Source organism: Puntigrus tetrazona, chromosome 4, assembly GCF_018831695.1.
Source record: "Puntigrus tetrazona isolate hp1 chromosome 4, ASM1883169v1, whole genome shotgun sequence".
NCBI classification, from domain to species: Eukaryota; Metazoa; Chordata; class Actinopteri; order Cypriniformes; family Cyprinidae; genus Puntigrus; species Puntigrus tetrazona.
The window spans coordinates 22,522,525-22,654,059 of record NC_056702.1 but is presented as its reverse complement, the minus strand read 5'-3'; the positions used below and the strand labels follow the sequence as shown (position 1 = coordinate 22,654,059).

Here is a 131,535-nt window from a genome sequence, read left to right as displayed (position 1 = left end):
AAAGAATAAGAAAGCATATACTTTGTGACTCATGAAATGCATATGACACTGTTTTTGTATTAATATGTTTCAAATGTTTTAACTTGAAAACTTAAAAATGTAGTGCATCTGGTGCTGCTGGGTAAGTAAATAAAATGGCAAGGTTATGTATAGCTGGCTAGAGATCTCCTTCAGAAAAAAAAAGAGACTCCATTAAAATGCATGTTTTGCAACATCACAATTTAATTCACTGTATTAATACATTTGTAATAATGTTGACTATTGGCACTGCGAAGAGTGAAGGAATATCGGCCTGCAGTTGTTCCCCCTAATGTCTTCTGTGTCTATGATTTCTGTAAAATTTTTTACATACTATAGTTTCTACCACATTCAAATGAATACATCTAGAGAAACAAACCTATGTAGCCATACACAATACATTTTTATTCATAATGTGCCTTTCTTCACCCAAACCCAACAACAATGCAAAAACAAGAAAATACAAAGTAGGATATCAGAACATAAAAATACAGAAAATCCAACTGTGTCTTAAATTAATAACAAATCATGGTAAAGCAATTTCAATGGTCTCTTAAAATAGCTAGTTTTATGAGCATGTCCAAGATTTCAAAAGTTAGGCTATATAACACCATTTATGGGAAGATGGCAAAACACATCCATGACCATGTCAAATGAAGTTGCCACATCTATGATGATCGTTGGTTTACCAATAAGAGCAAGACCAAGACTATGTTTTGAATGAATTGCCCTAAAGGAAGCATATATAAATGCAACAAATGTTCCCTCCAGGTGCTCACGCCTGCAAACGTAAAGGCGCTCTTGCAGTGCTATCACAAAGGAAAATCACTTCTGCAAGACCTTCACCTGGTCTGTTTCCTCGCTGGTGGAGTCTCATCTGCCTGCTACTCAGGGACAGCAGAGTCACTAGCAACCTTCAAAAAACCAACCCAAAACTCATCTTTTCATCTATTAATTCTGACTCAACATTTATAGAACTTCTTCTTTTCTCTCCTGCCTTTCCTATCCTTTCTTGTTTAAAAAAGCCTTACATCTGCAAGTGAGTGGGATGCCTCGGAGACCCCACTCAGGAGCACTGCACTGCCGCACTTTGTTGATATTACACTGCTTCATTACCTACTCCTGATTTGCACGCCGCTTGGGATAAAAGTCGTCTGCAATGACTAAATAAACTAAATGAATAGTATGGACCCCAGAACAGAACTCCTGAGGAACACTCATACTGTTCTGACTATGTCTACATCGTTGCTCACAAAATCATGGGACACAGCAACAAATATAAATAAATGCTACTGGTGCATACAAGACTAACTTATCTTCCAGAAGACTTTGCCAGAATCAAATACAAATAACAAATAGTCCTTCTTGAGATTTTAATTGCAGCTTTTGGCTTATTGGAGAACAAAACTGGAATGGAAAACAAAATCTTGAATGTGTAAATGTGCAACAAACTGTGTGAAAAACGAGAAAGAAAGATTGATATAATAAGCATGTTTGTTATGACTATAGACTAAATTTACTGTAATGATGTTGACTTTAGGTTGGCATGATATGAAGAGGAAATGAATAATGCTCTTCTGTGCTTATGATTTTCATAATTAAAGAGCTGAATGTGTTGGTACTTCCATTGTTCCTATATCTGTATGTCATTATGTTGTATGTATGCAGAAAAAGTCCCTTCCCCTTATGGTCTCCATAAAGATCCAAAATTAATACACTCTAGAGAAACAAAAGACCAGGCATGTATATGAGATATCAATTGCATAGTTTGAGGCGTCAAACAGAGAAATATCAGACTCAGACAGAAATCACATCCTAATGATAAGAAATGTGTTGTCCACATTTAGAATCAGACTTTAATATCGCTCACATATGTGATTTTTAATTATCACAGAACCTGGGCTGTTAGACTTAAAAACGCATCTGTGAAGTTATTTGACATATTTGAGTTTATTCTCAGAAATGGGCTGAACTCTATTTTCTTCTTCTAATTGTGAGTGTAAGGTTTGGGGTTTTACTTTGTCTATTAGGCAAATATACTCCTAGAAATTCTCAGAAATATATGCATAAAAACAAAAGACAAAAATGAATTAAAAGAATATGTTGTATTTAGTGATCTTACTGACTACATGTGACATTTACAACTGTATATACAGTACACAATTATTCCCAAAGACTTACTGTAATTCACCCAAAACGGTTTTCTGTAGTACATTTAGTATTTGCAAGACTGATATACTATGTGAACTTTTGACATTTTTTTGGTTTACTGTATGTGTGTACGGGTACACAATTATATACAAGAACAAGAACGATTGTCATCCATCAATCTTTTCCAAGTTCAAAATAGCTGTAGTACATGCACGGCTGCAAATGTCTTCTTACTGTACATACAGTGCATACTATTCTAGAAAACAATTACTGTAATTCACTGTTACATTTTTTTTTAATTTTCCAAAGATTGTAATACATCTAGGAGTGGCTAGACTGACTTACTTTTATGTACAGTGTTACATTTTTTTCTTCTTCTAAAATTACTAATTCATCAAAAGAAATTTTGCACTATCTCCATTACTGTACATACAAACACAATTATTACTTTAAATACAGTAATACAGTAAAAATACAGTATTCTTGCCAGTCATTGTTTCTTAGAATCATTATTCATTGTATGCCTCACCGTAGTTAACCGTCTAGAACAAGGAATGTACCACAAATATCTATATGGGAAAATATAGTATTAGCAGAATATTTTATTATATAGTATTGTACTGTATATGACAGTAAAATAAGTATTGAAGATTTCACTCTGGGTATAGGTGTTAGTAGTGTAACTATGAATGCACTGCAGCCTTTATGAACAACTGTTTGGGCACTTACAGTAGTTTGAGAATACACTAGTACTGTACATTTATAAAATAAGGTATTGAAAAATGTACCTACACATGTTTTATTTGACAGTGTGTTTTAGTATAAGGTAGTAAAGACACTTTAATTGGATATTATTACTAGACGTTTTAAACCCAGTTGATGTACTTGGGATGGTTCTACCCATCGAAAGGCTGACATAGCACACAAAGTTTTCTCCGGTTTAAATTTGCTGCAGCAGAACTGAAATAATATTTTCATGTCTATATGTTGTTAAATAATGTTAATCTGGCCTTGTAATACTGTCGACTTCATAGAACGCTGGCCATCAAACGGGAATGTCTAGAAACCTAAAACTAACTTCAGTCACACTTTTGAGCCAAAGCGTTAACCACCTCACTTTCTCAGCCTTCTGTTCTGTATCTGAATGTACCGGGCAGGCCAGTATGACTTATAAATGAGAAGAAGCACTTCGAATGGAGGCTCAGAGATACTGCAGAGAGAGACACACAGATCTGGCCACCATGACAACATGGAATGACTTGAATGAGCTGATCAAGAGGTGCGAGAGTATGGTGCTTCAGTATGTCTGGACAATGCAGAAGCACACGGTTCCATTAAATGGCAGCAGGTCTCTCGTGAGAACCTGCGCCTCATTTTGAACTGGGCTCCTGAAACCAAATGGTGTAGATGATCGTGGAATAAATTTGCAAATGGATGAATGGAATAAATACACTGTGTGGTTCTAACCAGCAGTTCATCTGCAACGGTGAGTTCATTTATATATATGTATATAAAGAGAGATACTCCTCCCCAAAGGGTTTCAGAAGTGTGAAATACAGTTTGCATGACCTGTGTGTCTTGTTAAAAGAACTTCGCATCTGTTGGCCCACCCTGGCCAATCATGACATAGGTGGATTCCCGGAAGCGCTAAATGGGCAACTGGCACGTTTGAAAAGACGTATAATTTACTTAGTTTGCGTGCCGTTAGACAATTAGTAATACTCATGGTATAGTAGGATGCAACGGTTACCATTTTTAAAAAAACTTGGGAGTACGCAGTAACAGTGTAATGTTAGACTGACACAAGAAGAACATGAAATGAGTCTTGTTCTCGGACTTTCTTTTGCACTAATTTGAGAAATTCAATCCAGAATACAATATTCAATAACGCTTAAATCAACTCCAGATATTTGCAATAAGACTCCAAATCTCAATAACTGTGTTAAAGAGTTATAGTAAAATACATTATGCTTCTTGTGTTCAGATACATCAAATCAAATCAATCAAGGCCAAAAACATTTCCAACAATTAATGACAATTATTAAATGTGATAATTGTTTTTTTACAAAATGAATCTACAACCCCAACATTTAATGTGGTATCTCTGATATCTTTGTAACTTGGAAAGACTATCAGCAAAACTGAACTTAGAACTGAAAGGGACGATTTTTATAATGATATTCATGGTGCAGGTTGACTTTTAATTTTCAGTGGTAACTGAACGTTTTTCTGTGTGCGATTTTTATTTTTTTTAATAATATATATACACACATACACAGTCAATACAGAGTGAATGCTCTCTTCAAAATATTAGTATATGTCACACACATTTATTGCTAATGCTGAATGTAAGTATTCTTACATTTAACTAAACTAATCATATGTCGTGGAAGCTAAATATTCTTTGTTCCTATTGGCTGTTTATTTTCAGTATAGTGTAATGCAAACAAGTCAGAAGTTTGGATGTGTGATTATTGTTGAGTCATCAGTTAGAACTCATGTTGCATATGTAAAAAGTGTTTAATACAAACAAATACATGTTGAAGCTGATTATACATGTATCACGATCTGGTCAAGTAAAGCAGACACTGGATGAATTTTAAAGGGAAACTTTCTTTTAATATAATAAACTCAGGTAGTGGTAGCGTCGAGCCAGCGAGATCAAACATAAAGAGAGCATTTACATAAACAATGTACAGAAGGAGAGAGAAGTGGGTCAGTGAAAAGTTTTGACAGGAAACGTGAAATGGTGAAGGGACTGATATACCGTGACTCAGCTTCCGCAGGGCAGCCGGAGACGATGTCCCTTTGTAGACACCTCCACACTCGATCCCCATGCTGGCAGATGCGGGCATCTGCTCTAGCGGCTGGTGTCTCTGGACTGAGGTGCTGGAGATGGATGAGCCGAGAGTCCACACCCTCTCACCTCCTTTGACGGAATACGGAGAGAAGAGCAGGCCATTCACCCGCTTCATGAATGGCCAACTGTGCAGAAGCAAAGGATATATTCGTGGTACTGGGAGGTCTGCCAGCCAGAGCTATGGTAGTTCATCGTGCATGGAGACCTTAGTGGGAGTGGTTGGTCGAATACCTCCTTTGAAGTGTTCCAGAAAGTTTCTCCAGCGAGCTCAGCTGCAAGCTATTAGCAGTCCAGAGGGATTCCGCCCAGAGTAGCGCTTCCGCAAGCAGGGAAATAATGAAAGCTAATTTTCCTCGATCTGAGGGAAAGAGGTGTGGGTGCATCTCCAAGTACAGGGAGCATTGTAGAGAAAGCCTGCACACGATGTAGCTTCTCCAGTAAAAGTAGCTGGTCGAGCAATCAGGTTAGCTGGGTTGAAGGAGGGTTAAGCGCCACGAAGGGGGCTTGCACCAACATTTGAATGGGTCTGGCGTTGTTCCCTCTTGGGAATCCATCCTGATAATCCATGTTTGTCGTATCTTTTAGGGCTGACTATCTGTCACAATCTAGTCAAGGAAGCAGACACTGGATGAATTTTAAGGAAACTTTTCTTTTAATATAATAAACTCAAGCAGGTGCTCAGCCAGCACATCAAACATAAAGAGAGCATTCATACACAATCACGAAAGAAGGTTAAAGAAGTTACAGTTCTTCCTTAGTAGCAGTAGATATCTCAGGAGCGGATCCGATCCAGCAGGCAGACAGGACGCAGTAGTTGGGCAGACTGGCAGAGAGAAGGATGACCATAGTTCTAGGTGTGTCCTTATGATCTGCTGTAGAAGGACTCATGTGGAGTGTGTTTTGCTGAAGGGTGAGCAGAATGGCCACATGTGATCGTGACCAGGTGGTGGTGTAGACGGAAGTGATGGTGTGTGACAACGTGCTTCCAGAACATCTTAAATAAGCATTTTTGGTGGAAACATGGCAGTCTCAGTATTAAATGATGTGTTTTAATGTTTCCACTGCCATTCCAGTTTACATTCAAACCACAAAGCAGCCTAATAATAATCAACAAATTCATTATTTAAAATCAATTAATCTATTTCTTTTGTTATTCTTGAAGGAGTACAGGACTCGCTTTTACCAATCAGGGCAATGAATTGAGAGACGTCAGAGTTACTGCAGACAGAATCACATTGATCTGGTCAGTGTGAGAGGAACCAGAATGAGAATCAACAGATCATCAGTGATATAACGTTATCTGGTTCATGCATCTGGATTGGTCTGTTCAGAGACTCCATGGCAGTGGTCAGATCTGAGTAACTTCTTCATTCAGATATTGGAAACCTGGTCAACCTGATAATTCTGGAGGTAATGAAGGCTGTGTAGTGACTGAACCGAACGCTTCAGGGACAATGGCATGACATCTCTTGCACCAATCCTTCAGTTTTCCTTTGTGTGTCAAGTGAAGGTGAGCAGATCTCACAAAACACAATATCCATCATCACCTCCACATCTCCTGAGGTTCACTGTACATGTCTGACATCACAAATTCATCCTTGTGTTTGTTCTGAATGTTGTTCTCGATTCGTCTTTCTCTAGTTTCTGCTTTTGGTGTTTTTGTGTCCAGACGCTGAACTGATTCTGATCAGAGAGAATCTGACGTGGGCCGTAAGCTCTGAGATACTGCAGACAGAATCACGTGGATCTGGTCTCAGTTCATTCAGAAGAGATGCAGCATCGTGGTGAAGAACGTGGTTAAACGGGCGCTTACTGCAGCGGTGTGGATGGGTTTACACAACTACCGCGCCATGAACATGTGGCTCTGGCTGAGTGGAGAGATCGTGGTGTTATCAGAACTGGGCTCCAGGGAACGGAACGACGCAAGAAAACTGCAAACTCGATAGAAGAGAAAAGGAGCCGCTCAGTCTGGAGGAGATCAGCGCTTGATCAGCCTTCCTGAATCTTACAAACTCAACTTCGCCTGCAGCAGAAATTAAGAGCTTTGCTTACATTCACGGTTTTTATGAGTTACTTTTACATTTGATTTAGAATTTCTGAGTTAATCTGCTTATTGGGTTTAAAAGTGGCCAGAAGTCTGTTTATTTCTGTACTGCAAAATTAGGGCTGGTAATTTAACACATTAATTAGATTAAATAACTACAGTAAAATTGAACACGTTAAAATGTATTCATGCATTTAAAAATACTTGCCCTGCCCCAGACCCACGTGGGTCATCTGACATTTCATGCAGTTAACTGATGACGCAATATGAGGCAGGGCATGGAGTCTAGAGAATGCAGCTCATTTGTGCTGTGGAGTTTGTGCAAGGAAGAAATAGGTATATTTAGAAAAACCCAAAATGAGTCAACAGTTTGGAATCATTTAATGTGGTGTCTAAGAGATACAGGATTGTATATGGTTATATAGAGTTTTTTAAATATTTATTTAGTTTTACTAAATTTTTTGAAGCTAATCACTTCACCTCCTGTCCAGTTGGTGGCAGTAAACGCAGCATCCATAGATACATAAGATCAAGTGACCTCTGGCCTTCTCTTAATTCACAAAATCAAACTTAAAATTATGAGAACAAAGCTTTGGAAAAGCCTTAGTTGTGTTTTTTTAAATGTGCTCTGTGCATAAATAAATATTGCTGTTGTTAATGAAGAGAGTTCATGTGGTCAAACTACACAAATTCGAATAAACCAGATATGCTTTTGCAAATTTACGCTTAACTTTTCAGAAGACAACATCTATCGTGACATCCAACTCAGTCACTTCTATTTATCAATCTTTGCGCTTCATCCATTCAATGTAACTATTTAGTAGTCGTTAGTTACTCTTGTCTATGCCTTTTGTTAATAAAATCCCTTTTATTACACATGTGTGTTCCTTGGTTTGATAATACAATAAAACGGATCTACAAGGTAAAGATATTCACTAATCCTTCAGCTTGGTATGATGGTGTTACACCCCGGATAAGGGGAGAAATGTCTATAAATAATTAAAGGCTTAAGACTCGTGCAGCTGTCTCTTTTCAATCTGTATTGGTAATGACAATATCTTTCATTCAACAGCATAGATTACTTAATAACAGAACTGAATCAACAAATAGATCAGTACATTGAATCACAGTAATATGTTCTTAATAATACAAATCACATCTCCTATAACATTCATAACTGAATACATTTTGTATTATGTGAATATATAGTAAATTATCCTTTTTAGATAACAATCAGTGACGTATAATTTTCATGAATGAGAAAAACTATTAAGGTGAAACTCTATTCCAACAATCCATTATTAAAGGATTAAACTCAAGAAAACAAAATAAAACATAACATAAATTCCACTCACACAACATACACTTTTAATCCACGCTGTGAAGATGCAACTCGATGTTAAACTCAAACCACGTGGCGATCTCATTTTAGCATGCTAATTAGAATGAAGTTACTGCTAGTATTTATCTTTTTCGATTTAACATCACTCTATCACATATTCACAGAAGTAAGTAGTCTCATGACTACTATTTTGTTTTAACTTATAATGAAAAACCATTATGAAACATTTGTTACCTGATAAGGGGAGAAATGTTCATAAATAATTAAAGGCTAAGACTTGTGCAGCTGTCTCTGCGCTAATCTGTATTGGTAATGACACACAACACAGCGCATTTCCCATCTCTCCCTACTGGATACTCCAAAGAATGCACTCAAATCATTGACTTTTAAACTTTTTTTCCTTTTATAGGCAAGCACAAACACCATAAAACACTAGTGGCATTACTTTTTATATAATCATATTGATCTGTTTTGTTTTTTTTCAACCTCTACAATGGCAGTTTCCGATAATTTAATTGTAATTCTTATTCATTCAACAATCTTCTATGATGCTTCTTTATTGTCCAGGTGCAATTCCTTGGCCGTTGACATGTTAATTATTATAACCAAGACTTAAGCCCAAAACCAGTGGAACCTAAATCTAAATTCAAGGAATTAGTGGTGCCCGCAAGCACGATATTTAAGAACTGACATCACTACAAGAGAAAGAAACTCTGCTTTGTCAACTTGATCTGTTCTGAAGTATGACTGACAGGACTGTTTTAGGTGAGATATTATTTGAAAGACATTCACACAAAATACTTAATTTATTATTATATTCTCAGGTTAAATAGTATCGAAGAGCCAAATTATGCAAACAGCTATGAAACTTATAACAAAACTTTATAACAAGGTATGTTCAAATGAGCTTGACAGTGCGTGATACGCCATTTACATTGATGAATTCTGCACCTGTCAGTGATTCAAAATCATGCCATGTGAAACGTGTTTTGAACATCAGTGATTACCTACAGCCAATGAGAGAGCAACATCCATGGCAGCAGGAATTGGGAGGAGTTCTTCTATGCGGTGTTCGCTTGTGATGATGTAGTTTGCATACTGGGACAAAGCATTGTCATGCTTTCTTCCTATTGTAAAGCCATCCACCAGGCGGTCTGGAGAGGAAATCTGCATTCAATTTTTTTAAGAAATCTGTAGCCAGAGCAAAAGATAAGCAAGATTTCTAATGCTTATCTGACAATGTTACTATTGAGCTGAAGTATTTTAAATTCAACCTGTGTCCTGTTTTCTGACATAATTGATAATATCATAGATTGTTGCAACACTGCAGTCCATGAGCAGTCTTAATGAGACTCATGCTTATAACAGAGGTGTGGAGGAGTAGACTCATTCAGACCAGCATAGTCATTTGTCATCCAGCAGACTTTAGTTTGTCGATCGCTCAAAAGCCTGCGTTGGAACTTGACGAGACCTTGACGAGCGGCTGTGAAGGTCCTTAAATTTTTCTCCAAATTCAGTGCTTTGGTGTGTCTTCAGGTCCATCTGTAAGTTTGTCGTGGTTAGAACTTTTGCAGCTTCTTTTACGCATACAACATATTAGGAATGTCAGTGTGTTGTCTTTTTTTCTTTGGTTGGAATACCTCCAGATTGATGTTGTCGTGATTTGGCTTTGAAACCAGATCCGCTTTACTTTTGTACATGTACAACTCTGATGGAACCGGGCACTCTGTCTGCTGCATGGAAAAAGCGGCAGATGTAGACGCTGCAATTTTTTGAGAGGTGTGTGCAATCAAATCAACAGGATGAAACCAAACATTCGCGATGAGATTATCTAATCACCTGGAGGCTGTCACAGGACAGAGACATGGAAGGCCTCCCTGGCTGGATCAGGGAGTTCTGGAGTCCATTTCGATCTGGGTACTTGGGAAGCCATTTCTGGGCAGCCTTCAAGACTGTGATGTCAGTCCCCACCTCTACGGCTGGAGTCCTCACTTATATTTTGACTTCACAGACACAGTCTTTACAGATTGACAATGCAAGTACTTCTATCACTTAAGTGGGTAGAACAAAAGCCATCATAGCAGTTATTTGAGATTTGACTCACTAGTCATACGGAGTGTCCTGGAGATGTTACAGAAGTTACACCATTAGCACGGACAATCCTAAATCCTACAACCTTTTAACAAAGAGCAGTTTCTGTTCTTACACCATGACCTTCTCTGGAAAGTGGTCCTGACGTGATGATCGTTGTCTTGGGCAATGTTCTTCAAACTGTCTTGGTCAGACGTTTTAAAGTCTACGGATGTCGCTGGTGTTGTTAACCAAGCACTGATGATCAAGACGCCTTTAGGATCATCAGAAACATCAAGAACACGTGCACCAGGGAAACAGTGAGTGTGCGCTTTAACTTCAGCTAACATTGGTCCTGTCCGGGAGCTTTGCTCATGTCTTGTTGGTGCACCCAGTACAGGACATCAATCAATCAATCATTTTATTTATATAGCGCTTTTAACAACACAGGTTGCATCAAAGCACTGTACAGTATAAAGTAGAAGAGTACAATGACAGGGATGTATAATGACGAGAGTGACCAATTTCTTATTAAATGCAGAGACGATCTCTGTAATCAATTCGACGTTAAGTCACTAGAAGTTAAGTGTCCCTCAACCAAGCAAGCCAGAGGCGACAGCGGCAAGGAAACAAAACCCCATGCATACAGAATGGAGAAAAAAACCTTGGGAGAAACCAGACTCAGTTGGGGCAGTTCTCTCTCTCTGGACGCCCAGCACTTAACTTCCAGTTCAATATTAAACGCAGCTGTGTCAGGTAGTGTAAATGACTTAGTGTGTGTGTGTGTGTGTGTGTGTGTGTGTGTGTGTGTGTGCATCAGATCTGGTGATCTGTCCACGGCGCATCTAGGTCTCTGATGAACATAGTCTCTGTGTGCTGATCCACCATCTAGTCTGGATACAAACTGTGAAAACAGACTGAGAAAGAGACAGGACTAACATTAGCGAGATGTTATTTTTTACGATGTCACAAGTACATCGTGGTTTTAGGAGTAGTGTCTCTGGTTCCAGCAAATCTAAGTAATGCAGCCTAAAAATCCTTTAACGGATTTGAATAATAAAAGTGTGTTGGTGTGTTATGTGTAGGCTAAGTTAAAAGATGTGTCTTTAATCTAGATTTAAACTGGCAGAGTGTGTCTGCTTCCTAACAGAGTTAGGGAGATTGTTCCAGAGTTTAGGTGCTAGATAGGAAAAGGATCTGCCGCCTCGCAGTTGATTTTGATATTCTAGGTATTATCAAATGGCCAGAGTTTTGAGAACGCAGTGGGTGTGCAGGACTATAATGTGATAAGAGCTCGCTCAAGTATTGAGGAGCTAAACCATTCAGGGCTTTATAGGTAATTAATAAGATTTTAAAATCTATCCGATGTTTGATAGGAGCCAGTGCAGTGTTGACAGAACCGGCTAATGTGATCATACTTCCTAGTTCTAGTAAGGACTCTGGCTGCTGCATGCTTTGGACTAGCTGAAGTTTGTTTATCAAGCTGTGCAGAACAACCACCCAATAAAGCATTACAATAATCTAACCTCGAGGTCATAAACGCATGAATTAATATTTCTGCATTAGAGGTTGACAGCATAGGTCGTAATTTAGATATATTTTTAAGATGGAAAACGCAGTTTTACAGATGCTAGAAACATGATTTTCGAAGAAAGATTGCTGTCAAACAGCACACCTAGGTTCCTCACTGATGATGAAGAATTAACAGAGCAGTCATCAAGTTCTAGATTATTATATGGGGTTTTTAGGTCCAATTATTAGCACTCTGTTTTTTCAGAATTTAGCATTAGGAAGTTACTCATCATCCAGTTTTTATATCGACTATGCATTCTGTTAGATTCTCAATTTGGTGTGTATCACCAGGCTGGCGCTGAAATATAGAGCTGAGTATCATCAGCATAGCAGTGAAAGCTTACACCATGACTCATGTTAATACCTCCCTTTTCAACATGTACAGGTTGAAAAGTAACGGTCCTAGCACTGAGCCCTGAGGAACTCCATATTTAACTTTTGAGCGATATGATACCTCCTCATTTAATGCTACAAACTGATAGCGGTCAGATAGATATGATTTAAACCATGCTAAGGCGCTTTCCCTCTAATGCCAACATAGTTTTCTAGTCTAGTCCAAGAGAATGTTGTGATCGAGTAGTATTGAATGCCGCGCTAAGATCTAATAGCACTAATAATGAGATAAAACCACAATCCGATGATAAAAGCAGGTCATTAGTAATTCTAATGAGAGCAGTCTCAGTACTATGGTACGATCTAAAACCTGATTGGAAATCCTCACGACACCATTTTTTCTAAAAGGAATACAGTTGTGAGGATACTACCTTTCTAGTATCTTTGACAGAAAAGGGAGATTAGAGATTGGTCTGTAATTTACTAAGTCTTTGGGATCAAGATGTGGTTTCTTAATAAGAGGCTTAACTACAGCCAGTTTGAAGGTTTTGGGAACATATCCTAATGACAATGATGAATTAATAATGTTCAAAATAGGATCTATGACTTCTGGAAGCAAATCTTTTAATAGTTTAGATGGAATAGGTCTAACATACATGTTGCTGGTTTAGATGATTTAACAAGTTTGTACAAGTCTTCTTCTCCTATAGTGAGATTTAGTCACAGTTTAGTTGGGTGTCTGTATTGGTTTTATCTCTAATCCTTTGAAGGGTTTGTCCTCCAGAGTTACAACTTTAAAAGAATAAAAGGTGTAGGGCATAGACATATATAGATGCCCTTTGGACTGCTCCAGGCATGTAGATACATCCGCCATGTTGGAACGGTTAACTTGACTTCATTCACTATACTGTAGGTTCACACAGAGCTGTTGAATCATTCTGTGCAGGATTGTGACATCTTGCATTTTCAGTGATTATATGGTGTATGACATCAAGTCAAGACAATATGGTGGACAGTGTAGAACACAGAAAAAGCAAAAAAAAAAAAACAATTCCTTAGAATGCATTTGCAACATCTGCTTAAGAAATTAGACATGCAAATAAGAATCAGTGAAAAGTGTTCATCAATTATTCTTTCTAGATGAGCCCAGTTTGTTGAAATTTGGTGTGATCTTTCAGTATGGCGGCCATGATTGTTCTTACCTAATGTGCTGTTCGGAGGAAAATACATACTGCTTGAAACTTATCAGGTGCTTTCCATTTCTTATTTGCTCATCCTTGTGTCCTTCCCCTCAGTACCTTCTCTTGTGTCTTAGCACCAAGGAAGGAGAAATTGAAGGAAAACATGCACTACAGCTCCTTTTGGGAACTCAAACTGCATCCAGAATGCTATGGAACGCTTTCTACCTGACCACGGTCTGAATCTGTTATAGAATTTGTCAACAGACGGCCGCAACGTCATAGGCGGGTGATATCAAAGACCAGGAAAGTATAAAGGCACTTGCGTCAAAGCAAAACGGCATCAGCTTTCTGTCATTCAGATCGCTCTCTGTGTGTGTGCTTCATTTTATGACAAGGAAAAGACTAAGGCCCAGTGTTGGGGGCCCTTGTCGCTTGTGTGTTGCTAGTGACAGATGCATCTCTTACTGGTTGGGAGTGGTCATGAGTGACCCTCAGCCCGTGGTTTGTAGACTGGTCGCCATCTTACATGGCACAACTGCCTGGAGATGCTGGCAGTCTTTCGAGAAGAACTTTCTCCCAGACCTGAGAAATGATTGTGTGTTGGCTCCTCCAGCTCCCCTGGGAGTGGACCCTATGGTACAGACCTAGAAGAAGCTTCAGCTGTCTTCATCTCTGCTTCCGGGAGTTTTGATGAGAGTGCACTGAGACAATGTTCGTTTACTGTTAGTAGCCCAGTTCTGGCCGCTCATACCTTCTGGTCTTCCAGCCGAGGTGGTAGAGACCTTGCACCAACCAAGATCTCCTCAACAAGGTAAGTGTATGCCCTGAAGAGGAAGTTATTCACCTCATGGTGCAGAGTTTGTCAGCAAGACCCAGTTAACGAGCCGGTTAGTACAGTTCTGGAGTATCTGTAGGCAAAATTTTTGCAAGGCCCACTCCACAATTATGGTGCATGTTGCAGCATTATCGGCTTATCACTCACCGCTCGGGATGGCAGGACTGTGGGTAATCTTGACTTGTTAGGAGTCCTCTAGTCTGGGAGTAAAGGCTCACTATAAAGGTATGGCGGCCTCAAAGGCCTATTTGGCAGGTGTCCCTGTTTCATATGGTGTCCTGTTCCCATAGCTTTTAAATGCAGTTTGGGTTCCTGAAAAGGAATGTCTCCAAGTTTTAAATATAACCGTGGTTCCTTGAGGGAATGAGACACTGCGCTGCCATACTTCCGGCATCCCTGCCATCGCAGATGTTCATGACTTTCAATCTGATGCCGGCTTTGTCGCACATGCCTTTATACTTTCCTGGTCTCTGACATCACCCACCTATGACATTGCGCCCTTCCATTGACAGAATCTACAGCAGATTCAGAGAGTGACTCACACAGGAGTTCCCTATAGCATTTTGGACACAGTGTCTCGCTCCTCGAGGAACCATGATTACATTCATAACCTGAGACGCTTGTTACAGCTTTGATTAAAACTAGTTTATTCGGGGTCAGAGCAAATACAAATATGTGTATAAGTTACCTAAGGACTGAATATCAACATGGCTGTGATCACCTGATCACACACCTCTCAACATTATTGAAAAACACATGATTTGAGGAATCATTCACTGCAAACAATGCAGGACAAAGTTTAGACATCACATTCTGAAACCCCAAAAACATCTTTATGTAAAAAGAAAAAGTAGGATCAATCGTAACACAGATTCTTCTAATAATGTCTTGGCTGTCCTGGTTGAGCAGAGAAACACAGAGCAGGAGAAAGCAGCCCGTGTCGAGCTCTTCACTGATCTGATCCGCTCCATTGAGAGACTTCAGACCGAACTACTGGAGATGATAGAGGAGCAGCAGAAAGCAGCAGAGAAACAAGAGCGAGATCTGATTGAAGAGCTGGAACAGGAGATCTCTGAGCTAAAGATGAGAAACATTGAGCTGGAGCAGCTCTCACACACTAAAGATCACCTCCACCTCCTACAGGTCAGTCATGATCTCTCTGATCAATGATAATGCAGTTTATGAGTCCATAAGGACTTCTCCTCTCTCCTGCTGTAGATCTACTCATTCCTGAGCATCTCCAGAAACACCAGGAACTATCCTGAGATCATTGTGAAGACTCATGAGAGTCTGGAGACTCTGAGGAGAGCTCTGACTCAACTGAAGGACACTATAGACGAGAAACTCTCACAAACTGGTACATCATTACACTGATCAGATAGAAGCATGATGTTGTTCTCAATTCCTTAAATATAACCTCATTCTGCTGATGTTTCTTGTCATTAGTCTCTTCAGAGCTGAAGTGGATGCAGCAGTATGCAGGTACAGTGCTGTCTGCTCTACACTAGTTTACATTCATACACTCACAGCTTCATTACTGCACTACTAATTAAACACTGGATCACAATTAACATCAGCATCACATAATCTGTGTATTGTGAAGTTTTGATTGATAAGTTTTCTGTGTTTTCTCAGTGGATGTGACTCTGGATCCTGATACAGCTCATCCTGATCTCATTCTGTCTGATGATGGAAAACAAGTGAGAGATGGAGACTTTACACAGAAACTCCCAGACAAACCTGAGAGATTTGATATATGTGTAAATGTCCTGGGAAAGGAGGGATTCTCCTCGGGGAGATTTTATTTTGAAGTGCAGGTAAAAGAAAAGACTGAATGGATTTTAGGAGTGGCCAGAGAATCCATTCACAGGAAGGACAGATCAAACTGAGTCCCAGAGATGGATACTGGACTTTGATTCTGAGGAATGGAGATGAATATAAAGCCTGTGAGGATTGTCGTGTCTCTCTGTCTCTGAGAGGAAGCCACAGCGAGGTTGGTGTGTTTGTGGATTATGACGAGGGTCTGGTCTCCTTTATGATGAGTCCAGCTCTCATATCTACTCTTTCACCGATCAGTCTTTCACTGAAAAACTCTATCCATTATTTAGCCCATCCTTAAACTATGGAGGTAAAAACTCAAATCCACTGATCATCACACCTGTCAGTTATAATAAATGAATTTCTCTTGATATGAAATACAAGATTATAGTTATGATTTTTATAAATTGTTATGTGCTGCTCTTTTTTCAATTTTTGAAAATGCAATAATTTGATATTTTAATATATAATATGCACATTATTAATGTAATGATGCAAATGTTTATTATATTTTTCATAAAACATTATATTTTCATAAAACATGCCATTTTATTCCTCCATCTCAATGTGACAAAGTGAAATTTCTGTAAAAACAGTAATACCCTGTCAAAAGCTGAAAAAGACGAAGTAGATGAACACCCCAAAGCTTGACAGTCATTTTACCTCTTCATTGGTCAACATTTCATTCCACATTTTTGAAGCTGCTTTACGTCTGATGATTGTGTTAGATTACACGTGGAAGCATCTATTGAGATTATCTAAGATTATCTATCTAAGATTCTTTCTTCACTTGGTTATTTTTTATTTATTTTAATTCTTATTTATTTTAAAAACCTCTAACGTAAAACAGATTCTAGGAGCACAGTATAACTTCTATATACTTAGACTTATAAATAGATTAATTGTTTATTACTGATTTCATTAGTTTTATAGTCACAGATTATACTAAATGTAGTGGAAATGTAAATAAATGATACAAAAAAAGTATGCTAAACAAATATTAATCCATTAAGAGTTATATACTGAGCACTGAAATATCACTAAAATCTCTCGAATAATTCCAGTCTCTGTTGTTCAGTCGTATGTTAGTTTGAATTATAACGTGAATCTGCCTCAGAACCAAAGAAGAGAAATCTTTGATCTGTGACTCGCCCAGCAGACACACACACACACACATCTGTTGCTGCTTTCCTGAAGGTAAACAATGATTCGCTATAGAAACTTTACAGGTAATCTTACTAATTCTAAAACATCACTTTTGAAATAGTAACAAAGGAACCTTGTGTTGTTTAAAAGCATATTATGGGAGAGAGATTGACAAAGCGAGTGTGATTACCTCCATCTGAAACAGCATTCATTTTTTAGATCATATTCACAATAAAACATTAGTTTGAATGTACGATAGGCTTATATAATCCTTTTACCCTTTAAGATTTTGAGATCTTGTTTCATATCAGAGGTAACTTGCTCTGTCTTCTCTATCTGTGTGATGTATTTTCATTAGCGTAAGAATAAGATTTGTAGTGTGAGAGTGGCACCGCTTTTTGTCTTACAGGTTTAATTAACCCTTTAACTGTCTCTCTCTGTCCACTCTAGTCCACTTCAGTAGAAGAGATCAGAGCAAAAGCCCAGCTGTGTGTCTTTGAAGAATGATGCTTCTATGATTCAGTCATCACAATTCAATAGTCAAGATACAAGGCCTGGTGTCAGGTATAACATTTCTGTAAAGATTAAAGTTAAAGCCATGATACATCTGCATGCTTATTAACTTTTTAACTAATTATAGTAAGTATTTTGCGGTCATGAGGTCCTCAACACTCTTAGATCAAATCTGCAGAATAAGTTTGAGTGTCTGTGTGAGGGAACAGAAACGCAGAGAAACCCAACACTGCTGAATGAGATCTACACAAAGCTCTACATCACAGAGAGTAAGAGAGGAGAGATCAATAATGAGCATGAGGTGAGACAGATTGAGCAGATTGAGTCCAGCTCATTTTTCCACTTCCTTTCAGAGAAATCAACTTGATGAAGGACAAAACACTCAGTCTTTCAGATCTTCTTCACGTCTTCTTCCCTGAAACTAAAGAAATGGAAATATCCAGTGATGAATATGAAGTGTTGTTCATCTTTGATGGTCTGGACGAGTGTCGTCTGTCTCTGGACTTTAAGAGTAAAGTGAAACTGTGTAATATATCTGAGTCAGCCTCAGTGGATGTGCTGCTGATGAACCTGATTGTGGGGAATCTTCTTCCCTCTGCTCTCATCTGGATCACCTCCAGACCAGCAGCAGCTGATCTCGTCCCCTCAGAGTGCGTCCATCGAGTGACAGAGGTACGAGGCTTCAATGAGACACAGAAGGAGGAATACTTCAGGAAGAGGATCAGTGATCAGAGTCTGGCAGACAGGATCATCTCACATCTGAAGTCCTCCAGGAGCTCTCTTCATCATGTGTCACATCCCAGTCTTCTGCTGAATCTCAGCCACTGTTCTTGAGAAGATCTTGAGTCGAGCAGAGACTGCAGAGATTCCCAAGACTCTCACTCAAATGTACACACACTTCCTGATCCTTCAGACCAACATCAAACGTGAGAAGGAGTATGAGGAGAAGGTGACAGATGAAGACATGATCCTCAAACTGGGGAAACTGGCTTTCCAGCAGCTAGTGAAAGGAAACCTGATCTTCTATGATGAAGACCTGAGAGAGTGTGGCATTGATGTGACAGAAGCATCAGTTTATTCAGGACTGTGCACTCAAATCTTCAGAGAGGAGCTGGGCTTGTTTCAGAGGAAAGTGTTCTGCTTCTGTTCATCTAAGCCTGCAGGAACATTTAGCAGCTCTATATGTGCACCACTCCTTTACAGTCAACAAAATCAATGCATTTGATGAAATCAAACAAAGTCTGTTGTCTAAGATTTTGAACCAGATGAAGTATAATTCATTATTGGAGCTGCATCAGAGTGCTTTAGAAATTGCCTTAAAGAGTAAGAATGGACATCTGGACCTTTTCTGCAGTTTCTTCTGGGTCTCTCAGTGGAGTCCAATCAGACTCTCTTAAGAAAACTACTGACACAGACAGGAAGCTGCTTCTACAACAAAGAGAAAACAGTTCAGTTCATTAAACAGAAGATCAGGGAGAATCACTCTTCAGAGAAATCCATCAATCTGTTTCACTGTCTGAATGAACTGGGTGATGATTCACTGATGCAGGAGATCCAGGGTTATCTGAAATCTGAAAAATAAGAGAAATCAAACTCTCCTCTTCACAGTGGTCAGCTCTGGTTTATGTGTTGCTGACATCAGAGCAGAAGATGGATATTTTTGATCTAAAACAGTTTATTGGAGAACAACACACAGGAGATGAAGTTCTTCAGTATCTGTTACCTGTGGTTAAAGAATGCAGATCAGTTCGGTAAGTAACACTGAACTTTAAAAACTTGACCATGTTTATGATTTAGCATGTGTGTTTCAAAAGATTAATAAAATCGTCTAAACCAGTCGAGGAGGTCTTTGTGTGATCAGTCCCTCCAGAATTTTGCTGTCATTTTCTTCAAAATTACTTAATGTAACACTAAATAAAATGATAATAAATGTAAACTCTTTAATATTAAATGTATAAAAACTTTCAATTTGAAGTGCTCTCTTTTGTTTCATTTTAATCTGTCTTTGCCGTTTAACAGACCACAAGTTATTTATCAGTTTTAGAGCATGCCAACAATGTATTAACTTAACAAAAGACAAACAATGAATGAATGCTAAACAATTATATAATTTATTTAAAATTACATTACAAAATGAGTTTATTAACAGAATGTCTACAATGCACAATCAAGAAACTGCAACCAGTGCATTTAGTTCTGAAGTTGCTAATTGCCCATCATTTCCACACAAACTGATTAAAAAAAACTGAAAACATTATATTTGTTTTATCCACACTTCTGTATAAAATGTTTGTGAAGCTACAAATAAAATCTAAATTTACTGAATCGTCCACAGTTTTCTCTATCAAAAGCTCCACTGCAGAGCTGTTAGATCTGTTAGGAAAACCAAGGCTCTGAGATTTTTGGCTAGTAGGTGTCCTCTTTCAACTTGACAACACCAGCTTGTTAGATGCTGTTGTCTCTTTCAACATTTGAGTTTGAGAAAGCATGTTTGTACATGTGGCTGAGGTATTCAGTGCAGTGAGTCTTGCAAGTAGATATTTTTAGAACACATCCAAATACACCACCAGATGATGAAGCTGTAGTGGTGCTGCTGTAAAAACTTGTCAAGTAAGAAGTAAAATAAATCTTGTAGCACATCACTGGAAATGTGGAATAGCCTTGTAACACATTGTCATCTGAGGTCAAACACCCAGATCTCTGATCAACCTTATGCCCATCTGTTCTGGATTGAAGGTCTATGATCATGTCGCATCAGTCTCATGATCATGTCTGCACCATCTTCTCCTCTTGAGTCAGCCAAGTTTGAAATCACTGCATAGTGTCCATATTCCAGAAGATCATAATCGTTGCAGCTAACACACTTATTTCCCCAAAGAATGGTGACAGCTTCAGGTGATTTGGATTCGATTTGTTGGAAGCCCAGGTGTTATCTGATTGCTTCCCAAAGTCCTCCCAATGCTAATTGTTTTATTCCTGATTTGAGGATCACATCGGCATGGATGCACTGGCACACAGCTAGCCTCGGATGCTATGCAAATATGCTATTCCCCAGTGAGCCTACTCACACAGACAGGATCAGAGAGGATGACTAACAGGTTCTGCTGGTTGCGCCATACTGGCCCACCTGGACTTGGTTCAGCAAAACCTGAGGAGGCGTTGCACCTCTCACCTTTGATTAGTTCAGCATGCATGCAAATTCCACTAGCCAGATTTCATTGGTGCTTTCTCTTTAGTTAGCATGAATTCAGGCTCCGACCAAGACCCCAGTCTTTCGTCACAATATAAGCGTCTATTTTCTCTCCATCGGGAACAAGGGTTACATATGTTACAAACATTTTGATATAATTGTTTATTTTGTTCTTTACACAGGCTATGTAACTACAAACTCACTGCTCAATCTTGTGGAAGTTTGTCTTCAGTTTTACAATTCTCAAACTCAAACAGCCTGAAGGCTGGACCTGAGTAACAATGACCTGCAGGATTCAGGGTGAAGCTGCTCTCTGAAAGGACTGAAGAGTCCAAACTGTCATCTGGAGATTCTGAGGTAAATGCTTACAATAAAACAAATAAGAAAAAATGTGTTAATGAAATTGTAAAGCTTGTAATGTAATTTTATATAATTGTCCAGCCCGACTCCAATTTTTCTAAATGTTTTGTTACATCATCTGAAAACTTAAGTAAGCTTTAGTCACATTTGCATGTGACTTCCTGACTAGTTTTGACTGGTCCAGTCTGTCTTTATGGATTTTAAAATGCAACATCTACCCTTTTTTTTTGATTGGCCATCATAATAACCAGTTGACCTTGTCATGTACTGTTATACACTGGATATCGGATAACTGTTTATATCCAATAAAAAGTAACAATTTAATTCAGAACTTGTTCAACAGCACCTGATGGGTAGGTTAATGGATTTATTGAAATAAATTCTGTTGGTAATAGGCATGTACTTCTAAAGTCAAAACACGCTTTGTAGCTTGTTAACCTTTTGATCTCAGTGTTGTGTGGAAAACTTTTAAACAGAAAATAGTGGAGCATTTACTGTATGGAAGTTTAAGGTGCACTTACAGATTGTTCAGGAGGAACAATAAATCACTCAGTTTATGTCCATAATAAACATCTTTATTGTTCCCATTTGAGTAATAAATACATTTGTGTGTGGGTCCATAAATGAACAATAACAACAATAATAATGAATATACACGTACATAATAAAGACAGTAATAGCTTAACCATATGAGATAACAAGACAACAGTATAAAGATAAGTATCACGAGTTATATAAGCTCAGCCATGATGTAAATTTCTTCAGCTTTATATAATTGTTCACTTTAAATCAGCTATCAGATAAGTTAATTATCTCCTCACAACATTCAAAGAGTTAGATTTAGAGTCTTATTTATCGTGTTTTGTGCTGGATTTGTTACATGTCGTGAGGTCTGGGCACAAAAAACCTCATGATTTATATCCAGAATATGATGCATGATGGGATGCTCTTCAAATGCAGCTTCAAATACCGCTCTGGAGCTGTATTTGAGGTATTGTGGATTTAATGTGTGTTAAGAGCACACACTTACTTCCTGCCGCATAAACAAAGTCAAAGTCAAACATTAGCATAATGCTAATTCACTCTTTGCCACTAGTTGCCACTTTTGGAGCATTAAAAAGCTCACAAATACTGCTTTAAGTGGAATCTGACCAAACACCAGAGGGCTTGGGAAAAAATATATCGTTTGGGAGTTTATGAACAAATAAGGTCAAGATAAATGCATATTATAAGAAAATGATCTTTTTGAACTTACGTGCATGTCAACCAGTTGATTGGGATATAATAGGGTAATAATAGGGATATAATTCAAAATTTTCAGCAGAAAATTAGATTGAATAGATGTCATCAGATAGATTTAAGAAATGTTTTGCAGCAACACAACTCCACTGGACAGCCGTTTTTATCATATATTTTATAATGTGTACATGGCATTTCAGACTGTTTTTATATGTTTATTTTTAACACTAATCTTTAAGACATCAATATAGAAATGGCATTGTAATGCCATACTAATTCCAATTGAAATTCATGGATGAAATTAGTATAAATGTGTGAGAGATGTCTAATTGTCATGTGGACTACTGCTTTTCAGATTGTCTGGCTGTATGGTGACAGAGAAAGGCTGTGGTTATTTGTCTTCAGCTCTGACTTCAAACCCTCACACCTGAGAGCTGGATCTGAGCTACAATCATCCTGGAGATTCAGGAGTGAAGCTGCTCTCTGAAAAACTGGAGGACTCAGCCTGCTCATTGGACAAACTGGAAGTATGTCTAGCAGGATGATTTCAGATTTTTGTTTTAATTCCTTAGTGACTATGTGCTATATATGTATTGTACTGTGCAGAAGTTTTAGGCCACCATTTTTTTTCCAGCCAAAAAAAGTGTTATTTTGATTTTTTTGCTGTAGTGTGTCAGTAGGAAATATCAGTTTAATATCAATTGTAATCAAATGAGATTTTTATCTCACTCACATGACTAAAATGAACTGAAACTCAGTGACCTGAAACTTTTCACCTGACACACAGACATGAGAAATAGATGATAAAGAAAGCTTGAAGGGTATGCTTTTAAATGTGTCATGTTGAAAACAAATATTCCAATGATAAAGTTATCAGTATGAAACCAAGACCATTCCCAGTTTCTTTGCAACCACACCCACAAGCTAAAATAGCTTTTATCATTACAATAGTCCACGTGAGACATGCGAAACATGACACGCTCCCACATCAGCTCATGCATACAAAGTGTAAGGATTCATTTAGTTCAGCACGGCTTAGGATTTACCTCATTATAGACACGGTTTGAGATAAAAGAAAATGACCGCTGAAAAGAAGAGAGGAATAACCCAGAATTTACCTCATACTTAGAGATAACAGAATGAAAAAAAGACAGCTGAAAAGAATAACAGATGAATTTGCCTAGAGATGCAATGCACAAGCTGACCCAGCCACTTAGCAAAGTAATGTTTATCCTTTGCATTAGTTTATGTGTTATTGTTGCATACACTTAAACACATTTCCTAATTCGTTTTTCCTTAATGAGTTTGCCTGTTTCATGTTTCATGATTCTTGGACCCTTTTGTATTGTTTGCCTTGTGTGGATGCCTGATTTACTGGATTAGACCCATTGCCTACCTTCTTATATCTCTAGTTCCAAGAAAGCAAGTTTGAGTCGGAGAAGATGAAATGTGCATTTACATTGTTGATTACATTGTTAGCAGCAGAGCAATTGATTGGGCTGCAGCAGTTTGGGATTCTGACTCAAGATTTTGAGAGAAATTATAATGTGGGGAACAAGGAACTGTATCTATGAAGGCAGCTATTGAGGAGTGGACACTGGTTAAAGGGAGCCGTGCACCTTTCAAGTCATAACGGATCACAAAAACTTGTTGTATATTAAGAGCACAAAATGCTTAAACCCTTGCCAAGCTCCTGGTCGGTGTTCTTCACTCCTGTTCCAGTTTACCATTACAAACCCGGTAGTAAGAATGGAAAAGCGCATGCACTCCGGACATTATGATTGCCACACTCAACCTCTTGATCATGAACCCATTCTTTCACCATCATGTATCATTGTGCCAGTGTTTTGGGACATCATGGAGGACTTACAACGAGCCCAACAGCATGAACCAACACTGTCTCAATGTCATCCTAACAAGCAATATGTGCCCCTCATCTTACGTCTGTGAATCATGCAGTGGGTACACACACCTCCCAGTGCTGGACACCCAGGTATATCTTGTACCATCCAGTTGATCTCCTTCTGGTGGCCTGAAATTAACCAACAAATCACGTCGTATGTCAAGTCATGCCAAGTGTCATGTCAAGTCTAAGACACCTAAAGAACTGCCTTCTGGTCTCCTCAAACTACTACCCATCCCAGAAAGTCCATTGTCCATAGACTTTGTGACCGATACACCCCCCTCCAATAACTTTACCACCATCCTTGTTACCCCTGAAAAGACTACCCACTGCCATAGAAACAAGCCCTCTTCCACAATGTCTTTCAGGTGTATGGTATCCCGGATGACCTAGTCAGTGACCGAGGAACACAGTTTACTTCCCAGGTCTGGAGAGCCTTTGCAAGCAGTCGGACATCAATATCAGCCTCACCTCACGTTACCACCATTAGTCTAATGTCCAAGTTGAATGCCTGAACCAGGAAATTGGTTGCTACCACGGACCTATTATAGTAGGGAGAAACATCTGTAGTGTGAATTCCTGCCCTGGGCTAAATACGCCCAGAATTCACTTAACCAATCATCTACAGGTCTCACCCCCTTCCTGTGGTTCCAACCTCCTCTGTTCCTGTGGTCTGGTGAATCCTCCTCAGTCCCTGCGGTGGACGACTGGATTCGTCGGAGTGAGAAGGTGTGGGACAGTGCACATGTCCGTATCCAGCAGGCCATTAGAACACAGGAAATACAGGCCAACAGACAACATCTTACACACCCTCCCTACCAACCAGGTCAGCGGCTCTGGCTCTCCACAAGCGACAAAGTTGCTGCTACCAAGCAGGAAGCTGAGCCCCAGGTACGTTTGACCCTTCAAGATTCAAGAGAGAATTAATGAAGTTGCATATAAGCTAGATCCTCCTGCTAATTACTACATCTTTCACTCTTTCCATGTCTCCCTCCTTAAACTGGTCCACCCAGATGCTGACCCCAGCCTTGAGGCCCCAGAACCACCACCACATCTAGATATTGATGGGCTCCTACTTATCAGGTGAAAGATTTGTTGGACTCGAGATGAAGAGGGGGTCAGCTCTAACATCTGGTGGTCTGGGAGGGTTATGGACCCGAGGAGAGATCATGGGTAGCCGCCCGGGACATTCTGGATCCAAGTCTGATTGAAGGGTTTCATTCGGCCAGACCCAAATTGCCAGCACCATTAGACCCATTGCCATTGGGGTTGCGGATCCTTTGGCAGGTGTTGGCCACTTCGAGGTGTCCTGCTATGGGGTGAGAATGTGCCAGTTGAAGGATCACCTCCATCTTCATTCTTGGCACCACCAGTAAAAAGTTTCTCTTCCCCCTCTATGCAATACAGCAGGCGTTTTGTATGACAAAGTGTGGAGAGGATGGGGCACGGCTGCAAGCCTTTCCTTTGATGACTACTGGCACATGTGGCCGGTCATCCTCTTTCTGTTCCTTGGCAAAGGAGCCCCCTCCCGTGACCTGTTGGAACACATCATAGTACAGGTTAAAATTTTGTCAGAGGCCAGTAGAGTTGGGCATTGTTGTGGTCAGTCGAGCTGGCCTCCATTGTCGTGTCTCCCTTTGGGGCTGGCAGGTTGTGTGTGGACAGGAGGCGGTCAAACCCTGGCTAATGCCTTCTGAGCAGCACTGGCAGATCCTTTAATATCCCGACCTTCAATCGGCCAGGAACCAGAAACCGCAGACATGTTCACCCCTCCAGGTGGGCACTTGTCATGTTTCTCCATGCACACAGGAAATGGTGATGTAGGATTTTGTTTCTACCCTGGGAGCGACGATGTTGGGTCATACCAAACTCACGCGCTGCCGGTATCAAGGAGGCGCGAGAAAGGCTTTACATTATGTGGACCTCAGCTTCACGGGCCTCAGCTGGCAGTCAGAATAAACATGGGAGAAACGCTTGGTAAGGCAGTGAAACTGGCAACAATCTGCAATAAGTGTAACATGTGCTCTGGCTTTATGCTGGGCAAACAAGAAGTGAGCGCAGAGGAAGTGGAGACGAGTCAGTACTTGGGCGACGGCTCCCTCTGCTGGCATGGCGTTACACTCTGTTATTGGATCAGTGTGCTCAATAATGAATCTTTGACCTTCAGTTTGTATGTTTTAATTATACTGTGTTGTGAATAAAATAAACTCATTTTAAAAAGCCAGTTTTCAATCTCCTGAAAAACAACCTTGCTTTAATATGAGATATTTAAGCATACATGCAAATTTCTAAGCAAGACCAGAGCTAATTCATTAAAGATCATTATATATTTCAGTGTGCAATGATAACCTAGCAGCAATGTGAAGATGATATTATTAATATATTAGCTTAACTGTCAGTGTGTAATAAACAGCTCTTTCACTCAATTCTGCTGAAATCAGTGCAGTCCTGTATTGAGGTACACAGCCCTACTCACACCATGTATTCAACAACTGCACAGCAACACCTTAGATACCACCTAGAACATTCAAGCCACTAACTTAGTAACACCCTAGTACCTTGGCAACTGCATAGCAACATTTTTTATTTACTATTCTGTGTGTGTTTTGTAGTGTGGATCATGGAGAAGATTCCAGGATTACAGAAGGACCAAAGAAATGTATGTCTACACACACACACACACACACACACACACACACACACACACACACACAATTCTGTATAGGTATCCTTGTGAAGACATACATTGATACAATGCAATCTCTAGCTCCTTACCTTAAACCTACCAATCAGAACTAAGTGTCTTTCCCAAACCCCTTACCCTAAACCTACCTTTTACCTGATTACAACCTGATCCCTGAATGTTATGACCCTCAAACAGGCTTTTAGTCAGGACCAGCTAAAATGTCCTTACTTTACAGGATTGTCCTCACTCCGATGATCAAAACAGCCCTTACAAAGATAGCTGTACATGTGCACTCACACACACACACACACACACACACACTGTAGTGATTGTTGTGTTATTAATGTCTCTGTTCTTGTGTTCAGGGTTGTGTTTTCTCACACTGGATCCAAACACAGCACACACTCAACTCAGTCTGTCTGAGGAGAACAGAGAGGTGATGTGTGTGTCTCAGTCTCAGTCATATCCTAATCATCCAGACAGATTTTATCATTGGTATCAGGTGTTGTGTAGAGAGAGTGTGTGTGGACGCTGTTACTGGGAGACTGAGTGGAGTGGATATGTGTTAATATCAGTGACATATAAGAACATCAGCAGGAAGAAAGAGAGTAAAGAGTGTGTGTTTGGAGCTAATAATCAGTCCTGGAGTTTGTGCTGCTCTCCTCACAGTTACTCATTCAGACACAATAACATAGAGACTGATCTCTCTGTGAAGCCCATCGTCATCAGAAGAAGAAGGAGAAAGAGAACAGGAATGTCTGATGATAATATCTCTAGAGTAGGAGTGTATGTGGATGAGAGCGCAGGAACTCTGTCCTTCTTCAGCATCTCTGACACAATGAGACTCATCCAAACAGTCCAGACCACATTCACTCAAACACTCTGTCCTGGGTTTAGGTTTCTTACTCATGGATCATCAGTGAAACTGTGTTGATGAATCAGAAAAGACCGAACAGAGATTTGTTACGAGTCTCCCCGTTTGTCTAGGGGGCACGCGAGGCTGTAACAAATAAAGTCAAAAAAAAAAAAAAAAACGTCTGACGGTCACATCAATCCCTGATCCAGAAAAAAACACAACGCAGTCTTGAATAAATCTTTCATTTATTTAAGAACAGAAGAGTAACAGAGGAAGCAAATCTTCAGGAGAGGGTGAGGCCAACATAATAAACAAAACTCTAACTACGTTGAAAATTATAAATAACCTACTCAAAAGAAAATAAATAAATAACAGAGTCTTACCTTACTCCTAACTAATATAAACATAGGCAAAATCTCCATTTCAAAGTAAATGGCACCCTCTCCCTACCGCTTCCTAAAGACAAACAAAGTTTAAAAGAAAACAGAAAACAAATCAAACACCAGAGCATCCACATGCTCTCCCATAGTTTGTAGAGAGAACAATTCACTCACAATACTAGGAGATAAAGACCATAATCGGCCACCCTAAGTAACAACACTTTCTGGATCAGGGAAAAGAGTGAACACGTAGCTGTCAGCCTCCCTCATGGTTCCTCTGAGATCTTATGCCGAGCGCTGATCAACAATAAGCATCAGCTGGGCCCCAATTAACAATCTGCAACAAAGAGAGAAAGAGGGAGAGAGAAAGAAAGACATGCAACTCCAGACATGCCCAATAGGTGACTTCACCCTCTCAAGATCGCATATTACCCAAATACGTCCGCAGGATGTAACAGATTCTACCCATAATGTTTTGAGCTGCATGATGACTATAGATGTTATAATCTCTTCCTGACATTTCCCTAGTCAAAAATAGTTTGTTTAGTTCATTTTACTCCTATGTACTGTAGTATAAGTAAATTGCCTAAAATCTGTTAAATTGGAACAAGTAATTTTGTACATAATGCACTTTAGTGGTCTTAAAGTCGTGCTGGGTTCCAATTAATAAGTGGAATGATTCCAAGCATACTTAAGTACAACTTAAGTATCTACACTACAGTTTGCAATATAGAGAAGAGATCATCCAATGTGTATTTTGAAAACATTACCATTGCAACTTAAATTATACTTTAGGAGTGTTGGACATACATTTATACTATACTTGTAATAAACTGGATTCTAGAATTTAAACTCATTTCAGGCATGATACAATTGTATTTTAATAACACTTTTACTGGGATGGAACTGCACTGTACTGTCACATCCCAGTCTTCTGCTGGATCTCAGCCGCTGTTCTTGAGAAGATCTTGAGTAGAGCAGAGACTGGAGAGATTCCCAAGACTCTCACTCAAATGTACACACACTTCCTGATCCTGCAGACCAACATCAAACATGAGAAAGATTATGAGAAGAACCTGACAGATGAAGACATGATTCTCAAACTTGGGAAACTGGTTTTTCAGTGGCTTGTGAAAGAAAACCTGATCTTCTATGATGAAGACCTGAGAGAGTGTGGCATTGATGTGACAGAAGAATCAGTTTACTCAGGACTGTGCACTGTTGAGGGAAACAGGAAGTTTTCCTGATTTTGTAAGTTTGCCTTGTTTATTTGAGTGATACCTTGTATTATGAACACATTGTGTTGTGTTTGATACTGATTTATCAGGAAGAAGAGACCACACAGAATATCGTATTCTTTTATGTCATAAGTATTTATAAGATACACAGTACACATGGTATTGTATTCACTTTATTGAATAGTAGAAAGAAAGACCACCAAAGCATCATATTTAAAAGTAGTTTATTGAGAAAAGACATTAATTATGACATATGTAGCATTTAGTTTAGTATAGCCAGAGATAAAATATGTATTAGTAAGAACGTAGAATGAATAGGAATGTTACCATTGAGTGCTGAGTTCCTGACGCAGAGAAGAGGACATCTTAGAAAGATTTTCGCTGAAGAGCAGACTAATAAGATGGCTGTCTTCTCCGATGAAGACAACCTCGCCACAACGCCTCCGAACAGCTCTATATGTGCATCTCTCTTTTACAAACAAGAAGAGAAATGTTTTAACAGGATGAGTTCATTTTCTAGAGCTGTGAATGAGGCTCTATAGAGTAAGAATGGACACCTTCACTGTCTGAATGAACTGGTTGATTATTCACTGATGCAGGAGATCCAGAGTTATCTGAAATCTAGACAAATAAGAGGAACCATACTATACTCTTTACTTTGGACATCTCTGGTTTATGTGTTGCTGACATCAGAGCAGAAGATGTTTTTGATCTAAAATAGTTTATTGGAGAACAACATACAGGAGATGAAGTTCTTCAGTATCTGTTACCTGTAGTTAAAGAATCCAGATCAGCTTGGTAAGTAACACTATGTAACGCCTAACCAGCAGAGAAAGCCCTCACCTGAATACTAGTGGGGTTCAGGCTCCTCTGGTTCTTCTCCACCTACTTCCTGTTAGAGGGCTAATTAAACAGAAACTCTCCACATGATTGATGCAAAGTATTGCCAGTTTGACTGCCTTACCGAGCTTATCCTGATTGCCTTGTTTGTTCTCATGTGTATGATCATTGCCTGTTTGCCTGATTCACGTCTCTTGGATTTTACTTGCCTGTATTGTTTGCCTGTTTGGATTGATAACCTGTTACTGACTCACTGCCTGCCTACTGACCCTGTACTTTGAACTACCCTTGAACCTGTTTGATGTTTAGACTGTTGACCCTGCTTTCCCATTATCGTTGATGTCTTCGCTGTTAATAAACTTTTGCAAATGGATTCTACTCAGTCTTCTGTGTCATTGTTACACACTGAAGATCACTAATAAAAACTTGAGCATGTTCATGATCTTGTGTTACTTTAAATTAACAAAATGTAACAATCTCACAGAATCACATTTCTGGCAGTGAACAGGAGAGTTATGGGAGACTTAGTAAACCAGTCAAGCAGGTCTTTGTGTGGTCAGTGTAATCACTGAATTGTTGAATGGCCTTATAACACATTGTCATTGAAGGGTCAAACATCCTGATACTAAACGTACAACTGTAAGTTCATAAATATGTAAATACTTAGCATGAAATAAATGTTAGTATACTTATTTTTCACAAGGGATGGCTCATCTGTGTTTATAGATGGATGGAAATACCACCAATCCAGTCTTTACTTCCTTTCCTCTGAGAAAAAGAACTGGACTGAGAGCAGAAGATACTGTATAGACAGAGGAATAGATTTCATCATCATAAACAATGGAGAGGAACAAGTCAGTGTGTGTGCACAGTGGTGTTTACTTGTGCTGAAATGGTTTTACTGTTGTTTTATTTCTCAGGATTTTGTGAAGAACATATCTGGTGATGTTAAAGTCTGGATTAGTCTGACTGAAAGAGATGTGGAAATGGGTTGATGGCAGCAGTGGGACCTCTGGATGAAAACTGATTAATAAAACACATAAGAAAAAGATAAAGCACATACGCCACTGTCATGTTTCATAGGTTCATTTTCTCATTCCTTGTGTGTTTTCAGTCTCATTAGAGGGTGTGTCAGAGCGTGAGCGAGCTGATTGAGATCAGCTGCGACTTACTAAACTTCCTGATAAATGGCACAGGTCAGATGGATCGCTAGGACAGACAGATTCTGGCCACTGGACAGGCGGTTCAGGATCTGGTGACACAGATATCCAAGCTCTCTTCACAGATCCAACAACTGAGACTTCCCATTCCGGGAATTGTGGCTGCCTTCTCGCTGCGTGGACGCCGTATTCTGGACTCTTGTGGATTCTCTTTGCGCTTTGCGATTTCCTCAGAATCGTATTTCTTCCTGGATTTGTTAAATTATTCTTTGTCAATACACTCTGTTTAACCGCACTTGAATGCTCTGAATCTATTGTGACAGCCATGTGATGAAGTCTGGTTTGACTAACTTAGTGAAATTGCTTTTATACAACAGTTCAATAAATAATAGGTTAATTTCTAATTTAATATTTTATTAAGCCAGAAGCTCATTTCAATCTTGTCAAAAATCAGTTATATTCATGATACAAACATTGATTAAAATCTGATATCAAGTCGATTTATCTTTATTTTTTTTAGTATTTTTATTTCTATACAAAAATAACAGAAATTGATTACATGTTCTTCATCAATCATGCTCAAAGCATTATGGGTAGAATCTCTGCTCAGTCTCTTCTGATTCATCAACATAGTTTCACTGATGATCCAAAAAAAAGATAAAACCCAGGACAGAGTGTCTGAGTGAATGTGGTCTGGACTGTGTGGATGAGTCTCATTGTGTCAGAGACGCTGTAGAACGACAGAATCCCTGCGCTCTCATCCAAATACACTCCTGTTCTATAGATATTATCATTACCATACACTTCTGGTCTTCTGCTGATGATGATGGGCTTCACAGAGAAATTAGTCTCTCTGTTATTGTGTATGAATGAGTAACTGTAGCGAGAGCAGATCAAACTCCAGGACTGATCATTACGTCCAAACACACACTCATCACCTCTCCTTCTGCTGATGTTCTTATATGACACCGATATATCCACAAACCCACTCCACTCAGTCTCCCAGTAACAGCGTCCACACACACTCTCTCCACACAACACCTGAGACATTTTAAATCTGTCTGGATGATCAGGATATGGCTGAGACTCAAACACAAATGTTACTCTTCTGTTGTCCTCAGACAGTCTGAGTTTAGTGTGTGCTGTGTTTGGATCCAGTGTGAGAAAACACTCATCTGAACACATGAACACAAGAACAGAGACGTTAATAACACAACAACAATCACTACAGTGTGTGTGTGTGTATGTAGACGTACATTTCTTCAGTCCTGTTGTAATCCTGGATTCTCCTCCATGATCAACGCTAGAAAACACATCAATAAAAGGTTATACAGTTGTCAACACTGCAAAAAATTTTTTTAATAATTTTTAATTATTGTCTTGTTTCCAGCCAAAATATCTAAAAAGTATTATGCTCAACAAATGTGCTTCTGCTCGTATATCCATCCACTCCATATCCAGAATTTTACAAAGCGGTTTTGGTCTAAAATGTTTCTTTTTGGTCTAAAACGTGCAACTCTACTACTTATAGCTTGTAAAACATTTACAAGGGATTTAAAGGCTCATTTACCTTCCAAACTAAAAAGTTAAATGCAGCACAGAGAGAGACAGAATGTCAAGATAAAACTGTACAACTGTACACTTGATTTAAAAAAAAATAAACCTCTGCAATTTCATGAAAAAAAATCGAAAACCCTCTGTGTTGTTTTAGGAAGGTAACTCAGCCTTTAAATCTCTCCATTGTATGCTTATAATGTAGATATGCTTATAAATCAAGAACAAGGCTTTTATAGTTTTTTAAGTGAGCAGTGTAGCACGTTTAGCTGTAGCTTAGCATAGCTCATTGAATTTGATCAGAACATTAACACCAAGCTCAAAAATTACCAAAGAGTTTCAATATTTTTCCAATTTAAAACTGTTTTATAAACATTGTGTACTAAGATTCACAGAAAATATAAACTTGTGATATTATAGGCTGATATAGTTAGGAACTATACTCTCATTCTGGCATAATAATCAATTAACTTGCTGTACCATGATTTTTATGTCAGAATGAGAGTGTAGCTCCTAGCCAGATCAGCAACTTTTTATTTTACGTCGGCCTTAGTACACAATATAACTATAGAAGAGTCAAGTTTTAAATAGGAAAATTAATGAATCTCTGTGGTCAATTGTTCATGAGTGTGATGAAAATAGTCTGATGGAAATCAGATTAAATGATCTATTCTAAGACACCTCTAAAAGTGCTACCTCCAGACCAGGGTTCTGCTGAATTTATTAGAAAATGGTAAAAACTCTGACGCTAAACCGTAAAATGAACTTATTTTTAGTGGTGTGTTCCTTTTAATCGTTTATATTGTTACATCCTCAGAAACTCCTAGGCTGTAGAGAAGCACTGAAGCCAAAACCTCCTGCTTGACATACTTGAGTTTATTCAGTGAGCAGTTTGGATCCTCCAGTTTTTCAGAGAGCAGCTTCACTCCTGAATCTCCAGGATGATTGTAGCTCAGATCCAGCTCTCTCAGGTGTGAGGGGTTTGAAGTCAGAGCTGAAGACAAATAATTACAGCCTTCCTCTGTCACCATGCAGCCAGACAACCTACAAAAAAACATACAATAAACCACATGACATTAGTTTGTTGTTGCTTTTTATATTGAACTGATTGGTTAATAAAAATAGTAATTCTATTCTCATTTAGCATTACCAAGAAAACATCCCCTAATCTTTAGACATTATATATATCCTGCGATCGATCTCTCACACAAACAATAATGGTAATGCTTCTGAAATCAACAAAGTAGTAAAAGAATATAAATATAGAATATAAAGCTAACATTTAAAAACAAAACTTCTAATATTCTAATCTAACCTGGTGCTACCCCCACCCACATGAGAGGTTTGCACCAAAATGACACAAGTATATACTTTTTCAGCAATTCTTCAGCAATGATTAAACCTTTAAGACCTAGAGCATTTTTGAGGCGCATGACACACCTTTTGTTTTTCACACCTATTCTAGCAGTCAAAATCAAGTGCTATATATCATTAGAAACAGGAGAACTTGAAGTTGAAGTCCAGATTATTTTAATTTCTCACTTTTCTTATGTTTTTCTAAGAATTAGTGTATTTCATGCAATAATAAAGATTCCTTTACATTTATTAGTATCATTATTAGTATGCTACTGTCACTTGAAAACTGGAACTACCCAAACTCCTCATGGCAACAGCAGAAGCAGAGATGTGGAAACTGGAATTGTGACAGACTATTACAGTTTTTCTTTGGAACTGGCAGTATGTAAGTATCTTTATTTACCAGCTTACAACACAGGCCACCTTGCTAAAACACACATATGTGCGAGATGCAATGGGTAAAAATAAGTAAAATAGATAAAAGAGGGCTTGGATAAGCCCTTTAATGACATCCTAGCAAACATTGGTCCAATGGCAACATCTTATTTAAACTTCTTTAAATTTAATAGTCATTTAATGTGGTAGCATTTAGTAAATTATTGTACTTTATGGAAAACCATTTACCTCATTGTCTCCAGCTTGGAGTTTAAACTCTTCAGTCCTTCAGAAAGCAGCTTCACTCCTGAATCCTGCAGGTCATTGCTACTCAGGTCCAGTTCTCTCAGGACAGAGTTTGAGGATTGTAAAACTGAAGACAAACTCTCACAAGACTGTGTAGTGAGATTACATATGGAAAATCTAAACAAGAAATATACAGTAATTACATATAGAATTAATCTTAACAGTGTGGTTTTTTCAATAAAGACATATTTTGAACTCAAACCTTAAAATCTCCAGCTTTGAGTTTGGACTCTTCAGTCCTTCAGAGAGCAGCTTCACTCCTGAATCCTGCAGATCATTGTTACTCAGGTCCAGCTCTCTCAGGACAGTGTTTGAGGATTGTAAAACTGAAGACAAACTCCCACAAGACTGTGCAGTGAGATTACATGTGGAAAATCTGAATTTAAAAAAACAAATTAATTACATATAGAATTCATTTTAACAGTGTGCGTTTTTTTTATTTTTTATTAAATCAATATTTGGAACTCAAACCTTAAAATCTCCAGCTTTGAGTTTGGACTCTTCAGTCCATCAGAAAGAAGCTTCACTCCTGAATCCTGCAGGTCATTGTTACTCAAGTCCAGCTCTCTCAGAACAGAGTTTGAGGATTGTAAAACTGAAGATAAACTCCCACAAGACTGTGCAGTGAGATTACAGATGGGAAGTCTAAAAAAGAAGAACAAATTAGTTGCATAGAGAATTAATCTTAACAGTGTGATTATTTTAAACAAATAAATATTTAAAACTCCTTAAAACTCCTTAAAGTCCTGCAGAAGTTATATATTAGGCCTGGCACTTGTATTCGTACTGAACTTTCACAGTATGAAAGTCTCGGTTCGGTGCATTTTTTCAGTTTTGATAAAAAGTCTTCAGCTAAAATAATGCTTTTTAAATGTAATACTTGTTCAAAACAATCACTTTAGTATATACAATAGAAGCAATCAAAATTAACAAAAGCAACAATACGTAAACACTATGTTAGTTTAATGTAGTATATTTAGAAACTTTTTTATTATATAATAAATGTAAATACAAAAACAGAATATAAAAAGAAGGACAAGGACAAGGCTGAAAATGGTAACATTAGTCATTTCATTATTTAACATTAACTGCCAATAAAACATTCTTCTAAACAAGAATGAATCTTAAGTAAATTAATATTTAAGATTTGAAAATCTAAATTTGCTACTGTGTTTGTCATGGTTGTGTTGCATCGCAGGAACGCTGGAGACACGGCGTACAACTAGACGATTCTGTAAGGATATGATTTCTATGCGATTTTCTTAAGATTTGGATATTTTCAGAACAATGTGTACATATGAAATGCTCATTTGTACAGCGATGCAAAAGGCTATGAATATTTTAACAACAGTCAACAATTAAATTCCACATGTGATCGCAAAAATAAAAGTTATTACAAACACTCAATGGTGGAATAAAGTAAGTTTTGAGTAAAAGTGGACTATTAATCTCATAAATTGTTTTATGTAGCATGATGCTAATGTTAGCTCTAATGCAGATGCATTTTGTCGTAATACTGCATGTAGGGTCGTAAGAAAATGTTTTGTTGTATTTATTTAGAAAAATCATTTGATAATAGTTGGGTACAGGTTCCCTGGTTCCCAGTTTTCTTAAACTGGTTTGTCTGGCCTTTTTTTTTAATTCAACACATTTCTAAGCCATTATGCTAATGCTAATTCTCAAGTTTTAAGCAGTTTGAATCACATACTTCGCCTGCAGCATTTCATTCCCTTTCCTCCACTATTTTTAGATGCATTTTGTTCATAGAAATGTGTTATTTAGTGCTGTAATTCAGCGTTACCGGCTGAAGTTGGATGTGCACTGTGGCCAAACCAGTCTAATCGATAATGAGAATTATTGTCCATTATTTCCTTTATCAATAATTAATCGATTTTAACGATTAGCTGTTGCAGCTCTAGATATGCTATTTACAAAGTGTGCAGTTTACAAGTGTATAAATGTGGATTTTGTGTAAAATATCAATAAACCAGGTGTGATGATAGATGTATAGCTAGAAAGTTCATCGTTGAGGGTTAATAAACAACCATGACTAATTTAATGCATTTTTTTTTCGTCATTGAAATGTGACAGATGTACGGTTCTACGCTGGAGGAGGCAGATTAAAATCACAACGGTGAGTGGAAGGATGTGGGTTGTGGGTATTTGGGGTGACGTCTTCGTGCAATGCAATTTTTTGATAGATACTGCGATTTGATTTGCAATTTTAAATTTGCAAAGTCAAGCTTCAGCTCAATATTGTGATCAATAATGTGCAGCACAGTATGAGTATCATTACACAGCTGAAAAAAAAAAAACATCACAGAAATTTTCTTTTGGGTATTATTCCATTAGAAATTACTTTTGTTCTATTGGTTGCCATCCCACCAATAGAGTCCATCAGATACCATTATAGTTTACATTGAAACCAATGCAATTCCCATTACAACCTTTCATTCCAAGATAATAATGGTCTAAGTAAAATTAGCAAGCATTTAGACTGAATGTACGTTTGTTTTCAAAATAGCTGACACAGAACAGGTGCGTCAAGGCTCTATATTAACAGAAACACTCGTAAAGACTGCAGCGCGGAGCCAAATGCGTGTATCAATGAGAAACCGGTCAGGAGATCGTCGCCACGTGGGGCAGAGAGAATGAGGCAATGACAAACATTCGGTGGTAATCAAACAATCATAAGTGCAAGGGTTTGTGGGAGACGCAGTCCAGAACACACTAACAAACATTCCTGGAAAGTGCCCTCAGGAACTGAAGAAGTCATTAAGGTTCTTTAGGTATTTACTACCTGTAAATTTATAATGCTGTTTTTCAAATATGCTTATAAAATCACCATTGGAAAACTGCATTACAAAATTCCAGGTGTTCTATGATGGTTTTCTCATCAGATTATTTTAGTAGGCATTGCCTGCTTTGAACATAGCGATCCAGTGAATGTCAAACCTCAGTATGTTCAGTTGACAGTGTGGACTCTTCAGTCCATCAGAAAGCAGCTTCACTCCTGAATCCTGCAGGTCATTGTTACTCAGGTCCAGATTCCTCACATAAGAGTTTGATGATTGAAGAGCCGAAGACATAATTTCACAGCATTTGTCATCAAAACCACAGCCGTCAAATCTGCCAAACAGACTGTTTTAGTCCTTTTTTTAATATTGTACTTTGCATAGCCAGAAATGATCAATTATTTTACATATTTTTGGATAATTCTTTAGTGATGTAAAACAAAATGTTTGATTGAAGAGCAGTTAGTGAAATACTCACAGAGCTTTTCTGCAGCATCTCACAGCTGGAATGAGTCTCTTGATATCCGCTCGTTTTGATGTGTATCTCTTGGGTTGAACTCATCCAGCACCTTCTCTGATATCAGCAATACATAAGTCAAGACTGTGCACATTGAAGATGAGAGTTTTCTTCCTGGATGTTCATTTGAACTGAGGTACCTCTGGATTTCCTCGTATAATGAATGATCTTTGAGCTCAAGTAAGCAGTAGAACAGGTTGACTAAAGCTTCATCTGAGATATTGTACTCATTTTGTTTTTGTTTAATGTATTCACTTATTCTTGTGATGCTCTCTGTAGTGTCTTCAGTGTGTGTGATCAGGCCTTTGAGCAGGATTTGACTGGATTTCAGTGAAATGCCCAACAGAAATCGCAGGAACAGATCCAGATGTCCTCTATGACTCTCCATGGCTTTTTCAATGGCTTTCTGCAGTAACTTCTCTAATGTGAGATTTTTGTCTGGATTATCAAAGAAAAACTGAAGCTCTCGTATGTTCTTGTTCAGGTAACAGAGGAACACATGCACTGCAGCAAGAAACTCTTGAACACTCAGATGCACAAAGCAGAAGATCTTTGCTCCATGAAGTCTGTTTTCCCTTTTGAAGATCTCAGCGATCATTCCTGTGAACTCAGTTTCTTTGCTCGCATCAATACCACATGCTTTCAGATCGTCCTTATAGAACACAATCTGTTCCTTCTTCAGCTGTTCAAATGCTAGCTTGGCTAACTTCACAATCATCTCTCTATTTAATTGTAAGTGCTCTGTACGTTCTCTTTCATCTTGTTCATCATATTTCTGGTTCTTCATGTCCATCTGTATCAGCAGAAAGTGAATGTACATTTCAGTCAGTGTTGTGTTGATGTTCTCTTCATTGTTCTCAGAGAGAATATCCTGAAGTACTGTGGCTGTGATCCAGCAGAACACAGGAATGTGGCACATGATGTAGAGACTACGAGATGTCTTAATGTGTGAAATGATTCTGGAGGACAGACTCTCATCTTTGATTCTCTTTCTGAAGTACTCCTCCTTCTGTTGGTCAGTGAATCCTCGCACCTCTGTGAACAAACCTACATACTGAGGAGGGATCTGATTGGCTGCTGATGGTCGTGATGTCACCCAGACAAGAGCTGATGGAAGCAGTTTACCTTTGACCAGACTTGTAAAGACCACATTTACAGATGCTCGTTCCTCAAACGTGTTCAATGTTTCACTTTTAAAGTTCAATGGCAGTTGACTCTCATCAAGTCCATCAAATACAAATACAAGCTTATATTCCTCATATAGCTTTGATTTCTCTAGGTTCTTCAATTCAGGATAAAATTTCAGCAGAAACTCATGTAGATTGACCTCTCGGTCTTTAATAATGTTGATCTCTCTGAATGGAAGCAGGAAAACACAGTGTATATCCGGATTGGTTGTTCCTTCTGCCCAGTCCAGGATAAATTTTTGCACAGAGACTGTTTTTCCAATCCCAGCGACTCCTTGGTCAGCACAATCTTCTTCTTGTTATTTTTCCTAAGTTCAGTGAATATATCATTGCATTTAATTGGTTTTTCCTGTGTTTTTCTACGCTTTAAAGCACCATCGATCTGTTGAATCTCATGTTCGTGATTGACATCTTCCATATCTCCCTCTGTGATGAACAGTTCTGTGTAAACAGCCTTGAGTTGTGCTTCATTTTCTTTTTTGCCCTCAAAAATACATTCTGCTTTCTTCTTCATGTTTTTTTGTGAGTTTCAAAAAGCTTTTCAGCTCTGTAATAAAAAAATAAATAAATAAGACTGAGGGGAAAAAAAAAAAAACTTTGAGAAATATTTTATATAAATATTATTAATAACAGATGCAGACAGATTCATTTCATACCACTTTGAATTGGATATCACTAGAGAAACAATCTTCTTTATATTTGTATAAAATGATGAGGTACTGTAATTGCTGCTTGTGGTATATTTTCTTGTTTCTAATTATAGACAATGATTAATATTTGCTCCAGGTATGTTGTGAATTACCTCCAGTAGCAACAGATATATTCACGTCGCCCTCAGTCTTAGCTGTAAGAGAGAGAAAAAGAAAATTTCTCACTGGAAAACATTTATCAGAACCATATCAGTAGAGCAAAGAGAAAGAGAAAAGAAGTTTCACTTTAAAATATTTAAACAAGTTACATTCACAGTGAAGTAAATGTTACCTTGCGTGTGTTCTTTCACCAACCGTTCAGCCAGATCATTTTGTTTCATCTTTCTCAGGATGTCTACCATGACCTCCACAGCTTCTTCTGCTCCAAAACACACCACCATCTTATCTACTGTGTCGAATCTATCTGCCTTCTCCATTTCAGACTTGGATATATGCTTATGTGCATTCATTAGGCGCCAGTGAAACTCCTTTAGTTCAGCGTCTACCAGCTGCTTCAGTGAATCCACGAGCAGCTCTTTAACAAACGCCATCTTCCTTCAACAACTCACAGCTACAGAAAAACACAAGAACTTCCACTCTTAACACATCACAGTGCTCACCTTTCATATTGTAAGTTTAAAATCTGTACAATACATAACACTTATTAATCCATATTTGTCCATATTTAATCACGTTTTTGAATATTTTATGATGACGTTAGTATTTTATGCTTACTTGAATAAGGAAGTGACTTTGCGCTCCACAGCTCAAGATTTGCTTTGATCAAGACGTTCGGTTTTTAGACAAGTTCTCAATATGTCCTTGGTTTCTTCATTAGGTCCATGTAAATTTCCAGATCAGCAAATAATAAAGATCAGTTTTTAAAAATAAAACGGTCAAGTGTGAACACTGAATGTACAACTCAACTTCTGCTTTCACTTCTGTCTTGCCAAAAGGGAAATGCAGTTAGAGTTTCCTTGTTTACATTCAAATAACAGACTGTTTTTGTCAAGTTTCTGGTAACACTTTATAATAATGATGAGGTATTGAAGTCAAAAAGGAAGTCAAAATGAAGTAATGAAGTCAAAAAGTGTTTGATAATAATAAACTAATCATTTAAACATTAATGTACATTTGTATAAGATAGATAAATGGTATGCTGCCATGTGCTTTAAATGTTCTAAAACTGTTTTTGTACATAGTGAAATAATCATTATTAGTAAATGCTTAACATTTATTTAATATATTATAAATTATTTTGTAGGGGATCAGCGAGAATCAGCCAACTTAAGATTTGATCAAATTACTAAAACTTGAGGAATCGAATTCCGCTAAGAGGTCCAGGACCAGACAACAACGTCCTAAATCTGCCCATGATACCATGGACAGATTTATTAACAAAAAAGAACACTTCCATGAACTACCATGTGTCATGTGAATCTGTTGTTTCTCCCTTTCATGTTTGGTAACATTCGAAAAGTCTCAGCGCGTTTAGAACGTTGTAGAAAAGAATTGATTTAATATATCTGCTCATTCAGCTTTAAATAATTTGTTTACTCCTTATTGATTGCTAAAAATGATTGCCTTTTATTTTTGTTTGTTTCATTGGGTGCACGTGTGAGCTAGAAACCCTGTTAACCCTCCCATAAAGCCTTGCACTCATGATTGTTTGATTACCACCCAATCTTTTTCCACACTGTTATAGAGTGGTCCATTATTATTAAGGCAAAAAGTGTTTAAAGTTGATTCTGCTGTTAAAGATATAGCTGAAGTGATTGCAAACACACACACACACACACACACACACACACTTACTTCAGTTCCAGCGTTGCTACTTTTTCAAAATAAAATAGTCCCCCAGCCAGCCTCTATGTCACTGCTGGAACGTGACTGAAGTACAGTACCTTTAATTTACAAAATGCATTCAAATAGTCAAGTCTGTTTTATTGTTGCATTGCAAATATGAAAACATTATGAAATATTTGGATTTGTGCTGAATGAGAGAGGTAGGATAAATCAGCATAAGCATCAGTTCCATTTCACAAACAGTTGACTGCGCAATTTTTAAATTATACTCCTTTGTCAGACTATGTGAGAGACGCAATCAAAATCCATGGGCTTTGTTTTCAAGTGTGCACTCAAACATTTGGAAGTAGTCCTCCATGTCATCGTGTACAGTCATCTTGGGCCGTGACCGGGTGGCCTGCACACGGGGGTCAGGTAGCGCTCTGCCTCCCCTTGGAGTGTGGCCAGATGCTCCATAATTTGCTTCTGGCGGATGCTAACCTTGGTAAGCCGCTGTAAGACTTCTTCCATCGTAGGAGGAGGAGAGCGTCGCCCGACTGTGGAACTGTGGAACTTCTCCACCAGTGTGGCGGGGAGAAGAATCAAACGACAAGGAGAGCTCAATAAAAATAACCCAGAGGGTGTATTTATTAAAAATAAATAAACATATCTGGTGAGGTGGCTCCAAATGAAAATCCTCTCATGTGGGTGGGGGTAGCAGCATTCAGCAAGATCAGCTGAATAATCATCTTGGACGACATGGGGGTGAGTAAGTCAGGAAAACACAAGCAATTAATATCTTATTGTAAAAAGACAGCATTTTATCAGCATTTTGAATGTGTGTCACTTCCTGCTCTGAGGTTTTTCTGCACAACAGTAGCAGTGATACTCTGGAGAACGAGCAGCGCGTGCACGTCTTCTATCCGGATCAAACAAACAGATCGATTTTTTTTCTTTTGTTTTTTTCTTTTTTTTTCATTTTTGTTTTTGGCTACTTTATCGTTCGCAAGTAATACAAGACGAAGCTTTGGAGCTGATCGTCTGATCTCAGATCGCCGTGAAATTTATTTCTGTCACATTTTCTGGTGAGTAGTAATAATTTCATATGTTGATGTAATATATAAATGGTTCATCGGATAGGTGCGTGCTTGTCTATTTACCATCAAACTCAATTAAAAGTTTACCGCCACGGTGTTTACCCGAGGCAGTCAACAACTGCGATGATTGCATGTATACAACGTGTTTATTGTTGCAGAATCGAAAATGATTTAATCTTATTTCTAAAGCGAAAGTACAGCAGATGAAACAAGACCTACGGAACGTCCGGGTCCCAAAAAGCTATGTGCGCAGTCTATATTATTTACAATATATACACCGAGTCTGAACTTTCGCTTCCCTGCCATGTTTCTTTTTTACCACAAACGGTTTAAGTGCAACTTAATTATGCAGAACGTTTACGTGAATGCAAGATTAATTTAGTTCAAACTCTACTTGGAGCAGAGAGATGTGTTATGTGCATATCAAAGCATGGATGTTTAGGAAAACACCGGTTGTTTTTAAGTCTTGCTAACACATTTTCAAGAAAAGTTAGAATAAAAACATGTTCATTTTACACACTGATCACAATTAAATCAAAGGAGAGTCCTGCCGGCCAAAATGAATGAGAGGGAAGATGAGGAGGATGTTCAGAGATCTCCATCTCCAGGATCCAGCTGTGCTTCTATGAAGAGTGAAGCATCTATGAAAAAACCCAGCAATTTCAGCGATGACTCCATGCCTTTTAATCCCAGGTGAGACTACTTTTAGAGCCCCGAAACAGATTTATAATTGTACAATTAATTCTGGTTTTGTATTTGTTTATGTCAGTAAAAGAAAGAGAAAGACAGTTTCTCCAGTATCTCCAAAGCGAGCGATCTTGCACAAACTCTTTGAAGAAGAGACGGGCGACCTTTAACCCCAGGTGAGAAAATAACCTTCATTGGAATAAAGGTTCGGTGAAGTATCAGAATACTCCATCTTCTATCGGTGGTTCAGAAGTTTCCAAAGTGACGAGAATACACTTTTTTACGCAAAGAAAATAAAAACAATGCCTTTATTCACTAATCTAAGTTTGGCTGAGAGTGAAAGTCATGCTCCTCTCTGCAAAAACACACCATATAAAAAAATCTATTAAAGGAATAGTAATTAAAATTCTGCCATTTACTAAACCTAAAGTTTGCAACCAGGTTGTTTTGGGTCACCCTTGCCTTCTCAGTAGTATTTAAGACCAGTTTGTTTCAGTTCAGTTTGTCTGATCGTCATTGCAGGATCCTTTAAATTTTGTTGGATATACTCAGTGACCACATCTTTATTTACTTCAGTAAATGGTATGAATGTAAATACAGGTGAGACCACTGATAATATGCATCAGACGGAAAAGGACCTTTCCGAATGTTGTTTCAGTTTTGGTTCTGATTGTTTTATTCTCGTTATTTAATAAACAACGAGGGATTTGTGGAGCATAATTTTACAAACAAACATAGACTTTCAAGTATGAAGCTTGATCTATGTCATATTGGCAAGTTTCTGGATGAAAAGGATCTTGGCCTAGATCAAAGCCGTTTATTTTAAAGTTTTGTTTAGTTTTTCTCAAAAATGACACATGGCTTTTTAGAATATCTTGCTGCTCATTCTCTCTTTTTTTATTTGTGCTCTTTTTGTTCCTGCTATGTAAACAGAGGTACTCAGCCTGGAGATCTGCGTCAGGATTCTCATCAATTAGATGATAAACTACACCGAGTCAAACACCAACACAAAACCATCATGAAGAACTTGTATGAGAGCCTTTGTGAGGAAATTAAACTGCAAGAAAATCAAACCCTCTTGAACAGGATCTACACACAGCTCTTGATCATTGAGGGAGAGAGTGAAAGTATGAATGAAGAACATGAGATTTTGCAGATGGAGAAAACAACCAGAACACAACATTCACAAAACACTTAATTTAACTGCAACGACATCTTTAACTTGGGTAAATCAGGATATGAGAAGAAAGACAAACTGAAGTCTGTTCTTACTAAAGGCATCGCTGGAATCGGAAAAACCGTCTCTGTGCAGAAGTTCATTCTGGACTGGGCCGAGGGAAAAGCCAATCAGGATGTGGATTTCATGTTTGTGCTTCCATTTCGAGAGCTGAACTTGATCCGAGATCATCAGTACAGCCTTCATAGCCTTCTGTTGAACTTTCATCCTGAACTTCAAGATCTGGACCCAAAGATGTATGAAGAATGTTGTGTTGTGTTCATCTTTGATGGTCTGGATGAAAGCAGAATCACACTGATGTTTTCAGATGATCAAAAAGTTTTTGATGTGACTGAGACTTCATCGGTGGCTGTGTTAATGTCAGAGCTCATGAAAGGAGAGCTGCTTCCTTCTTCTCTCATCTGGATCACCCCTCCAAATACATTGACCTTGTGACAGAAATCCAGGGATTCAATGATCCTCAGAAGGAGGAATATTTTCGTAAGAGATTCAATGAAGATCTTCAAGCCAGTAGAATCATATCGCATATTAAAAGATCAAGAAGCCTTCACATCATGTGCCACATCCCCGTCTTCTGCTGGATCGCATCCATTGTGCTTCAGAAGCTCCTGGAAGATGATCTGAGAGCAGAAATCCCTCAAACTCTGACTAAAATGTACATCCACTTCCTGCTGATTCAGATCAACACTAGGAACCAGAAGTACGAAGACAAAGATCCTGACAAACTTGTGCAGTCCAATGGTGAAGTGATTGTGAAACTAGCTGACCTGGCTTTCAGACAGCTGATGAAGGGCAATGTGATGTTCTATGAGGAGGACCTCATTGAGAGCGGCATAGACGTCACTGATGCCTCAGTGTATTCTGGGATTTGCACTGAGATCTTCAAGGAGGAATCTGTGATTTGTGACAGGAAAGTGTACTGCTTTATTCATCTGAGCTTTCAGGAGTTTCTGGCTGCTTTCTATGCATTTTACTCCCATATGATTGAGAACGTGGAGGGACTGCAGCTGTTTCTAGGTGATAAATTTGACAGATACAGATCTGAGAAAAACTCTTTGTATGAGCTGCTAACATTAGCACTTAATAAAACTATTCAGAGTAAAACTGGACATCTGGATAATTTTCTTCGGTTCCTGTTGGGCATCTCACTGGATTACAATCAGAGACTCTTACAGGGTCTACTGACACACATACAGAACACCTCAGAAACAATCAAAGAAACAACACAGTACATTAAAGACAAACTCAGAAGTGATGAACCTCTCTCAGAATACAGAGCCATCAATCTCTTCCTTTGTCTGCTGGAAGTGAAAGATCAGACTCTGTCCAGAGAGATTCAGGAGTTTGTAAAATTATATAAACATTCAGCGAAGAAACTCTCTCCTGCTCAATGCTCGACAATTGCATACGTGCTTCAGATGTCGGAGGTGCTGGATGATTTTGATCTCACGAAATACAACACATCAGATGAGGGTAGAAAGAGACTGATGCCAGCTATAAAGAACTGCAGAAAAGCTTTGTGAGTATTCCTTTATTTCATCATAGAATTATCAATCAAATCAAAACTCTTTAAAATAGAGTGAAAAGCAGAGGTATAAAACATGTTATTCACAAAGAAAGATTCAACTATATGTTTAACTTAATAAACAGCTTTTAAACGTAATGAGAATTTGCTTATATTACTGTTTTGTTGTGTATGTGGAGCCGGGGGTCAAGGATGTTAATAACAGCTCTTTCAGATGCTGTTCAGATGAGTCTAAATATAAAGCCGATGTATGTGCTTCATTACACATTTAAGATCACCTCCAACTCATGTGTTTTCATTACAGTTTTCAGGCAACCACTGGATCAGTCATGATCTGTGTTCAGAGAATGTGTTGTCACACAGAATATTAGTAATTTAATAAAAAAAATTTATATCATGCAAAAATGATGACTTTAACGATCCATCTCCTCTTTATTGCATTCCATATTATCTTTCATAGACTTGCTGGATGTCATCTCTCTGAACGACATTGTGAAAGCTTGTCTTCACTCATACAATCATCAGACTCTCATCTGAGAGAGTTGGACCTTAGTAGCAATGTCCTGAAAGATTCAGGAGTGAAGATGCTCTCTATTGGACTGGAGAGTTCAGAATGTAAACTGGATATGCTCAGGTATTTATTTATTCAGCTTTCTGGCATACCAGACTCTTGCAGTCGTCCATGTTTCATCAAACCAGGTGCTCATTATTGTTGTACATTTTTGCATGTTTTGCAAGATTTTGGTGATTTTTAATTGAAAACATGGTCTCTCTTGGAAATGGAAAAAATGCACAATATTTTCAGCAAACACTGGTGCATAGTTACTTTTAATGTCATAAATTGAACAAAGATAAAATAAAAACATTATTGTGGCACTGTGCAAAATTTTGGGCACCCTACATAATCAGTACTTAGTAAAACCTCCTCTGGCAGATATCACAACCTGCAAATGCTTTTTATAGCCAGCTAAAAGTATTGTACTTGGGATTTGCTCCCATTTTTCTAGTTCTTCTTTCTAGGGCTTCTAGTTCTGAAATATTCTTTGGTCGCCTTGCGTGCACAGCTCTTTTAAGATCTACCCATAAATTTTCAATGACATTTAAATGAAGGGACTGTGATGGCCATTCCAAAACTTTCGGTTATGTCTCTTGAGTTATTCCATTGTGGATTTGAATGTATGTTTAGGATCATTGTCCTGTTGTAGAAGCCATCCTCTTTTCAGCTGTAGCTTTTTACAGATGTTGTGATGTTTGCTTCCAGAATTTGCTGGTATTTAGTGGAATCCATTCCACATTATCTTGAGTGTTTCCTGTGGCACTGGCTGCAACGCAATCCCAAAGCATGATAGATCCACCCCCATGCTTAATAGTTGGGAAATGCTGCTCCTTTTTTCTCCAAACATATCTTTGCTGATTGTGGCCAAAGAGCTTCATCAGTCCAGGGGGGTTGATTTGTCTTTTGGACAAGCATATGAGCAGTTCTCTCTGAGAGTTTTCTTGGTCTTCCAGATCTCATCTTGACCTCTACAGTATCCCTGAACTGCCATCTCTTAATTACATTTCTCACTGTGGAAACCACAAGCTGACAACGCTTTGCTATCTTCTTGTAGCATTCTCCTGCATTGTGGGCATCAAGAACTTTTATTTTCAGAGTCACAGCTGCTTAGGAGATCCCATGGTTGTTGAGTGTCTGCAAGTGTGTGCACAAGATTTGAAGAGTCAAAGTATTTGTACAGCTTTGAAAGTGGCATTTACTAATGATAGCTGTCGCCATGCTTCAGGTGTAACAAGCTGATTATGGTATTAAAAAAATAATTAAACAATAAAAAAAAGAATCTGGGAATCTTTAGAGTGCCTGAACTTTTGCACAGTACCATAATAATGCTTTTACTTTTTTATTTTTGTTCAATTTATGGCATAAGAAGTAACCGTGTATAAATTTTTGCTGAAAATATTGCACATTTTTTACATTTTTTTATCATTATTATCACACTTAAAGACTGTAGCTTTGATCACAGGACTCAATAACATTTTAAAATTATATTCAAATAGAAAGCAGTTGTTTTAAATAGTAATAAATATTTCACAATATTACTGCTTTAGCAAACTTTTTGTAAAATTCTACAAACATTAAAAATCTTATTGTTTAAGACTTTCACATCGCATACCTGGGATTTGTGTATATTGTTTATATGCTCTTAAGACCAACAACAACAAAAAAAACAAAGCTTGGTGGTTTTGAGCGTTCTTCTACTTATGTCTCTTGTGGAGTATTTGCTGAGTTTCACTTCATCACAACATCACAGACTATAAAACGCCAACCTCCAGAGTGGAGAGCGCAGGTGCTTCTCTGGCAGACGAGCTTAACACCTTTTATGCTCGTTTCGAGGCTGCAGCTAATCATTCTAATTACGCTAGCGCCGCTAGCGGCATGATGAACAGCATGCACGCCCAGAGAGCCGGAGAGGATATCGCGTTCACCATTTCGGAGCACGACGTAAGGAGGGCATTCAGGAGAGTGAACACCAGGAAGGCAGCAGGACCTGACGGCATCACAGGTCGGGTTCTGAGAGCCTGTGCTGACCAGCTAGCACCGGTGTTCACTGATATATTTAATCTCTCCCTGAAGCAGTCTATAGTCCCCTCGTGTTTCAAAGAGTCCATCATTGTTCCTGTGCCGAAGAAACCTCAACCATCTTGCCTAAATGATTACCGCCCTGTAGCTCTGACGTCTGTAGTGATGAAGTGCTTCGAGAGACTCATCAGAGACTTCATCACCTCATCACTACCGGACACACTGGACCCACTACAGTTTGCTTACCGCCAAAACCGGTCTACGGAGGATGCCATCACACACCTCCTCCACACAACCACAAGCCACCTGGATTTTAGGAAAGGGAACTATGTAAGAAAATGCTGTTCGTGGACTATAGTTCAGCGTTCAACACCATAGTTCCCTCCACGCTCACCTCGAAGTTGGAGGTCCTGGGACTCAGCCCATCCCTGCGTCACTGGATCACCAATTTCCTAACTGACAGACCACAAGCCGTACGGATGGGAAAACACACCTCATCCTCCCTCACTCTCAGCACTGGAGCCCCTCAGGGTTGTGTTCTGAGCCCCCTGCTGTACTCGCTGTACACACATGACTGTGTGGCCACTACAAACTCCACCACCATCATTAAATTTGCTGACGACACTGTCGTGGTGGGCCTGATCTCCAACAACGATGAGATGGCCTACCTTCAGGAGATCAACAACCTGGAGAGATGGTGTCAGGAGAACAATCTGCTCCTGAACGTCAGCAAAACAAAGGAGTTAATAGTGGACTTAGAGCAGGTGCGCTCTTACCATCCCATCAAGATCGACGGGACCCCAGTGGAGAGAGTGGACAGTTTTCGGTACCTGGGTGTTCACATCACGCAGGACCTGTCTTGGTCCTGTCACATCAACACCCTGGTGAAGAAGGCCCGGCAGCGTCTATACCATCTGAGGCGCTTAAGGGACTTCAGACTCCCATCTCAGGTGCTCAGGAACTTTTACACCTGCACCATCGAGAGTGTCTTGACGGGAAACATCACCTCCTGGTTCGGGAACAGCACCGTGCAGGACAGGCGAGCCCTTCAGAGGGTTGTGCGGTCAGCTGAGCGCACCATCCGCACTGAGCTCCCTGTGCTGCAGCACATCTACAACAAGCGGTGCTGTACCAGGGCCAGGAAGATCGTGGAAGACCTCAGCCATCCCAACAATGGACTCTTTTCTCTGCTGCGTTCAGGAAAGCGCTTTCGTTCCCTGAAGGCAAACACAGAGAGAATGAGGAGGAGCTTCTTCCCGCAGGCCATTCGGAGTCTGAACCAGAGAACACCCAGCACCTAATTACCGGGATTCCCATGTTCACCCCCCTTTCCCCAGATACTCGCCACTTACTTTGGACAATTGCACTAGCCACTTGCACTGGACATTCGCACAGCCACTTTGCATTTTACACTTTATATTTTATATTCCACACTTTATTTTTTATACCTACTTGCACACTTCTTTTTTATACATATTTTTATACATATTTTTTTATCTTTTTATATCTATATATATTTATATTCTGTTTTCCATTTTGATGCTGGACGGTTATAAAGAGCATTTCACTGCATGTCATTACCATGTATGTATGTGTATGTGACAAATAAAATTTGAATTTGAATTTAAAATTTTGAATTTGAATTCATCAAATACAATAATACTCAAAACCGGTTCTCAAATGTTACTATACAAGGTGTGTTTGTGTTTGTGTTGGATCAATTCTCTATTTTGATTTGATACTGAAAAAGGATTAAATTGGAAGATTTGTATTGCTATTGGTTGCCTGTGACAATGCTTATGAAGACGATACTATTCATTTTTCAGCAGTTTAAACAAATAAACATTTTACGTCAATCGGAAAGTCAATTAAACCATGTTTTGACAGGTGTTAATTACAGAACCCTTTATTGTTTTGTTCAGATTGGCAGGTTGTAGATTGACTGGTCAGTGCTGTGAAACTTTGGTTACAGCTGAAGAATCATCCGTCCAACTGAGAGAGCTGGACCTGAGTAACAATGACCTGCAGGATTCAGGAGTGAAGCTGCTCTCTGAAGGACTGAAGAGTCCACACTGTCAGTTGAAAATAATGAGGTTCGGTGTTCACTTTAACATTTTTTTTTACAAAATAATGCTTATTGATTGTATTTGCTTTTTATATAAAAATACAGAAATTAAGATCTTTATCACTATAAATGATGAGGCTTTTTTGATGCTCAGTAGGAAGAGATGGCGTTCATGAAAATGTTATACTGTAGGTTTAGTAGTAGTGGCAAGTGTGTGAGTGTGTACGTGTTCAGGTATACCCTAAATTACGGGGGTAAAATGCCTCCACAAATATGCCAATATCCAAAATCTTTTGATATATGTATATGTGTGCGTATATAAAGTGATTTATTTTTTTATTTTATTGACAAAAATTTCCACATCCTTTAAACAAATGTGTCAACTGAATAATAAGAAAACAGTCCTTAACAATATAAAAAATCGGATAGATTCAGGTATCTCCCCACCAGCAGTCAGTTAGTTAGTTATAAAATTATATATTAAATTATAAAATAAACTAGTCAGGGCATTAGCATTTATTATACATAGCATACAAATGGTTTGCCTAACATTATGTAGCCTAAAAAAAGACTTATATTTCTTGTTTGTTTGATCACTGCCAACTGATTTTACAAAGAACCTTTTAAAATAAAGAGTGATTGGTTGACTGTGTTTTTTATGTTGAATAGCTGAAGTCAGGCAGCACTAGAATTAATGTTGTTTGTGTGTTTGAGAGTAGATTAAATCAAATTAATACATAAGGAAAGAAATAAAATGCATTAAGAGTCACAAAAACAAGTGTAATCATACTTTGTAGCTGCAATTGTTCTATGTATAGCTGTCACAAACACACCCGCCAGATCACCGTCTCCCACGCCAATCACCCGCTCATCATCCCCGGAATTCTAGTCACCTGTTCACCACACCTGTCAGTAATCACTTCAACCCCATATATACACCGAAAGCCCAGTCGTTCATCGGCTGGGATTGAGGTCACCTCCACAAGCTTCTGCCTGCGCTATCTCTAGCGATCTCCTGAGGATTACCCCTTTCGAATACGGACTTCCTGCACTTGAGTATTCGCATTGTGTTTTACTTTTGTTTTGAGCTTATGTTTGCTCGGCGTTACGCCACTCCTGAGTATAATTAAATCTATTCAAGTATTCTCCTGTCTGCCTGCCTCGTCTCTCCTCGAATCGTGACAATAGCCTATTATATATTTCTATATATATGGTTCTATTATGTGAAGTGAATTAGGGGAGTTTAGAAACATCAATATCAACAGTGACTACTAATTAATTTAGTTGTTGTTAGTTACTCTTAATAAGACATATCTGTTTTATTGCTAATGTGTGTATTTATGAGTGCAAATGTCAGTCAGAATGTGTCTTGGGTCATGTAATGGGTGCTGAGGAATGTTAATTAGTTTTAACTTTGCTTTATTGTTCTGTTTAGATTGGTCAACTGTACTCTCACTGGTCAGTGCTGCAAAAGTTTGTCTTCAGTTCTACAATCATCAGACTCCCATGTGAGAGAGCTGGACCTGAGTAACAATGACCTGCAGGATTCAGGAGTGAAGCTGGTCTCTGAAGGACTGAAGAGTCCAAACTGTCATCTGGAGATTCTGAGGTATTTAGGAAAACAAATAAACATGTACTAATCTGATCAAACTAAATATGTCAAGCCAAGACCCCACTCAGAGCATTATGCACTACTGCCCTTTTTGATATTAATTGCTTCTATTGCCTACCTCATTTGTGCTTTGGATAAAAGCGTCTGCTAAATGACTAAATGTAAATGTAAATGTCAGTTTCATTCTGGTCTTGTCTTCTTGAGTGAGTTTAACATCCCAACAGAATAACAGTGTTGGGGAAGCTACTCTCAAACTGTATCTTGACAAGCTATTTGTGAGTTTTATTCAAGTTACCCTTCTAAAAAGTATGAGTAGAAGAGTATTTATTGTCTTGTTCTGTTTTACTTTTCCTTTAGTGAGTAATATTGCTGTTTGCAGTGTGTGTTTAAACTGTACTTTTTACATTTGCAGATTAAGGTAGATTAATCTACCTTATTGGTAGATTTGGTAGATGTTTAAACCCTATTAGTAACAATAGATATAATACTGTTTACAGTTCATTAAGCATTAGGAGCTAAAAATCTGTGTTTACCTTTTGTATAGCTTTACATATTCTAACATATGCTCTAAGCAGATGAAAAACTCAGATTAGACTAATTTCTGAAGTGGCATTAAAAGTGAAAGCTACGGCACAAAGCGCTCACTGTTTTATTTTTTTTTGCCAAAGCACATTTTGTTGTTATTGTGAGTGTGTACAAGTAAAAGTAGAACCTTAACAGTTCTGAATGAAGTCTTACTCTTATAGGTATGATATTATTTAAGTTGTTTTTGCTGTTATCAGGATAAAATTCGAGGCCTGATGGTCTGAAACTGTAGAAATAAATAGTTGACAAATTCATATCAATTGTAGGTTGTCTGGCTGTATGGTGACAGAGGAAGGCTGTGGTTATGTGTCTTCAGCACTGAGTTCAAACCCCTCACACCTGAGAGAGCTGGATCTGAGCTACAATCATCCTGGAGATTCAGGAGTCAAGTTGCTCTCTGAAAAACTGGAGGACTCAGCCTGCTCATTGGACAAACTGAAGTATGTTGTGTAGGAGGTCACCCTGCTCTGTGTGTGTATGTGTGTGTGTGTATGCGTGTACATGTGAGCAACTTTGTTTTTACATTTTTGGGAGGACCAGATGTCCTTACAAACCTCCCATTTTAAAACAGTAAACCCAGAGTTTCCCTTCATCAAAACATCAGAAATCTTTTCTTTGCATTTTTTTTACATTCAATTAAAGAGTATGTTTGTGTGTGTATAATGACATTGTGTGTTTTATAGGATGGATCATGGAGGAGAGTTCAGGATTACAGCAGGCCCACATTAATATGTCTCACACCTGACTGAAAGAAATGTAATGTATCTTCAACACACGGATGAGCCATAGTTGAAAGTGGACCTTCGCATTCAAAGGGCTTGGAGATTTTTGACACAGAAAATATGCCCCAGTTTTCCTATAAAATACAATTGCTTAAATTCTTATCTCAACTTAATGTTATTTTGTTTTGTCCATGTATATATGTAAAATTGAAGTTGAATCCATTTGTTTTGGGGCAACATGAATCATGTTTGTTGCATTACTGAAACTGAATGAGTGGTTTTAGGTCCCAGCATGTTTTGTATAGTACTGAATTCGGGGAGTCATTTAATGCATTTGTGAATTTAGGTAAGAGTCTATTTGTGGGTTTTTTTCAGTTATGTTTCATTGAGTTTTTTACCTTGTGGTTAGTTTGTGTGATAGTTAATCGATGACTGTAAGTGCTGTTCTCTGAAGTCCACTTATAATATCATCACTATTCACAAATAAACATCATGATTTAGAAGCAAAAGGCTATTTTCTGTCCTGTTTTAACCACAATCTTCAGAACACTTTTGAAAAGATGTGAAGTAGGATTGAAGTCAACACCCACTGTTATGACTGTGAAAATTTGTTAATGTAATGAATACTTGATTTTTTAAATCTAATGAAAAAATTGTGTCTGATCGGTCCATATGCATCAACTCTATTCAAACTATTAGGAGCGCACTTATTTTTTTATGATCACAGGCAGATAGATTTGCATACTGTCAGTGTATGAATTCCAGGGAAAGTAAATAAAGATATAAGAGAGTAGAAGCTAAAATGGATGCCTAAGGGACAACACATGTTAGACTGCAATAAGAAGAGGTGATAGCTGAGAATGAACAATATCGAAGGCTGAGGACATTTCACACTGTTGAATATAATCTAAAAGTAGCTATATAAATAATGTTTTACTATTATGACCAAAAACAGGGTTTTTTTTCTCCTTCATCTCCACTTGTCTCGTCCAGCCCAGGAGGGGCTCAAGAGCACTCTCCAGTGCCGCTCCTCAGGAGCTCCCTTCAGTGCCCATTCTCTGAAATGATCTTCCAGTGCCTGCTCTTCAAAAGTGCCCTCCAGTGCCCACTTATCAAGAGCTCCAGTACCTGTTCCACAAGAGTGCCCACTCCTTAAAAGCACCCTCCAGTGTCGCTCCTCAGGAGCTCCCTTCAGTGCCCATTCTTTGCAAACATCTTCCAGTACCTGTTCCTAAAGAATGTCCACTTTTCAAGAGCACCCTCCAGTGCTTGTTTCTCAAGAGTGCCCATTCATCAAAAGCTTCTTCCAGTGCCTGGTCCTCAAGTCTACCCTCCAGTGACCGTTCCTCAAGAGCGCTCTCCTGAGTTCAGCCCAGACGAGGCTCTCAAATGCCTGCTCTCCCACCCTTTTATGTCTCCATGACCACTGGTTCATGTCAGCCCCATGGCTCACCTTCAGCCCATCATCTGTGTCCGGGCCTGCCAGTCTACATTGGTGTTGTGGCTGAAAGGATCTCTCATCTCTGACTCCAGTCCCGGACTTGGTGCGTAATCAAGAGCCACCACACACAGACGTGCCAAGGAATTTGGCTTCAGTTGTCATATTCATACTGTTAAGCTACTCCTGAACAACATACAATGTTACCTTGGCTAAAGAGAAGAATAATTGGACTGATGCCCAGTGGTCCAAAGCAAGTTTTGTATTTCAATTGGAAACCAAGGTCCTAGAGTCTGGAGGAAGGGTGGAGAAGCACATAGCGCAAGTTGCTTGAAGTCCAGTGTTAAGTTTCCACAGGCTGTGATAAATTTGTGGTACAGTGTCATCTGCTGGTGTTGCTCCATTGTGTTTCTTTTTTTAAACCAACGTCACTGCACCTGTTTACAAAAATTGTGGAGCACTGCATGCTTCCTTCTGATGACCAACTTGTTGAAGATGCTGATTTCATTTTCCTGCAGCATTTGGCACCTATCAACTCTGCCAAAAGCTGTTTAAATTACCACGTTGTCATTGCACTTGATTGACCAACAAACTCACCAGACCTGAACAACACAGAGAAATTTTGGCATGTTGTCAAGAAGAAAATGAGAAACAGATGAGCTGAAGCCAGTGTCAAAGAAACCTGGGCTTCCATACCACCTCAGCAGTGCCACAAACTGATGACTTTTATGCCACACAGAATTGAGGCAGCTGTCAAAGCAAAAGAAGCCCCTACGAAGTATTGAGTACATGCCTTTAATGAAGTATTCTAATTTGTTGAGTGAATTGGTTGTTTTTTATTAAATGTCACAATTAAAATAACCAAAAACTTAAACTACTTCAGTCTGTGTGCATTTAATACAGAATAATAATGCAGTGTATTTAATGAACAAATCATTACAGAACAACCCATCACAACACTCTGTTTCCCTGGAAAATGAACTGTACATCTGTTGGACACTTTGCATGCTACCATATCTGTTACGTGTTCGTGTTGTGCCATGTGTTTTTTTCCCCATCTACCTGTTCTTTTGCGATTTAACTTCTTAGTCAGCGGTCATTGGTTCCTGTCACGATCAATCTTCATCAGTCTCCAATCGGTCAAGACCACCCTTGATAAAAGAGCCCGCCAGGCCACTCACAAATTCTCATTTTGTTGCTCGCTATTTTTTGGCTATCCTTGTGTATTGCATTCATTTTGGTGTGTGTCACCAAATCTGCTTGTTCCCTTTTCATTCCCTTTTCCCCCCACACTTAAACATTTGCTCATGCGTTATGTGTTACAAGGCCGTGGAGAAGCGGACAAGAACATCACATGACATACACTACAACACTTAGGATTCTGCCACTCTGCATTATGTTTGTAGCGCTCTTGTACTCTTGTTTTGGCTAAGCGAGTGTAGTTTAGTTAGGGCATCTCAGACGCTAAAGATCTGTTTCTAGATAGCTTAGGGGAAATTAAGTAACTGGAGGCTGTTTTGATTTGTTATTTTTTTTTGATTTAGCATCGCCCTCGTCCCTTCTTCCCGTTCCACCCGTCTTGTGGATTGTATATACATTTTCCCTTTTTTTGTCACCTCCAAACTTTCACTATTTACGCAAAGCACACAAACAATAACAAGCCTGCTGAATGAACAGACTAGGCTTTAAGAAATGGGTCTAACCAGGAGTTGACAGACGAGGACGATAAACTAGTAATCATACATGACCAGAAATGACCAAATATGGGCACATGAGGGAGGAAAAAACAACAAAACAGGTCAATGAGGTGAGAGAGTTGATGGAACTTTTTTTATGATATAACAGTATATGCTGAATGTGTATTGTGATTTACATTCTAAGAGCAGGAAGCTTCATTATGTAAAAAATGATTGCCTATGTTGTATTACACATTTAGACAGTTATCTTTTGACTAAGAGCAGGAAGCCCAAGCCCCGAGACAGTTATCTTTTGACTTTCAGTTCTTGAACATCTGGTAGGTGTCCTAAGTCAAGTGTGAATGCTAATCCTAAGGTACAACTGTGCCTTTTGTTTCATCTATGCATTTAAATGACACCTGGATGCTAAATAGATCAAGGATTGGGAAAGTTCCTGTCCTTGGCTAAGGTCCTGTTCTACATTTGCATATTTTTGTTTTACTGGTCTCCACCTCTGTGTACTCCTCCCCCTTGAAACATATAAACTTCAACCTAGCATGTTTTAGTTAGATTTTTTTTCTTGGAGATTTCTTGAAGATTTTCTTGGAGATTGCTTGACGATTTTCTTAAAGATTTCTTGAAGACGTCTTTCAGATGACTACAGCAACGAAATAAAAACAAACTCCTGCTTTACCGAGAATCTCCTGGTCTCTTCTTAAAAAGAATCTAAAAAAAGTTTCCAACACCTATAAAAAAACTACCTATACAATTAAATGAGTGAGCAGGTGGGACTTGTGTCCTTTTTATTTTACGCACATGAGTCAGATCCATCAGTTACTTGAACTGAACTTCAGAGTTTCAGATAAGACCTTGAGGACTGGAGTTGAGAATCACTGGAGGACTTCTTAATCAAAGAATAAGAAAGCATATACTTTTGTGACTCGTGTAAATGCATAGACATGTTTTTTGTGCTTAATATGTTTCAAATGTTTTAACTTGAAACTTAAAAATGTAGCATCTGTGCTGCTGGTGCAGAATAAAATGGCATAAGTTATGTATAGTCATTAGAGATCTTCAGAAAAAAAGAGACTCATTAAATGCATGTTTTGTAACATCAGCTAATTTAATTCACTGTAATAATACATTTGTAATAATGTTGACTGAGTTGGCATCATGTGAAGAGGAAGCAATATCGCCTGTGTTGTTCCCCTAATGTTCTCTGTGTCTATGATTTTCATAATTTTTTACATACAGGTTTCTACCACATTCAAATGAACACACTTCCAGAGAAACAAACTCATGTAGCCATAATAATAACACATTTTATTCATAATGTGCCTTTCTCTCACCCAAAACCCAACAACAATGCAAAAAACAAGAAAATACAAAGTAGGATAATACAATATAAAATGGCAGAAAAATCCAATCAAAGCCCAAATTAACAACAAATCATGGTAAGCAATTTCAATGGTCTCTTAAAAATAGCTAGTTTATGAGCATGTCCAACATTTCAAAAGAAGCGCATATAACACCAAGCTTATGAAGATGGCAAAACACATCTGTTGACCAGTGTCAAATTAAAGCTGCTACATTCATGGATGACTGCTGGTTTACCAATAAGAAGAAGACCAAGACCATGTTTTCGAATGAATTGCCCCAAAGGAAGCATATAAATGCTAAATAAATGTTCCCTCCAGGTGCCTACGCTCTGCAAACGAAAGGCGTCTTGCAGTGCCATCACAAAAAGGTGCAAAATCACTCTTGCGCACCTTCACCTGGTCTGTTTCTCGCTGGTGGAACGATCTGCCCGTTGCCACTAGGACAGCAGAGTCACTAGCAATCTTCAAAAACCAACTCAAAACTCATCTTTTTCATCTACACTTGACCCAACATCGATAGAACTTTCTTCTTTTTCTCCTGCTCTTTCCTATCCTTTTCTTGTTTAAAAAAAAAAAAAAGCCTTGTTGTCTGCGTTAGGTAAGTCAAGACCCCACTCAGAGCACTTCTGCACTGCTGCACTTTTGTTGATATTAATTGCTTCTATTGCCTACCTCATTTGTACGTCGCTTTGGATAAAAGCGTCTGCTAAATGACTAAATGTAAATGTAAATGTAAATAGTATGGACCCCAGAACAGAACCCTGAGGAACACCATACTGGACCTGACTAATGTCTGATTTGTTGTTTGCCAAAATGCGTGGACAACAGCAACAACATAAATAAATGTCACTGTGCATGCGCACTAACTTATCTTCCAGAAGACTTCCTAATAGAATCAATAACAACAACAACAGTCCTTCTTGAGATTTTAAATGTAGCTTTTTGCCGCTATTGGAGAACAAAACTGGCTTAAGTGAATGTGAACATCTTGAATGTGTAAATGTGCAAATAATCAGTGAAAAACGAGAAAGAAAGATTGATATAACAAGCATGTTTTTGTTACACCAGTAAATTAAATTTACTGTAATGATGTTGACTTTAGGTTGGCATGATATGAAGAGGAAATGAATAATGCTCTCTGTGCTTATGATTTTCATAATTAAAGAGCTGAATGTGTTGGTACTATTGTCTTATATCTGTATGTCATTATGTTGTATGCATGCAGAAAGTTCCTTCCCCTTAGGTCTCCACAAGATTCAAATGAACACACTTCCAGAGAAACAAAGACCAGGCATGAGAGCAGAGATATCAATTGCATAGTTTGAGGCGTCAAACAGAAACATCAGACTCAGGACAGAAACACATCCTATCAAGTAAGAACAAGTCATTCATTATTTAGAATCAGACTTTAATATCGTCTTACATATGGATTTTTAATTATCGCTGAAATCCCGCTTTACACTAAAACGCATCTGTGAATATTTGACATATTTGAGTTTATTCCCTCAGAAATGGGCCAAACTCTATATTTTCTTCTTCTTCTAATTGGTGAGTGTGTTTGGGGTTTTATTTCTGGTTCATTAGGCAAATATACCTCTCAGAAATTCTCAGAAACATATGCATGTCAAAAGACAAAAAATGAATTAAAAGAACATGTTGTATTTAGTGACCTTACTGACTACAGGTGACATTTTGCCAACTGTATATACAGTACACAATTATTCCCTAAAGACTTACTGTAATTCACCCAAAACGGTTTTCTATGGTAGTACATTTAGTATTTGCAAGACTGACATACTACAGGTGAACTTTTGACATTTTTTTATTTACTGTATGTACGGTACACAATTATACAAGAACAAGAACGACTGTCATCCATCAATCTTTTCAAGTTCAAACAGCTGTAGTACATTAATGGCTGCAAATGTCTTCCTTACTGTACATACAGTGCATAATTATTCTTAGAAAACAATTACTGTAATTCACCAAAAGGTTTTTTTTTAATTTTCCAAAGATTGTAATACATCTAGAGTGGCTAGACTGACTTACTTTATGTACAGTAAGCTACTTTTTTCTTTCAAAATTACTGTAATTCATCAAAAGAAATTTTGCCACTATCTCCATTACTGTACATACAAAACACAATTATTACTTTAAATACAGTAATACAGTAAAAATACAGTATTCTTACAGTCATTGTTTTCTTAGAATCATTATTCGCTGTATGCCTCACCGGTAGTAAATCAGTCTTGTATCAAGGAATGCACCACAACATTCAAGTATGGAAAACATAGTATTAGTAGAATATTTTATTATATAATATTATTGTACTGTATATACAGTAAAATAAGTATTAGCCAGATTTCACCTGTGGTAAGTTAGTAGTGTAACTAGGAATGCACTGCAGCCTTTATGAACAACTGTTTGGGCACTTACAGTAGTTTATGAACATAATTGTGTACTGTACATTTATAAAATAAGGTATTGGAAAAATGTACCTATAATACAAGCTTTAGAGTTTGACAGTGTGTTATTTTATAAGGTAAAAGACACTTTAATTGATATACATTAGACGTTTTAAACCCAGTTGATGTAATTTTCAGATGGTCTCTTACTCATCGAGCGCTGATATAGTACGCCAAAGTTTTCTCCGGTTTAAATTTGCTGCTACAGTGCACTGAAATAATATTTTCATGTCTATATAAAGTTGTTAAATAATGTTAATCTATTCTTTGTAATACTGCCGACTCTATAGAACGCTGGCCATCAAACGTGAATGTCTAGAAACCTAAAACTAACTTCACTACACTTTTTGAGCCAAAGCGCTAAATCCGACCCTCACTTTCTCAGCTCTCTGTTCTGTATCTGAATGTGTTCGGCGTCAGTATGACTTTATAAATGAGAAGAAGACCTGGAATGAGGCTCAGAGATACTGCAGAGAGAGATACACAGATCTGGCCACCGTTGACAACATGAATGACTTGAATGAGCTGATCAAGAGTGTGAGTGATATAAGTCTTCAGTATGTCTGGATTGGGCTGCAGAAGACCGGTCTTAATAAATGGCAGTGGTCTTCAGGAGAACCTGCGCTCTATTTGAACTGGGCTCCTGGAAAACCAAATGGTGTAGATGACTGTGGAATAATTGCAAATGGACAATGGAATAATACACCGTGTGGTTCTAACCAGCAGTTCATCTGCAACGGTGAGTTCATTTATATATATGTATATAAAGAGAGATACTCCTCCCCCTAAAGGGCTCTATGTGAAATACAGTTTGCATGACCAGTGTCTTGTTAAAACAACTGCAATCTGTTGGCCCACCTGGCCAATCATGACATAGGTGGGATTCCTGGAAGTATAAATGGGCAACTGCCAAGTACGTCGAAAAGACGTATAATTTACTTAGTTTGGTGAGCCGCACAATTAGTAATACTGGCGCAGATAGTAGGGATGCAACGATACCATTTTTAAAAAACCGAGTACGAGTAACAGTGTAATAAACAGACTGACACAAGAACATGAAATGAGCTTGTTCGTACTTTTGTGACGAACGAGGAAATTCAATCCAGAACACAATATTCAATAACGTTTAAATCAAACGTATATTTCAATAAGACTCAAATCTCAACAACTGTGTTAAAGAGTTACAGTAAATACATTATGCTTGTGTTCAGATACATCAAATCAATCAACTGCGTCGAAAAACATTTCAACAATTAATGTTATTATTAAAATGTGATAATTGTTTTTTTACAAATGAATCTACAACCCCAACATTTAATGTATCTCAGATATCTTTGTAACTTGGAAAGACTACAAAACTGAACTTAAAACTGAAAGGGACGCATTTTTATAATGATATTCATGGTGCAGGTTGACTTTTAATTTTCAGTGGTACTGAATGTTTTTCTGTGTGCGATTTTTATTTTTTTAATAATATATATACACACATACACACAATACAGAGTGAATGCTCTTCAAAACATAGTATATGTCACACACATTTATTGCTAATGCTAATTGTAGTATTCTTACATTTAACTAAACCAATCATATGTCGGAAGCTAAATATTCTTTGTTCCTATTGGCTGTTTATTTTCAGTATAGGTAATGCAAACAAGTCAGGAAGTTTGGATGTGTGATTGGCTGTTGAGTCATCAGTTAGAACTCATGTTGCATATGTAAAAAGTGTTTAATAAACAAATACATGTTGAAGCTGATTATACATGTATCACGATCTGGTCAAGGAAGCAGACACTGGATGAATTTAAAGGAAACTTTCTTTTAATATAATAAACTCAGGTAGTGGCGTTCAGCCAGCGCATCAAACATAAAGAGAGCATTTATAAACAATGTACAGAAGGAGAGAGAAGTGGGTCAGTGAAAGGTTTTGACAGGGAAACGTGAAATGGTGAAGGGACTGATATACCGGTGACTCAGCTTCCGGCAGGGCAGCCGGAGACGCATGTCCCTTGTAGACACCCACACTCGATCCCCATGCTGGTAGATGCGGGCATCTGCCTAGCGTTGGTGTCTCTGGACTGAGTGCTGGAGATGGATGTGAGCCGAGTCCCATACCCTCTCACTCTCCTTGACGGAATACGGAGAGAAGAGCAGTGTCATTCCACCCGCTGCGAATGGCCAATGTGCAGAAGCAAAGGATATATTCGTGTACTGGGAGGTCTGCCAGCCAGAGCTATGGTAGTTCATCGTGCATGGAGACCTTAGTGAGTGGTTGGCCGAATACCTCCTTGAAGTGTTCCAGAAAGCTCTCCAGCGAGCTCAGCTGCAAGCTATTAGCAGTCCAGAGGGATTCCGCCCAGAGTAGCGCTCTTCCGGCGAGTAGGGAAATAATGAAAGCTAATTTTCCTCGATCTGAGGGAAAGAGGTGTGGGTGCATCTCCAAGTACAGGGAGCATTGTAGGAGAAAGCCTGCACACGATGTAGCTTCTCCAGTAAAAGTAGCGGGTCGAGCAATCAGGTTAGCTGGGTTGGAAGGAGGGTTAAGCGCTTCACGAAGGGCTTGCACCAACATTTGGAATGGGTCTGGCGTTGCCCCCTCTTGGGAATCCATCCTGATAATCCATGTTTGTCGTATCTTTTTTAGGGGCTGATCATCTGTCACAATCTAGTCAAGGAAGCAGACACTGGATGAATTTTAAGGAAACTTTCTTTTAATATAATAAACTCAAGCAGGTGCTCAGCCAGCACATCAAACATAAAGAGAGCATTCATACACAACGTAAAGAAGGTTAAAGAAGTTAACAGTTCTTTCCTTAGTAGCAGTAGATATCTCAGGAGCGGGATCCGATCCAGCAGGCAGACAGGACGAGTAGTTGGGCAGACTGGCAGAGAGAAGGATGACCATAGTTCTAGGTGTGTGTCCTTATGATCTGCTGTGGAAGGACTGGCGTGAGTGTGTTTTGAAGGGTGGTTGGTGAATGGCCACATGTGATCGTGACCAGGTGGTGGTGTAGACGGAAGTGATGGTGTGACAACGTGCTTCCAGAACATCTTAAATAAGCATTTTTTGGTGGAAACATGGCAGTCTCAGTATTAAATGATGTGTTTTTAATGTTTCCACTGCCATTCCAGTTTACATTCAAACCACAAAGCAGCCTAATAATAATCAACAAATTCATTATTTAAAATCAATTAATCTATTTCTTCTTTGTTATTCTTGAAGGGAGTACAGGACTCGTCTTTGTCAATCAGGCAATGAATTGGAGAGACGCTCAGAGTTACTGCAGACAGAATCACATTGATCTGGTCAGTGTGAGGAACCAGAATGAGAATCAACAGATCATCAGTGATATAACGTTATCTGGTTCATGCATCTGGATTGGTCTGTTCAGAGACTCATGGCAGTGGTCAGATCTGAGTAACTCTTCATTCAGATATTGGAAACCTGGTCAACCTGATAATTCTGGAGGTAATGAAGGCTGTGTAGTGACTGAACCGAACGCTCAGGGACAATGGCATGACATCTCTTGCACCAATCAGTTTTCCTTTGTGTGTCATGAAGGTGAGCAGATCCTCACAAAACACAATATCCATCATCACCTCCACATCTCCTGAGGTTCACTGTACATGTCTGACATCACAAATTCATCCTTTGTGTTTGTTCTGAATGTTGTTCTCGATTCGTCTTTCTCTAGTTTCTGCTTTGGGTGTATTTTGTGTCCAGACGCTGAACTGATTCTGATCAGAGAGAATCTGACGTGGGCCGAAGCTCTGAGATACTGCAGACAGAATCACGTGGATCTGGTCTCAGTTCATTCAGAAGAGATGCAGCATCGTGTGAAGAACGTGGTTAAACGGGCGTCTACTGCAGTGGTGTGGATGGGTTTACACAACTACTGCGTCATGAACATGTGGCTCTGGCTGAGTGGAGAGATCGTGTGTTATCAGAACTGGGCTCCAGGGAACGGAACGACGCAAGAAAACTGCAAACTCGAGAAGAGAAAAGGAGCCGTTCAGTCTGGAGGAGATCAGCGCTGGATCAGCCTTCCTGAATCTTACAAACTCAACTTCGTCTGCAGCAGAAATTAAGAGCTTTGCTTACATTCACGGTTTTTATGAGTTACTTTTACATTTGATTTAGGAATTTCTGAGTTAATCTGCTTATTGGGTTTAAAAGTGGCCAGAAGTCTGTTTATTTCTGTACCGTAAAATTAGGGCTGGTAATTTAACACATTAATTAGATTAAATAACTACAGTAAAATTGAACACGTTAAAATGTATTCATGCATTTAAAATACTTGCCCTGCCCCAGACCTACGTGGGTCATCTGACATTTCATGCAGTTAACTGATGACGAATATGAGGCAGGGCATGGAGTCTAGAGAATGCAGCTCATTTGTGCTGTGGAGTTGTGCAAGGAAGAAATAGGTATATTTAGAAAAACCCAAAATGAGTCAACAGTTTGGAATCATTTAATGTGGTGTCTAAGAGATACAGGATTGTATATGGTTATATAGAGTTTTTTAAATATTTATTTAGTTTTACTAAATTTTTGAAGCTAATCACTTCACTCTCCTGTCCAGTTGGTGGCAGTAAACGCAGCATCCATAGATACATAAGATCAAGTGACCTCTGCCTTCTCTTAATTCACAAAATCAAACTTAAAAATTGCGAGAACAAAGCTTTGGAAAAGCCTTAGTTGTGTTTTAAATGTGCTCTGTGCATAAATAAATATTGCTGTTGTTAATGAAGAGAGTTCATGTGGTCAAACTACAAATTCGAATAAACCAGATATGCTTTGCAAATTTACGTTTAACTTTTCAGAAGACAACATCTATCGTGACATCCAACTCAGTCACTTCTATTTATCAATCTTTGCGCTTCATCCATTCAATGTAACTATTTAGTAGTCGTTAGTTACTCTTGTCTATGCCTTTTGTTAATAAAATCCCTTTTTATTACACATGTGTGTTCCTTGGTTTGATAATACAATAAAACGGATCTACAAGGTAAAGATATCTCACAAATCCTTCAGCTTGGTATGATGGTGTTACACCCCGGATAAGGGGAGAAATGTTCATAAATAATTAAAGGCGAAGACTCGTGCAGCTGTCTCTTTTCAATCTGTATTGGTAATGACAATATCTTTCATTCAACAGCATAGATTACTTAATAACAGAACTGAATCAACAAATAGATCAGTACATTGAATCACAGTAATATGTTCTTAATAATACAAATCACATCTCCTATAACATTCATAACTGAATACATTTTGTATTATGTGAATATATAGTAAATTATCCTTTAGATAACAATCAGTGACGTACACTTTTCATGAATGAGAAAAAACTATTAAGGTGAAACTCTATTCCAACAATCCATTATTAAAGGATTAAACTCAAGAAAACAAAATAAAACATAACATAAATTCCACTACACAACATACACTTTTAATCCACGCTGTGAAGATGCAACTTGATGTTAAACTCAAACCACGTGCGATCTCATTTTAGCATGCTAATTAGAATGAAGTTATGTTACGATCTTTTTCGATTTAACATCACTCTATCACATATTCACAGAAGTAAGTAGTCTCATGACTACTATTTTGTTTTAACTTATAATGAAAACCATTATGAAACATTTGTTACCTGATAAGGGGAGAAATGTTCATAAATAATTAAAGGCGAAGACTTGTGCAGCTGTCTCTGCGTCAATCTGTATTGGTAATGACACACAACACAGCGCATTTCCCTCTCTCCCTACTGGATACTCCAAAGAATGCACTCAAATCATTGACTTTTTAAACTTTTTTTCCTTTTTATAGGCAAGCACAACACCATAAAACACTAGTGGCATTACTTTTTATATAATCATATTGATCTGTTTTTTTTTTTCAACCTCTACAATGGCAGTTTCCGATAATTTAATTGTAATTCTTATTCATTCAACAATCTTCTATGATGCTTCTTTATTGTCCAGGTGCAATTCCTTGGCCGTTGACATGTTAATTATTATAACCAAGACTTAAGCCCAAAACCAGTGGAACCTAAATCTAAATTCGAAGGAATTAGTGGTGCCCGTGCCACGATATTTAAGAACTGACATCACTACAAGAGAAAGAAACTTGCTTTGTCAACTTGATCTGTTCTGAAGTATGACTGACAGGACTGTTTTAGGTGAGATATTATTTGAAAGACATTCACACAAAATACTTAATTTCTTATTATATTCTCAGGTTAAATAGTATCGAAGAGCCAAATTATGCAAACAGCTATGAAACTTATAACAAAACTTTATAACAAGGTATGTTCAAATGAGCTTGACAGTGCGTGATACGCCATTTACATTGATGAATTCTGCACCTGTCAGTGATTCAAAATCATGCCATGTGAAACGTGTTTTGAACATCAGTGATTACCTACAGCCAATGAGAGAGCAACATCCATGGCAGCAGGAATTCGGGGGAGGAGTTCTTCTTGCGTGTGTTCGTTTGTGATGATGTAGTTTGCATACTGGGACAAAGCATTGTCGGCGTTTCTTCCTATTGTAAAGCCATCCACCGTGCGGTCTGAGAGGAAATCTGCATTCAATTCTTTTAAGAAATCTGTAGCCAGAGCAAAAGATAAGCAAGATTTCTAATGCTTATCTGACAATGTTACATTGAGCTGAAGTATTTTAAATTCAACCTGTGTCCTGTTTTCTGGACATAATTGATAATATCATAGATTGTTGCAACACTGCAGTCCATGAGCAGTCTTAATGAGACTCATGCTTATAACAGAGGTGTGGAGGAGTAGACTCATTCAGACCAGCATAGTCATTTGTCATCCAGCAGACTTTAGTTTGTCGATCGCTCAAAAGCCTGCGTTGGAACTTGACGAGACCTTGACGAGCGGCTGTGAAGGTCCTTAAATTTTCTCCAAATTCAGTGCTTTGGTGTGTCTTCAGGTCCATCTGTAAGTTTGTCGTGTTAGAACTTTTTGCAGCTTCTTTTACGCATACAACATATTAGAATGTCAGTGTGTTGTCTTTTTTCTTTGGTTGGAATACCTCCAGATTGATGTTGTCGTATTTGGCTTTGAAACCAGATCCGTTTTACTTTTGTACATGTACAACTCTGATGGAACCGGGCACTCTGTTTCGTGCGGAAAAAGCGGCAGATGTAGAGACGCTGCAATTTTTTGAGAGGTGTGCAATCAAATCAACAGGATGAAACCAAACATTCGCGATGAGATTATCTAATCACCTGGAGGCTGTCACAGGACAGAGACATGGAAGGCCTCCTGGCTGGATCAGGGAGTTCTGGAGTCCATTTCGGATCTGGGTACTTGGGAAGCCATTTCGGGGCAGCCTTCAAGACTGTGATGTCAGTCCCCACCTCTACGGCTGGAGTCCTACTTATATTTTGACTTCACAGACACAGTCTTTACAGATTGGACAATGCAAGTACTTCTATCACTTAAGTGGGTAGAACAAAAGCCATCATAGCAGTTATTTGAGATTTGACTCACTAGTCATACGGAGTGTCCTGGAGATGTTACAGAAGTTACACCATTAGCACGGAAAATCCTAAATCCTACAATCCTTTTTAACAAAGAGCAGTTTCTGTTCTTTACACCATGACCTTCTCTGGAAAGTGGTCCTGACGTGATGATCGTTGTCTTGGGCAATGTTCTTCAAACTGTCTTGGTCAGACGTTTTCAAAGTCTACGGATGTCGTTGGTGTTGTTAACCAAGCACTGATGATCAAGACGCCCTTTAGGATCATCAGAAACATCAAGAACACGTGCACCAGGGAAACAGTGAGTGTGCGCTTTAACTTCAGCTAACATTGGTCCTGTCCGGGAGCTTTGCTCATGTCTTGTTGGTGCACCCAGTACAGGACATCAATCAATCAATCATTTTTATTTATATAGCGCTTTTAACAACACAGGTTGCATCAAAGCACTGTACAGTATAAAGTAGAAGAGTACAATGACAGGGATGTATAATGACGAGAGTGACCAATTTCTTATTAAATGCAGAGACGATCTCTGTAATCAATTCGACGTTAAGTCACTAGAAGTTAAGTGTCCCCAACCAAGCAAGCCAGAGGCGACAGCGGCAAGGAAACAAAACCCCATGCATACAGAATGGAGAAAAAAAAACCTTGGGAGAAACCAGACTCAGTTGGGGTCAGTTCTCCTCTCTCTGGACGCCCAGCACTTAACTTCCAGTTCAATATTAAACGCAGCTGTGTCAGGTAGTGTAAATGACTTAGTGTGTGTGTGTGTGTGTGTGTGTGTGTGTGTGTGTGCATCAGGATCTGGTGATCTGTCCACGGGCGCATCTAGGTCTCTGATGAACATAGTCTCTGTGTGCTGATCCACCATCTAGTCTGGATACAAACTGTGAAAACAGACTGAGAAAGAGACAGGACTAACATTAGCGTAGATGCCATTTTTTTACGATGTCACAAGTACATCGTGTTTTAGGAGTAGTGTTCCCGGTTCCAGCAAATCTAAGTAATGCAGCCTAAAAATCCTTTAACGGATTTGAATAATAAAAAGTGTGTTGGTGTGTTATGTGTAGGCTAAGTTAAAAAGATGTGTCTTTAATCTAGATTTAAACTGGCAGAGTGTGTCTGCTTCCCGAACAGAGTTAGGGAGATTGTTCCAGAGTTTAGGTGCTAGATAGGAAAAGGATCTGCCGCCCGCAGTTGATTTTGATATTCTAGGTATTATCAAATGGCCAGAGTTTTGAGAACGCAGTGGGTGTGCAGGACTATAATGTGATAAGAGCTCGCTCAAGTATTGAGGAGCTAAACCATTCAGGGCTTTATAGGTAATTAATAAGATTTTAAAATCTATCCGATGTTTGATAGGGAGCCAGTGCAGTGTTGACAGAACCGGGCTAATGTGATCATACTTCCTAGTTCTAGTAAGGACTCTGGCTGCTGCGTTTTGGACTAGCTGAAGTTTGTTTATCAAGCGTGCAGAACAACCACCCAATAAAGCATTACAATAATCTAACCTCGAGGTCATAAACGCATGAATTAATATTTCTGCATTAGAGGTTGACAGCATAGGTCGTAATTTAGATATATTTTTAAGATGGAAAAACGCAGTTTTACAGATGCTAGAAACATGATTTTCGAAGGAAAGATTGCTGTCAAACAGCACACCTAGGTTCCTCACTGATGATGAAGAATTAACAGAGCAGTCATCAAGTTCTAGATTATTATATGTGGGGTTTTTAGGTCCAATTATTAGCACCTCTGTTTTTTCAGAATTTAGCATTAGGAAGTTACTCATCATCCAGTTTTTTATATCGACTATGCATTCTGTTAGATTCTCAATTTGGTGTGTATCACCAGGCTGCGCTGAAATATAGAGCTGAGTATCATCAGCATAGCAGTGAAAGCTTACACCATGACTCATGTTAATACCTCCCTTTTCAACATGTACAGGTTGAAAAGTAACGGTCCTAGCACTGAGCCTTGAGGAACTCCATATTTAACTTTTGAGCGATATGATACCTCCTCATTTAATGCTACAAACTGATAGCGGTCAGATAGATATGATTTAAACCATGCTAAGGCGCTTCCTCTAATGCCAACATAGTTTTCTAGTCTAGTCCAAGAGAATGTTGTGATCGATAGTATTGAATGCTGCGCTAAGATCTAATAGCACTAATAACGAGATAAAACCACAATCCGATGATAAAAGCAGGTCATTAGTAATTCTAATGAGAGCAGTCTCAGTACTATGGTACGATCTAAAACCTGATTGGAAATCCTCACGGACACCATTTTTTTCTAAAAAGGAATACTACCTTTTCTAGTATCTTTGACAGAAAAGGGAGATTAGAGATTGGTCTGTAATTTACTAAGTCTTTGGGATCAAGATGTGGTTTCTTAATAAGAGGCTTAACTACAGCCAGTTTGAAGGTTTTGGGAACATATCCTAATGACAATGATGAATTAATAATGTTCAAAATAGGATCTATGACTTCTGGAAGCAAATCTTTTAATAGTTTAGATGGAATAGGTCTAACATACATGTTGCTGGTTTAGATGATTTAACAAGTTTGTACAAGTCTTCTTCTCCTATAGTGGAGATTTAGTCACAGTTTAGTTGGGTGTCTGTATTGGTTTTATCTCTAATCCTTTGAAGGGTTTGTCCTCCAGAGTTACAACTTTAAAAGAATAAAAGGTGTAGGGCATAGACATATATAGATGCCCTTTTGGACTGCTCCAGGCATGTAGATACATCCGCCATGTTGGAACGGTTAACTTGACTTCATTCACTATACTGTAGGTTCACACAGAGCTGTTGAATCATTCTGTGCAGGATTGTGACATCTTGCATTTTCAGTGATTATATGGTGTATGACATCAAGTCAAGACAATATGGTGGACAGTGTAGAACACAGAAAAAAGCAAAAAAAACAAAAACAATTCCTTAGAATGCATTTGCAACATTTGCTTAAGAAATTAGACATGCAAATAAGAATCAGTGAAAAGTGTTCATCAATTATTCTTTCTCTAGATGAGCCCAGTTTGTTGAAATTTGGTGTGATCTTTCAGTATGGCGGCCATGATTGTTCTTACTCTAATGTGCTGTTCGGAGGAAAATACATACTGCTTGAAACTTATCAGGTGCTTTCCATTTCTTATTTGCTCATCCTTGTGTCCTTCCCTCAGTACCTTCTCTTGTGTCTTAGCACCAAGGAAGGAGAAATTGAAGGAAAACTTGCACTACAGCTCCTTTTTGGGAACTCAAACTGCATCCAGAATGCTATGGGAACGCTTTCTACCTGACCACGGTCTGAATCTGTTATAGAATTTGTCAACAGACGGCCGCAACGTCATAGGCGGGTGATATCAAAGACCAGGAAAGTATAAAGGCACTTGCGTCAAAGCAAAACGGCATCAGCTTTCTGTCATTCAGATCGCTCTCTGTGTGTGTGCTTCATTTTATGACAAGGAAAAGACTAAGGCCCAGTGTTGGGGGCTCCTTGTCGCCTTGTGTTGCTAGTGACAGATGCATCCCTTACTGGTTGGGGAGTGGTCATGAGTGACCCCTCAGCCCGTGGTTTGTAGACTGGTCGCCATCTTACATGGCACAACTGCCTGGAGATGCTGGCAGTCTTTCGAGAAGAACTTTCTCCCAGACCTGAGAAATGATTGTGTGTTGGCTCCTCCAGCTCCCCTGGGAGTGGACCCTATGGTACAGACCTAGAAGAAGCTTCAGCTGTCTTCATCTCTGCTTCCGGGAGTTTTGATGAGAGTGCACTGAGACAATGTTCGTTTACTGTTAGTAGCCCAGTTCTGGCCGCTCATACCTTCTGGTCTTCCAGCCGAGGTGGTAGAGACCTTGCACCAACCAAGATCTCCCTCAACAAGGTAAGTGTATGCCCTGAAGAGGAAGTTATTCACCTCATGGTGCAGAGTTTGTCAGCAAGACCCAGTTAACGAGCCGGTTAGTACAGTTCTGGAGTATCTGTAGGCAAAATTTTTGCAAGGCCCACTCCACAATTATGGTGCATGTTGCAGCATTATCGGCTTATCACTCACCGTTCGATGGCAGGACTGTGGGTAATCTTGACTTGTTAGGAGTCCTCTAGTCTGGGAGTAAAGGCTCACTATAAAAAGGTATGGCGGCCTCAAAGGCCTATTTGGCAGGTGTCCCTGTTTCATATGGTGTCCTGTTCCCATAGCTTTTTAAATGCAGTTTGGGTTCCTGAAAAGGAATGTCTCCAAGTTTTAAATATAACCGTGGTTCCTTGAGGGAATGAGACACTGCGTTGCCATACTTCCGGCATCCCTGCCATCGCAGATGTTCATGACTTTCAATCTGATGCCGGCTTTGTCGCACATGCCTTTATACTTTCCTGGTCTCTGACATCACCCACCTATGACATTGCGCCCTTCCATTGACAGAATCTACAGCAGATTCAGAGAGTGATCACACAGGAGTTCCCATAGCATTTTGGACACAGTGTCTCGCTCCCTCGAGGAACCATGATTACATTCATAACCTGGAGACGCTTGTTACAGCTTTGATTAAAACTAGTTTATTCGGGGGTCAGAGCAAATACAAATATGTGTATAAGTTACCTAAGGACTGAATATCAACATGGCTGTGATCACCTGATCACACACCTCTCAACATTATTGAAAAAACACATGATTTGAGGAATCATTCACTGCAAACAATGCAGGACAAAGTTTAGACATCACATTCTGAAACCCCTTAAAAACATCTTTATGTAAAAAAGAAAAAGTAGGATCAATCGTAACACAGATTCTTCTAATAATGTCTTGACTGTCCTGGTTGAGCAGAGAAACACAGAGCAGGAGAAAGCAGCCCGTGTCGAGCTCTTCACTGATCTGATCCGCTCCATTGAGAGACTTCAGACCGAACTACTGGAGATGATAGAGGAGCAGCAGAAAGCAGCAGAGAAACAAGAGCGAGATCTGATTGAAGAGCTGGAACAGGAGATCTCTGAGCTAAAGATGAGAAACATTGAGCTGGAGCAGCTCTCACACACTAAAGATCACCTCCACCTCCTACAGGTCAGTCATGATCTCTCTGATCAATGATAATGCAGTTTATTAGTCCATAAGGACTTCTCCTCTCTCCTGCTGTAGATCTACTCATTCCTGAGCATTTCCAGAAACACCAGGAACTATCCTGAGATCAGTGTGAAGACTCATGAGAGTCTGGAGACTCTGAGGAGAGCTCTGACTCAACTGAAGAACACTATAGACGAGAAACTCTCACAAACTGGTACATCATTACACTGATCAGATAGAAGAATGATGTTGTTCTCAATTCTTTAAATATAACCTCATTCTGCTGATGTTTCTTGTCATTAGTCTCTTCAGAGCTGAAGTGGATGCAGCAGTATGCAGGTACAGTGCTGTCTGCTCTACACTAGTTTACATTCATACACTCACAGCTTCATTACTGCACTACTAATTAAACACTGGATCACAATTAACATCAGCATCACATCATCTGTGTATTGTGAAGTTTTGATTGATAAGTTTTCTGTGTTTTCTCAGTGGATGTGACTCTGGATCCTGATACAGCTCATCCTGATCTCATTCTGTCTGATGATGGAAAACAAGTGAGAGATGGAGACTTTACACAGAAACTCCCAGACAAACCTGAGAGATTTGATATATGTGTAAATGTCCTGGGAAAGGAGGGATTCTCCTCGGGGAGATTTTGAAGTGCAGGTAAAAGAAAAGACTGAATGGATTTTAGGAGTGGCCAGAGAATCCATTCACAGGAAGGGACAGATCAAACTGAGTCCCAGAGATGGATACTGGACTTTGATTCTGAGGAATGGAGATGAATATAAAGCCTGTGAGGATTGTCGTGTCTCTCTGTCTCTGAGAGTGAAGCCACAGCGGGTTGGTGTGTTTGTGGATTATGACGAGGGTCTGGTCTCCTTTTATGATGAGTCCAGCTCTCATATCTACTCTTTCACCGATCAGTCTTTCACTGAAAAACTCTATCCATTATTTAGCCCATCCTTAAACTATGGAGGTAAAAACTCAAATCCACTGATCATCACACCTGTCAGTTATAATAAATGAATTTCTCTTGATATGAAATACAAGATTATAGTTATGATTTTTATAAATTGTTATGTGCTGCTCTTTTTTTTTCAATTTTTGAAAATGCAATAATTTGATATTTTAATATATAATATGCACATTATTAATGTAATGATGCAAATGTTTATTATATTTTTCATAAAACATTATATTTTTCATAAAACATGCCATTTTATTCCTCCATCTCAATGTGACAAAGTGAAATTTCCTGTAAAAACAGTAATACCCTGTCAAAAAGCTGAAAAAAGACGAAGTAGATGAACACCCCAAAGCTTGACAGTCATTTTACCTCTTCATTGGTCAACATTTCATTCCACATTTTTGAAGCTGCTTTACGTCTGATGATTGTGTTAGATTACACGTGGAAGCATCTATTGAGATTATCTAAGATTATCTATCTAAGATTCTTCTTCACTTGGTTATTTTTTTATTTATTTTAATTCTTATTTATTTTAAAAAACCCTCTAACGTAAAACAGATTCTAGGAGCACAGTATAACTTCTATATACTTAGACTTATAAATAGATTAATTGTTTATTACTGATTTCATTAGTTTTATAGTCACAGATTATACTAAATGTAGTGGAAATGTAAATAAATGATACAAAAAAAGTATGCTAAACAAATATTAATCCATTAAGAGTTATATACTGAGCACTGAAATATCACTAAAATCTCTCGAATAATTCCAGTCTCTGTTGTTCAGTCGTATGTTAGTTTGAATTATAACCTGAATCTGCCTCCGAACCAAAGAGAAGAGAAATCTTTGATCTGTGACTCCGCCCAGCAGACACACACACACACACATCTGTTGCTGCTTTCCTGAAGGTAAACAATGATTCGCTATAGAAACTTTACAGGTAATCTTACTAATTCTAAAACATCACTTTTGAAATAGTAACAAAGGAACCTTGTGTTGTTTAAAAGCATATTATGGGAGAGAGATTGACAAAGCGAGTGTGATTACCTCCATCTAAAAAAAGCATTCATTTTTTAGATCATATTCACAATAAAACATTAGTTTGAATGTACGATAGGCTTATATAATCCTTTTACCTTTAAGATTTTGAGATCTTGTTTCATATCAGAGGTAACTTGCTCTGTCTTCTCTATCTGTGTGATGTATTTTCATTGCGTAAGAATAAGATTTGTAGTGTGAGAGTGGCACCGCTTTTTGTCTTACAGGTTTAATTAACCCTTTAACTGTCTCTCTCTGTCCACTCTAGTCCACTTCAGTAGAAGAGATCAGAGCAAAAGCCCAGCTGTGTGTCTTTGAAGAATGATGCTTCTATGATTCAGTCATCACAATTCAATAGTCAAGATACAAGGCCTGGTGTCAGGTATAACATTTCTGTAAAGATTAAAGTTAAAGCCATGATACATCTGCATGCTTATTAACTTTTTAACTAATTATAGTAAGTATTTTGCGGTCATGAGGTCCTCAACACTCTTAGATCAAATCTGCAGAATAAGTTTGAGTGTCTGTGTGAGGGAACAGAAACGCAGAGAAACCCAACACTGCTGAATGAGATCTACACAAAGCTCTACATCACAGAGAGTAAGAGAGGAGAGATCAATAATGAGCATGAGGTGAGACAGATTGAGCAGATTGAGTCCAGCTCATTTTTCCACTTCCTTTCAGAGAAATCAACTTGATGAAGGACAAAACACTCAGTCTTTCAGATCTTCTTCACGTCTTCTTCCCTGAAACTAAAGAAATGGAAATATCCAGTGATGAATATGAAGTGTTGTTCATCTTTGATGGTCTGGACGAGTGTCGTCTGTCTCTGGACTTTAAGAGTAAAGTGAAACTGTGTAATATATCTGAGTCAGCCTCAGTGGATGTGCTGCTGATGAACCTGATTGTGGGGAATCTTCTTCCCTCTGCTCTCATCTGGATCACCTCCAGACCAGCAGCATGATCTCGTCCCCTCAGAGTGCGTCCATCGAGTGACAGAGGTACGAGGCTTCAATGAGACACAGAAGGAGGAATACTTCAGGAAGAGGATCAGTGATCAGAGTCTGGCAGACAGGATCATCTCACATCTGAAGTCCTCCAGGAGCCTCTTCATCATGTGTCACATCCCAGTCTTCTGCTGAATCTCAGCCACTGTTCTTGAGAAGATCTTGAGTCGAGCAGAGACTGCAGAGATTCCCAAGACTCTCACTCAAATGTACACACACTTCCTGATCCTTCAGACCAACATCAAACGTGAGAAGGAGTATGAGGAGAAGGTGACAGATGAAGACATGATCCTCAAACTGGGGAAACTGGCTTTCCAGCAGCTAGTGAAAGGAAACCTGATCTTCTATGATGAAGACCTGAGAGAGTGTGGCATTGATGTGACAGAAGCATCAGTTTATTCAGGACTGTGCACTCAAATCTTCAGAGAGGAGCTGGGCTTGTTTCAGGGGAAAGTGTTCTGCTTCGTTCATCTAAGCCTGCAGGAACATTTAGCAGCTCTATATGTGCACCACTCCTTTACAGTCAACAAAATCAATGCATTTGATGAAATCAAACAAAGTCTGTTGTCTAAGATTTTGAACCAGATGAAGTATAATTCATTATTGGAGCTGCATCAGAGTGCTTTAGAAATTGCCTTAAAGAGTAAGAATGGACATCTGGACCTTTTTCTGCGGTTTCTTCTGGGTCTCTCAGTGGAGTCCAATCAGACTCTCTTAAGAAAACTACTGACACAGACAGGAAGCTGCTCCTACAACAAAGAGAAAACAGTTCAGTTCATTAAACAGAAGATCAGGGAGAATCACTCTTCAGAGAAATCCATCAATCTGTTTCACTGTCTGAATGAACTGGGTGATGATTCACTGATGCAGGAGATCCAGGGTTATCTGAAATCTGGAAAAATAAGAGAAATCAAACTCTCCTCTTCACAGTGGTCAGCTCTGGTTTATGTGTTGCTGACATCAGAGCAGAAGATGGATATTTTTGATCTAAAACAGTTTATTGGAGAACAACACACAGGAGATGAAGTTCTTCAGTATCTGTTACCTGTGGTTAAAGAATGCAGATCAGTTCGGTAAGTAACACTGAACTTTAAAAACTTGACCATGTTTATGATTTAGCATGTGTTTTCAAAAAAGATTAATAAAATTGTCTAAACCAGTCGAGGAGGTCTTTGTGTGATCAGTCCCTCCAGAATTTTGCTGTCATTTTCTTCAAAATTACTTAATGTAACACTAAATAAAATGATAATAAATGTAAACTCTTTAATATTAAATGTATAAAAACTTTCAATTTGAAGTGCTCTCTTTTTGTTTCATTTTAATCTGTCTTGCCGTTTAACAGACCACAAGTTATTTATCAATTTTAGAGCATGCCAACAATGTATTAACTTAACAAAGACAAACAATGAATGAATGCTAAACAATTATATAATTTATTTAAAATTACATTACAAAATGAGTTTATTAACAGAATGTCTACAATGCACAATCAAGAAACTGCAACCAGTGCATTTAGTTCTGAAGTTTGCTAATTGCCCATCATTTCCACACAACTGATTAAAAAATAAGTGAAAACCAACATTATATTTGTTTTATCCACACTTCTGTATAAAATGTTTGTGAAGCTACAAATAAAATCTAAATTTACTGAATCGTCCACAGTTTTCTCTATCAAAAGCTCCACTGCAGAGCTGTTAGATCTGTTAGAAAACCAAGGCTCTGAGATTTTGGCTAGTAGGTGTCCTCTTTCAACTTGACAACACCAGCTTGTTAGATGCTGTTGTCTCTTTCAACATTTGAGTTTGAGAAAGCATGTTTGTACATGTGGCCGAGGTATTCAGTGCAGTGAGTCTTGCAAGTAGATATTTTTAGAACACATCCAAATACACCACCAGATGATGAAGCTGTGAGTGCTGCTGGCCAAAAGCTTGTCAAGTAAGAAGTAAAATAAATCTTGTAGCACATCACTGAAATGTGGAATAGCCTTGTAACACATTGTCATCTGAGGGTCAAACACCCAGATCTCCTGATCAACCTTATGCCCATCTGTTCTGGATTGTTTCGTACATCAAACACCAGGAAGGTCTATGATCATGTCGCATGTCTCAGCTTGGCCACCATCTTCTCCTCTGGAGTCAGCCAAGTTTGAAATCACTGCATAATGTCCATATTCCAGGAGAGAATCGTGCAGCTAATCGTGCAGCAGTCGATTTGTGGAAGCCCAGGTGTTATCTGATTGCTTCCCAAGAGTCCTCCCAATGCTAATTGTTTTATTCCCTGATTGAGGGGATCCTCGGCATGGATGCACTGGCACACAGCTAGCCTCGGGTGCTATGCAAATATGCTATTCCCCCAGTGAGCCTACTCACACAGACAGGATCAGGGAGGATGACGAACAGGTTCTGCTGGTTGCGCCATACTGGCCCACCTGGACTTGGTTCAGCAAAACCTGAGGAGACGTTGCACCTCTCACCCTTGATTAGTTCAGGCATGCAAATTCCACTAGCCAGATTTCATTGGTGTGTTCTCTTTAGTTAGCGTGAATCCAGGCTCCGACCAAGACCCCAGTCTGTCGTCACAATATAGCGTCTATTTTCTCTCCATTGGGGAACGAGGGTTACATATGTTACAAACGTTTTGATATAATTGTTTATTTTGTTCTTTACACAGGCTATGTAACTACAAACTCACTGCTCAATCTTGTGGAAGTTTGTCTTCAGTTTTACAATCCTCAAACTCAAACAGCCTGAGAGAGCTGGACCTGAGTAAAAATGACCTGCAGGATTCAGGAGTGAAGCTGCTCTCTGAAGGACTGAAGAGTCCAAACTGTCATCTGGAGATTCTGAGGTAAATGCTTTCAATAAAACAAATAAGAAAAATGTGTTAATGAAATTGTAAAGCTTGTAATGTAATTTTATATAATTGTCCAGCCCGACTCCAATTTTTCTAAATGTTTTGTTACATCATCTGAAAACTTAAGTAAGCTTTAGTCACATTTGCATGTGACTTCTGACTGCTTTTGACTGGTCCAGTCTGTCTTTATGGATTTAAAATGCAACATCTACCCTTTTTTTTTTTGATTGGCCATCATAATAACCAGTTGACCTTGTCATAAACTGTTATAAACTGGATATCGGATAACTGTTTATATCCAATAAAAAAGTAACAATTTAATTCAGAACTTGTTCAACAGCACCTGATGGGTAGGTTAATGGATTTATTGAAATAAATTCTGTTGGTAATAGGCATGTACCTAAAGCCAAAACACGTTTTGTGGCTGTTAACCTTTTTGATCTCAGTGTTGTGTGGAAAACTTCTTTTAAACAGAAAATAGTGGAGCATTTACTGTATGGAAGTTTAAGGTGCCGCTACAGATTGTTCAGGAGGAACAATAAATCACTCAGTTTATGTCCATAATAAACATCTTTATTGTTCCCATTTGAGTAATAAATACATTTGTGTGTGGGTCCATAAATGAACAATAACAACAATAATGAATATACATGTACAAGACAAAGACAGTAATAGCTTAACCATATGAGATAACAAGACAACAGTATAAAGATAAGTATGCAAGTTATATAAGCTCAGCCGATGTAAATTTCTTCAGCTTTATATAATTGTTCACTTTAAATCAACTATCAGATAAGTTAATTATCTCCTCACAACATTCAAAGAGTTAGATTTAGAGTCTTATTTATCGTGTTTTGTGCTGGATTTGTTACATGTCGTGAGGTCTGGGCACAAAAAACCTCATGATTTATATCCAGAATATGATGCATGATGGGATGCACTTCAAATGCAGCTTCAAATACCGCTCTGGAGCTGTATTTGAGGTATTGTGGATTTAATGTGTGTTAAGAGCACACACTTACTTCCTGCCGCATAAACAAGTCAAAGTCAAACATTAGCATTATGCTAATTCACTCTTTGCCACTAGTTGCCACTTTTGGAGCATTAAAAGCTCACAAATACTGCTTTAAGTGAAATTGACCAAACACCAGAGGGCTTTGGAAAAATATATTGTTTGGGAGTTTATGAACAAATAAGATCAAGATAAATACATATTATAAGAAAATGATCTTTTGAACTTACGTGCATGTCAACCAGTTGATTGGGATATAATAGGGGTAATAATAGGGATATAATTCAAAATTTTCATGCGACAAATTACATCGAATAGATGTCATCAGATAGATTTAAGTAATGTTTTTGCAGCAACACAACTCCACTGGACAGCCGTTTTTATCATATATTTTATAATGTGTACATGGCATTTCAGACTGTTTTTATATGTTTATTTTTAACACTAATCTTTAAGACATCATATAGAAATGGCATTGTAATGCCATACTAATTCCAATTGAAATTCATGGATGAAATTAGTATAAATGTGTGAGAGATGTCTAATTGTCATGTGGACTACTGCTTTTCAGATTGTCTGGCTGTATGGTGACAGAGAAAGGCTGTGGTTATTTGTCTTCAGCTCTGACTTCAAACCCCTCACACAGCTGGATCTGAGCTACAACCATCCTGGAGATTCAGGAGTGAAGCTGCTCTCTGAAAAACTGGAGGACTCAACCTGCTCATTGGACAAACTGAAGTATGTCTAGCAGGATGATTTCAGATTTTTGTTTTAATTCCTTAGTGACTATGTGCTATATATGTATTGTACTGTGCAGAAGTTTTAGGCCACCTTTTTTTTCAGCCAAAAAAAGTGTTATTTTGATTTTTTTGCTGTAGTGTGTCAGTAGGAAATATCAGTTTAATATCAGTGTAATCAAATGAGATTTTTATCTCACTCACATGACTAAAATGAACTGAAACTCAGTGACCTGAAACTTTTCACCTGACACACAGACATGAGAAATAGATTGATAGAAAGCTTGAAGGGTATGCTTTTAAATGTGTCATGTTGAAAACAAATATTCAATGATAAAGTTATCAGTATGAAACCAAGACCATTCCCAGTTTCTTTGCAACCACACCCACAAGCTAAAATAGCTTTTATCATTACAATAGTCCACGTGAGACATGCGAAACATGACACGCTCCCACATCAGCTCATGCATACAAAGTGTAAGGATTCATTTAGTTCAGCACGGCTTAGGATTTACCTCATTATAGACACGTTGTGAGATAAAAGAAAAATGACCGCTGAAAAGAAGAGAGGAATAACCCAGAATTTACCTTGTACTTAGAGATAACAGAATGAAAAAAAGACAGCTGAAAAGAATAACAGACAAATTTGCCTAGAGATGCAATGCACAAGCTGACCCAGACACTTAGCAAAGTAATGTTTATCCTTTGCATTAGTTTACGTGTTATTGTTGCATACACTTAAACACAATTCCTGATTCGTTTTTTTCCTGAATGAATTTGCCTGTTTCATGTTTCATGATTCTTGGACCCTTTTGTATTGTTTGCCTTGTGTGGATGCCTGATGTACTGGATTAGACCCATTGCCTACCTTCTTATATCTCTAGTTCCAAGAAAGCAATTCTGAGTCGGAGAAGATGAAATGTGCATTTACATTGTTGATTACATTGTTAACGGGCAGAGCAATTGATTGGGCTGCAGCAGTTTGGGATTCTGACTCAAGATTTAGAGAGTAATTATAATGTGGGGAACAAGGAACTGTTATCTATGAAGGCAGCTATTGAGGAGTGGTGACACTGGTTAAAGGGAGCCGTGCACCCCTTTCAAGTCATAACGAATCACAAAAACATGCTTAAACCCTTGCCAAGCTCCCTGGTCGGTGTTCTTCACTCTGTTCCAGTTTACCATTACTTACAAACCCGGTAGTAAGAATGGAAAAGCGCAAAAGCGCAAAAGCGATCAGTAGCCAGTTCTCAGCCCCCCCAACGCACAACCTTCAACCAACCACATCGACTACCGATTCCTCCACTTTTTCCTTCTGCTCCCTCACTGAGGCAGAAGTATCCAAACTTCTCCTCTCCAGCCATCCAACAACATGTCCGCTAGACCCCATACCCTCTCATCTTCTGCAAGCAATCTCCCCCACAGTCTTGCCGGCACTCACGCACATCATCAACACATCTCTCCTCACAGGCACCTTCCCCACAGCATTTAAGCAGGCTCGGGTAACCCCACTGCTCAAAAAGCCCACTTTAAACACTTCCCTTATTGATAACTACAGGCCAGTCTCTCTTCTTCCATTCATAGCGAAAACACTTGAAAGAGTGGTTTTCAACCAGGTATCACTGTTTCTTTCGCAAAACAACAAACTGGACCATAACCAATCAGGTTTCAGGTGCGGCCATTCAACTGAGACTGCACTGCTCTCAGTCACAGAAGCCCTGCGGACTGCAAGAGCTGAATCCAAATCATCAGTTCTCATTCTGCTGGATCTATCTGCTGCTTTTGACACTGTGAATCATCAGATCCTGCTGTCTACCCTCTCATCACTGGGCATCTCTGGGATCCCACTTCTTCGTTGTTTCGAATTCTATCTCACTGGTAGGTTTTTTAGGGTGGCCTGGGGAGGAGAAGTATCCACAGCACATCAACTGGTCACTGGGGTTCCTCAGGGATCGGTTCTTGGACCTACACTACATCACTAGGCCCCATCATACAGGCTCACGGCTTCTCCTACCACTGCTAGACGATCCAACGGTAGCCACTCGGATCTCAGGTTGCCTGGCGGACATCTCGGCATGGATGCAAGAGTACCACCTACAGCTCAACCTGACAAAGACTGAGCTGCTTGTATTCCCTGCCACTCCAACTACACAGCATGACTTCAGCATCCAGCTAGGTTCTTCGTCAATTACCCCATCAACCTCAGTCAGAAATCTTGGTGTAATCCTCAACGACCAACTAACCTTCAAAGATCACATTGCAAAGACTGCTCGATCCTGCAGGTTTGCATTACACAACATCAGAAAGATCAGGCCCTTTCTAACAGAGCAAGCTGCTCAGCTACTTGTCCAGGCCCTTGTCATTTCTAGACTGGACTACTGCAATGCTCTTCTGGCTGGACTTCCATCAAACACAATAAAACCTCTACAAATGATTCAGAATGCAGCAGCACGGCTGGTATTCAATGAGCCCAAGAGAACCCATGTTACACCTCTCTTTATCTCCTTACATTGGCTACCGATTGCAGCTCGCATCAAGTTCAAGGCACTGATGCTTGCATATAGAACAACCACAGACTCGGCACCGGTCTACTTCCACTCACTATTACAAATCTACACACCCTCTAGAAGTCTGAGATCTGCTAGCGAGCGACGCCTCGTGGTACCATCTCAAAGAGGCTCGAAATCACTCTCCAGAACTTTCTCGTTCTCTGTTCCTGGCTGGTGGAACGATCTTCCCGTACATATCCGGAATGCTGGATCTCTGTCAATCTTTAAGAAACTGCTGAAAACTCACATCTTTCAGCAATACCTCACCTCATCATAAAAAAATATATATATATACTCTCACTGTCTCTGTCTCACTTCTCCTCCCCCTTTTTTATACCTTCCCTTCTGGCATGTACTAATTTGAACACTCCCTGTGACTGGGTGATATAAGCACTTACTTGTCTGTTTGTATCTCAAAAAATGAATCGCTGTTGTACTCTCAATTGTAAGTCGCTTTGGATAAAAGCGTCTGCAAAATGACTAAATGTAAATGTAAATGTAAATGCATGCACTCTCCGGACATTATGATTGCCACACTCAACCTCTTGATCATGAACCCATTCTTTCACCATCATTTATCATTGTGCCAGTGTTTTGGGACATCATGGAGGACTTACAACGAGCCCAACAGCATGAACCAACACTGTCTCAATGTCATCCTAACAAGCAATATGTGCCCCTCATCTTACGTCTGTGAATCATGCAGTGGGTACACACACCTCCCAGTGCTGGACACCCAGGTATATCTTATACCATCCAGTTGATCTCCTTCTGGTGGCCTGAAATTAACCAACAAATCACGTCGTATGTCAAGTCATGCCAAGTCTGCACCCAATCTAAGACACCTAAAGAACTGCCTTCTGGTCTCCTCAAACTACTACCCATCCCAGAAAGTCCATTGTCCATAGACTTTGTGACCGATATACCCCACTCCAATAACTTTACCACCATCCTTGTTACCCGTGAAAAGACTACCCACTGCCATAGAAACAAGCCCTCTTCCGCAATGTCTTTCAGGTGTACGGTATCCCGGATGACGTAGTCAGTGACCGAGGAACACAGTTTACTTCCCAGGTCTGGAGAGCCTTTTGCAAGCAGTCGGACATCAATATTAGCCTCACCTCATGTTACCACCATTAGTCTAATGTCCAAGTTGAATGCCTGAACCAGGAAATTGGTTGCTACCTACGGACCTATTATAGTAGGGAGAAACATCTCTAGTGTGAATTCCTGCCCTGGGCTAAGTACGCCCAGAATTCACTTAACCAATCATCTACAGGTCTCACCCCCTTCCTGTGGTTCCAACCTCCTCTGTTCCTGTGGTCTGGTGAATCCTCCTCAGTCCCTGCGGTGGACGACTGGATTCGTCGGAGTGAGAAGGTGTGGGACAGTGCACATGTCCGTATCCAGCAGGCCATTAGAACACAGGAAATACAGGCCAACAGACAACATCTTACACACCCTCCCTACCAACCAGGTCAGCGGCTCTGGCTCTCCACAAGCGACATAAAGTTGCTGCTACCAAGCAGGAAGCTGAGCCCCAGGTACGTTTGACCCTTCAAGATTCAAGAGAGAATTAATGAAGTTGCATATAAGCTAGATCCTCCTGCTAATTACTACATCTCTCACTCTTTCCATGTCTCCCTCCTTAAAGTGATCCACCCAGATGCTGACCCCAGCCTTGAGGCCCCAGAACCACCACCACATCTAGATATTGATGGGCTCCCACTTATCAGGTGAAAGATTTGTTGGACTCGAGATGAAGAGGGGGTCAGCTCTAATATCTGGTGGTCTGGGAGGGTTATGGACCCGAGGAGAGATCATGGGTAGCCGCCCGGGACGTTATGGATCCAAGTCTGATTGAAGGGTTTCATTCGGCCAGACCCAAATGGCCAGCACCATTAGACCCATTGCCATTGGGGTTGCAGATCCTTTGGCAGGTGTTGGCCACTTGGAGGTGTCCTGCTATGGGGTGAGAATGTGCCAGTTGAAGGATCACCTCCATCTTCATTCTTGGCACCACCAGTAAAAGTTTCTCTTCCCCCCCTCTACGCAATACAGCAGGCGTTTTGTATGACAAAGTGTGGGAGAGGATGGGGGCACGGCTGCAAGCCTTTCCCTTTGATGACTACTGGCACATGTGGCCAGTAGTGTTTTAGCCGGTCATCCTCTTTCTGTTCCTTGGCAAAGGAGCCCCCTCCCATGACCTGTTGGAACACATCATAGAACAGGTTAAAATTTTGTCAGAGGCCAGTAGAGTTGGGCATTGTTGTGGTCGTCGAGCTGGCCTCCATTGTCGTGTCTCCCTTTGGGGCTGGCAGGCTGTGTGTGGACAGGAGGCGGTCAAACCCTGGCTAATGCCTTCTGAGCAGCACTGGCAGATCCTTTAATATCCCGACCTTCAACCGGCCAGGAACCAGAAACCGCAGACATGTTCACCCCTCCAGGTGGGCACTTGTCATGTTTCTCCATGCACACAGGAAACGGGGATGTAGGATTTTGTTTCTACCCTGGGAGCGACGATGTTGGGTCATACCAAACTCACCGCGCTGCCAGTATCAAGGAGGGCGCAGAAAGGCTTTACATTAATGTGGACCTCAGCTTCACGGGCCTCAGCTGGCAGTCAGAATAAACATGGGAGAAACGCTTGGTAAGGCAGTGAAACTGGCAATAATTCGCAATAAGTGTAACATGTGCTCTGGCTTTATGCTGGGCAAACAAGAAGTGAGCGCAGAGGAAGTGGAGACGAGTCAGTACTTGGGCGACGACTCCCTCTGCTGGCATGGCGTTACACTCTGTTATTGGATCAGTGTGCTCAATAATGAATCTTTGACCTTCAGTTTGTATGTTTTAATTATACTGTGTTGTAAATAAAATAAACTCATTTTAAAAAGCCAGTTTTCAATCTCCTGGAAAAACAACCTTGCTTTAATATGAGATATTTAAGCATACATGCAATTTCTAAGCAAGACCAGAGCTAATTCATTAAAGATCATTATATATTTCAGTGTGCAATGATAACCTAGCAGCAATGTGAAGATGATATTATTAATATATTAGCTTAACTGTCAGTGTGTAATAAACAGCTCTTTCACTCAATTCTGCTGAAATCAGTGCAGTCCTGTATTGAGGTACACAGCCCTACTCACACCATGTATTCAACAACTGCACAGCAACACCTTAGATACCACCTAGAACATTCAAGCCACTAACTTAGTAACACCCTAGTACCTTGGCAACTGCATAGCAACATTTTTTATTTACTATTCTGTGTGTGTTTTGTAGTGTGGATCATGGAGAATATTCCAGGATTACAGAAGGACCAAAGAAATGTATGTCTACACACACACACACACACACACAATTCTGTATAGGTATCCTTGTGAAGACATACATTGATACAATGCAATCTCTAGCTCCTTACCTTAAACCTACCAATCAGAACTAAGTGTCTTTCCCAAACCCCTTACCCTAAACCTACCTTTTACCTGATTCCAACCTGATCCCTGAATGTTATGACCCTCAAACAGGCTTTTAGTCAGGACCAGCTAAAATGTCCTTACTTTACAGGATTGTCCTCACTCCGATGATCAAAACAGCCCTTACAAAGATAGCTGTACATGTGCACTCACACACACACACACACACACACACACACACACACACACACACACACTGTAGTGATTGTTGTGTTATTAATGTCTCTGTTCTTGTGTTCAGGGTTGTGTTTTCTCACACTGGATCCAAACACAGCACACACTCAACTGTCTGAGGAGAACAGAGAGGTGACGTGTGTGTCTCAGTCTCAGTCATATCCTAATCATCCAGACAGATTTTTTCATTGGTATCAGGTGTTGTGTAGAGAGAGTGTGTGTGGATGCTGTTACTGGGAGACTGAGTGGAGTGGATATGTGTTAATATCAGTGACATATAAGAACATCAGCAGGAAGAAAGAGAGTAAAGAGTGTGTGTTTGGAGCTAATAATCAGTCCTGGAGTTTGTGCTGCTCTCCTCACAGTTACTCATTCAGACACAATAACATAGAGACTGATCTCTCTGTGAAGCCCATCGTCATCAGAAGAAGAAGGAGAAAGAGAACAGGAATGTCTGATGATAATATCTCTAGAGTAGGAGTGTATGTGGATGAGAGTGCAGGAACTCTGTCCTTCTTCAGCATCTCTGACACAATGAGACTCATCCAAACAGTCCAGACCACATTCACTCAAACACTCTGTCCTGGGTTTAGGTTTCTTACTCATGGATCACATCAGTGAAACTGTGTTGATGAATCAGAAAAGACCGAACAGAGATTTGTTACGAGTCTCCCCGTTTGTCTAGGGGCACGCGAGGCTGTAACAAATAAAGTCAAAAAAAAAAAAAAAAAACGTCTGACGGTCACATCAATCCCCTGATCCAGAAAAGCACAAACGCAGTCTTGAATAAATCTTTCATTTATTTAAGAACAGAAGAGTAACAGAGGAAGCAAATCTTCAGGAGAGGGTGAGGCCAACATAATAAACAAAACTCTCTAACTACGTTGAAAATTATAAATAACCTACTCAAAAGAAAATAAATAAATAACTTACCTTACTCCCTAACTAATATAAACATAGGCAAAATCTCCATTTCAAAGTAAATGGCACCCTCTCCCTACCGCTTCATAAAGACAAACAAAGTTTAAAAGAAAACAGAAAACAAATCAAACACCAGAGCATCCACATGCTCTCCCATAGTTCGCGAGAGAACAATTCACTCACAATACTAGGAGATAAAGACCATAATCGGCCACCCTAAGTAACAACACTTTCTGGATCAGGGAAAAGAGTGAACACGTAGCCGTCAGCCTCCCCTCATGGTTCCTCTGAGATCTTATGCCGAGCGCTGATCAACAATAAGCATCAGCTGGGCCCCAATTAACAATCTGCAACAAAGAGAGAAAGAGGGAGAGAGAAAGAAAGACATGCAACTCCAGACATGCCCAATAGGTGACTTCACCCTCTCAAGATCGCATATTACCCAAATACGTCCGCAGGATGTAACAGATTCTACCCATAATGTTTTGAGCTGCATGATGAATCAGTAACAGTGAGATGTTATAATCTCTTCCTGACATTTCCTAGTCAAAAATAGTTTGTTTAGTTCATTTTACTCCTATGTACTGTAGTATAAGTAAATTGCCTAAAATCTGTTAAATTGGAACAAGTAATTTTGTACATAATGCACTTTAGTGGTCTTAAAGTTGTGCTGGGTTTCAATTAATAAGTGGAATGATTCCAAGCATACTTAAGTACAACTTAAGTATCTACACTACAGTTTGCAATATAGAGAAGAGATCATCCAATGTGTATTTTGAAAACATTACCATTGCAACTAAATTATACTTTAGGAGTGTTGGACATACATTTATACTATACTTGTAATAAACTGGATTCTAGAATTTAAACTAATTTCAGGCATGATACAATTGTATTTTAATAACACTTTTACTGGGATGGAACTGCACTGTACTGTCACATCCCAGTCTTCTGCTGGATCTCAGCCGCTGTTCTTAAGGAAGATCTTGAGTAGAGCAGAGACTGGAGAGATTCCCAAGACTCTCACTCAAATGTACACACACTTCCTGATCCTGCAGACCAACATCAAACATGAGAAAGATTATGAGAAGAACCTGACAGATGAAGACATGATTCTCAAACTGGGGAAACTGGTTTTTCAGCGGCTTGTGAAAGAAAACCTGATCTTCTATGATGAAGACCTGAGAGAGTGTGGCATTGATGTGACAGAAGAATCAGTTTACTCAGGACTGTGCACTGTTGAGGGAAACAGGAAGTTTTCCTGATTTTGTAAGTTTGCCTTGTTTATTTGAGTGATACCTTGTATTATGAACACATTGTGTTGTGTTTGATACTGATTTATCAGGAAGAAGAGACCACACAGAATATCGTATTCTTTTATGTCATAAGTATTTATAAGATACACAGTACACATGGTATTGTATTCACTTTATTGAATAGTAGAAAGAAAGACCACCAAAGCATCATATTTAAAAGTAGTTTATTGAGAAAAGACATTAATTATGACATATGTAGCATTTAGTTTAGTATAGCCAGAGATAAAATATGTATTAGTAAGAACGTAGAATGAATAGGAATGTTACCATTGAGTGCTGAGTTCCCGACGCAGAGAAGAGGACATCTTAGAAAGATTTTCGCAGAAGAGCAGACTAATAAGATGGCTGTCTTCTCCGATGAAGACAACCTCGCCACAACGCCTCCGAACAGCTCTATATGTGCATCTCTCTTTTACAAACAAGAAGAGAAATGTTTTAACAGGATGAGTTCATTTTCTAGAGCTGTGAATGAGGCTCTATAGAGTAAGAATGGACACCTTCACTGTCTGAATGAACTGGTTGATTATTCACTGATGCAGGAGATCCAGAGTTATCTGAAATCTAGACAAATAAGAGGAACCATACTATACTCTTTACTTTGGACATCTCTGGTTTATGTGTTGCTGACATCAGAGCAGAAGATGTTTTGATCTAAAATAGTTTATTGGAGAACAACATACAGGAGATGAAGTTCTTCAGTATCTGTTACCTGTAGTTAAAGAATCCAGATCAGCTTGGTAAGTAACACTATGTAACGCCTAACCAGCAGAGAAAGCCCTCACCTGAATACTAGTGGGGTTCAGGCTCCTCTGGTTCTTCTCCACCTACTTCCTGTTAGAGGGCTAATTAAACAGAAACTCTCCACATGATTGATGCAAAGTATTGCCAGTTTGACTGCCTTACCGAGCTTATCCTGATTGCCTTGTTTGTTCTCATGTGTATGATCATTGCCTGTTTGCCTGATTCACGTCTCTTGGATTTTACTTGCCTGTATTGTTTGCCTGTTTGGATTGATAACCTGTTACTGACTCACTGCCTGCCTACTGACCCTGTACTTTGAACTACCCTTGAACCTGTTTGATGTTTAGACTGTTGACCCTGCTTTCCCATTATCGTTGATGTCTTCGCTGTTAATAAACTTTTGCAAATGGATTCTACTCAGTCTTCTGTGTCATTGTTACACACTGAAGATCACTAATAAAAACTTGAGCATGTTCATGATCTTGTGTTACTTTAAATTAACAAAATGTAACAATCTCACAGAATCACATTTCTGGCAGTGAACAGGAGAGTTATGGGAGACTTAGTAAACCAGTCAAGCAGGTCTTTGTGTGGTCAGTGTAATCACTGAATTGTTGAATGGCCTTATAACACATTGTCATTGAAGGGTCAAACATCCTGATACTAAACGTACAACTGTAAGTTCATAAATATGTAAATACTTAGCATGAAATAAATGTTAGTATACTTATTTTTCACAAGGGATGGCTCATCTGTGTTTATAGATGGATGGAAATACCACCAATCCAGTCTTTACTTCCTTTCCTCTGAGAAAAAGAACTGGACTGAGAGCAGAAGATACTGTATAGACAGAGGAATAGATTTCATCATCATAAACAACGGAGAGGAACAAGTCAGTGTGTGTGCACAGTGGTGTTTACTTGTGCTGAAATGGTTTTACTGTTGTTTTATTTCTCAGGATTTTGTGAAGAACATATCTGGTGATGTTAAAGTCTGGATTAGTCTGACTGACAGAGATGTGGAAATGGGTTGATGGCAGCAGTGGGACCTCTGGATGAAAACTGATTAATAAAACACATAAGAAAAAGATAAAGCACATACGCCACTGTCATGTTTCATAGGTTAATTTTCTCATTCCTTGTGTGTTTTCTGTCTCATTAGTGGGTGTGTCAGAGCGTGAGCGAGCTGATTAAGGTCAGCTGCGACTTACTAAACTTCCTGATAAATGGCACAGGTCAGATGGATCGCTAGGACAGACAGATTCTGGCCACTGGACAGGCGGTTCAGGATCTGGTGACGCAGATATCCAAGCTCACTTCACAGATCCAACAACTGAGACTTCCCATTCCGGGGTTTGTGGCTGCCTTCTCGCTGCGTGGACGCCGTATTCTGGACTCTTGTGGATTCTCTTTGCGCTTTGCGATTTCCTCAGAATCGTATTTCTTCCTGGATTTGTTAAATTATTCTTTGTCAATGCACTCTGTTTAACCGCACTTGAATGCTCTGAATCTATTGTGACAGCCATGTGATGAAGTCTGGTTTGACTAACTACAACAGTTCAATAAATAATAGGTTAATTTATAATTTAATATTTTATAAAGCCAGAAGCTCATTTCATTCTTGTCAAAAATCAGTTATATTCATGATACAAACATTGATTAAAATCTGATATCAAGTCGATTTATCTTTTTTTTTTTTAGTATTTGTATTTCTATACAAAAATAACAGAAATTGATTACATGTTCTTCATCAATCATGCTCAAAGCATTATGGGTAGAATCTCTGCTCAGTCTCTTCTGATTCATCAACATAGTTTCACTGATGATCCAAAAAAAAGATAAAACCCAGGACAGAGTGTCTGAGTGAATGTGGTCTGGACTGTGTGGATGAGTCTCATTGTGTCAGAGACGCTGTAGAAGCGACAGAATCCCTGCGCTCTCATCCAAATACACTCCTGTTCTATAGATATTATCATTACCATACACTTCTGGTCTTCTGCTGATGATGATGGGCTTCACAGAGAAATTAGTCTCTCTGTTATTGTGTATGAATGAGTAACTGTAGCGAGAGCAGATCAAACTCCAGGACTGATCATTACGTCCAAACACACACTCATCACCTCTCCTTCTGCTGATGTTCTTATATGACACCGATATATCCACAAACCCACTCCACTCAGTCTCCCAGTAACAGCGTCCACACACTCTCTCCACACAACACCTGAGACATTTTAAATCTGTCTGGATGATCAGGATATGGCTGAGACTCAAACACAAATGTTACTCTTCTGTTGTCCTCAGACAGTCTGAGTTTAGTGTGTGCTGTGTTTGGATCCAGTGTGAGAAAACACTCATCTGAACACATGAACACAAGAACAGAGACGTTAATAACACAACAACAATCACTACAGTGTGTGTGTGAGTGTATGTAGACGTACATTTCTTCAGTCCTGTTGTAATCCTGGATTCTCCTCCATGATCAATGCTAGAAAACACATCAATAAAAGGTTATACAGTTGTCAACACTGCAAAATTTTTTTAATAATTTTTAATTATTGTCTTGTTTCAGCCAAAATATCTAAAAAGTATTATGCTCAACGAATGTGCTTCTGCTCGTATAGTATCCACTCCAATAACATGCCAGCAGGATAAATAATTGTTACAAAGCATTTTCAGTTTTCGGCCAGTTACATCCAGAATTTTCGGTTTTGGTCTAAAATGTTTCTTTCGGTGCAACTCTACTACTTATAGCTTGTAAAACATTTACAAGGGATTTAAAGGGTCATTTACCTTCCAAACTAAAAAGTTAAATGCAGCACAGAGAGAGACAGAATGTCAAGATGAAACTGTACAACTGTACACTTGATTTAAAAAAAATGAACCTCTGCAATTTCATGAAAAAAAAAATCGAAAACCCTCTGTGTTGTTTTAGGAAGGTAACTCAGCCTTCAAATCTCCATTGTATGCTTATAATGTAGATATGCTTATGAATCAAGAACAAGGCTTTTATAGTTTTTTTAAGTGAGCAGTGTAGCACGTTTAGCTGTAGCTTAGCATAGCTCATTGAATTTGATCAGAACATTAGCACCAAGCTCAAAAAATTACCAAAGAGTTTCAATATTTTTCCAATTTAAAACTGTTTTATAAACATTGTGTACTAAGATTCACAGAAAATATAAACTTGTGATATTATAGGCTGATATGGTTAGAATAATACTCTCATTCTGGCATAATAATCAATTAACTTGCTGTACCATGATTTTTATGTCAGAATGAGAGTGTAGCTCTAGCCAGATCAGCAACTTTTATTTTACGTTGGTCTTAGTACACAATATAACTATAGAAGAGTCAAGTTTTAAATAGGAAAATTAATGAATCTCTGTGGTCAATTGTTCATGAGCGTGATGAAAATAGTCTGATGGAAATCAGATTAAATGATCTATTCTAAGACACCTCTAAAAGTGCTACCGCCAGACCAGGGGTTCTGCTGAATTTATTAGAAAACGGTAAAACTCTGACGCTAAACCGTAAAATGAACTTATTTTTAGTGGTGTGTTCCTTTAATCGTTTATATTGTTACATCCTCAGAAACTCCTAGACTGTAGAGAAGCACTGAAGCCAAAACCTCCTGCTTGACATACTTGAGTTTATTCAGTGAGCAGTTTGGATCCTCCAGTTTTTCAGAGAGCAGCTTCACTCCTGAATCTCCAGGATGATTGTAGCTCAGATCCAGCTCTTTCAGGTGTGAGGGGTTTGAAGTCAGAGCTGAAGACAAATAATTACAGCCTTCCTCTGTCACCATGCAGCCAGACAACCTACAAAAACATACAATAAACCACATGACATTAGTTTGTTGTTGCTTTTATATTGAACTGATTGGTTAATAAAAATAGTAATTCTATTCTCATTTAGCATTACCAAGAAAACATCCCCCTAATCTTTAGACATTATATATCCTGCGATCGATCTCTCACACAAACAATAATGGTAATGCTTCTGAAATCAACAAAGTAGTAAAATAATATAAATATAGAATATAAAGCTAACATTTAAAAACAAAACTTCTAATATTCTAATCTAACCTGGTGCTACCCCCACCCACATGAGAGGTTTGCACCAAAATGACACAAGTATATACTTTTTTCAGCAATTCTTCAGCAATGATTAAACCTTTAAGACCTAGAGCATTTTTGAGGCGCATGACACACCTTTGTTTTTTCACACCTATTCTAGCAGTCAAAATCAAGTGCTATATATCATTAGAAACAGGAGAACTTGAAGATGAAGTCCAGATTATTTTAATTTCTCACTTTTCTTATGTTTTTCTAAGAATTAGTGTATTTCATGCAATAATAAAGATTCCTTTACATTTATTAGTATCATTATTAGTATGCTACTGTCTCTTGAAAACTGGAACTACCCAAACTCCTCATGGCAACAGCAGAAGCAGAGATGTGGAAACTGGAATTGTGACAGACTATTACAGTTTTTCTTTGGAACTGGCAGTATGTAAGTATCTTTATTTACCAGCTTACAACACAGGCCACCTAGCTAAAACACACATATGTGCGAGATGCAATGGGTAAAAATAAGTAAAATAGATAAAAGAGGGCTTGGATAAGCCCTTTAATGACATCCTAGCAAACATTGGTCCAATGGCAACATCTTATTTAAACTTCTTTAAATTTAATAGTCATTTAATGTGGTAGCATTTAGTAAATTATTGTACTTTATGGAAAACCATTTACCTCATTGTCTCCAGCTTGGAGTTTAAACTCTTCAGTCCTTCAGAAAGCAGCTTCACTCCTGAATCCTGCAGGTCATTGCTACTCAGGTCCAGTTCTCTCAGGACAGAGTTTGAGGATTGTAAAACTGAAGACAAACTCTCACAAGACTGTGTAGTGAGATTACATATGGAAAATCTGAACAAGAAATATACAGTAATTACATATAGAATTAATCTTAACAGTGTGGTTTTTTTCAATAAATACATATTTTGAACTCAAACCTTAAAATCTCCAGCTTTGAGTTTGGACTCTTCAGTCCCTTCAGAGAAACAGCTTCACTCCTGAATCCTGCAGATCATTGTTACTCAGGTCCAGCTCTCTCAGGACGGTGTTTTGAGATTGTAAAACTGAAGACAAACTCCCACAAGACTGTGCAGTGAAGATTACATGTGGAAAATCTGAATTTAAAAAAACAAATTAATTACATATAAATTCATTTTAACAGTGTCTGCGTTTTTATTTGCATTAAATCAATGTTGGAACTCAAACCTTAAAATCTCAGCTTTGAGTTTGGACTCTTTGATCCATCAGAAAAGAAGCTTCACTTCACCAGTAGAGGTTGGGCATTGTTGTGGTGTCGAGCTGGCCTCCATTGTCGTGTCTCCCTTTGGGGCTGGCAGGTTGTGTGTGGACAGGCGGTCAAGCCCTGGCTAATGCCTTCTGAGCAGCGCTGGCAGATCCTTCCAATATCCCGACCTTCAATCGGCCAGGAACCAAGAAACTATAGACATGTTCACCTCAGGTGAGCACTTGTCATGTTTCTCCATGCACACAGGAAATGGTGTAGGATTTGTTTCTACCCTGGGGCGGCGATGTTGGGTCATGCAAGCTCACCAGCGCTGCGGTATCAGGAGAGCGCGAAAGGCTTTACGTTAATGTGGACCTCAGCTTCACGAGGGCCTCAGCTGGCAGTCAGAATAAACGTGGGAGAAACGGCGGTAAGGCAGTGAAACTGGCAATAATTACATAATAAGTGTAACATGTGCTCTGGCTTTATGCTGGGCAAACAAAAGTGAGCGCAGAGAGAAGTAGAGCGAGTCAGTACTTGGGCGGCGGCTCCCTCTGCTGGCATGGGCGTTACACTCTGTTATTGGATCAGTGTGCTCAATAATGAATCTTTGACCTTCAGTTTGTATGTTTTAATTATGCTGTGTTGTGAATAAAATAAACTCATTTAAAAAGCAGTTTTCAATCTCCTGGAGGAAAAACAACCTTGCTTTAATATGAATGTTTAAGCATACATGCAATTTCTAATCAGACCAGGCTAATTCATTAAAGATCATTATATATTTCAGTGTGCAATGATAACCTAGCAGCAATGTAGAAGATGATATTATTAATATATTAAGCAACTGTCAGTGTGTGTAATAAACAGCTCTTTCACTCAATTCTATGAAATCAGTGCAGTCCTGTATTGAGTACAGCCCTACTCACCATGTATTCAACAACTGCACAGCAACACCTTAGATACCACCTAGAACATTCAGGCCACTAACTTAGTAACACCTAGTACCTTGGCAGCACGCAGCAACATTTTTTGTTACTATTCTGTGTGTGTTTTGTAGTGTGGATCATGGAAAATTCAGGATTACAGAAAGGACCAAAAATGTATGTCTACACACACACACACACACACACACACACACACACACACACACACACACACACACAATTCTGTCAGGTATCCTTGAGGCCAGCATTGATACAATGCAATCTCTAGCTCATACCTTAACCTACCAATCAGAACTAGTGTCTTTCCCAAACCCCATACCCTAAACCTACCTTTTACCTGATTACAACCTGATCCTGAATGTTATGACCCTCAAACAGGCTTTTAGTCAAGACCAGCTAAATATCCTTGCTACAGGATTGTCCTCACTCCGATGATCAACAATATACAAAAATGAGGCGGGCTATGTGCACTCACACACACACACATACACACTGTAGTGATTGTTGTGTTATTAATGTCTCTGTTCTTGTGTTCAGGGTTGTGTTTCTCACACTGAATCCAAACACAGCACACACTCCAGCTCAGTCTGTCTGAGGGAGGAACAGAGAGGGTGATGTGTGTGTCTCAGTCACCAGTCATATCCTAATCATCCAGACAGATTTTATCATTTGGTATCAGGTGTTGTGTAGAAGAGTGTGTGTGGACGCTGTTACTGGGAGACTGAGTGGAGTGGATGTGTGTTAATATCAGTGATATAAGAACATCAGCAGGAAGAAGAGAGTAAAGAGTGTGTGTTTAGACTAATAATCGATCCTGGAGTTTGTGCTGCTCTCCTCTGATTACTCATTCAGACATACAATAACATAGAACTGATCTCTCTGTGAAACCACATCGTCATCAGAAGAAGAAGGAAAGAGAACAGAATGTCTGAGTGATAATATCTCTAGAGGTAGGGTGTTATGTGGATGAGGCGCGGGAACTCTGTCCTTCTTCAACATCTCTGACACAATGAGACTCATCAAACAGTCCAGACCACATTCACTCCAAACACTCTGTCCTGGTTTTGGGTTTCTTACTCACTGGATCATCAGTGAAACTGTGTTGATGAATCTAGAAAAGGCCGAACAGAGATTTGTTTACAGAGTCTCCCACGTTTGTCACAAGAGACGCAGCGAGGGCTTAACCTGAACAAATAAAGTCAAAAAAAAAAAAAAAAAAAAAATCTGACGGTCACAATCAATCCCTGATCCAGAAAAACACAGCGCAGTCTTGAATAAATCTTTCATTTATTTAAGAACAAGAATTAACAGAGGAAGCAAATCTTCAGGAGAGAATTGAGGCCAACACCAATAAACAAACTCTAACTACGTTGAAAATTATAAATAACCTACTCAAAGAAAATAAATAAATAACAGAGTCTTACCTTACTCCTAACTAATATAAACATAGGCAAAATCTCATTTCAAAGTAAATGGCACCCTCTCCCTACCGCTTCTAAAGACAAACAAAGTTTAAAAAACTGAAAACAAATCAAACACAGAGCATCCACATGCTCTCCATAATTCACAGAAGAGCAATTCACTCACAATACCCCAGGAGATAAAGACCATGTCAGCCACTAAGTAACAACACTTTCTGGATCAGGAAAAGAGTGAACACGTGGCCGTCAGCCTCCTCATGGTTCCTCTGAGATCTTATGCCGAGGCGCTGATCAACAATAGCATCAGCTGGACCCCAATTAACAATCTGCAACAAAAGAAAAGAGGGAGAGAGAAAGAAAGACATGCAACTCTCCAGACATGCCCAATAGAGTGACTTCCACCCTCTCAAAGATCATATTACCCAAATACGTCCGCAGGATGTAGCAGATTCTACCCATAATGTTTTGAGCTGCATGGTGACTATAGATGTTATAATCTCTTCCTGAAACTTTTCCTAGTCCAAAAATAGTTTGTTTATTCATTTACTCCTATGTACTAGTATAGTAAATTGCCTAAAATCTATTTAAATTGGAACAAGTGATTTTGTACATAATGCACTTTAGTGGTCTTAAAAAGTCGTGCTGGGTTTAGTGTAAATTGGAATGATTCCAAGCATAGCAGGTACAACGAAAGTATCTACCTACAGTTTGCAATATAGAAGAGATCATCCAATGTGTATTTTGAAAACATTACCATTGCAACTTAAATTATGCTTTAGGAGTGTTGGACATACATTTTATACTATACTTGTAATAAACTGGATTCTAGGAATTTAAACTCATTTCAGGCATGATAATTGTATTTTAATAACACTTTTACTGGGATGGAGACTTTGCTGTACTGTCATCCCAGTCTTCTGCTGGATCTCAGCCGCTGTTCTTGAGAAGATCTTGAGTAGAGCAGGGCTGATTCTAAGACTCTCACTCAAATGTACACACACTTCCTGATTCTGCAGACCAACATCAAACATGAAAGATTATAAGAAGAACCTGACAGATGAAGACATGATTCTCAAACGAAACTGGTTTTCAGTAGCGTGAAAAGAAAACTGGTCCTTCTGTGATGAAGAAGACCTGAGAGTAGCATTGATGTGACAGAAGAATCAGTTTACTCAGGACTGTATGCTATTGAGGAAACAGGAGTTTCTGATTTTGTAAGTTGCCGCCATTTGTTTGAGTGATACCTTGTATTATGAACACAGTGTGTTATATTGATGCTGATTTATCAGAGAAGAAAGACCACACAAATATCGTATTCTTTTTATGTATAAGTATTTATAAGATACACAGTACATGGTATTGTATTCACTTTATTGAATAGTGAAGAAAGACCACCAAGCATCATATTTAAAGAAGTGGTTTATTGAGAAAAGACATTAGTGTGACATATGTAGCATTTAGTTTAGTATAGCCAGGAATAAATATGTATTAAATGAGCATTAAAGTGGGCCGAATGTTACCATTTAGGTGCTGAGTTCTGGCACAGAGAAGAGAGGACATCTTAGAAGATGATTTTCGCTGAGAGCAGACTAATAAGATGACTGTACTGATGAAAACAACCTCGCCACAACGCCTCCGAACAGCTCTATATGGCATCTTTTCAAACAAGAGAGAGGAAATGTTTTAACAGGATGAGTTCATTTCTAGAGCCTGCGAATGAGACTCTATAAATAGAATGGACACCCTTCACTGTCTAGATGAACTGGTTGATTATTCACTGATGCAGAAGTCAGAGTTATCCCCAAATCTGGAACAATGAGAGAACATACTATTACTCACTTCCACTTTTTGAACATCTCTGGTTTTATGTGTTGCTGACATCAGGCAGAAAGATGTTTTTGATAAATATTGTGGAGGGCAATATACAGAGTAGAAATTCTTGTTATCATATTCCTGTAGTTAAGAATCCAGATCAACAGTAAACCTTTTTATGTAACGCCTAACAGCCCAGAAAGCCCTCACCTGAATACTGGTGGAGTTCAGAGCTCCTCTGATTTCTTCTCCACCTACTTCCTGTTAGAGAGCTAGTAAACAGAAACTCTCATGAAGTTGGTAAAGTATTGCCAGTTTGTGCCTTACCGAGCTTATCCTGATTTACCTTGTTTGTTCTCATGTGTATGATCATTACCTGTTGCACAGTTCACGTCTCTTACAGTTTTACTTGCCTGTATTGTTTGCACCTGTTTAGTTGATAGCACTGTACTGACTCACTGCCTGCCTACTGACTGTACTTTGAACTACCCTTGAGCTGTTTGATGTTTAGACTGTTTGACCCTGCTTTCCCACATTATCGTTGATGTCTTCGCTGTTAATAAACTTTTACCATGGATTCTACTCAGTCTTCTGTGTCATTTGTTACACACTGAAGATGCGTAAGCTTGAGCATGTTCATGATCTTGTACTAAATTAACAAATGTAACAATCTCTGAATCACATTTCTGGCATTGGCTGGGGAGAATTATGGGAGACTTAGTAAACCAGTCAAACAGGTCTTTTATTGGTCAGTGTATGCTGGTGTTGAATAGCGCTTATAACACATTGTCATTGAAGGGTCCAAACGTCCTGATACAAACGGCTACAACTGTATGGGATTCATAAATATGTAAATACTTAGCACTTTGACAATGTTGACATATTATTTTCACAAAGGATGGCTCATCTGTGTTTATAGATGAATTAAATACCACCAATCCAGTCTTTTACTTTTTCCTCTAGAAAAGAAACTGGACTGAGAGCAGAAGTACTGTATAGACAGAGAATGAATTTCATCATCATAAACGTGGAAAGGAACAGGTCAGTGTGTGCTGAGTGGTGTTTGCTGCTTGCAGAGCCAGTTTACTGTTGTTTTATTTCTCAGGATTTTGGCAGAGAACATATCTGGTGATGTTAAAGTCTGGATTAGTCTGACTGAAGAGAGATGTGGAAATGAGTTGATGGCAGCAGTGATGGGACCTCTGGATAACTTAGTTAATAAAACACATAAGAAAGAATCAGACACACTCACGCCACTGTCATGTTTCACATGAAGTTAAAAATTTCTCATTCCTTGTGTGTTTTGTCATTGAGGTGTGTCAGCGTGGCGAGCTGATTCGAGATCAGCTGCGACTTACTAAACTTCCTGATAAATGGCACAGGTCAGAATTGGATCCTTTAGGACAGACAGATTCTGGCCTGGACAGGCAGTTCAGGATCTGGTGGCTTACAGATATCAAGCTCTCTTCACAGATCCAACAACTGAGACTTCCCATTCAGGAATTGTGGCTGCCTTCTGCAGCTGCGTGGTGGCCGTATTCTGGACTCTTGTGGGTTCTCTTTCATAAAACTGCACGATTTCCTCAGAATATTATTTCTTCCTGGATTTGTTAAATTATTCTTTTTGTCAATACACTCTGTTTAACCCGCGCCAGATATACAGATCTATTGACAGCCATGTGATGAAGTCTGGTTTGACTAACTTAGTGATTGCTTTTATACAACAGTTCAATAAATAATAGTTAATTTCTAATTTAATATTTTATTAGCCAGAAGCTCATTCAATCTTGTCAAAAATCAGTTATATTCATGATACAAACATTACAGTTAAAATCTGATATCAAGTCGATTTATCTTTATTTTTTTTTAGTATTTTTATTTCTATACAAAATAACTGAAATTGATTACATGTGCTATCAAATACTTTGCTCAAAGCATTATGGGTAGAATCTCTGCTCAATCTCTTCTGATTCATCAACATAGTTTCACTGATAGTCCAAAAAAAAGATAAAACCAGGACAGAGTGTCTGAGTGAATGTGGTCTGGACTGTGTGGATGGGCATCTCCATTGTGTCAGAGACGCTGTAGAGCGACAGAATCCCTGCGCTCCTCATCCAAATACACTCCTGTTCTATAGATATTATCATTACCATACACTTCTGGTCTTCTGCTGATGATGATGGAGCTTCACAGAGAATTAGTCTCTCTGTTATTGTGTATGAATGAGTAACTGTGGCAAAGGCAGATCAAACTCAGGACAGTCATTACGTCCAAACACACACTCATCACCTCTCCTTCTGCTGATGTTCTTATATGGTACGATGTATCCACAAACCCACTCCCTCAGTCTCCCAGTAGCTTAGCGTCCACACACCTCTCCACACAACACCTGGATATTTTAAATCTGTCTGGATGATCAAGGATAGCTGGAGACTCAAACACAAATGTTACTCTTCTGTTGTCCTCAGACAGTCTGAGTTTAGTGTGTGCTGTGTTTGGATCCAGTGTGAAGAGAAAACACTCATCTGAACATGAACACAGAACAGAGACGTTAATAACACAACAACAATGCTGCAGTGTGTGTGTGTGTATGCTTTGAAACGTACATTTCTTCAGTCCTGTTGTAATCCTGGATTCTCCTCCATGATCAACGCTAGAAAACACATCAATAAAAAGGTTATACAGTTGTCAACACTGCAAAAAATTTACTTTTAATAATTTTTAATTATTGTCTTGTTTCAGCAAAATATCTAAAAAGTATTCCATACTCAACAAATGTGCTTCTGCTCGTATAGTATCCACTCCATATCCAGAATTTTTCGGTTTTGGTCTAAAATGTTTCTTTCAGTGCAACTCTACTGCCTTAACCTTAAACATTTACAAAGGGATTTAAAGGCTCATTTACCTTCCAAACTAAAAGTTAAATGCAGCACAGAGAGCTTGAAATGTCAAGATAAAACTGTACAACTGTACATGGATTTAAAAAAATAAAGCCTCTGCAATTTCATGAAAAAAAAATCAAAACCCTACTCTGTGTTGTTTGGGAAGGTAACTCAGCCTTTAAATCTTCGTGTATGCTTATAAATGTAGATATGCTTATAAATCAAGAACAAAAGGCTTTTATAGTTTTTAAGTGAAACGATGTACGTTTAGCTGTAACAACATAGCTCATTGAATTTGATCAAAACGGTAACACCAAGCTCAAAATTGCAAAGAGTTTCAATATTTTCCAATTTAAAACTGACTTTATAAACATTGTGTACTAAGATTCTGAAAATATAAACTTGTGATATTATTATGAGCTGATATAGTTAGGAACTATACTCTCATTCTGGCATAACAAATAAATTAACTTGCTGTACCATAGGTGCTGTATGGAATGAGAGTGTAACTCTAACCAGATCAACAACTTTTTATTTAGTCAGCCTTAGTACAATATAACTATAGAAAAGTCAAGTTTAAATGGAAAAATTAATGAATCTCGTGGTCAGTATTCATGAGTGTGATGAAAATAGTCTGATGGAAATCAGATTAAATGATCTATTCTAGACACCTCTAAAGATGCTACCTCCAGACCAGGGGTTCTGCTGAATTTATTAGAAAATGGTAAAAATCTGGCCAGCTAAACCGTAAAATGAACTTATTTTTAGTAGTGTGTTCCTTTTAATCGTTTATATTGTTACATCCCTCAGAAACTCTGGGCTGTGAAAGCACTGACCAAAACCTCCTGCTTGACATACTTGAGTTTATTCAGTGAGCAGTTTGGATCCTCCAGTTTTCAGAAGAGCAAGCTTCCTCCTGAATCTCCAGGATGATTGTAGCTCAGGTCCAGCTCTCTCAGGTGTGAGGTTTGAAGTCAGGCTGAAGACAAATAATTACAGCCTTCACTCTACCATCACCATGCAGCCAGACAACCTACCAAAAACATACAATAAACCACATGACATTGTTTGTTGTTTCTTTTTATATTAGACCCCGATTAGTTAATAAAAATAGTAATTCTATTCTCATTTAGCATTACCAAAAAACATCCTAATCTTTAGACATTATATATCCCTGCGATCGATCTCTCACACAAACAATAGTAGTAATGCTTCTGAAATCAACAAAGTAGTAAAGAATATAAATATAGAATATAAAGCTAACATTTAAAAGCAAACTTCTAATATTCTAAATCTAACATAATTCTGCCCCACCATGAGAGGTTGCAAAATGACACAAGTATATACTTTTCAGCAATTCTTCAGCAATGATTAAACCTTTAAGACCTGACATTTTTGAGGCGCATGACACACCTTTGTTTCCACACCTATTCTAGCAATTCAAAATCAAATTGCTATATATCATTAGAAACAGAAACTTGAAGTTGAAGTCCAGATTTATTTTAATTTCTCACTTTTCTTATGTTTCTAAGAATTAGTGTATTTCATGCAATAATAAAGATTCACCTTTATTATTAGTATCATTATTAGTATGCTACTGTCATAAAAGCTGAGACTTCCCAAACTCCTCTTAGCAACAGCAGAAGCAGAGATGTGGAAACTGGAATTGTGACGAACTATTACAGTTTTCTTTGGAACTGGCAGTATGCCATGTCTTTGTTACCAGCACAACACAGGCACCTTGCTAAAACACATATGTGCGAGATGCAATGGGTAAAAATAAAGTAAAGTAGATAAAAAGGGCTTGGACCAGCCCTTTTAATGACATCTACTTAAACATTGGTCCAATGGCAACATCTTATTCGCTTCTTTAAATTTAATAGTCATTTAATGTGGTAGCATTTAGTAAGTGTGTACTTTATGGAGAAAACCATTTTACCTCATTGTCTCCAGCTTGGAGTTTAAACTCTTCAGTCCTTCAAGAAGCCCAGCTTGCACCCTTAATCCCTGCAGGTCATTACTACTCAGGGTCCAGTTCTCTCAGGACAGAGTTTGAGGATTGTAAAACTGAAGACAAACTCTCACAAGACTGTGTAGTGAGATTACATAATGAAAATCTGAACAAGAAATATACAGTAATTGGCATATAGAATTAATCTTAACAGTGTGGTTTTTTCAATAAATACATATTTTGAACTCAAACCTTAAAATCTCCAGCTTTGAGTTTGGACTCTTCAGTCCTTCAGAGAGCAGCTTCACTCCTGAATCCTGCAGATCATTGCTACTCAGGTCCAGTTCTCTCAGGACAGTGTTTGAGGATTGTAAAACTGAAGACAAACTCTCACAAGACTGTGCAGTGAGATTACATATGGAAAATCTGAATTTAAGAAACAACTCAATTACATAGAATTCATTTTAACAGTGTGGTTTTTTTTTTTTTAATAAATCAATATTTTGAACTCAAACCTTAAAATCTCAGCTTTGAGTTTGGACTCTTCAGTCTCTTCAGAGAGCAGCTTCACTCCTGAATCCTGCAGATCATTGTTACTCAGGTCCAGCTCTCTCAGGACAGTGTTTGAGGATTGTACAAAACTGAAGACAACTCCCACAAGACTGTGCAGTGAGATTACATGTGGAAAATCTGAATTTAAAAAAACAAATTAATTACATATAGAATTCATTTTAACAGTGTGCGTTTTCTTTTTTTTAATTAAATCAATATTTGGAACTCAAACCTTAAAATCTCCAGCTTTGAGTTTTAGACTCTTCAGTCCATCAGAAAGAAGCTTCACTCCTGAATCCTGCAGGTCATTGTTACTCAGGTCCAGCTCTCTCAGAACAGAGTTTGAGGATTGTAAAACTGAAGATAAACTCCCACAAGACGGTGCAGTGAGATTACAGATGGGAAGTCTAAAAAAGAAGAACAAATTAGTTGCATAGAGAATTAATCTTAACAGTGTGATCTTTTAAACAAATAAATATTTAAAACTCCTTAAAACTCCTTAAAGTCCTGCAGAAGTTATATATTAGGCCTGGCACTTGTATTCGTACTGAGACTTTCACAGTATGACGCGTCTCAGTTCGGTGCATTTTTCAGTTTGATAAAAAGTCTTCAGCTAAAATAATGCTTTTTAAATGTAATACTTGTTCAAAACAATCACTTTAGTATATACAATAGAAGCAATCAAAATTAACAAAAGCAACGATACATTAAACACTATGTTAGTTTAATGTAGTATATTTAGAAACTTTTTTTATTATATAATAAATGTAAATACAAAAACAGAATATAAAAAGAAGGACAAGGACAAGGCTGAAAATGGTAACATTAGTCATTTCATTATTTAACATTAACTGCCAATAAAACATTCTTCTAAACAAGAATGAATCTTAAGTAAATTAATATTTAAGATTTGAAAATCTAAATTTGCTACTGTGTTTGTCATGGTTGTGTTGCATCGCAGGAACGCTGGAGACACGGCGTACAACCAGACGATTCTGTAAGGATATGATTTCTATGCGATTTTCTTAAGATTTGGATATTTTCAGAACAATGTGTACATATGAAATGCTCATTTGTACAGCGATGCAAAAGGCTATGAATATTTTAACAACAGTCAACAATTAAAATCCACATGTGATCACCATAAAAATAAAAGTTATTACAAATACTCAATGGTGGAATAAAGTAAGTTTTGAGTAAAGTGGACTATTAATCTCATAAACTGTTTTATGTAGCATGATGCTAATGTTAGCTCTAATGCAGATGCATTTTGTCGTAATACTGCATGTAGAGTTGTAAGAAAAATGTTTTGTTGTATTTATTTAAAAAAATCATTTGATAATAGTTGGGTACAGGTTCCTGGTTCCCAGTTTTCTTAAACTGGTTTGTCTGGCCTTTTTTTAATTCAACACATTTCTAAGCCATTATGCTAATGCTAATTCTCAAGTTTTAAGCAGTTTGAATCACATACTTCGCCTGCAGCATTTCATTCCCTTTCCTCCACTATTTTTAGATGCATTTTGTTCATAGAAATGTGTTATTTAGTGCTGTAATTCGACGTTACAGCTGAAGTTGGATGTGCACTGTGGCCAAACCAGTCTAATCGATAATGAGAATTATTGTCCATTATTTCCTTTATCAATAATTAATCGATTTTAACGATTAGCTGTTGCAGCTCTAGATATGCTATTTACAAAGTGTGCAGTTTACAAGTGTATAAATGTGGATTTTGTGTTAAATATCAATAAACCAGGTGTGATGATAGATGTATAGCTAGAAAGTTCATCGTTGAGGTTAATAAACAACCATGACTAATTTAATGCATTTTTTCGTCATTGAAATGCATGACAGATGTACTTGGTTCTACGCTGGAGGAGGCAGATTAAAATCACAACGGTGAGTGGAAGGATGTGGGTTGTGGGTATTTGGGGTGACGTCTTCGATGCGACTGTGGGAAAATATGTAAATGCAATTTTTTGATAGATACTGTGATTTGATTTGCAATTTTAAATTTGCAAAGTCAAGCTTCAGCTCAATATTGTGATCAATAATGTGCAGCACAGTATGAGTATCATTACACAGCTGAAAAACATCACAGAAATTTTCTTTTGGGTATTATTCCATTAGAAATTACTTTTTGTTCTATTGGTTGCCATCCCACCAATAGAGTCCATCAGATACCATTATAGTTTACATTGAAACCAATGCAATTCCCATTACAACCTTTCATTCCAAGATAATAATGGTCTAAGTAAAATTAGCAAGCATTTAGACTGAATGTACGTTTGTTTTCAAAACAGCTGACACAGAACAGGTGCGTCAGGCTCTATATTAACAGAAACACTGCCGTAAAGACTGCAGCCTTGGAGCCAAATGTGTATCAATGAGAAACCGGTCAGGAGATCGCTGCCACGTGGGGCAGAGAGAATGAGGCAATGACAAACATTCGGTGGTAATCAAGCAATCATAAGTGCAAGGGTTTGTGGGAGGCGAGTCCAGAACACACTAACAAACATTCCTGGAAAGTGCCCTCTGAAGACTCAGGAACTGAAAGAAGTCATTAAGGTTCTTTAGGTATTTACTACCTGTAAATTTATAATGCAGTTTTTCAAATATGCTTATAAAATCACCTTTGGAAAACTGCATTACAAAATTCCAGGTGTTCTATGATGGTTTTCTCATCAGATTATTTTAGTAGGCATTGCCTGCTTTGAACATAGCGATCCAGTGAATGTCAAACCTCAGTATGTTCAGTTGACAGTGTGGACTCTTCAGTCCATCAAGCAGCTTCACTCCTGAATCCTGAAGGTCATTGTTACTCAGGTCCAGATTCCTCACATAAGAGTTTGATGATTGAAGAGCCGAAGACAGAATTTCACAGCATTTGTCATCAAAACCACAGCCGTCAAATCTGCCAAACAGACTGTTTTAGTCCTTTTTTTAATATTGTACTCTGCATAGCCAGAAATGATCAATTATTTCACATATTTTTGGATAATTCTTTAGTGATGTAGAACAAAATGTTTGATTGAAGAGCAGTTAGTGAAATACTCACAGAGCTTTTCTGCAGCATCTCACAGCTGGAATGAGTCTCTTGATATCCGCTCGTTTTGATGTGTATCTCTTCGGTTGAACTCATCAGCACCTTCTCTGATATCAGCAATACATAAGTCAAGACTGTGCACATTGAAGATGAGAGTTTTCTTCCTGGATGTTCATTTGAACTGAGATACCTCTGGATTTCCTCATTATAATGAATGATCTTTGAGCTCAAGTAAGCAGTAGAACAGGTTGACTAAAGCTTCATCTGAGATATTTTACTCGTTTTGTTTTTGTTTAATGTATTCACTTATTCTTGTGATGCTCTCTGTAGTGTCTTCAGTGTGTGTGATCAGGCCTTTGAGCAGGATTTGACTGGATTTCAGTGAAATGCCCAACAGAAATCGCAGGAACAGATCCAGATGTCCTCTATGACTCTCCATGGCTTTTTCAATGGCTTTCTGCAGTAACTTCTCTAATGTGAGATTTTTGTCTGGATTATCAAAGAAAACTGAAGCTCTCGTATGTTCTTGTTCAGGTAACAGAGGAACACATGCACTGCAGCGAGAAACTCTTGAACACTCAGATGCACAAAGCAGAAGATCTTTGCTCCAGGAAGTCTGTTTTCCCTTTTGAAGATCTCAGCGATCATTCCTGTGAACTCAATTTCAGTGCTCGCATCAATACCACATGCTTTCAGATCGTCCTTATAGAACACAATCTGTTCCTTCTTCAGCTGTTCAAATGCTAAGCAGCTAACTTCACAATCATCTCTCTATTTAATTGTAAGTGCTCTGTACGTTCTCTTTCATCTTGTTCATCATATTTCTGGTTCTTCATGTCCATCTGTATCAGCAGAAAGTGAATGTACATTTCAGTCAGTGTTGTGTTGATGTTCTCTTCATTGTTCTCAGAGAGAATATCCTGAAGTACTGTGGCTGTGATCCAGCAGAACACAGGAATGTGGCACATGATGTAGAGACTACGAGATGTCTTAATGTGTGAGATAATTCTGGAGGACAGACTCTCATCTTTGATTCTCTTTCTGAAGTACTCCTCCTTCTGTTGGTCAGTGAATCCTCGCACCTCTGTGAACAAACCTACATACTGAGGAGGATCTGATTGGCTGCTGATGGTCGTGATGTCACCCAGACAAGAGCTGATGGAAGCAGTTCACCTTTGACCAGGCTTGTAAAGACCACATTTACAGATGCTCTTTCCTCAAATGTGTTCAATGTTTCACTTTTAAAGTTCAATGGCAGTTGACTCTCATCAAGTCCATCAAATACAAATACAAGCTTATATTCCTCATATAGCTTTAATTTCTCTAGGTTCTTCACTTCAGGATAAAATTTCAGCAGAAACTCATGTAGATTGACCTCTCGGTCTTTAATAATGTTGATCTCTCTGAATGGAAGCAGGAAAACACAGTGTATATCCGGATTAGTTGTTCCTTCTGCCCAGTCAGGATAAATTTTTGCACAGAGACTGTTTTTCCAATCCCAGCGACTCCTTGGTCAGCACAATCTTCTTCTTGTTATTTTTCCTAAGTTCAGTGAATATATCATTGCATTTAATTGGTTTTTCCTGTGTTTTTCTCGCTTTAAAGCACCATCGATCTGTTGAATCTCATGTTCGTGATTGACATCTTCCATATCTCCCTCTGTGATGAACAGTTCTGTGTAAACAGCCTTGAGTTGTGCTTCATTTTCTTTTTTGCCCTCAAAAATACATTCTGCTTTCTTCTTCATGTTTTTTTGTGAGTTTCAAAAAGCTTTTCAGCTCTGTAATAAAAAAATAAATAAATAAGACTGAGGGAAAAAAAAAAACTTTGAGAAATATTTTTATATAAATATTATTAATAACAGATGCAGACAGATTCATTTCATACTTCTGAAAACATCAGACAACATTATTAACAACTTGATTTTTCATGTTTTCTGTATCTCCTTTTTAGACCACTTTGAATTGGATATCACTAGAGAAACAATCTTCTTTATATTTGTATAAAATGATGAGGTACTGTAATTGCTGCTTGTGGTATATTTTCTTGTTTCTAATTAAAGACAGTGATTAATATTTGCTCCAGGTATGTTGTGAATTACCTCCAGTAGCAACAGATATATTCACGTCGCCCTCAGTCTTAGCTGTAAGAGAGAGAAAAAGAAAATTTCTCACTGGAAAACATTTATCAGAACCATATCAGTAGAGCAAAGAGGAAAAGAAGTTTCACTTTAAAATATTTAAACAAGTTACATTCACAGTGAAGTAAATGTTACCTTGCTTGTGTTCTTTCACCAACCGTTCAGCCAGATCATTTTGTTTCATCTTTCTCAGGATGCCATGACCTCCACAGCTTCTTCTGCTCTAAAACACACCACCATCTTATCTACTGTGTCGAATCTATCTGCCTTCTCCATTTCAGACTTGGATATATGCTTATGTGCATTCATTAGGCGCCAGTGAAACTCCTTTAGTTCAGCGTCTACCAGCTGCTTCAGTGAATCCACGAGCAGCTCTTTAACAAACGCCATCTTCCTTCAACAACTCACAGCTACAGAAAAACACAAGAACTTCCACTCTTAACACATCACAGTGCTCACCTTTCATATTGTAAGTTTAAAATCTGTACAATACATAACACTTATTAATCCCTATTTGTCCATATTTAATCACGTTTTTGAATATTTTATGATGACGTTAGTATTTTATGCTTACTTGAATAAGGAAGTGACTTTGCGCTCCACAGCTCAAGATTTGCTTTGATTAAGACGTTCGGTTTTTAGACAAGTTCTCAATATGTCCTTGGTTTCTTCATTAGGTCCATGTAAATTTCCAGATCAGCAAATAATAAAGATCAGTTTTTAAAAATAAAACGGTCAAGTGTGAACACTGAATGTACAACTCAACTTCTGCTTTCACTTCTGTCTTGCCAAAAGGAAATGCAGTTAGAGTTTCCTTGTTTACATTCAAATAACAGACTGTTTTTGTCAAGTTTCTGGTAACACTTTATAATAATGATGAGGTATTGAAGTCAAAAGGAAGTCAAAATGAAGTAATGAAGTCAAAAAGTGTTTGATAATAATAAACTAATCATTTAAACATTAATGTACATTTGTATAAGATAGATAAATGGTATGCTGCCATGTGCTTTAAATGTTCTAAAACTGTTTTTTGTACATAGTGAAATAATCATTATTAGTAAATGCTTAACAGTTATTTAATATATTATAAATTATTTTGTAGGGGATCAGCGAGAATCAGCCAACTTAAGATTTGATCAAATTACTAAAACTTGAGAAATCGAATTCCGCTAAGAGGTCCAGGACCAGACAACAACGTCCTAAATCTGCCCATGATACCATGGGCAGATTTATTAACAAAAAAGAACACTTCCATGAACTACCATGTGTCATGTGAATCTGTTGTTTCTCCCTTTCATGTTTGGTAACATTCGAAAAGTCTCAAAAGCGCGTTTGTTCAATTAGTCTCAATTTCATAGCAATCACTTGTACTATAAAAAGATTAAAAACGTTGTAGAACTGTGTTTTATTGAAAATAATTGATTTAATATATCTGCTCCTTCAGCTTTAAATAATTTGTTTACTCCTTATTGATTGCTAAAAATGATTGCCTTTTATTTTTGTTTGTTTCATTGGGTGCACGTGTGAGCTAGAAACCCTGTTAACCCTCCCATAAAGCCTTGCACTCATGATTGTTTGATTACCACCCAATCTTTTTCCACACTGTTATAGAGTGGTCCATTAAGGCAAAAAGTGTTTAAAGTTGATTCTGCTGTTAAAGATATAGCTGAAGTGATTGAAAACACACACACACACACACACACACACACACACACACACACACACACTTACCAGTTCCAGCGTTGCTACTTTTTCAAAACAAAATAGTCACCCAGCCAGCATCTATGTCACTGCTGGAACGTGACTGAAGTACAGTACCTTTAATTTACAAAATGTATTCAAATAGTCAAGTCTGCTTTATTGTTGTATTGCAAATATGAAAACATTATGAAATATTTGGATTTGTGCTGAATGATAGAGGTAGGATAAATCAGCATAAAGTTCCATTTCACAATCAGTTGACTGCACAATTTTTAAATTATACTCCTTTGTCAGACTATGCGAGAGACGCAATCAAAATCCATGGGCTTTGTTTTCAAGTGTGCACTCAAACATTTGGAAGTAGGCCTCTATGTCATGTCATGTACAGTCATCTTGGGCCGTGACCGGGTGGCCTGCACACGGGGGTCAGGAAGCGCTCTGCCTCCCCTTGGCGTGTAGCCAGATGCTCCATAATTTGCTTCTGGTGGATGCTAACCTTGGTAAGCCGCTGTAAGACTTCTTCCATCGTAGGAGGAGGAGAGCGTCGCCCGACTGTGGAACTGTGGAACTTCTCCACCAGTGTGGCGGGAGAAGAATCAAGCGACAAGGAGAGCTTAATAAAAATAACCCAGAGGGTGGATTTATTAAAAATAAATAAACATATCTGGTGAGGTAGCTCCAAATGAAGGTCCTCTGATGTGGGTGGGGGTAGCAGCAGATTAGATTAGAATATTAGATGTTTTGTTTTTAAATGTTAGCTTTATATTCTATATTTATATTCTTTTACTACTTTGTTGATTTCAGAAGCAGTACCATTATTGTTTGTCTGAGAGATCAAACGCAGGATATATAATGTCTAATGATTAGGGGGATTGTTTTCTTGGTAATGCTAAATGAGAACAGAATAATCGTCTTTATTTATTTTATTCCTTTCCCTCATCGGGTCATCTCAAGGTTACATACCTCTAGCTCTGATCATGGCTCTGTCTGCCTGCCTGAAGGTCTCACTGTCACAACGAACGTCCTGAAAGCAAAGAACTCTTTTACTTACCCTAACAAAGTTTCGATTAAGCAATCTGCTTCTGCTTTTGTGTTCAATATATATGGCTTGTAGCCGCGCCTTACTCCTGCTTATTAAAACTCACCTTATGCTTGACTTCAGTGTTTGTCTCAAAAAGCTGCTTGTCAAATACTGGTGCAATCAACAATGGTAATATTAAAGGATTAGTTCACTTTCAAATGAAAACACACCCCCATGTCATCCAAGATCAGCTGACTAATCGACATGGGGGTGAGTAAACTATCAGGAAAACACGAGCAATTAATATCTTATTGTAAAAAGACAGCATTTAATCAGATTTTGAATGTGTGTTACTTCCGGCTCTGGGGTTTTTCTGCACAACCGATACTCTGGAGAATGAGCAGCGCGTGCACGTCTTCTATCCGGATCAGCCAAACAGATCGATTTTTTTCCTTTTTTGTTTGTTTTGTTTTTGGCTACTTTATCGTTCGCAAGTAATACAAGCCGAAGCTTTGGAGCCGATCGTCTGATCTCAGATCGCCGTGAAACTTATTTCTGTCATATTTTCTGGTGAGTAGTAATAATTTCATATGTTGATGTAATATATGAATGGTTCATCGGATAGGTGCGTTGTGGGATATTTTCTATCCTTTGTGAATATATATTACTGACGTTTTATTTTTTATATTTTTATACAAATGTTTTGTATTAATTCACTGTTTATTTTGAGCAATTATAATCAGCTATGGTATTTAAATACAAAATAGCAAATATATCTTTTAAGTAGTATGGTATTTGTGCAAGCAATATATTGTGCAAAAGAATGTTAGTTGAACAGGGAACTGTCAGCTAACGTCCCTGGCCTATGTCTGCGTGCAGAGGAGTGATAAGCAAATTGCATGCTTGGGAGTTGAAAGGGTCAGGGTCATGCATGTCTCTCTTCAGGTTCTATAGGTCACAGATGGAATGAGGAGGTCAGCTTTCTTGAAAAGAGGATACAACACCGAATGGGCAATGGAGTCAGATAACGAGAGGGGTGTGAACTGAAGAGGGACGACGATAAATATTGAGAACTGCTGGAGTGTGGACACACTCTCTTGTGTGAATGAACTCAGCAGCTGATGTTTGTATCATATGCATCTGTCGAATAAATGATTTGGAATATAAAGTTATGTCTCCTCTTCGATAAAAGAATGCGCATGGATTGCAGAAAATAATTAGCACAACAGCGTGCTTGTCTATTTACCATCGAACTCGATTAAAGTTTACCGCCATGGTGTTTACCGAGGAAGTCAACAGCTGCAATGATTGCAACGTGTTTATTTTTGCAGAATCGAAAATGATTTCGTATTATTTCTAAAGCGAAAGTACAGCAGATGAAACAAAACCTCACGGAACTTCCGGGTGTAATGACTGGTCGAAGACAGGAGGATCCATTTGCGACAGAGTTTATTCATGGTCGGACAGGCAGGGTCAAACAGGAGCGAACAACAATATACAAGGGGAATCCAAGAGACGTAAACAATAACAGGCAGAAGGTCGGTAGGCAGGCAGATATCAATCGTATGAACAAACAAGGTCGAGGTCGGCAACAGGTAAACAAACACAAGGATAAACGCTCAGAATTGTTGTGGTGACAAACAAGACTTCAATGCAATGAGTGGTGGTTGGAAAGTTCATTATAAAGGGTGACGGAATGAGGAACACCTGGCGGTGCTAATCAGTCCAAGCACGGGGTTGTGGGAAACTGAGTCTTTAGAGTGATCAGTACTCTGGTGAGGGCTCCCTCCGGTGGTGGTCGAAGAGAGAGCCACAGAGGTGCTGTTCGTAACAGAGTTGTTCTTGGAACCTTCTGACTGCTCCTCGGAGATGAGCGTGAGCAGAATTCCAAACTTCCTCACTCCTTTGCAGCCATGAGTTGATTGCGGGTAGTGCTGAGGGTTCTCCAGACCAGGGAAATAGTGGAGGTTGAAAGCCCAGTACGCATTGAAAAGGAGTCAGCCCGGTAGATTGCTTTCTCAGAGAGTTCTGCGCATACTCAGCCCAGACAAGATAGCGGCTCCAATCGTGTTGATTGTCGTGGCAGTAGCTCCGCAGAAATTGAGACAGTTCTTGATTTAGACGTTCAGCTTGACCATTGGATTGGGGGTGATAGCCTGACGTTAGAGTCACGTTAATGTTGAGTTGAGAACAAAAGGCTTGCCAGACTCGAGAGGTGAACTGTGGGCCACGGTCAGAGACAATATCTTCGGGTAAGCCATAGAAGTGGAAGACTTGCTGCAAAAGCACCTCAGCAGTCTCCCAGGCTGTGGGTAATTTCGGCTAAGGTATGAACCTGCAAGACTTGGAAAACCGGTCGACAACCGTGAGCACCGTAGTAAAGGAATTGGAGACCGGTAGATCAGTTACAAAGTCAATTGCAATATGAGACCATGGTCTTTCTGGTATGGGTAGAGGTTGTAGGAGTCCTGCTGGGCGTTGATGAGAGGTTTTAGAGATGTTGCATGTTTCGCACTGTTGCACGAAGTGGATGGTGTCCGAGCGTATGGTTGGCCACCAGAAGCGGTTGTTGGCTAGCTAGCTGAAGGGTGGCTGTGATGCCTGGATGACCGGCGCTGGGGGTATCATGAACCCAATGGAGAACTCTTGGTCTTAACGCTTGAGGCACATAAGTTAGGTTGGGGGCATGCTGGGGGAGTTGGTTCAGAAAGTTGTGCCTCCGAGATCTCAGTCATGATGTCCCACTGGACTGGAGCCACAATACTGAGTTGACGGTAGAATGGGGTCTCGGGAGAATTCGCAGGGGTGTTCTCGAACTGCCTGGATAGGGCATCTGCCTTAGTGTTCTTTGAGCCTGGGCGATACGTGAACCTTAAAATCAAATCTGGAGAAAAACAGAGACCATCTAGCTTGTTGTGAGTTAAGGCGTTTGGCGGACTGGATGTATTCAAGGTTTCTGTGGTCGGTCAGGATAGTGAACGGGAATTTTGCCCCCTCCAGCCAATGCCGCCACTCCTCAAGAGCGGATTTCATCGCGAGGAGCTCTCTATCCCCCACATCGTAGTTGCGCTCCGCTGAGTTAAGCTTGCGGGAAAAGTAGGCACATGGGTAAAGTTTTACTGGGTGCCCGTGACGTTGCGACAGAATGGCTCCAATGCCTACATTCGAGCGTCAACCTCAACTATAAACTCCCGGTTGGGGTCTGGGTGATGGAGTATCGGAGCGGACGTGAACTTATCCTTGAGTAGGTCAAATGCTTGGATGCTGTCGGGTGACCACGATAGGCAATGTGAATTCCCTTTGACTAGTGAAGTGAGGGGAGCAGCTACAAGACTAAAATTGCGAATGAACCTTCGATAGAAGTTAGAGAAGCCCAGAAATCGTTGTAACTCGCGCGGCCACTCCACGACTGCTTTGACCTTGTGCTCGTCCATCGTTACCCCCTCCGCACTGATGATGTACCCTAGGTAAGCCACTTGGGTCTTGTGGAATTCGCATTTTTGAAGCTTGGCGTAAAGTTGATTATCGATTAAGCGTTGGAGAACTGACCTGACATGAGTGATATGGGCATCGAGGTTATCGGAGTAAACAAGGATGTCATCCATGTAGACGATGAGGAATTGATTTAACATGTCTCTAAACACCTCATTGATGAAAGCCTGGAAGACCGACGGACTGTTCGCGAGTCCGAACGGCATAATGAGGTATTCGTAGTGCCCGGATGTTGTGGAAAAGGCTGTCTTCCACTCATCTCCCTCTCTAATGTGGATCAGATTATAGGCGTTTGGAGATCTAACTTTGTGAAATACTTGGCTCTGCGGAGTTGTTCCAGGGAGGCTGGTACTAGTGGCAGCGGATAGCGGTATTTAACTGTGACCTCGTTCAGACTGCGATAATCAATACAGGGCCGTAGGCTACCATCCTTCTTCTTGACAAAGAAAAACCCCGTGGATGCTGGTGAAGTAGACGGGCGGATGAATCCCTTGGCGAGTTCATCCTCGATGTAAGCTTTCATTGCCTCTGATTCTGGTTGAGAGAGGGGGAAAACTCAGCCTCGTTGAGGAGTGCGTCCAGGTAAGAGGTCAATGGCACAGTCATACGGACGGTGAGGTGGTAGTTGAGTTGCGCCTCTTTCACTGAATGCTATGGCTAGATCTTGATATTCACCAGGAAGTTCGGGTGGAACGGTGACCTTTTCTTCAGAGGGAAGTGGCTTGGAAGGAGGTTGATGTACGGGATTGTTCAGGCAATGCTTGTGACAGTTTGATGACCAATGTGTTATTTGATGATCAGCCCAAGATATGGTGGGATTGTGAATCTCGAGCCAGGGTAGTCCAAGGACGATGCAATGTTTGGGAGATTGGATTACAAAAAGGCGAATAGACTCAGAATGAAGGGGGCGTGTTTACAGTATTAGGGCTTCCGTGACCGATGAGACATTTCCAGGTCCGAGTGGGCGCCCGTCTAGCGCTGCCACTGCTACGTGAGGTTCACATGGGGCGAGAGAGATTCCGTTAGATTCAGCAAAAGTTTTATCGATAAAATTGCCGGCTGCTCCTGAATCAATGAGGGCAACGGCCGTAATCCATGTCCGTTTCACTTTTAGTTGGACATGGATCTCAAAAGAATCAGACTGAGTTTGAGATCTTACCGCTGCAGCTTGATGGCGCTGGGGACGTGTGGGGCAAGAAATTCGGAAGTGCCCGGCCTGACCACAGTAGAGACACAAGCGCTCACGCACTCTTCGATCCCTCTCCTCGGAGTCTAAGTGGGCTGAACTGATCTGCATGGGTTCTGGTGCCGTTGATCGAACAGGACTTTGAACGGGGAAACTCGCATACTTGCCGTGGCGCGCTCTGAGAATATTATCCAGCTTGATAGCGATCTCCATGAACTCCTCAAGCGATATGCCCTCATCGCGACAAGCCAGTTCCTTTTGCAGATCCGTGTTCAAGCCTTTGCGATACATCAGCTTGAGAGGTGATTCATCCCAACCTGATTGGGCGGCAAGCGTGCGAAAAGTGAGAGTATAATCAGCTGCAGTGCTGGTACCTTGAGAGATGGCGAACAGCTGTTCTCCAGGTTCTTTCCCTCCGGTTACATGTTCGAAGACCACCCTGATTTCGTACAAAAAATCGTTGTAAGAGGGAAAAGACATATGACGCGCCTCCCAGGTGGCTGTGGCCCATTCGAGCGCTCTCCCCGTGAGCAGAGAACACACCAAAGCAACCTTGCTGTCCTCTGTGGGGTATAAACTGGGTTGTTGGCTAATGAACAAAGCGCATTGTAACAAAAACCCCTTACATTTTGCAGATGATCCGTCGAACTTGTCGGGCAGACTGAGACGAGGACTGAGGTTAGGTTGAGGCGGAGTCACGGTTGGTTGAACGGGTTGAGCGGCTTGAGCGGCATGTTGGTCTGGATTCCCAGTAGCGAAAGTTAACGTGTGGATCGATCTCACCAGTTCCTCAATTAAAGTGGTGAGCTTATGAAGTTGATGCTGGTGCGTGGCGAGTATGGAGGCTTGGGACGAGACTTCTGACATCAACTGATACATATCCGCTGGATCCGGTGGCGGCGAAGTCTTCTGTAATGACTGGTCAAAGACAGGAGGATCCATTTGCGACAGAGTTTATTCGTGGTCAGACAGGCAGGGTCAAACAGGAGTGAACAACAATATACAAGGGGAATCCAAGAGACGTAAACAATAACAGGCAGAAGGTCGGTAGGCAGGCAGATATCAATCGTATGAACAAACAAGGTTGAGGTCAGCAACAGGTAAACAAACACAAGGATAAACGCTCGAAATTGTTGTGGTGACAAACAAGACTTCGCAATGAGTGGTGGTTGGAAAGTTCATTATAAAGGGTGACGGGAATGAGGAACACCTGGCGGTGCTAATCAGTCCAAGGCACGGGGTTGTGGGAAACTGAGTCTTTAGAGTGATCAGTACTCTGGTCGAAGAGAGCCACAGAGGTGCTGTTCGTAACACCGGGTGCCAAAAAGCTATGTGCGCAGTGTATATTATCTACAATATATACACAGAGTCTGAACTTTTGCTTCCGTGCCATGTTTCTTTTTTACCACAAACTGTTTAAGCACAACTTAATTATGCAGAACGTTTACGTGAATACGAGATTAATTTAGTACAAACTCTACTTGGAGCAGAGAGATGTGTTATGTGCATATCGAAGCATGGACGTTTAGGAAAACGCGGGTTGTTTTTAAGTCTTGCTAACTCATTTTCAAGAAAAGTTAGAATAAAAACATGTTCATTTTACCCACTGATCACAATTAAATCAAAGGAGAGTCCTGTCAAAATGTCAAATGTCAAAATGAGTGAGAGGGAAGATGAGGAGGATGTTCAGAGATCTCCATCTCCAGGATCCAGCTGTGCTTCTATGAAGAGTGAAGCATCTATGAAAAAAACAGCAATTTCAGCGATGACTCCGTGCCTTTTAATCCCAGGTGAGACTACTTTTAGAGCCCTGAAACAAATTTATAATTGTACAATTAATTCTGTTTTTCTATTTGTTTTTGTCAGTAAAGAAAGAGAAATATGGTATCTCCAGTATCTCCAAAGCGAAGCGATCTTTGAAGAAGAGACGGCGACTTTTAGGTGAGATAATAACCTTTAATGGAATAAAGGTTCGGTGAAGTATCAGAATACTCCATCTTCCATCGGTGGTTCAATCAGAAGTTTACAAAGTGACGAGAGTACACTTTTTATGCAAAGAAAATAAAAACAATGCCTTTATTCACTAAACTAGGTTTGGTTGAGAGTGAAAGTCGTGCTCCTCTCTGCAAAAACACACCATAGACCCATTCACCCAAAAATTTCAAACTAATTTACTAAACCTAAAGTTTGCAACCAGGTTGTTTTGTGTCACCATTGACTTCCACAGTAGTATTTAAGTCCAGTTTGTTTCAGTTCAGTTTGTCCAATCGTCGTCGCAGGATCCTTTAAAGTTTGTTGGATATACTCAGTGACCACATCTTTATTTACTTCAGTAAATGGTATGAATGTAAATACAGGTGAGACCACTGATAATATGCATCAGACGGAAAAGGACCTCTCTGTATGTTGTTCTGATTGTTTTATTCTCATTATTTAATAAAGAACGAGGGATTTGTGGAGCATAATGCTACAAACAAACATAGACTTTCACTTTAAGTATGAAGCTTGATCTATGTCATATTGGCAAGTTTCTGGATGAAAATCATCTCGGCCTAGATCAAAGCCAGAGTTTTGTTTAGTTTTTCTCAAAAATAACACATGGCTTTTTAGAATATCTTGCTGCTCATTCTCTCTTTTATTATTTGTGCTCTTTTGTTCCTGCTATGTAAACAGAAGTACTCAGACTGGAGACCTGCGTCAGGATTCTCATCAATTAGATGATAAACTTCACCGAGTCAAACACCAACACAAAACAATCATGAAGAAGTTGTATGAGAGCCTTTGTGAAGGAATTAAACTGCAAGAAAATCAAACCCTCCTGAACAGGATATACACACAGCTCTTGATCATTGAGGGAGAGAGTGAAAGTGTGAATGAAGAACATGAGATTTTGCAGATGGAGAAAACAGCCAGAACACAACATTCACAAGACACTTCATTTAACTGCAATGACATCTTTAACTTGGGTAAATCAGGATACAAGAAGAAAGACAAACTAAAGTCTGTTCTTACTAAAGGCATCGCTGGAATCGGAAAAACCGTCTCTGTGCAGAAGTTCATTCTGGACTGGGCCGAGGGAAAGGCCAATCAGGATGTGGACTTCATGTTTGTGCTTCCATTTCGAGAGCTGAACTTGATCCGAGATCATCAGTACAGCCTTCATAGCCTCCTGTTGAACTTTCATCCTGAACTTCAAGATCTGGACCCAAAGATGTATGAAGAATGTAAAGTTGTGTTCATCTTTGATGGTCTGGATGAAAGCAGAATCACACTGATGTTTTCAGATGATCAAAAAGTTTTTGATGTGACTGAGACTTCATCGGTGGCTGTGTTAATGTCAGAGCTCATGAAAGGAGAGCGGCTTCCTTCTTCTCTCATCTGGATTACCTCCAGACCAGCAGCAGCCAGTCAGATCACCTCCAAATACATTGACCTTGTGGCAGAAATCCAGGGATTCAATGAGCCTCAGAAGGAGGAATATTTTCATAAGAGATTCAATGAAGATCTTCAAGGCAGTAGAATCATATCGCATATTAAAAGATCAAGAAGCCTCCACATCATGTGCCACATCCCTGTCTTTCTTTCTGGATCTCATCCACTGTGCTTCAGAAGCTCCTGGAAGAAGATCTGACTGCAGAAATCCCTCAAACTCTGACTGAAATGTACATCCACTTCCTGCTGATTCAGATCAACACTAGGAAACAGAAGTACGAAGACAATCCTGACAAACTTGTGCAGTCCAATGGTGAAGTGATTGTGAAACTAGCTGACCTGGCTTTCAGACAGCTGATGAAGGGCAATGTGATGTTCTATGAGGAGGACCTCATTGAGAGCGGCATAGACGTCACTGATGCTTCAGTGTATTCTGAGATTTGCACTGAGATCTTCAAGGAGGAATCTGTGATTTGTGACAGGAAAGTGTACTGCTTTATTCATCTGAGCTTTCAGGAGTTTCTGGCTGCTTTCTATGCATTTTACTCCCATATGATTGAGAACATGGAGGGACTGCAGCTGTTTCTAGGTGATAAATTTGACAGATACAGATCTGAGAAAAACTCTTTGTATGAGCTGCTAACATTAGCACTTAATAAAACCATTCAGCATAAAACTGGACATCTGGATCTTTTTCTTTGGTTCCTGTTGGGCGTTTCACTGGAATCCAATCAGAGACTCTTACAGGGTCTACTGACACACATACAGAACACCTCAGAAACCATCAAAGAAACAACACAGTACATTAAAGACAAACTCAGCAGTGATGAACCTTTCTCAGAATACAGAGCCATCAATCTCTTCCTTTGTCTGCTGGAAGTGAAAGATCAGACTCTGTCCAGAGAGATTCAGAAATTTGTAAAATCAGACAAACATTCAGCAAAGAAACTCTCTCCTGCTCACTGCTCGACAATTGCATACGTGCTTCAGATGTCGGAGGAGGTGCTGGATGATTTTGATCTCATGGAATACAACACATCAGATGAGGATAGAAAGAGACTGATGCCAGCTATAACGAACTGCAGAAAAGCTTTGTGAGTATTCATTTATTTCACCATAGAATTATCAATCAAATCAAAACTCTTGAAAATGTAGTGAAAAGTAAAGGTATAAAACATGTTATTCACAAAGAAAGATTTAACTATATGTTTAACTTAATAAACAGCTTTTAAACATAATGATAATTTGCTTGTATTACTGTTTTGTTGTGTATGTGAAGCAGGGGGCCAAGGGTTGGAGTAGAACAGAAGTTGGATGTTAAAAACAGCTTTTGATGAACAGCATTGGGGCTGTTCAGATAAGTCTAAATATAAAGCTGATCTATGTGCTTCATTACAAATTTAAGATCACCTCCGACTCATGTGTTTCGTTACAGTTTTCAGGCAACCACTAGATCAATCATGATCTGTGTTCAGAGAATGTGTTGTCACACAGAATATTAGTAATGTAATAAAAGAAAATGATTTCATGCAAAAAAATGAAAAAATGTCACTTTAATGATCCATCTCCTCTTTATTGCATTCCATATTATCTGTCATAGACTTGCTGGATGTCATCTCTCTGAACGGCATTGTGAAAGCTTGTCTTCACTCATACAATCCCCAGACTCCCATCTTAGAGAGTTGGACCTTAGTAGCAATGTCCTGAAAGATTCAGGAGTGAAGATACTCTCTATTGGACTGACGAGTTCAGAATGTAAACTGGACATGCTCAGGTATTTATTTATTTATTCAGCTTACTGGCATACCAGACTCTTGCAGTATGTTTCATCAAACTAGGTTCTCATTACTGTTGTACATTTTTGCATGTTCAGAAGAAATTAGCTGCCCTGTAAGGTAAAAATGTAATTTGTTATTATGTTTGTTTGCCGCTCTGTGTCCAAATTCTATTTTGATGCAGATAAATTCTCAATGACAGTTTGGATTGATATTTTCATTGATATATTTTCTGTTGTTAGACAATGAAATGAATATGAAATAATGACTAATTCACAACCCATTAAGACAACCAGCTCTACCTTTCAAGATGTTTATCTGTACAAACATCCTGATTTATAATCAGTGTCTTAAATAATAGACATTACCTGTTCTGTGAATGTCCAATGTAAAGTGGCTAGTGCAATTTTGTCCAGTGTAACTGTCCAATTGTAAGTGCGTATCTGGGGAAAGAGGGGTGAACATGGGAATCCCGGTGATTAGGTACTGGGTGTTCTCTGGTTCAGACTCAGAATGGACTGCGGGGAAGAAGCTCCTCCTCATTCTCTCTGTGTTTGCCTTCAGGGAACGCAGCGCTCTCCTGAACGCAGCAGAGAAAAGAGTCCATTGTTGGGATGGCTGAGGTCTTCCACGATCTTCCTGGCCCTGGTACAGCACCGCTTGTTGTAGATGTGCTGCAGCACAGGGAGCTCAGTGCGGATGGTGCGCTCAGCTGACCGCACCACCTTCTGAAGGGCTCGCCTGTCCTGCATGGTGCTGTTCCCGAACCAGGAGGTGATGTTTCCCGTCAGGACACTCTCAATGGTGCAGGTGTAAAAGTTCCTGAGCACCTGAGATGGGAGTCTGAAGTCCCTTAAGCGCCTCAGATGGTATAGACGCTGCCGGGCCTTCTTCACCAGGGTGTTGATGTGACAGGACCAAAACAGGTCCTGAGTGATGTGAACACCCAGGTATCGAAAACTGTCCACTCTCTCCACTGGGGTCCCGTTGATCTTGATGGGATGGTAAAAGCGCCCCATCAAGATCAACAGGACCCCAGTGGGTATTCAGGTATTCCATAGTGGATTTGGAGGTATGTTCAGGATCATTGTCCTGTTGTAGAAGCCATCCTCTTTTCAGCTGTAGATTTTTTCAGATGGTGTGATATTTGCTTCCAGAATTTGCTGGTATTTAGTGGAATCCATTCTTCTCTGCAATGTTTCCTGTGGCACTGGCTGCAACACAATCCCAAAGCATGATAGATCCACCCCCATGCTTAATAGTTTGGAAATGCCGCTCCTTTTTTCTCCAAACATGCCTTTGCTGATTGTGGCCAAAGAGTTCTATTTTAACTTCATCAGTCCACATCACTTGTTTCCAAAACTTCTGTTTCATACTTCTGCTGACTCTTCCATGAAGGTCTTATCTGTGCAAGCATCGCTACACAGTGGAATGGTGCATCACCACTCCTGATTCTGCTTATTCTTCCTGCAGGTTTTTTACAGTCAAATGGGGGTTTTGATTTGTCTTTCTGACCGGCATACGAGCATTTCTCTCTGAGAATTTTCTTGGTCTTCTAGATCTCATCTTGACCTACACAGTTCCCCTGAACTGCCATCTCTTAATTACATTTCTCACTGTGGAAACAGCAAGCTGACAACGCTTTGCTATCTTCTTGTAGCCTTCTCCTGCACTGTGGGCATCAATAACTTTTATTTTCAGAGTCTTACACAGCTGCTTAGAGGATCCCATGGTTGTTGAGTGCAAGTGTGTACACAAGGTTTGAAGAGTGTCTGTAAACTTTGAAAGTGGCATTTACTAATAACAGCTGTCGCCATGCTTCAGGTGTAACAAGCTGATTAAGGTTTTAAAAAAATAATAAAAAAATTAAAAAAAGAATCTGGGAATCTTTAGAGTGCCCAAACTTTTGCACAGTGCCATAATAATGTTTTTGCATAAATATTTGCTGAAAATATCACTTTTTTTTATCATTATTATCACACTTAAAGTAAGACTATAGCTTTGATCACAGGAATAAATAACATTTTACAAAATACAGTTTTGAACAGTTTAAACAAATTAACATTTTACGTCAGTCTGAGTCAATTAAACCATTTTTTGACAGGTGTTAATTACAGAACCCTTTATTGTTTTGTACAGATTGGCAGGTTGTAGATTGACTGGTCAGTGCTGTGAAACTTTGGTTACAGCTGAAAAATCATCCCTCCAACTGAGAGAGCTGGACCTGAGTAACAATGACCTGCAGGATTCCCAGTGAAGCTGCTCTCTGAAGGGCTGAAGAGTCCACACTGTCAATTGAAAATAATGAGGTTCAAGCGTTCACTTTCACTTTTTTGTTTTATAAAATAATGTTTATTGATTGTATTTGCTTTTATATAAAAACACAAATTTTCTTTTCACTAAAAATTATGAGGCTTTTGATGTTCAGTAGGAAGAGATGGCGTTCATGAAAATGTTATACTGTAGGTTTAGTAGTAGTGGCATGTGTGTGTGTGTATGTGTGTGTACATGTATTCAGGTATACCCTAAATTATGGGGGTAAAATGCCTCCACAAATATGCCAATATCCAAAATCTTTGATATATGTATATGTGTGTATATATACAAGCAATTCTTTTTTATTTTATTGACAGAAACAGAAATCTTTTCCACATCTTTCAAACAAATGTGTCAACTGAATGATAAGAAAACAGTCCTTAACAAATTTATTAGACCATCTGTCATAACTTTTGAAAAAAAGATTGGGAAAATAAAGTAGGCTAGTATTTATTCACATAATAATAAAAATGGCTTTATATGCCTTCAGTGTTGCCAGGCCCAAGACATATTTCCAGCCCAATGACAACTTAACTCAACCCGCCCAAATGGAAAGAAAACTAGTATAATTTTTCCAGTGTCAATCAGATTAGACTAGAAAACTGGATTCACACAAAGGGCCTTAAAAAACTGTTATATATATTTGGCATTTGAAAACCAACTGTATGTCTGAGAAACCATGTACTCAATGTTTCCCGGGAGGACGCTGACGGCTTTGGATGCACAGAGCTGAAGAGAATGGCACACACATTTTATGTAGACAATATGAGGATTGCGGCCACGGAATTTCTTTAGCACTGAGTTATGTTTCCCACATGTTGTGTTACAGCCATCAGTTGCAAGACCGATGCAATTCAATTGTTGTCATCCCGGAATTTGAACAAAGCATTTGCTATGGTCCGTGAATCACCAGCATCTATATTTATCATTCCTGCAAAAGTGCTAATGATTTGTAAGAGCTTCTTGCTGTAATATTTGATAATATTTGATGGTCCCCCTTTTCCTGCAGAATGGAATCCAGAGGCCCTGGTCGAAGGTCAATGCGTGTTCGATCTTTTCTTTGCGTCTCATTAAAAATCACTAATATTTATTAATCTTTTGTGTTTCCAATTATAGTACTGACCTTTTTTTTTATATGACTCCAATCTTTCGTGATTTTATTTATATTTATTAAAAGGTAACTGCTGATCCCTCTAGTTGTGATTAAATTTGGATCATTAATTAACTATAATATTTCCTAGTTTCGACTTTATCGTTTGTTAGGAGTCTGGGTCGCTTTAGAGACCTTGTTTGGCCAGAACGGACTCACGACACATCTGGGCTAGTCCCGGTCTTAGTCAGAGGCTACCCCGTAGATCGCTTACCTTAATGCAGCCATTTCCTCAATAGACTCAAAAAGAGTAATTTTTTATGCATTGCCTAAGTAATAGCATGCTAAGCCAGTTTGGTGGCCAGAATTCAAGATCTCAAAAATGTGCCCCTGGCTCCATCCATTGATTGTTGATCTGACTCACCCTAGCATGCCAACAATGTGGAAAACCTCAGAAATCACTAACATACTAGAAAAGTTATTTCAGACAATATTATAAGTTAACCTAGATTAACATTTATTTTGCCAGGCAAGAACAGTTTCCAAATTGGTATAATTCACAAACATTTGCACAACTGATCAGCAGTACAAAAATAACACAAAAAAAAATAAAACAAACTTAAAAGGTCAGTATACCTGGTCTTTAAAAAGTACATAGTGTAGTGTATGAGGACACACACCACACTACGGGCCAATCTGGCTACAGATTCGCGCCTTGTAGTGTTTTGTCCTGCACTGTAGTGCACTTTCCTTATATACTCAGACCAGACAAAGAGATCCCAAATGTAGTTATAAAAACCTTTTGGTGTTTAGGTTCCCGTGCTCCATGGTCACACCTGGCTGGAACATGTTCAGAGACCCAAAAGGAGGACACACCTCCTTCCCAACAGAACACAGTTCTACCAAGTTCTTAATCTTCTCCATAATATACGTGATAACTGTGAAATTGAGACCAATTTACCAATCGCACTGAGACCTTTCAAATGAGACCAAACATGAGAGTGAAGAACAATAGGTTCATAAGACACATGACATATAATGCCTTATTCCTAATGAACTTTAAGCCAACTCTTTTGGGCAGGTGTTGGGGGGTGTTGTTTACTCTCTTTTGAAGTCCTTTTGTTCCTTTGAATATCCCTTCTCAGATTAGCCTTATTGCATTTACAGGTTTTGATTCACCTCCTTACAATAATTATGCATAGTTGTTTTCTGGTTGTGATGTCAGAGTATGGTCCACTTCCTATATCCTCCAGAAGGACTTCATGCACTACTGGTCCTATTACTTAATTAACTAGTGCTGTGCATTTTGTTCGATGTAAACTAATACCTTTCTTCCACAACACTTCCTAATTGATCAACAGTTAAGGTGCATGAGTGTACAGCTTCAACTCTGTTTCCTTCACAGCAACATTACTTCTTAGAAAGAATGTGCCTGTGTCAAATAATGTTCTGGCATTTGAGTTCTTCTGTTGCAGCGTGAGCTAACAATACTTGCAGAATTCTTTGTTTATCGTCATTTGGCACACTTCTGATCCATTCCATTAATCCCTTCTCTGCTTCCCATTCTTTGCGATATTTTTTTCCATATTTTCCCCATTTACCCGCCATTATATATGCTGCTCGTTCAGACTGCTGCTTTTCACAGACCAACAGACGCTACAACCGGCAAATGTGGCGCAACCAAGGACGCTGGCATAACTGATGGGAATTCCTCTTGCAGTTCTAAGCAAGGAGTTCTTTTTGTTACTCGGTTTTAAACCTCGGTCCATCCCACGACATGGCGTCCCAATCGGCTAGTTGCTGCAAGGCAGGCTCACGCCCACACGGTTCCTCCTTGGTGCATAAATGTACATGCTACCTAATATCTCACATGAGCGTAAATATATCGGCAAGTTTGTTAATAATACAGGGCATCGTTCTTTAATTCACACCATAATGTCGCAAACGTCACAAGCTTTCTGTTCAACTCTAAACTTTAAATATCTTAAACACACAGAGTACATTTCAATGCATAGGTTAAAATGTCACCAATTCCATACAGCATTTCAAGCTTTTATAACAAAACCATAATGCATTATTTGCAAATAATCCCTTTTACTTCTTTTTTTAATCTTACCACTGCTAGGGTGAGATAAGGAAGGGTGTGCGACAAAGAGAAGCGCCAGGGTTAACAATGAGTTTGTGCTGCGTTTTTTGGGAAGGGGAATCACCACATTCATCCAGCATTCAATGCTTCTGCAAGTTATTTGTCTGGTTCGATAAGATCTTACAAGATTTTGATTTTAAATTCCAACAGAGTAGAAAGGAGCTGGCTGACTTACATGGGAATAATTTGAAGCTAAGAGCTAAAATGTTGCTATTACTGTAGATCGTCTAAGGAGGTTTTAAAAAAGCATGTTATTGAAGGTCAGGGATCCAGTTCTGCAAACAGTAAAACCCCAAAATGAATTGCTAGAACAGATGAGAAGTACACTTTTCTGATTTCATAGGATTTGGAATAAAAGCAGCATTGCCTCAACTCACTGAGCTGAAACAAGCACCATGAAATTGAGCATACTTGTCAGGATGAACAAACTGGATAGATTCAGGTATATCCCTACCAGCAGTCTACACCACAAACTGGGCCTCATTTATAAATCTAATGTAGAAACAAGCACAGATCCATGTGCACAAAGCAAAACCGTATGCCATCAATCTTATCATAAATATGATTGCACTTTGATAAATGTAGTGGCAGAAATCAGCCGTTATTTGAATATCACACCCCTAAAAACACCCTGGTCTAGAAGCCTTGGTCCCAAATAATCTCATGAAAGAGAAATTTAACACACTTTAACCTTGTTACCAATTATGTTACATTTATTTGTATAATTTATATGTATATAAACATTTTTGTAAATATTTCTTCTTCTTCTTCTTCTTCTTCTTCTTCTTCCTCCGCTTATCCGGGGCCTGGTCACCCAGTCAGGGACGCCCAGACTCCCCTCTCCCCAGACACTTCCTCCAGCTCTTCCAGGGGAACACCGAGGCGCTCCCAGGCCAGCCGAGAGACATAGTCCCTCCAGCGTGTCCTTGGTCTTCCCCGAGGCCTCCTCCTGGTGGGACATGCCCGGAACACCTCCCTTGGGAGGCGTCCGAGAGGCATCCGGAACAGATGCCCGAGCCACCTCAGCTGGCCTCTCTCGATGTGGAGGAGCAGCGGGTCTACTCCGAGCTCCTCCCGAGTGACTGATCTCCTCACCTATCTCTAAGGGGCGCCCAGCCACCCTACGGAGGAAACTCATTTCGGCCGCTTGTATCCGGGATCTCGTCCTTTCGGTCATGACCCAAAGCTCATGACCATAGGTGAGAGAAGGAACGAAGATCGACCGGTAAATCGAGAGCTTCGCGTTGCGGCTCAGCTCCTTCTTCACCATGACAGACCAGTACAGTGACCGCATTACTGCAGAAGCTGCACCGATCCGTCTGTCGATCTCTCGTTCCATCCTTCCCTCACTCGTGAACAAGACCCCAAGATACTGAAACTCCTCCACCTGAGGCAGGAACTCCCCACCAACCTGAAGGGGCAAGCCACCCCTTGTCCGACTGAGAACCATGGCCTCAGATTAAGAGGTGCTGATTCTCATCCCAGCCGCTTCACACTCAGCTGCAAACCGACCCAGCGCACACTGTAGGTCTTGGCCAGATGCAGCCAACAGAACAACATCATCAGCAAAAAGCAGAGAAGCTATTCTGTGGAAGCTATTCCCCGGCTGCGCCTAGAAATCCTGTCCATAAAAATAATGAACAGGGACCGGTGACAAAGGGCAGCCCTGTCGGAGTCCAACATGCACTGGGAACAAGTCTGACTTAATGCCGGCAATGCGAACCAAGCTCCTGCTCTGATCATACAGGGATCGGACAGCCCGCCAGCAAAGGCCCCTTACCCCATATTCCCAGAGCACCCCCCACAGGACACTACGAGGAACCCGGTCGAATGCCTTCTCCAAATCCACAAAACACATGTGGACTGCCCTTTTGCTGATATTAATTTGCTTCTATATGCCTACCTCATTTGTACGTCGCTTTGGATAAAGGCGTCTGCTAAATGACTAAATGTAAATGTAAATGTAAATGACTGGTTGGGCAAACTCCCAAACTCCCAGGAACCCTCCAGCATCCTGAGACACGGGGAGGTGGAGTGTGTCTGATGGTGAACAACCGCTGGTGCGACAGCGCGGCGTTGTTCCTCTTTCACGCTCCTGCACACCAAACCTGGAACTTCTGACCATCAAATGTCGCCCTTTCTACCTTCCACGGGAATTCAGCTCGGTCATAGTCAGCGCCGTTTATATTCCACCTCAAGCGGACACGGACGCTGCAATATGGGATTTACACGACCACCTCACAACACACCAGTCACAGCACCGGGGCGCCGCACTCATTGTGCTGGGGGATTTTAACAGTGCAAACCTCAAAGCTGGCGCACTGCCGAACTTTCACCAGCACATCACCTGCCCCACCAGGGCGAAGGACACTGGATCACTGTTACACACCCTTCAGAGACAGCTACAAGGCAAAATCATGCCCACCGTTTGGTAAATCGGACCATGCCGCCATTTTCCTCGTACCTGTTTACAAACAGAGGCTGAAACAGGAAGCCCGGTACAGAGGAGGTGTCACGCTGGACTGACCATTCGGTGGCCGCTCTGCAGGGGCGCTTTGGATGACGCAGACTGGGCCATGTTCAGGTGTAGCTCCGAGGACGTCAACGAGT

The 131,535-nt window shown here is 39.3% G+C and overlaps 7 protein-coding genes and 3 long non-coding RNA genes across 13 annotated transcripts; 5 read left to right on the top strand and 5 right to left on the bottom strand.

The window, feature by feature from the left end:
* The first annotated feature begins 10,279 nt into the window (after nt 1-10,279).
* LOC122342316 (E3 ubiquitin-protein ligase TRIM39-like) lies at nt 10,280-16,639 on the top strand. Its single transcript, XM_043236109.1, is given in 8 exon segments — nt 10,280-10,374; nt 14,185-14,382; nt 15,252-15,549; nt 15,625-15,763; nt 15,853-15,888; nt 16,042-16,275; nt 16,278-16,436; nt 16,439-16,639. Coding segments are annotated over 8 exon segments (1,305 nt in total). The 3' UTR covers nt 16,585-16,639.
* A 15,534-nt stretch (nt 16,640-32,173) lies between these two features.
* LOC122342965 (NACHT, LRR and PYD domains-containing protein 3-like) lies at nt 32,174-40,945 on the bottom strand. The gene is given in 12 exon segments (XM_043237204.1): nt 32,174-32,910; nt 32,992-33,038; nt 34,160-34,333; nt 35,270-35,443; nt 35,529-35,702; nt 35,798-35,971; nt 38,282-38,455; nt 38,600-38,669; nt 38,672-40,102; nt 40,105-40,372; nt 40,628-40,669; nt 40,807-40,945. Coding segments are annotated over 10 exon segments (3,204 nt in total). The 5' UTR covers nt 40,340-40,372; nt 40,628-40,669; nt 40,807-40,945; the 3' UTR covers nt 32,174-32,359.
* A 4,336-nt stretch (nt 40,946-45,281) lies between these two features.
* Nucleotides 45,282-53,514, top strand: LOC122342315 (NACHT, LRR and PYD domains-containing protein 3-like; the record flags this gene model as incomplete). Its single annotated transcript, XM_043236108.1, is given in 6 exon segments — nt 45,282-45,738; nt 45,741-46,839; nt 47,306-47,479; nt 51,343-51,513; nt 52,921-53,087; nt 53,510-53,514. Coding segments are annotated over 6 exon segments (2,073 nt in total), but the record flags the coding sequence as incomplete, so codon positions are not given.
* A 6,637-nt stretch (nt 53,515-60,151) lies between these two features.
* Nucleotides 60,152-66,337, top strand: LOC122343061 (macrophage mannose receptor 1-like). Of its 4 annotated transcripts, none has more exons than XM_043237368.1 (5): nt 60,153-60,270; nt 60,407-60,445; nt 61,748-62,101; nt 64,586-64,924; nt 65,087-66,337. In XM_043237368.1, the coding sequence occupies exons 2-5, from the start codon at nt 60,409-60,411 to the stop codon at nt 65,449-65,451; spliced, it is 1,095 nt and encodes a 364-aa protein (XP_043093303.1). In that variant the 5' UTR covers nt 60,153-60,270; nt 60,407-60,408; the 3' UTR covers nt 65,452-66,337. The 4 variants fall into 4 exon arrangements, with proteins under 4 accessions (XP_043093306.1, XP_043093303.1, XP_043093304.1 ...); XM_043237369.1 differs by having other exon boundaries at nt 60,179-60,270; nt 61,653-62,101; XM_043237370.1 differs by having other exon boundaries at nt 60,187-60,270; nt 61,783-62,101.
* Nucleotides 66,338-68,596: 2,259 nt separating this feature from the next.
* Nucleotides 68,597-75,714, top strand: LOC122342314 (E3 ubiquitin-protein ligase TRIM39-like). The gene is given in 7 exon segments (XM_043236107.1): nt 68,597-68,814; nt 72,556-72,804; nt 73,630-73,927; nt 74,003-74,141; nt 74,231-74,266; nt 74,420-74,585; nt 74,587-75,714. Coding segments are annotated over 7 exon segments (1,479 nt in total). The 3' UTR covers nt 74,960-75,714.
* Nucleotides 75,715-76,565: 851 nt separating this feature from the next.
* LOC122342313 (protein NLRC3-like) lies at nt 76,566-85,836 on the top strand. The gene is made up of 8 exons (XM_043236105.1): nt 76,566-76,570; nt 76,623-76,780; nt 76,890-77,000; nt 77,088-78,018; nt 84,803-84,836; nt 85,114-85,170; nt 85,342-85,573; nt 85,751-85,836. The coding sequence occupies exons 1-8, from the start codon at nt 76,566-76,568 to the stop codon at nt 85,834-85,836; spliced, it is 1,614 nt and encodes a 537-aa protein (XP_043092040.1).
* Nucleotides 85,837-92,296: 6,460 nt separating this feature from the next.
* Nucleotides 92,297-105,443, bottom strand: LOC122343138 (vespryn-like). The gene is made up of 5 exons (XM_043237494.1): nt 105,284-105,443; nt 95,475-95,648; nt 94,368-94,541; nt 93,165-93,211; nt 92,297-93,081 (listed from the first exon to the last, which is right to left on the bottom strand). Exons 2-5 carry the CDS (start codon nt 95,477-95,479, stop codon nt 92,903-92,905), a joined length of 405 nt encoding a protein of 134 aa, XP_043093429.1. The 5' UTR covers nt 95,480-95,648; nt 105,284-105,443; the 3' UTR covers nt 92,297-92,902.
* On the bottom strand, nt 102,710-103,959 carry LOC122343204. Its single transcript, XR_006250726.1, has 3 exons — nt 103,939-103,959; nt 102,805-102,851; nt 102,710-102,723 (listed from the first exon to the last, which is right to left on the bottom strand). It is a non-coding gene; the product is annotated as an uncharacterized LOC122343204 (long non-coding RNA).
* A 4,785-nt stretch (nt 105,444-110,228) lies between the features above and the next one.
* LOC122343169 lies at nt 110,229-111,549 on the bottom strand. The gene is made up of 4 exons (XR_006250689.1): nt 111,341-111,549; nt 110,902-111,176; nt 110,728-110,769; nt 110,229-110,406 (listed from the first exon to the last, which is right to left on the bottom strand). It is a non-coding gene; the product is annotated as an uncharacterized LOC122343169 (long non-coding RNA).
* A 1,025-nt stretch (nt 111,550-112,574) lies between these two features.
* LOC122343193 lies at nt 112,575-113,676 on the bottom strand. Its single transcript, XR_006250715.1, has 3 exons — nt 113,613-113,676; nt 113,431-113,491; nt 112,575-113,035 (listed from the first exon to the last, which is right to left on the bottom strand). It is a non-coding gene; the product is annotated as an uncharacterized LOC122343193 (long non-coding RNA).
* Nucleotides 113,677-131,535: the final 17,859 nt, after the last annotated feature.

What these genes read in the sequence shown, in the direction of transcription:
- LOC122343138 (XM_043237494.1), bottom strand. An exon ending in TGCTCACTGAATAAACTCAA is followed by an intron (nt 93,212 to 94,367) that starts GTATGTCAAGCA and finishes TGTGTTTTCTAG; the next exon opens with CATTGATCATGGAGGAGAAT. An exon ending in TACAACAGGACTGAAGAAAT is followed by an intron (nt 93,082 to 93,164) that starts GTACGTCTACAT and finishes TCATGTGTTCAG; the next exon opens with ATGAGTGTTTTCTCACACTG.
- LOC122342313 (XM_043236105.1), top strand. An exon ending in GAAGAGGATCAGTGATCAGA is followed by an intron (nt 77,001 to 77,087) that starts GTCTGGCAGACA and finishes GCTGAATCTCAG; the next exon opens with CCACTGTTCTTGAGAAGATC. An exon ending in AAAGAATGCAGATCAGTTCG is followed by an intron (nt 78,019 to 84,802) that starts GTAAGTAACACT and finishes TGAATCATGCAG; the next exon opens with TGGGTACACACACCTCCCAG.
- LOC122343061 (XM_043237368.1), top strand. Translation starts at nt 60,409, where the DNA reads ATGGGCCAAACTCTATATTTTCTTCTTCTTCTAATTG. An exon ending in CCAGCAGTTCATCTGCAACG is followed by an intron (nt 62,102 to 64,585) that starts GTGAGTTCATTT and finishes TTATTCTTGAAG; the next exon opens with GGAGTACAGGACTCGTCTTT. An exon ending in TTCCTTTGTGTGTCATGAAG is followed by an intron (nt 64,925 to 65,086) that starts GTGAGCAGATCC and finishes TTTTGTGTCCAG; the next exon opens with ACGCTGAACTGATTCTGATC.